This window comes from Cynocephalus volans, chromosome 6 (assembly GCF_027409185.1).
Source record: "Cynocephalus volans isolate mCynVol1 chromosome 6, mCynVol1.pri, whole genome shotgun sequence".
NCBI lineage: Eukaryota > Metazoa > Chordata > Mammalia > Dermoptera > Cynocephalidae > Cynocephalus > Cynocephalus volans.
Window position 1 is genome coordinate 133,379,149 of NC_084465.1, and position 106,194 is coordinate 133,485,342.

The 106,194-nt window shown below is 42.6% G+C and overlaps 2 protein-coding genes and 1 non-coding gene across 5 annotated transcripts; 2 read left to right on the forward strand and 1 right to left on the reverse strand.

The window, feature by feature from the left end:
• Nucleotides 1–11,746: 11,746 nt before the first annotated feature.
• MCM10 (minichromosome maintenance 10 replication initiation factor) lies at nucleotides 11,747–46,397 on the forward strand. Its single transcript, XM_063101138.1, has 20 exons — nucleotides 11,747–11,925; nucleotides 13,395–13,402; nucleotides 17,150–17,479; nucleotides 18,299–18,403; nucleotides 18,550–18,687; nucleotides 20,358–20,535; nucleotides 22,672–22,837; nucleotides 24,531–24,698; nucleotides 26,670–26,786; nucleotides 28,796–28,995; nucleotides 30,539–30,639; nucleotides 31,417–31,527; nucleotides 31,616–31,733; nucleotides 33,491–33,719; nucleotides 34,961–35,105; nucleotides 35,717–35,835; nucleotides 37,673–37,786; nucleotides 40,537–40,682; nucleotides 46,178–46,220; nucleotides 46,314–46,397. Exons 1-20 carry the CDS (start codon nucleotides 11,747–11,749, stop codon nucleotides 46,395–46,397), a joined length of 2,799 nt encoding a protein of 932 aa, XP_062957208.1.
• A 3,795-nt stretch (nucleotides 46,398–50,192) lies between these two features.
• LOC134381350 (U6 spliceosomal RNA) lies at nucleotides 50,193–50,299 on the forward strand. Its single transcript, XR_010023950.1, has one exon. It is a non-coding gene; the product is annotated as a U6 spliceosomal RNA (small nuclear RNA).
• Nucleotides 50,300–68,323: 18,024 nt separating this feature from the next.
• Nucleotides 68,324–79,055, reverse strand: UCMA (upper zone of growth plate and cartilage matrix associated). 3 transcript variants are annotated; one of them, XM_063101312.1, is made up of 5 exons: nucleotides 79,001–79,055; nucleotides 78,539–78,607; nucleotides 78,309–78,404; nucleotides 75,003–75,101; nucleotides 68,324–68,421 (listed from the first exon to the last, which is right to left on the reverse strand). In XM_063101312.1, exons 1-5 carry the CDS (start codon nucleotides 79,053–79,055, stop codon nucleotides 68,324–68,326), a joined length of 417 nt encoding a protein of 138 aa, XP_062957382.1. The 3 variants fall into 3 exon arrangements, with proteins under 3 accessions (XP_062957382.1, XP_062957384.1, XP_062957385.1); XM_063101314.1 differs by lacking the exon at nucleotides 78,309–78,404; XM_063101315.1 differs by lacking the exons at nucleotides 78,309–78,404; nucleotides 78,539–78,607 and having other exon boundaries at nucleotides 78,998–79,055.
• Between the last annotated feature and the right edge of the window lie 27,139 nt (nucleotides 79,056–106,194).

The following is a 106,194-nucleotide window of genomic DNA, read 5'->3' on the forward strand; positions in this document are numbered from 1 at the left end:
TGGCCCACCACAGCCACCACTGTAACCATGGCTGCCACAAAAGTGGCTAGATGCCACAACCACCATGCAGATGGTCCACCAACCACTGGAGTACATTAACACAAGAAGAGTCACCAGCAGAGACAAAGAAAAGAAGAGGGTGTCTCTTTCCACAAAACCCATTTCAGAGTGGCAAAAGAAGCATCTGATCTATGATAATATTGGGGGACCTGATCACATCTCTCAGCATTGGACAGATCATTTAGGTAACAAATTAACAGAGTAACCATTATTCTTTCAGAAGGAGAGAAGAAATCTAGGGCAATTAGAGGGGGGAGGGGAAGAGATTGAACAAGGGGCATAAAGAATAATTACGATTTGTAACAATATATATGCTAGTAATATTGATTTAATCAATATATCAGTGTTCAACCCCCAAAATACATATAATCAATTTTGATTCAATAAATAAAATAAATTAAAAATTAAAAAATAAATTAAAAATAAATTAAAAAATTAAAGCAGATACTAATGAAATTAAAACCAGGAAATTGGTAGAGAAAAACAACAAAACCAAAGGCTGGTTCTTTGAAATGATCAATAAAATTGATAAACCTCTAGTCAAGTTAACTAAGAAAAAGAGAGAAGCCACAAATTACCAAAATCAGTATACCAGCAATGAACAATTGTCACTTGAAATTAAAAAACACAATATCATTTACATTACCACCAAAAAGTGAAATACTTAGGTGTAAGTCTAAGAAAATATGTATAAGATCTATATGAGGAAAACTACAAAACTCTGATGAAGTAAATCAAAGAATATATGACAAATGGAGAGATAGTCCATGTTCATGGATAGGACAACTCAATATCCTCAAGATGTTAGTTCTTCCAACTTGATCTATTGATTCAATGTAATTCCAATTAAAATCCCAACAAGTTATTTAGTGGATGTTAACAAACCGATTTAAAGTTAAAATGGAAAGGCAAAAGACCTAAATTGGCCAACACAGTATTAAAGGAGAATAATGAAGTTGGAAGACTGGCACTGCTGACTTCAAGACTTACTATAAAGCTGCAGTAATCAAGATAGTGTGACACTGGCAAAAGAACAAATAGATCAATGGAACAGAACAGAGAGTGCAGAAATATACCCAGACAAGTACACTCAACTAATCTTTGACAAAGAAGCAAGTGAATTCAATAGAAAAAGGATTTTTTCAATAAATGAGTCTGGTGCAGCTGGACATCCACATGCAAAACAAAAAAAAAAAGAGAAAGGAATCTAGACACAGACCTTAGACCTTTCACAAAAACTAACTCAGTCCACAGACTGGGAGAAAGTCTTTGCAGAACACATACCTGAGTAAGGACTGGTATCCAAATATACAAAGAACTGTTAAAACTAAACAATAAGAAAACAACCCAATTAAAAAAATCTGAACAGGTACCTCACCAAACAAGATGTACAGTTGGAACATAAGCATATTAAAAAATGGCAAACATGTCATTAGAGAATTGCAAATTAAAACACCAATTAGACACCACTACACACCTATTAGAATGGCTAAAATCCAAAACACTGACAACACCAAATGCTGGCAAGGATGCAGAGCAACAGGAGCTCTCATTCATTGCTGATGGGAATGTAAAATGGTGCAGCCTCTGTCGAATACAGTTTGGCAGTTTCTTACAAAAGTAAACATACTCTGACCATATGATCCAGCAGTCACACTCCTTGCTATTTACCCAAATGAGTTGAAAATTTAAGGCCACATGAAACATGCACATGAATGTGTATAGCAGCTGTATTTAAAACTGCCAAAACCATGATGTCCTGCAATAGGTGAGTGGATAAACACGCTTGTGGTGCATCCATGCAATGGAATGTTATTCAGTGATAAAAACCAATGAGCTAGCAGGCCATGAAAAAAACATGGAGAAACCTTAAATGCGTATTGGTTACTGAAAGAAGCCATTCAGAAAAGGCTATGTGCTAATGAGTCCAACTTTATGACACTCTGGAAAAGGCAAAAGTATGGTGATGGCATAAAGATCAGTGGTGGGCAGGAGGTGGGGGAGGGAAGGATGAATAGGTGGAGCACAGGAGATTTTTAGGCAGTGAAACCATTCTGGATGATAATAATGGATACATAATCCTATTTCAAAACCCATAGAACTGCACAACACAGAGTGAACCCTAGTGTAAACTATGGCCTGTAGTTAATAATAATGTATCATTGTTGGCTTATCAATGGTAACAAATGTCCCACACTAATATGTTAATAACAGGGGAACTGTATGTGTGGAAGGGGCTATGTGGGAACTCTCTGACCTTTCCATGCAATTTTTCTGTAATCTTAACGCAACACTGATCTAAAAAATAAAATCTACTATTTTTTCAAATTAAAAAAAAAAAAAAAAGACAGAACTATAAGATTATGTAATAGGAACCCACCTACAATTCATTGTGTGCATCAGAAAGTCAAGATTGTTATGAAGACTGGCTAACACTTCCACTTGACCCATAATGAAAGGGCTAACTTGGAATTGTTTTTAATGAAATATCAAATTTATTATGCCATCACTAATTCAGTGGTGGAAGCTGATATGACAGCTATCTGCAGCTTCTAACTGTAACAAGAATCAAGTGTACGGACCAATATATTCTCATGTTTTAATGGAACAACATAAGGTAATAAAATTGCTTTGCTATGAAAGGCAGATAAAAAAGTATAATTTCAGCATCTTCTCTGGCACCCTTTGACTTACACAGTTCATCATTTTAAAAATTATTGAAATAACAAATGTTCTCATCCTATGAAAATATTAGTCATCACTGGGTAATTTTTTTTTTCTAACCAAGTAATTGTAAACATGTGAAGTAGAATACAAAAAGTATTGATTCAGGGCCGGCCCGTGGCTCACTCAGGAGAGTGTGGTGCTGAGAACACCAAGGCCCCGGGTTCGGATCCCATATATGGATGGCCGGTTCGCTCACTGGCTGAGCGTGGTGCTCACAACACCAAGTCAAGGGTTAAGATCCCCTTACCGGTCATCTTTTAAAAATAAAAAAAAATAAAAAAAATAAAAAAAATAAAAAAAGTATTGATTCAGGTACTCTCAGTGAGTTGATAAATTTGTGTAGCAATTTTGTCCTTTAAATATATGGAGCTAGAATGAAAAATGCTGGCGAAGTTGTGGAGAAAAAGGAACTGTCATACACAGTTGCTGGGACTGCAAAATGGTGCAGCCTTTATGGAAAATGGCATGGAGGTTCCTCAAACAATTACAGATAGATCTACCACATGACCCAGCTCTTCCACTGCTGGGAATATACCCAGAGGAATGGAAATCATCATGCCCAAGGGATACTTGTACTTCAATGTTTATTACAGCACTATTTACAATAGCCAAGAGTTGGAACCAGCCCAAATGTACATCATCAGATGAGTGGATAAGGAAAGTGTGATGTATCTACACAATGGAATTCTATTCTGCTATAAAAAAGAATGAAATACTACCATTCGCAACAACATGGATGGACTCTTAGAGAAAGTTATATTAAGTGAAAAATGTCAGGCACAGGAAGAGAAATACCACATGTTCTCACTTATTTGTGGGAGCTAATCATAAATAAATATATAAACAAATAAATGGTGTGGGGAGAAGAAGACACAACAATCACAGCAATTCCTTGAACTATTAAGACAAGTGAACAGATATGATGTAGATGGGGGAGGGGAAAGAGGGGGAAAGAGGAACGGATAAAGGGACTCGAAAATCAACTACAATGTATATTGAGAAGTTAAAATAAAATAAATATATGGAGCTATAATTGGGGTCAGGAGGTTATTTCACAAATATAAAATATATATTGTAATATTGACCCAGCAAAACTGAGGAAGAAATGTGTTGAACCTTCTCATGGATTAATTAAAACCACTAACGCTAGACTTTTTTATTGGTATCCCTTTGCAAAACATCAGTTAAGGTAACTAGATGGAGGGTCTTACCCTGTTGTTTAAAGTGAGCTGTGGGTTGGTTGAAGAGCAAGAGACAACAAAGACAGCATTCTATTTGGGCAATAAAGACAATATTCTGTCATGAAAATTAAGGAGGTTGGGTTTTCCTCTTTCTCAGCAGGGCTGCTCACCTCTAAGTGGAGCATTGCCTCCGAGCAAGGATAATATTTTTCTCAGTACAGGGTCTTTGTCCAGTCAATTGTACACATTCGAGTTTGGGATAAGATTCTGGAAAGTTCTGCACCAGAGAGCATGGGAGATGTGAAGTCAGACACAGGATGTGGAAACCAGGCCACTGATTTTGCATAGCATTGCTTCCTGCTGGGCCTAAGGATGGGAGAATTGGTTTATTCATCTGGTGCAATAACCAGATAAACATAGTCAAAGATACTCTGCTTCTACAATCCCTACTTAGAGAAGAACTCAACTACATTCACTACACCAGCACCCCAAACCTACATTTGAAGCCCTGATATATGCCCCTGGCTTCAGTCACAAACCTAAAGAATAAACTGCTGAAATCCCCACACCACTGCCTCAGCCTGAACTAATCATCTCTGCCTCATCCCAAGCAAGCTCCTCCTTCAGACTTCTAATCTTGTTCTACGATTCTGCTGGTCTCCCAGGTATTGCCAACCTGGCCGTCATCCTGTCCTTTTCCTACCAAAGGTAACTTGCCCTTGGTCAGTTACCAGAGCAGGTAGGCTTTCCTCCATAACGTCTTCCTCATTTGTGCCCCTCCCTCAGTCCCACAGTCTGGGACTGTCACAAGCTGCTAACAAGCTTCTGTGCTAAATGTTGTAGCCTCTCTCCCAAGTGTGGGGACAGCCCAGCCTCCTCTCCAAACCCCCTTCACCCACCCCTCCATTCACCACCAAACAGCTGCTCCTTGGCCACCCCTTAGACTGAGGGATCCAACCTTGGATGGGCAATCAGAGGAAGAGGCCCAGGCAGGCCCTTGAAGCAGGCTCAGGGCTATTTGGGTGAAAAATCCCAAGGTTCCATGACATAGAGCTTTGGCTACAAGGGGTTGCTCAGGGTCCAGATGGGTATGTGTGCCCCACTGTGGGGAGTGGAGCAGCTGGAAGGGCTGGTCCAGGCTGCGTGCCCCCATACCCTGTAGGGGCTGAGGGCAGTTCTGCTTTCCCAGCCACACCAGCTGTCCCCACTCAGCTCCTGTCTTGGGCTCCTCTTCTTTCCCTCAGCTGCTTGTCCCTCAAATGCTTGTGCCCCTCGTGGTTCTGACCTTTTGCACCAGAAGTTCTTGATTTGGAGGAGTGTCTGTACATGAGCTTCGGGAAAACATGTAAATCCCCTGAATGTATTTGAGTGTATTTGTATGAGTGTGAATTTCTCTGAGAGGAAAAACAAGTCATTTTAGTTATATTCTCGAAGAGGTCTGTGATCACACCCCCACCCTCAGAAAAGGTTAAGAACCACTGCACTGTAGACTGTTTCAGATTTCACTTTATGTGTATGTTGATGACTCTCAAAGCTGTTTGTTGTGGGCCTCCATTTGTATTCTAACGAAAGTACAAATCTCTCCCTAGAACCCAGATCTGGAGATCAGGTTAGTTCCTGGGCCTTTCTTAAGCAGTATCTTTCATACTTCTCATTCTGAAATCGAAAACTAAATCTGGGCTGGTTGGTTAGCTCACTTGGGAGAGCATGTTGCTGGTAACATCAAGGTCAAGAGTTCAGACCCCATACTGGCCAGCTGCAAAAAACAAAAACAAAAAACACCCTAAATTTATCTTCTGTCCTAAATCTGTTCTGTTCTTCCTGGGTTCCCTACTTCAGTGCATTAGTGCATTGCCTCAAACACCACCCATTGCGTGAGTCAGAAATCTGTCATCCTAAACCTGTCTCCCCCTCCCCCTCCTTCTTTCTCCCTAATATCCCCACATTTGATGGGTCTTGAATCTACTCTTCTGACTCTTTCTCAAAATCATCACTACACTAATTCCAATAAGAATTGCTTGATTCCTCACTCAAGGAAGGTTTGAGGGCTTAGATTGGTACTGCTTCCTACTCCTTGCATAGAATTTGATGCAAAGAGGACCCGGAAAGTCAAAGGAAAGGAAAGAACTTCAGAATACTAATCGGAACTGGTCAAGGAATTTCTGCATATTGGCTAAGAGTAAATCTATGATGAACCTTCTATAACTAGCTGTAGTGATGCACTCAAATACATTTCTTTAATTTGATCACTATAGTTCTTCCATTACTGTGAATTTTTCAACACTAGCAGTTCTCAAAAGTGGTATTCCTGTTCCTAGATCAATATAGTAGCCTCAAATCATAGGGCTGAGCTCATAAATGGAGCATTAATACTCCAGTAGGACACAGGAAATAATGAATGTGGATGGCGTGAGGACCGTTTATTCTCCGGTTATCCTAAATCTGATTTTTATTGTTCTGAAAATGAAGGTAGACAGAGTGGATAGAGACACCATCTTCTATGAAATGTACTATTAGTGGGGACATGCAGTGCCTGAATAGTCTCTGTGAGGGACAAAAAGACTTTAAATGGTCAATCGGTCCATCAAAAACTCTTCTTTGAATTTTCTGAAATTATGTAGAAGCTAAATATGATTCTACATTTAGAAACTGTTTTCTTAGTATTATGTGCAAACACTATTTTGGAATGTAATTACAAAAAGAGGTCTGAATTTCACAGAAAAATATTCTGTTTAAAATATGGTCTCCTGGAGTAACATTTCTTTGCCAAGCCAGGCCAGAAGGTAAGGGGACTCCGGGTGCTGGGGATAGCCGCAGGACTTTCCCCATGTGGCACATGTGCTGCTCTAATATCTGCACCAGCAAAAATTGAAAATTGGAAAGTCTTGGGTACCTCAGAAGACCGCAACTACAAGAGGCAAGTGACCACTAGTACTATTTTGCTCCCATGTCTCTGCTGCTGGGAAGATATCTTACTTGAAAAGGAAAGTTTACAAAAATGAAGAGGATACTAAACATTTAAAGATCCAGAAGAGACTTCCGGTCAAGATGGCGGAATAGACGGTCCCTAGTGTCACTCTCTCCCACAAATCAACCAATTTAAACTATAAAAACATAACATCAAGTGCATACGGAACGGGGAGACGTCCAGTGGGGTAGGCAGAAGCTCTGTGGAGACCACATGCCCTGTGAGGCCGCCGTCGCACGATCCAGCAGGTAGGCTTCACAACTGCCACCCGGCTCCATTCCAAGCCCAGCCCAGTGCGCACAGAGTGGGGAGATGTCCAGCAGGGGAGGTGGAGGCTCTGCAGAAACCACACACCCTGTGGGGCCGCCACTGCGTGACCCAGCAGGTAGGCTTCACCACAGGCACCCGGCTCCATTCCCAGCCCGGCCTAGTGCACTCAGAGCAGGGAGACATCTGGCAGGGGAGGCGGGAACTCCACGGGGACCACACCGCTGCTGCGCGATCCAGCAGCCCAGCCCAATGTGTACGGAGCACAGAGATGTCCAGCAGGGGAGATAGAAGCTCCGTAGAGTCCACACACCCTGTGGGGGGTCCACCACCACGCGATCCAGCACCAGGTAGGCTTCGCCGCCACGTGCTCCATCCCAAGCCTGGCCTAGTGTGCATGGAGCAGGGAGACATCCAGCAGGGGAAGGGGAAGCTCCGCAGAGACCAGACGCTCTGCAGTGCCTCCACGCATCCCAGCAGCCTGGCCCAGAGCTCATGGTCTCTGTACCAAAAAAGAAAACTACAGGCCGATATCCTTGATGTATATAGATGCAAAAATCCTCACTAAAATACTAACAAACAGAATACAGCAACACATACATAAAATTATTCACCACGATCAAGTGGGGTTCATCCCAGGGATGCCAGGTTGGTTCAACATATGCAAATCAATAAATGCGATAGACCATATTAATAAAATCAAACACAAGGACCATATGATCATCTCTATAGATGCTGAAAAAGCAACTGATAAAATTCAACATTCATTCATGACAAAGACCCTCTATAAGTTAGGTATAGATGGAAAGTATCTCAACATAATTAAAGCCATATGTGATAAACCCACTACCAATATCATCCTGAATGGGGAAAAGCTGAAAGCTTTTCCTTTAAGAACAGGAACTAGACAAGGATGCCTACTCTCACCACTCCTATTCAACATAGTGTTGGAAGTACTAGCCAGAGCAATCAGAGAAGAGAAGGAAATAAAGGGCATCCAGACTGGAAAAGATGAAGTCAAACTGTCCCTGTTTGCAGATGACATGATCCTATATATCAAACAGCCTAAAGCCTCTACAAAAAAACTCTTGGAGTTTATAAAGGATTTCAGCACAGTAGCAGGATACAAAATCAACACACAAAAATCAGTAGCATTTCTATTCTCCAATAGTGAACATGCAGAAAGAGAAATCAAGAAAGCCTGCCCATTTACAATAGCCACCAAAAAAATAAAATACTTAGGAATTGAGTTAACCAAGGAGGTGAAAAATCTCTATCATGAGAACTACAAACCACTGCTGAGAGAAATTAGAGAGGATACAAGAAGATGGAAAGATATCCCATGCTCTTGGATTGGAAGAATCAACATAGTGAAAATGTCCATACTACCCAAAGTGATATACAAATTCAATGCAATCCCTATCAAAATTCCAATGACATTTTTCTCAGAAATGGAAAGAACTATCCAGACATTTATATGGAATTACAAAAGACCATGCATAGCCAAAGCAAGGCTGAGAAAAAAAAATAAAGCCGGAGGCATGACACTACCTGACTTTAAGCTATAATAACCAAAACAGTATGGTACTGGCATAAAAACAGAAACACTGATCAATGGAATAGAATAGAGAATCCAGAAATCAACCCACACACCTACAGCCATCTGATCTTTGACAAAGGCACCAAGCCTATACACTGGGGAAGAGACTGCCTCTTTAGCAAATGGTGCTGGGAGAACTGCATATCAATATGCAGGAGAATGAAACTAGACCCATACCTTTCACCATACACTAAAGTCAACTCAAAATGGATTAAAGAATTAAATATACACCCTGAAACAATATAACTTCTTAAAGAAAACATAGGAGAAACACTTCAGGAAATAGGACTGGACAAAGACTTCATGAATACGACCCCAAAAGCACGGGCAACCAAAGGAAAAGTAAACAAATGGGATTATATCAAACTAAAGAGCTTCTGCACAGCAAAAGAAACAATTAACAGAGTTAAAAGACAAACAACAGAGTGGGAGAAAATATTTGCAAAATATACATCTGACGAAGGATTAATATCCAGAATATACAAGGAACTCAAACAATTTTACAAGAAAAAAACAAGCAACCCAATTAAAAAATGGGCAAAAGAGCTAAGTAAGCATTTCTCTAAGGAAGATATACAAATGGCCAACAGACATATGAAAAAATGCTCAACATCACTCAGCATCTGGGAAATGCAAATCAAAACTACACTGAGATACCATCTCACCCCAGTTAGGATGGCTAAAATCCAAAAGACTCTGAACGATAAATGCTGGCGAGGTTGCGGAGAAAAAGGAACTCTCATACATTGTTGGTGGGACTGCAAAATGGTGCAGCCTCTATGGAAAATGGTATGGAGGTTCCTCAAACAATTGCAGATAGATCTACCATATGACCCAGCTATCCCACTGCTGGGAATATACCCAGAGGAATGGAAATCATCAAGTCGAAGGTATACCTGTTCCCCAATGTTCATCGCAGCACTCTTTACAATAGCCAAGAGTTGGAACCAGCCCAAATGTCCATCATCAGATGAGTGGATACGGAAAATGTGGTACATCTACACAATGGAATACTACTCAGCTATAAAAACGAATGAAATACTGCCATTTGCAATGCCATGGATGGACCTAGAGAGAATTAAATTAAGTGAAACAAGTCAGGCACAGAAAGAGAAATACCACATGTTCTCACTTATTGGTGGGAGATAAAAATAAATAAATTCACACACACACACACACACACACACACACACACACACACACACACACACACACACACACACACAGAAAAAAAACGGGCGGGGGAGAAGAAGACATAACAATTACAATTCCTTGAAGTTGACACGACAAGCGAACAGAAAGGACATTGTTGGGTGGGAGGGGGGAGAGGGATGAGAGAGGGAAGTTTCAGTAATGGGCCACAATAACCAACCACATTGTATATCGACAAAATAAAATTTTTTTAAAAAAAAGGAAAAAAAGAAAAAATAAGTAAATAAATAAAAATGAAGAGAAAATGAGTTCACAGAAAATAAATAAATAAATAAAGAAAGAAAGAAAGAAAGAAAGAAAGAAAGAAAGAAAGAAAGAAAGAAAGAAAGAAAGAAAGAAAGAAAGATCCAGAGGAGGAGAGAGAGAATCTGTGGGTTCCAGAATTTTCTAAGCTCCTTAAAGAGGACAAAATGTAAAAACGACCTTTTTGTAACATTCTCCTTCCTCAGGAAAAGGGAAGAAATAAATTTTAAATTGCAAAATAAATAAATAAATAATAAAATAAAATATGGTCTCCTGAAAAGTTATTCTTAGCTCTGGCATCAATCACAATTCTCAAAATTTACGGACTGTGAATTATTCTGGCAACTCCGATGTCATCTAGCCTTTCCCTCATTTTCCAAGTGATGAAGCAGAAACCCAAAGAGATAAGTTACTTCCCCAAGGTCAGACAGTAAAAGAGAACCTGATTTGTTTATTTTTGAGTCCAGTCATATCAACTGGACACAAGGCTGGCAAAACTAAGTGGAGTAATCAATCAAGCAGCTTGTTCAGACTTCTGTAGGATCTCTTCGACCACAGGAAATCTGTGAGGGCCGCGGTAGCGTTTGAAATGTGCTGCGCGGGTTAAGTGTAAATGTCCGGGTTTCTCTGCGTCAATCAATGATGTTACCCTGCACCTCATGGAATGAGAAAATGAGATGCAGAAGGATTAGATCACACAGTCCTGCAAAGTGAATTCAAGAAATTGAGTTCGGACCGCGAGTAAAGTACTGTACGGGAAGGCTCACATTTCCTGGCGTTGGGGGGCGCCAGATACTCTACTTTTCCTAAAGGAGCCTGCGGCTTCACTGACCGGCAGTTCCCCTGCCCCATCAAAGATGGCGCCGGATGACTTAAGCCAATCAGAACGCTTGTGCAGGTCCGTGTTTCGCTCTCCCTCCCGGTCGTCTCCGCTGAGAGTTCTGACGTAGCCAATCAGTGCAGCCCCACAGAGACGTGCGTCTGACGTCAGATGCAGGGGGTGGAGTCCAGTTGGAATTTTGGCGGGTTCGGCAGTAGACGGGGAAGAGGTGCGGGCGCCGGGTAAGAAGCGCGGTTTCTGGGCGCGCGGGTGACTCTCGGGCAGCGGGGACCGTCTCGCGCGTCTGTGTGAGGGTGTGGAAAAGGCAGAGGCTCGAGTGGGAGAGACCCGGGATCGCGGGGCCGGCGCGGAGCTATGGGGAAGGCGCGGGGGCTGGGGATTGCGAGGCCATCTACTTAAGGAGCCAGTTTTTTTTTTTTTTTAAAGTAACCTTTTCAAATGCTTACCAAGCGCATGCCGTCTGGACTTTAATTCATTCATTCACTTTATTGATCACTTGTTAGTAACTATCGAATGGGCCCCATGCGCAGGGCTCCAAACACGTTGTCTCTGCCCCAACGCGGCTTACAGTCCAAAGGGATAACAGATAAGCAAGTACACGAGACTGGATGATGTGCACTAAAGTACCGACAGGGTGGGGTGGGAGGATGCGGAAGGGGGCCTACTCAGATAGGGTGGTCTGGAGAGGCTTAGAAAAATGGATACAGCAGAGACTGAAGGATGAAGTAGCAGCTGGGGGAGAGCTTTCAGACAGCCTCAGGCCTGAAAGCAGCTCGCATGTTCAGGCTGGCGAAAGCAGCTTGTCTGGCCGGAGCATAGTTTGGAGGTGGGTAGAGTTGGGTGGGGCAGACACGTAGAAATGAGGAGGTAGAAGCAGGCAAGAGAGAGTATCCATTGCCTCGCAGGCTTTGTAAATTTTGTCCTAAGGGCAATGGAGAATCATTAAAGAATTTCTGTTAAGGGAATACTACAATGTGGTTTATGTTCCTAAAAGATTACTAAGGAGGGGCCGGCCCCGTGACTCACTTGGGAGAGTGTGGTGCTGACACCAAGGCCATGGGTTCGGATCCCTATATAGGGATGGCCGGTTAGCTCACTTGAGAGAGCGTTGTGCAGACAACACCAAGTCAAGGGTTAAGATCTCCTTACCAGTCATCTTTAAAAAAAAAAAAAAAAAAAAAAAAAGATTGCTAAGGAAAGGAAAGATTACTGTGCCCATCGTGTGGAGAATAGATTGCAGGGGGAACAAAGAGACCAATACAGCAGACTAACACAGCTATCCAAGCAAAAGATTGATGGTGGCTTGGACTGGGCTTTTGACAATGAAGTTGGAGAGAAATGGACGACTTGAGCAATATTTTGATGATAGAACCTATAGTATTTGTAGGATGGCCCTGAATGTGAGGGAGAGTGTGCAGGTTTGTCTTGGGGTTCGGGAGAGCTGGTCATAGAAATGAACAAGGCAGTTTGCTCTTAACCATCAAGAAGCTTATAATCCAGCACATTCCCCAGTAGATAATACAGTGTGGGGTATATGACGGAGTCCATGGAAATGTTTGCTGACTAACTAAAAAGAAAGTATAAGTAATACCTTGACATTGGGCTTGCCAAAGTCAAGTAGATTATAAAACACATGTAAATTAAATAAGAGCCTAGAAAATTTTACACTTTTTTACCTGGAGTTTTAAAAGTCATTTTAAATGAAGAAAGGAAAGTGCACAGAATGATACGACTTCTTAATTAGCTACACTAACTACTCTGTGTTTTGCTAGCCAGTATTGAATCAAGATCCTGATGTGACTAAGTCTGGAAGTAAGTAGAATCACACACTAAGCTGCTGTGGATAATGGACACGTCAGGTGTATTAAAAGTAAGGTGGATAATAGGTCGAATATTTAGACTAGACTCAGTAATTCCTTTTCACAATTTGTCTCATCTGTGTAAACTGGTATCATACAAACTATTCTGCACCTCACCTGAGTTTACATAACCATAGTTTGAAGACAAGTAAAAGAGGACTGCTTACAAACTAGGAGGGAGATGGTGTTGGCAGTCGGGGGAGAGGAGGTGAGAAATGGTCAGATTCTGGATGAATTTTGAGGTTAGAGCCCATAGGATTTGTGGGATTCTAGATTTGTTGGATATGCATCATGAGAGAAAGAGAAGAATCGAGGATGACTTTTCTGATGTTGATTTCACACAGCTAAGATTCTCCATTACTCATCTCCTGGCATTACTCATCCTGGGCGCCTGATCCTCCTTCGAAGTTTCCTGACACAGCTGTTCTCTTGACAGCATGGATGGTAAGTCCTGGCAGTTTTCTCAATTTCTCTGTTTCAAGGAAAACTACCTTTTTATCCACGGACTTGTTATTTATTCTACTTGCAAAATAGTGAAAATAGCTCTCCACTCTCAGGTATTGTCCAGTGGTTCAAAAGAGATCTCACTGCAGTCAATGAATGTTATTTGTTATAATCAGGTGAGATTACTCCTCCCAATAGCAGGGATTGTCTTTCATAATAATACTAGCTGGCAGGTGCTTACAGTGTGCCAAACGCTGCTCTAAGATTCTTATGTATATTAACTGATTTAATCTTCACAGCAACCATACTTTATAGACAGGAAAGTGTAATAATTTATCACAGGTCGAGCTGTCATAGCAGGGATTTGAACCAGGTAGTCTGAGTTCAGAGTTCACGTTTGATATTGAAATCTGTTCAAGTGGTTTTAGTCAAGTTCAGACTTAAATTCTTATAATCTTTTCTAATTTTGTTCATTTTAGAGGGGTGGATGTACAAAATATTTACTTAGTAAAGAGACGTTGCTCTAATCAGCAGAGCTTAGACTGGAGCAGCACATAAATGACTGTGCTGACTGTGAAGAGACCCTGACCAATAAAATGCATTATTTTTGTGGTTGCACAATTGAGCTCATTGTCTGAAACTGGATTGAAAATTTAAAAATTCAAGTTTATTACACTTTGCCTTTTGGAAAAAAAGAAAGTAAAAACAAATGTTGAAATTCATCACACTGTGATATACATGAAATTTGTTGCCCTGTGATGTAATGATAGTTTCCTGTTTCCTGAAACCACCAAATTGCCTACAGGGCACTTTGTGTAATACAAAGTATAACTTTTTGCTATAAGATGGAGGTGGAAAAAGGCAAAAACAGGATGTGTGTTCTGTAAGAAATCAGTGTCTAGGAAGATCTCGTTTGGTTGACATGGCTTCACAATTTGGCCAGTATAGAAGAAATCAAAAAGTCTGTTGGTATTAGGGATACTCTGCTGAAAAATGTTACTGCTTACATTTTTGTAGAGGGAGCAAAATAATAAAAAATAAAAAAGTGAGAAAAATCAGGTAGTCGGTAAGATGGGAGACACTAGAATAACTTTGCATGCTGATAGGAATGCTTCAGAAGAAAGGGAAAAATTGGTGATGTGGGAGACAGAGAAGTGGAAATTGTAGAATGAGGTCCTTGAGAAGTTGAGAGGAATGGGATCCAGTGTATAAATGGGAGGATTGGCTATAAACAGGACTAGACACCTCATTCATTGTCATAAGAGGGAAATGTTCAGATTTGAGAGTGAAAGATGGGGATTGCTTCTGTCTTTTTCTGTAAAAACATAAGGCAAGATCATCAGCTAAGAGTAAAGAGGGATGCAAGGACATACGAGGTTTGAGGAGAGACAGTGTGAAGTAGTTAGAGCATGGGAAAACAAATACATTGGGAAAGGTGGCGGGTTTTGAAGCAGAATCAAATGCCTATTTGTCACTGGTGTGCATAAATTTAAAGTTAGACCAATCAGCATGGTAGCATGTCTTTCTCTAGTAACATTCACCAGGTGGCAGTTTGTTGGATTTAATCAGGGTTAATATTTTTTCAAGGAACATGGGAGTGTGGGAGAGAAGCAGGGGAGTTAAGAGTCTTTAGAAGGCAGCGATTATGGTGATGGACATGGATCCAAAAGGAGGACTGAAAACATTGTGGAAAGCTCAGTGGACTGGACATCTTAATATAAAGTTGAACAAGTGCCGGGTGAGATACTAGAGTGAGTGGGCTGGAAGGATAGGAGGTGGGGATCATGGTGAGCACTTGACATCAAGATCTCAGGTTGATTGTGCCTTTGCTGTGATGACAAGGAATGACTTTGGGAGTGGGTGGCTAAGATGGGGTGGAGGACAAGATCTCTGAAGGGAGAGAGATCAAGAAGCTGAGAGACCAAGACATTGGCTGGATCATCCTTTTGGATTTTGAAGTTCCCCAGAATGGTGACAGCAGTAGAGATGGAGAGGAAGACCACGGAGATCAGTAGGTGACAGCAACCATGAGAAGTTCTTGATGACAGAATCTGGTGTCGTGAACTTCAGAGGATCTGTGGTTTTGCAGAAGGGTGGATGATTCCAAAGTGATAGTGAGGCCGGCCCGTGGCTCACTCGGTAGAGTGCAGTGCTGATAACACCAAGGCCACGGGTTTGGATCCTATATAGGGATGGTCGGTTTGCTCACTGGCTGAGCATGGTGCTGACAACACCAAGCCAAGGGTTGAGATCCCTTTACCGGTCATCTTTTAAAAAAAAAAAACAAAGTGATAGTGATAAGCAGAGAGATATCAGGACCCTGCAATTGATCAACAAATATTTATCGAACGCCTAATACGTGCCGAACACTATTCTAGACTTTGTGGTGTACGCTGTGAATGATTAAACAACTCTCACTCAAGAGGGTTGTAGGGACAGCTAGATTTCTGTTATAAGAGCCACTGAGGATAATAGGGAATCTTGCTGGTAGTAGATTCTGGGTTCCAGAGAGTGAATCCCAGGGGTTTGGGAACAAGGAACAGGAAGATTGAGTCTGCATAATATGGGGAAGACAGATGATTTTGGGTGGTGACCAAGGTAAACAGGGATGCAAGGCTTCATGGGATTAACCCTGGCACTCTCGTGAAAGAAGGGGTTTCAAGGTGAAGTGTATGGGCCGCAAGGCAGCATTTTCCACCTGTGGCTCCCAATGGTGTGGCCAAGGCCTCTTCCAGGGGTGTGCTCTCTTCGGCAGCTGGGAACGAGAGATGGTGCAGACCTCTTTGCTTCCTTGCAGGGGTTGGCAGTCTGACCTAGAGCACAGGGAGCTGGGATTGCCTCTCCTGTCTTCCTGCACACTGCAGTCTTGGAGTCTTTGTTGACTTAGTGATTCAAACTAATCATTACACAACATCTGACTAAGTGTTAGGCCCGGTCAGCAGATTCCAGGCCTTACGTTTGACTGCTCGTTCTTTTCCTTCTGTGGGGGAATGTAGAGTGGTGGAAAGAACATTGGTTTGCTGATCTAGAGACCTTACTAACCTAGCCTCCTGCACAGGTCTGAACAAACCCTTACCCTCTCGGGCTCCAGCTCTTATCTTTCAAATGAGAGGAGTGGGTCAAATACTCTTAACATTTTTTTTTTTTTTTTAAAGATGACCGGTAAGGGGATCTTAACCCTTGACTTGGTGTTGTCAGCACCACGCTCTCCCAAGTGAGCTAACCAGCCATCCTGATATAGGGATCTGAACCCATGGCCTTGGTGTTATCAGCACCACACTCTCCCGAGTGAGCCACAGACCAGCCCCAAATTCTTTGTACATTTCTATATTTAAAAAGAAATTCTCAAACTGTTAAAAAGCAAGGGAATATATACATCTGAGGCCTAAATCTGTGTTTAGGGTGTTTTTCAATTATTCCATCATTGGTTGAATTTCATGGAAGTTGGTATGCAGGAAGCTGTCTTACTAGCTGAAGTAGCAAGGGCGAAAACATCTAGCCAGTGCCTGGCCCACTCTAGTCACTTAGCAGATATTGACCCTTTCTTCCTTAGCCCAGGGCCCTCTAAGCAGCACCTGGGGACAGGAAATAGAGAGATGGAACAACAAATACACTGGGTAAAATGGTGAGTCTGTATAATCATTTTAAGTGCCCTGTTCATGTTGAATGTTCAAATTAACTGTGCTTGTCCTTAGCAGTTTTTCTCAGGTAGGCTTAGTTTCTGTCCTTTGTCCTCTTTTCCCCCAGGCGAGGAAGATGATTTGTCTCTGCTGACCGCACTGCTGGAGGAGAACGAGTCAGCCTTGGACTGTAATTCAGAAGAGAGACACTCCTTGACCCCAGAAGGTGGCGAGCCGGATGCATTTGATGAGCTTTTTGATGCTGATGGGGACGGTGAATCTTACACAGAGGAGGCTGATGATGGAGAAGTGGGAAAGACAGAAGATCAAAAGGAAAATTTGGATGCTCTCTTTGGAGATATGGAGGACTTAACAGATGAAGAAGTTCCTACGTTTCAGTCAGCTGAAAATGGGACCCCTGCCCCCAGTCAAGCAAAAACAAATCAAGAGTTGCAAGGTGCCCTAACTACTTGCCTTCTCTAATTTCATTGTGATAAACTAGATGAAGACCACCAGTGTGGCAGTTTTCATCAAAATAGTTGCTGATTCAAAGGTGGAGATAAATGACTTTGTGTAAAAAAAAAAAGTCGTATGAGTTGGTAGATGAAATATTTAAATCTGGCATTTCAGCATCCACAGGCCTCCTTACATTAGTCAGCCAGCTATAACTGATCCTCCACAAAATGGCGCTAATACTTTTCATGCTTCTTACAGAGTAATATTGCTTTGGGATTTATGTGCATGTGGAGCCAGGGTCAAGGCTACAAAGCTACCATACAGTCTCCTCGAGCAGGACCGAAGCTTTGACACATGCTCTTTTCTTGTGTCTGGCATCTTCTGTTATATATTTTTAAGTTATAATAAAATTCCGTAGTTGACAGTATCTTCTAATATAGGAGCCAGCATTTCTTATTATTTTATTATTTATTTTATTTAGTATTATTCTATTAGAGTTATTTCCATTTATTAGATAAATATAATCATTTCTTGACTCCTAAAAACTTGTTAGCTGTGCACATGTATCTGTGATATCTGTCAGTAGTACAAATTTTTAACTAGCTTCGACATTAGTGGCTTGATCACTGGAAATAAAATATTTCTCTAAGGGACCTCTTTGAAGTACAAAAGTTAATTGTGAACTTTAGGTATGTGATTATATTGTGGGTCTCAAAGTTTTGGGGTGGGGAGTGGACAACAAAAATATTGCCAACATTTTTGTTCTGTATAACATTTTCCCCAACCTGGTTTTTTAAATCAATATATTTTTCTTTCCTAGATGAATTAAGAAAATTACAAGAGCAAATGAAGTCCTTACAAGAGCAGTTAAAAATAGTGACGATTAAACAGACTGCAAGTCCAGCCCTTCTGCATAAGTCGCCTGGTAATGAGATTGTAATTCTGGTATTAGTATGCATTTCTTTTATTAAGAAATTATAACATTGCTTCTGCATCCAGCTCTAGGCAAAACAGCCTTTGAGCCCCTTTCTAAATTGGCTTTACTAACTTCTTTGACTTTTAATCAAGTAGATAAGTCTCCACGGCCCCCTCTTAAGGAGAAGAAAGTTCAGAGAACTCAGGAGTCGTCGTGCTTTTCTGCAGAGCTTGATGTTCCTGCCTTACCAAGGACTAAGCGGGTGGCCCGGACACCAAAGGCTTCACCTGCAGGTGTGGTACTTGAGGCCTCACTTCTTTGGCTCTGTTTAAAATACATCTTGGTGCTGTCATGCATGTGTGCATGTATTGTATTTTGGTCTGTCTTATTTCTCCATTGAGAAGAGTAAGTTTCTTGTGAATGGGAGTCGTATAATATATTTTGTGCTCTTCTCCTATGTCTCAAAGTGCTTAGAAAATCCAGTACAGAGCAGGCATTTCCTAAGTACTTAACAGGTTGAGTTTTTAACTCTATAGTCTTAGAGTTTTACTTGGCCCGTAGTAAGTATAACCACTGGATTGAGTTCTTGTGCTGGAAATCTGGCAATTTAAATCTTCAGGCTTGTGAGATTAAGGCACATATTCCCTTTTAAAGTGGTCAAGTTTTGTTTGAAGCTGGATTGTGTTAAACCAAAGTGTTCGTTCTTTAGAAAAGACTTATTTGCCAGGAGTATAAAATGGTACTCAAATAAAATCCTATTTCAGCACACATGTATATACACACAAAACAAAAATGAAAAGGATTGATGAGCCCCATGTATTGGTTTTGTTGTATTGCCTTTGTTGGCCCAAAGTGATTATTCTTTGGAAGACCTAAAACAAAATGGTCCGGAGATAACATAGCTTAGAGGAAGTAGGATTTTCTTGGCCACATGTGTTCAAAAAGGTCCTTTTCGATCAATAGCTGTGGCCTATGACATAGTAGTAAAGAAAAGCCACAGCCTCTGAATGTTCATATTACTTTGACAACAAATTCTATATTCAGCGTATCCATTTATGAATAGTGTCCATCCCCTTAACCTTTGGCATTACTGAGGTGTTTCATTAGGCAGTGTCCAAAGTTTGGTTTTGAGGGGGTGGGGCATGGGCATGGTTTCTAGGTTCTAAAGTTCCAGGGTTGTCCTGGCCCCTAGCTTGGGAGCAGGGATACAACGTCCCTTTCAGGGTATATAGCACAGTCTTACATAAGAGAGAGTGATGTTTTGTTAAGGAAAATACCTAAGCTTTCTGATCTTCAGGAGCATCATCAAACACTCTAAAATATGAAAAGTAACCACATCTAGGATATTTAATGCAAACAGTAGTCAGTAGAATGTCCTGGTCCCCCTATTTCCCCCCACACTGTAAATAAAATGGAATGGAATAAAATGAAACAAGAAAGAAAGAACAGAAAGGGGAGCTAGCTTTGGATTTTCTTAAGGCAGAATTTAATCTGTACGCAAATCTCCACTAATTATTCATTCCTGAAGAAGGGCTTTTACTCCCTTTTGGAATCTACCCCAGTGCTCTATGTATGGTGAATACTCAGTAAACGTCATTGCATATAGAACAGTGTTTTAGAGCTGCACTGTCTAATGCAGTAGCCACTAACCTTGTGTGGCTATTTAAATTAGATTAAATTAAGTTAGAAATGTATTTCCTTAGAAGCACGGGTCACGTTTTAAGTGATCAGCGGCGTAATGGACAGCACCAATATAAAACATTTCCATCATCGATGAAAGTTCTATTGGACTGCACTGCAGAGATTTTGAGGGTAGGACAGAAATTTTCTTGTGTGCTTCCTTTGTTCTCTCAAGCCTTCACTATTGCATGTGTTGATTTCAAAAGAAACAATTCTGGATAAGCAAATTATGTAAATGTCAGTGTGGATTTATTTTCACTTGATTTTTATGTTAATTTTCCAGAGCCCAAAAACTCGTCTTCAAGGATGACAAGTGTACCCTCCCAACCACTCCGAACTATTCCTGGGAACAAACCTAGTGGGATGGCTAGAGATCAGAGTGCAGAAACCCCAGGGAGTTCTGGGGAAAAGGCTCCAACGGTCTCTGTGTCTGTGGAAGCCTTCTCCGGCCTACGGCTCAGGTCAGCAGCTGTCCCAGCCCTCTCATTCATTGATGTCCTCCTCCCGGTGGCTCTTTCTCCTCTCAGAAGTCCCAGTCTTTTAGAAGTAGTGTGTCTGTACAGCAGATCCACAAGATACCAGCAGCTTTTGAACTGGACAAAACTTGGCAGTGAGACTAGCTGTAGCCCAGAGTTTGACTCAGTGCAGATGCATATAAGATGTTTCAAGAGGGCTGGCTGGTTAGCTCACTTGAGAGAGTGTGGTGCTGATACCACCAAGGTCAAGGGTTTGGATAGCCATACTGGCCAGCTGCTGCTAAACAAACAAACAAAAAAGACTTTTTTTAATGTAGTGAATAAAAAAGATATATCTTTAAAAAGGAAATGGACAAATAATATATAATTAGAAATTGACAGATGGAAACAGATGTAGACTTTAGAGGGGTTTTTTTTGGTCTTTATTGAGGTCTAATTTAGACTACTAAATATATAAAGATATAGTTTAACCAAGATAATAGTATCTTCATATAATTGATTTTAAGAAAAATAGCTGTGCTGTTTTTCTTTCAAATAAACTTTTAGGGCAAATCTATATTCTTTGGATCTGTTTTCTGAAAATTTAAGGCCAGAATTTAAGAATAAATTCCAGGCTCAATTCAGTTTTTTAGCCATATTCAAGTCCTGGAGTTTTAAATCTTCTGTACTCTTACCACTACTCCATTATGTCTCCATTACTCCTTCTGTTTCAGCCCAGGGCAGACCAGTAATCCTTACTATGAGACTGGGTTGCTTTAGTCTAGTCCATCTGAGGCACCAAATGCAACCCTCTAAAACTCCTAAACCTTGCCAGTCTGAACATCAGCCAACAACTAAAACTTCTAAGCTCTTAAACGATATATGTTTAAGCAGGAGAGAGCAAGTGGTTGCCAGCATGGAATAGAGGTGTATAGTAAAGACTCAGTATTCTCCAAAATCAAAAAAGTGTGCTGTCCTTAATATCTTAATTACATCTGAGACAGAGCTCTGGGGAAGGGTATGCAGCAGTAGAAGCTTTGGTTCTCACTGACGGGGCTGCAGGGTTCCATTCAAGGTTAACGTGCCCCTCCCGAGGTGATACTGCCTGCTCCAGCCATGGCTCTTTGAAATTTCCTACAAGCAGTGAAAGATATTGCTGATGAGCATGTACTGTGCATGTGAAACAAATGGAGGTAGAAAAAGTTTAAACAGCTCACCTAAAGCTTTGAGGGGCTCATAGTATTAAAGGAATACAGAGTTGCTTGAACCTCTTTGTAATTTGTATGTGTGAACCTCAGGCCCTAAAAATATTTATAAGGAAATACCCATAGAGATCCCCTGATCGTCACTTATTAATTCTCAGAAATCAGGCAAAGAAAAGAATTTCTCCACCAAAGTCAGTGGTTTGCCTCCTGAATGATCCTCATTGTTCAGACTTAGCTCTGGGATTTTCTCTTCCAGAAGACTTCTGAAATAGTGAAGAAGCATGTTTTTCTTTGTAGATAATATAATATGATCAAAGATGGAACGGATATTAATATTCTATTAGAGAAAAACAATTTGAAAATTTACCAATTTTTGGCCTGTCATTAGGAAAAAGAATATATTAATCGAAGCTAGATTCAAAAGCCTTTGTTGTGGCTCACTTGGGAGAGTGTGGTGCTGAGAACACCAAGTCAAGGCTTAAGATCCCCTTACCGGTCATCTTTGGAAAAAAAAAAAAAGCCTTTGTTATGTGAAAATGTTGGCTTAAAAAAAATTTGGTTAGAAATAGAACCTGTGAAATTCTTGCAGAACTGGTGAAATTTAAATATCTTATTTATTAATATTAATTCATGGTTTTCTAATAAAATAAAGTTTTTTATAGAATATTATATTCAAATTTATAAGAGCTTAAAGATTTTGTAATCTCTCTTGTGTTCTCTATAAGCTCCAGTTCTATATCCAAGGAAAAGCAAACCTAGCTTTAAAAATTATCTTATTTATTTGCTGTAAAAATGTGTGCCTTGTCCCTACTACATAGTTAAGTCACCTGAGAACAAGTACTGTGAAGGTTTCTGTCCGTAATACCTATTCTTACGACCTGGTAAGGTGATAGATAATCTCTTGTTAGAATAATGAATTGCTGATTTCTTAACCCAGGCGGCCTCGAGTATCCTCCACAGAGATGAACAAGAAAATGACTGGCCGAAAACTGATCAGACTATCTCAGATCAAGGAAAAGATGGCAAGAGAGAATCTGGAAGAAATAGACTGGGTGACGTTTGGGGTTATATTAAGGAAAGTTACCCCACAGAGCACTAACAGTGTAAGCCATTTCGCTGATTTCTTAGCTGCATGATTGTAAACTAGCAGTGGGGACTCAGTGTCCTTAATTTGTTACCAGGACCCTGTCAGTGTTTCATTGTGAAATAACTACTAGTAAGTTCCAAAGTTGCCACACTGTCATTGAGATGGTATCCAAGAGGGATAATATGCAAAGTATGCCCTACTTAGAGAAGATCTAGTTGCATGGATTTCTTGGGCTTTTCATTGTCCAGATCAGTCTTACTGCATTTCACTTGTCACTGTTTTTGGTGATGCATGTGGTTGTCCCTGTGACACTGTAATCCCTCCTGTGGAGGAACAGCAGGTAATCAGAGAGGCTGAGTTCACAGATCCGTTGGAGATCCCTATGGATGTCAGATGTCAATTGCAGAAGTTCTGGGTTTGCTGGCCTCTGCCGGTGTGGTGTGGTATATTTAATTTGATGGCTATTACAAAAGATGTAACTGGTTTCTAAATCATAGTTGACGGAGACATAGTGGGGAAGTTACTTGTGGCCTGGCAGGTCAGAAAACCTGGGTTCTAATCCTGTTCTCCCTGTAGTTCATGGCCTTAGGTTGATCCTTAATCTTTCTTTAAGGACCTCCATTCCCTTATTTATAAAATGAAGAACTGGTTTTGATTATATTGAAAGTCTCTTCTAGCTCTAAAATACTATGATTAATCATGCTCAAAACTGATTCTATTCTTTAATTTAGATCTTGGCCAGCCTTAGATTTTTCATGAGATCTGACACCAGGGGCTGAGTTTTTAGATCATTGGTTCCTACTCTAGCCCTATTACTGTCAAGGTAAACGTGGACAAGTCTGGTTTCCATTTGATTAAGTTCTTAATTGCTTCCCAAGTGGCTATAATGACATTGAAATAATGGGTGTGAGATTTTAATCTGTACTCTTCCAAGAAAGGCATTGTACAAATCTACGAAAGAATAATTATACCACTCAGGCAATAGTTCCCCATAACCCGGGCAATAGCTCACCATGACCTAACCATACTCATCCTGAGATGCCCCTGTGAAATAGCTTGATTCAATATTATTCAAATTATTCTGTTTTGTTAAAAATCTGTGAAAGTGGAGGTTATTCACATTATAAGCAGTGAGCATTTTGAGTTGTTTTTCTTCAGATATTTAATCATACCTCTGAAATGTTACAGTTAAACTCAACCAGTTTTCTTTAAATGGTGGTTTTTCTCCTAAGCTAAGCAAAGATTTAGTAGCATAGAGCGAAACATCTTTATTATTACTAAAATAATATTTTTAATAATAATATAATTAAGCAGCGATAAATAATAGATTGCTAAATTGTTTACCTAGTCTCTATTCATAAGTTATTAAATGGTAGTGTCATGGCTGCTTCTTGTCCTTTTAAAGTGTGTGTGTCATTAGAAAGGCAGTGCTATCCCACTGACTGTTTATACCTGAGAATCAGAAGCTCTACTAATAAGTTCACCACTGGTTTGCCGTACTTAACCTTCAACTCTAAAATGAAACGGGGAATATAATACTAAATCCTATTGAAAGAATTAATTTATAATCAGCAGACATTCTGATGAGTATCTGTTCAGATTGGATTATACGTATATATTTTTCCACAGTAAAACACTTGAACCATAAATGGAGACAGTGTAACCCACGGTTCAAAAATTATTAAAAATAGAATAAATATTTGTTTCAGGGAAAAACATTTAGCATCTGGCGGCTGAATGATCTCCGTGACCTGACACGGTATGTGTCATTGTTCTTGTTTGGAGAGGTCCACAAAGAGCTCTGGAAGACAGAGCAAGGTACTGTCATAGGCCTACTCAACGCTAACCCCATGAAGCCCAAGGATGGTTCAGAGGAGGTAAGAGTCTGTTTCTGTGTTTTAATTGATTGATTGTCCTTTTTTTTTTTTTTAAAGATGACCGGTAAGGGGATCTTAACCCTTGACTTGGTGTTGTCAGCACCACGCTCAGTTAGCTAACCAGCCATCCCTATATGGGATCCGAACCCGTGGCCTTGGTATTATCAGCACCGCACTCTCCCAAGTGAGCCACAGGCTGGCCCCAATTGATTGTCTTTACAAGTTAGCTGAGTTTTGTCAGAAACAATCGTATTAGTCTACCTTCAGAAAATAAGTCATGCTTTATATTATTGTGTCTCCATTAGTCTGGTTTGTTTATTCTTCGCCCACCAGTATTCTGAATTTTTACCTACTCTAAAGTGCTTTGTAACAAACCCACTCTAAAGTATTTTGTAACAATTACTTTCATTGTATCTTTTCAAAATAGTTCTAAGGTTTCTGGAGTTTTTTAACTCTTATGCTCAGATTTCCTTGGATTCCTTACATAAATTTTCATGTGGCATCTAGAAGGCAGTGTTTTATAGTTGAGGAAATTTTTTTTCATTAAATATTACCATCATGGCTGCAATTTAGAATCAGAGTGAATTTTCAGCTTCTCAAGCAATGTCAGTTTTGATACTAAACTGCTTCTCTGGTAAATTGCAAATCTAGACACTGTGACTAGCAACAGGCAATTTTTCTACCCTGCCTCAGCAAGAAGCTTTACTCTATTGTAGTCAGATTATTATTTTCAAGAGTGAGGGAAAAGTAGTCATTTTGTTCTTTGCTTTCACCAGAGAATGGCCAACAAATCATCTATTGGTTAGGAAGGTGTTTGGCTACAAATGATAGAAAAACTGCTCTGCGGTTTCTTTGTAACAATAAATGGCAGAGTTTATTTTTCTTACATAATAACAAATGCAAACACAGGCAGTGTAGTGGTGTCAGCACAGTGACTCTGTGTGTCTCTCAGCCCTTCACCCTTTGTCCCAGGTGGCTTTGAAGCTCTGGCCATCATTGTAAAGCAGGATACCATGCACTGGTATCAGTTACCAGTCCCTTGGGGGAGGACTCTAAACACCTTACCAATTTCTGTTGAAATTCCTACATCTGGAAGGTTCTCAGGTCCGGCAGGAGGCTTTCCACAAATCCAGCTGCCAGAATATTAGTCCAGTGAGACAGAACACAGACGCAAGTCAGACAAAGCCATTTTAGAACTCACAGATAGGCAGCAAAAATCAACAGAAGCTTAGGATCCACGGTGAGCCAGTCCACCAAGGCTCAGGAGAGCTGCCCAGGGCAGATAGAGTCTCATCTGCATGTGCTCTGCTTGGTACCTGCAGCTGAGGGATTCTGAAAGCCCTGTGCTCTGGATGTTACCACCCAGGAGCACATGTCCTATAACACTTGAGCTCAGGAGGGGCCCTGGGAGTGGTGAAGACAAAGCCCAGGCTGCTGCGGACATTGCACTCTCAGGACGTTCTGCCCAAGAATTGCTACCATGAAACAGGAGGCCTGGGTTGGCCAAGGCCACTGGGGGACCTGTCCTGCAATCATGTTTCTATTCAAGACAGGAAGTGAAGAGGAAGGGCCAGCTAGCCTATTCTGACTCCTCATTTTAGGAAAGCAAAATCTTCCCCACCAATTCCTGCTTCAGTCTGATTGGCTAGAACTTAGTCCTGTAACCATTGCTAGCTCTAGGGAATGCTGGGGAAACAGGATATAGGATTTATTACCTGAGCACTTAGCCAGCCCAGACAAAATCAGGATGCTGATAACAAAGACAAAGGAAAGGATGGATACTAGGAAGAGGACTGAATGTGTCTTCTGCCCTCCCATTTCTGAAGTCTTTTTTATAGAGCACTGCCTTCCAATTCCTTTAGACCAATAAAGCCACTTTAAATCTGCACCAGTCATTCGTTTATCCATTCTTGCTAATAAAAAGCCACAACTTTGTCTGCCTTTAACTCTTACTGCCCCTCTTTTTTATAGGTGTGCTTATCTATTGATCATCCTCAAAAGGTCTTAATTATGGGTGAAGCTCTTGACCTGGGGACCTGTAAAGCGAAGAAGAAGAGTGGAGAGCCGTGTACCCAGACTGTTAATTTGGTTTGTTTCAACCTTGTTAGGGTGGTTTCTGCTAAAGAAGAGAACTATTAGGAATAAACTGTAGGTTCTTTAGCTGGAATGACCAATTTGGAACTGAGTTCTCTACTTACCAGGAGAAGTCAAAATGAGAAAATTGAATGTGTGGTTAATAATTGCCAGTTTAAAAAGTTGAGGGCAGAGAGGATTTAGCCTCTTAGGAAAGTGATCTTTCATTGCCCGCTGAGGAGGAGGTATAAGAAAAACAGAACTTTAGCTTACCCTTAATTCTGTGTAGTTCCAAGAGATCAAACACTAATGATGAAATACACTGAAATCCTTATTTTAGCCTGTACTTTTAACTCCATTATACCTTTTCTCAGAGCTTTTTTTTACCAATAGCTTCATTGAGATACAATCCACATACCATAGAGTTCACCCTTTTAAAGTGTACGATTCAGTAATTTTTAGTATATTCACAGAGTCGTGCAACCATCACCACTATGTAATTCAGAACCCTTTCATTACCCCCCAAAAAACCCATATACCCCATGCCCATTAGTAGTCACTCCTCAGGCTTCTTTCCCCCCAGTCCTTGGTAAGTACCCATCTACGTCTCTCTCTGGATTTGCCTGTTCTAGACACTTTATATAATGGAATCATAATTTGTGGCCTTTTGTGACTAGCTTCTTTCACTTAGCATAATGTTTTTAAGGTTCATCCATGTTGCAGCATTTATCAGCATTCCATTCCTTTTTATGGCAAAATAATATTTCATTGTATGGATATATCACATTTTGTTTATCTGTTCATTGGTTGATAGACATTTGAGTTTTTTCCACATTTGACTGTTATGAATAATGCTGCTAGAACATTCACGTACAAGTTTTTGTGTGGATGTGTTTTTAGTTCCCTTGGGTATATACCTGTAAGTGGAATTGGTAGGTCATACGGTAACTCCGTTTAACTTTTGAGGAACTGCCAGACTGATTTTCAAAGAGGTTATACCATTTTACATTCCCACCAGCAATGTATAAAGGTTCCAGTTTCTCCATGTCCTTGCCAACACTTGTTAGTGTCTGGTATTTTGATGATGGACATCCTAGTGGGTGTGAAGAGGTACTTCTTATAGTTCTTTGAAAGGATTAAATGACAGGTTCCGGTTTCATTACCAAACGAAATTTTTTATTTCCCTCATTTCTTCCTAATAGATAAGCTACTGAGCAGGAAATAGGAAGGAGGCAGATAGTTGGAAAAAGAGGTCTTAAAATGAATTGTCTGACAGATCTCCAAAGAGTGAGGTCATTTGAAATCCTTTGTCATCATATCTAAGGGCTATATTGTTTCTCTTTGTTTCTTTCACTAAAATGATACCATTTGTACAAGGGTTGACCAGAGAAATAGCTGGTGAAACCTCACTAGGAGCTGATTTTGTTTTATTTTTTGAATTATTTTTTACTGAGGTAAAATTCACGTACATACAATTAACCATTTTTAGAAGTGTACAGTTCAGTGGTACTTAGGTGTGCAACCACAAGCTCTCTCTAGTTTTAAAATTTTACATCACTCCTAAAAGCACTCCATACCAGTCACATTATCACTCCCAGCCTGCTGCCTCCATCCCTTGGTGACCCCTGAGCTGCTTTCTGTCTCCGGATTTGCTTATTCTAGATATATCATATAAAAGGAATCATACAGTATATGACCTTTGTGTCTGACTTCTTTCTCTGAACATGTTTTCAGGGTTCATCCTACACACTGATTTTATTTTCATCGTAGAAAGAGAGCAGAGGGGCTGAATTACATCTCCTTTTCTTTCACCAGGCTAGTGCTTAAAGTGAAATTTTAGGGAAGAACTTCCTCCCCTCCGCACTGAATTGCTTTCCCGCTTTGGGAATGGGCTGGGAGGTCAGCAGGGAGGACTGTGCTTGCAGAACAGCATTCCATGAAGCTGAAAGGAACTGAATGTGTCCCCCATTGTGATTCACCGGTTTGTAGCCCTCATCCTGAGGCAGCTGCTCTTCCTTTTGCAGAACGACTGTGAGTACTGTCAGTACCATGTCCAGGCTCAGTACAAGAAGCTCAGCGCAAAACGAGCTGACTTGCAGTCCACCTTCTCCGGAGGACGAATTCCCAAGAAGTTTGCCCGCAAAGGCGCTGGCCTAAAAGAACGGCTGTGTCAAGATGGTTTTTACTATGGAGGGGTTTCTTCTGCAGCATATGCGGCCTCAATGTGAGACATTCTCTGGGCTTCTTTTGGGACAAACATTTTGCTTGTCTCATGAGACTAAACCCAGTGGTTGTACTTTTCTGTAACTGTCATAGGATACTTGTACAGGTTTTATCTTTCATAACTGACTGCCTGTAACAAGGTAGATAAGGACCTCTTTTATTCCCAAGTAGAGAGGGAAACACACAGAAGGGAGAGAGATTGAAGCATGTTGTGATGGTCTTTAATGCAGAGTCCACGCTTCCTCTTTGACTTCTAACATGAATGGTACGGCTTGGTCAGGGCTCATTTTATGGCTGTTAAGATAAGAGTGTGTTAATCATAGCATTAACATCCTTTGAATCATTTCCCTCACAACCGTTTAGTGAGGTTGCAGACCTCTTAGGACCCAAATTTTAATTCAGTCAATGGACGTGCAATGAACCTCATGTGAGGTGTTGCAGGGTGCACACTCATGGCCCCTCTTCTGGGGATCTTGGGCTCTCCCTAAAGTCTGTCAAGTAGATGATTGATGGCCTTGTCACCGTAGTGTAGGAAGCACATCTGACAATGTGACACATGGGGACTTGGCACAAGGGAGCTACAGTTGGTCCAAGAACAAAACATAGATTTTGTTCCCAGTCCAACAAGAATTGGGCAAGACGACTCAGACTTTGTAATATCAACCATGTTTTTAAGATTTAAAATCATTTCTGAATTTTTCCAAACTGCTCAAAGCAATACATGTACATTATTTTTGAAATAGAATATACAATTCAACCAAAAGGAGAAAATAAAAACATCTATAATCCTACCACCTAGAAAACTGTTAGTTCCTTGGTATATATCCTTCTAGGTGTTTTGTTTTTTTCATATGTATAAATTTTTAGTGATATAATATGAGATCATACTGTACCTATACTTTGTAACCTCATTTTTTCCAACATAATAATTGTTTTCCTTGTCAAATATTCAGTTATGACATTATTTAGTGGTTACATAGTGCTCTTACATGACTCTACAATAATTTATTTAAGCAGTTCCCTATGGATGAACATTTATGGTGTTTCCAACTTATGACATAAACAAAACTTCAGTTAGTAGCCTCAATTTTTGCATAGTTCTTAATTATTTTCTAAGATTAATTTCTAGACTGTTACATCAAAGCGGAAGCATATATATTTTTCTTTCTTTTGCCAAATTGCCCTTCCAGAAGGGCCTCAAGCAAATTGTTGGTTGCCTCTTTTTTTTAATTTTTAAATTTGTATTTCTTTTTTTTTGGCAGCTGGCTCATGCAATGATAGAACCCTTCACCTTGGTGTTATCAGCACCAGGTTCTAACCAATTGAGCTAATTGGCCAGCCCCTCTTGCTTTTTATTTATGACACAATGCATAAACCAGTTATGCGATAGGAGGACCATGGTATTAAGAAAGCCAACTTACACTCATATGATGATTTGAGAAACTGACAGTTTGTAATAAATGAATATTTCTGTGCCTTCCTTACCTCATCAGAGCATTGGAGTTCAGTGATTTTCCTTTTGGGGGGGACTCTTGTCATTTCAGTGCAGCATCTATTGCTCCGAAGAAGAAGATTCAAACCACTCTGACTAATCTGGTTGTTAAGGGTACAAACTCGATCATTCAGGAAACACAAAAAAAACTTGGTAACTTTGTCTCTTCATACTAAATTTCTTTCTCTAGCTTAAATATGCAGTCTCTAGGATTAAAAATGGTCTAAGTTATAAATATCTACTCATCACCTATACTTAGTGAGAAATGTTACATAAGCTAAAGGAATCAAGCCTGGTTGGCAGAACATTTAAAAAAAAAAGTAACAGCATATTAATCTTAGCTATGCATATTTATATTCATATACTATATATACGTATATACACTATGTATATGTAGCTTAGTATGGTTTTTTTTTAATTTTTAAAAAATTATTTTGCAGCTGGCTGTTACGGGTATTAGTATATTTTTTAAAATTTCTTGATGTATCTGGGTCAAACTCTTAATGTCCAGCATTGGAGTGAGATGTGTTAGATTCCTCATCAAACCTATCAGTTATCCTTTGTTAAAACAGGTCTTAGAGAATGCAGTCCCCACCCTGTACTTGTGGTCATGAACAGTGGTCAGGGCCTAGACAGACCCTTTCCCATAGTGCATATTCCAGAAATAGTGTATGAAATGACCCGACAAATTTAAGTGCTTAGAGTTCTAAACATTACCAGAAATAAGATGTACTTGTGGTACCCTTGCAGGCCTATTACTCTGATTAAGTTAGAGGTTAAGGATTCTTTTTTTTTTTTTTCCTCTTGATATCTATCCACTTTATTTACAAATGATGGAATTATGAATGCAGAGTTTCAAAAGCAATACATCGAATGATATTGAGCTGTCTGAACTTAGGATCTTCTAATGCTGATGTTTATATATCACAGGAATACCTCCGAAGAGTTTGTCCTGCTCTGAGGAATTCAAGGAATTATTGGACCTGCCAACGTTTGGAGCCAGAAACTTGAAACAACATTTAGCCAAAGCCAGGGCTTCAGGTACGGTCAGCTTGCATGGCTGTGGTGTGTGTGTCTGAGTGGTCTCAGCCTCTCACAGAACCCCTCAGTCTGTGGGCTTGTGTTTTAGAGATTGCAGAGAGCCCAACACCTGCCATCCAGTCTATCTCGGCATCGGCCCTCTTGAAGCAACAGAAACAGCGTATGTTGGAGATAAGGAAAAAGAAATCAGAAGACATACAGAAACAGTAAGAGTGGCAGATTTAGTGTTCCATGTCTAGGTCATTCATCTCAGGAATCTTCAGAATGGCTTAATAGATTTCAAAAATGCAACTTCAGATTTTGGTTGGCTGTAGTTTTAACTTGAAAGTTTTAAAATAATTTTATCATAACCTAAATAGTATTTACAGTTTATATATTTCTAACTTATGCTAGTGACTCCTGAAATCAAATGGTAGAAATTGAAGTAGTTAGTGTCACTGTGGAAAAGAGAAAGGAATGTGTGGAAGGTGGACAAATTCAAGATCCCTGAATGGAGGTTTTCTCAGTAGTGATAAGAGTCACTGTTTGCAGACACTTAACGTGACTATGCAGTACAGGCCATAAGTACAGCATCTCATTCAGTCCTGAAACTCTGAGTTCCATAACTCTGTAAGGTATTATTATCCTTGTTTTACCAGCAGTATAACTGAAAGTCAGAAAGCTAGGATGTGGAAGAACCAAATTTCAAACTCACATCTGTTCTACTCCAGTGTTAAACAATTATTCTGTCTCACTTCTGGGCTGCTGGTTTCATGAAAAGGAAAGGCTGTTATAAACCAAGAGGAAATTCTTTGGAAAAAGAAGAGAATGAGTATGATCTTAGGAGGTTAGTTTGAGGTGCTGATGGGATGTCTATAGAGTATTTGTTGTGTGCCTATAGCCAGCATAAATATATATAAAAAGTTAATGGAAAGATGCATATTATCTTTTAATTCTATTTTTCCACAAACTTTATAAAGTTCCCTCATATATATGGACATAAAATTAAATATGGAGTTGTGGGCCTTGTGGGAAATAGAAAGCACCTGTCAGTTAGAAAGCATTACAATGTGGCATTTTTGAGAATTTTGCTGGCCAAACAAAATATATCTTTGGCAGGATTTTTAAGCAGTTTGCAAACTCAGCCTAGAGCTTGCAAGAGTAGGTTTGTAGTAGTGAAAAGAAAATGGGCCTGGAATTACCTGACACCAGTCCTGACTCTGTCACTTATAAGCAATGTAATCTTGGGCCTCAGTTTTTTCATCTGTAAAATGAGAGGTTTTGACTAGATGATTTCTGATATTTGTTGTTTTTAAGTAGTTCTTGAAACCAGGTATACAGCAATCACCGTGCAAGTTATAGTGCCTTTCTGCTAAGGACTTTCACATGTGTCACGTGTGTTACCTCTTCCCAGTGGAGTAAACTAAAATGCAGAGAGATGCATTGAGTTCCTGAAAGTTCTAGAGCTTACCTTTGGGCTAGGACAGTCCATATCTCAACTGCAGGTCTGTGCTCTGTAGATGACATCCACTAGAAAGCCAATTGAGGGGCCGACCCGTGGCTCACTCGGGAGAGTGCGGTGCTGATAACACCAAGGCCACGGGTTCGGATCCCATATAGGGATGGCCGGTTGCTCACTGGCTGAGCGTGGTGCTGACAACACCAAGTCAAGGGTTAAGATCCCCTTACCGGTCATCTTTTAAAAGAAAAAAAAAAGAAAGCCAATTGATAAAAACAGTAATCGATTCTAAAGAGACAGAACAATTATAGCTTATTCAATGAAAAACAGTGAATCAAACAGGGAAGCTAGTATAGTTCTTACTGTGTGCTAATATGAATTATTAACCAAGGAGGGGAAATTATTTTACTAATAACTAGATATCAGCTGCCTGTCGTCTCTCAGTCTATGCTGAGTTCTGGAGACGTAGTTTGGATCTTTGTAAAGCTCTGTTGGCGTGTTTTGTTACCATGTGTCTCTTTGAAGATTTCTCCAAAGCTCAGGTGAGATGAAGAGCACAGCCGAGCCATCGTCATTGCGACAGCCCCCTGCTCAGTCTCCACGAACGGAGGCCGAGCTCCCCAGGCTGGAGGGAACCCTGGCTGCATGGACGCCCAAGCTTGGGCGAGGCATCTCAGAAGGAGATGATGTTCTCTTCTTTGATGAGTCACCACCACCAAGACCAAAACTGGGTGCTTTAGCAGAAGCCAAAAAGGTAACTGGCATTTACTCTCTTTATCACTTGACTTTGCATTCTGTAAGGCATGGATTGAGTTTCAAACTCCATATACTTATGCCCAGGAAAGACAGACACCTAATAGCCATTTATCGATCATGATAAATAGAGTCAAAGTAATTTTAAATAATAATGGTATCAACATAATACCATTAATTTAATCCAAGAAAGTTCGAGCCATTATCTCAACACTGTTTCTGGTCAGGCTGAAGGAGATAGCCTAGAGGCTGTTTCACAGTCGAAGACACTGGCATTAGGAAAACAATTCTTGGAATTCTTAAGTCAGGATTGCAAAATAGTGGTTTGAAGAATCAATCTTTAAGAGAAATCATACATAGAAGTCTAGTCCACTGACAGATAAAAGGTGAGTTGCTCTGGCTGCAGTGGGGGTGGGGGACACCTAGAAACCCATCTGGCCACTTCCTGAGTCCTCTGACTTAAGCTTCTCTCCTCTTTTCTCCAGTTAGCAGCTATAACCAAATTGAGGGCAAAGGCTAGCTATAAGCCAAAGCTTTACCTACAGTAGTAATAATAATAACAATACCAGTAATAGTAACCATTGCACGTATTTATTAATATTACTCTGCACCTATGATATATGCATGCCATGCTGTGTTTCCTATGTATAGGTACGTGCTTTGTATACATTATCTCTTTTCATCCACACAACCATGACCATAAAAGATAGAGCAATGCTACCATCAGCCCCATTTTATAAATGTGGAAACTGAGGCTGAGAAATTAAATAATTTGCCTAAGGTTACCAGCTAGTCAGTGGCAGAGCTGCAATTCTATCCTAATTCTCTCTGGTTCTAAAACTTTCAAAATGGTGATGTGGTTCCTTATGGATCTGGAAGCCTGCAGTCTAGCTGATGTTAAGCTATTTATATTTAAATAAACTGAGACTTTATTCATTAACTTATAGACCTGTCTCCCATGCTTTTAAATTTTAATAATTGTGTTAATAATGCTAAGTAGGGGCTGGCCAGTTAGCTTAATTTGTTAAAGCATGGTATTTTAATACTGAGGCCGAGGGTTCGGATCCACATACCAGCCAGCTGCCAAAAAATAAAAATAATGCTGAGTACAGTGAAGATATATTTTGCCAGTTTCTACTGGACAGCAGTAGAATTCACAGGTTAATAATAACCAGAAAGGGGTATGGGCTATAAGTGCCTATTTCATCTTTTAGATTTTAACCTCCCTCTCTTTTTTTCTAGTTAGCCGCTATCACCAAATTAAGGGCAAAAGGCCAGATTCTTACAAAAACAAACCCAAATAGCATTAAAAGGAAGTCAAAGGACCGCAAGGACATCCTGGAAGTGAAGGAACGTGTAGAGAAGAACAACACGTGCCCTCCTCAAGGTACAGCAGTTTCATAGCCGTGGGGAAGAGAAACTGTGTGTCAGGGAAGTGTTCTGAGCCATAACCGGAGCCCCTAACACAAGTCTTTACTTGCTCTCCATCTCCCTCTGTGTAGAATACCTATGTAGAATTCCTGTGACTGGAGCTGATTGCTTTTTATAACCACATTAAATTGGAATGAAATTATGCACAGTTTGAACACTTGGGAAAAGGAATGCTAGTTGGATCTTTTAGCATAAAGATTTATTTTGAAGGAAGTAGAATTCCTTTGTTTTTAATTGCCCTGTTTTTATTTTTAAAACTCTGAAGTTGGCAATGTCATTTTGAAATCAGTTTGTAAATAGGATTTTTGTCATCATTATATATTATCATAATTAGCTCCCTCTTTTAAGTGAAAACAAGATTCTAATCTAGTGGTCAAATCTGCCACCGTCCCATATGCTAGGCTCTTCTTGGCTCACTTCCCGAGAGCTTTCCCTGCTGGAACCAAGTGGGGTACGTCACATTTGATGTCTCTGGTGGCAGAGACAGTGGAAGGAAGCTGAGTTGATGGGGTGCGCTGGCTCCCTGACATTTTTCTGTCACTGCTAACATTTTTCTTTCTGGTCTAGCTGAGGATGAACTGGAGCCTGCCAGGAAAAAAAGGAGAGAGCAGCTTGCCTACCTGGAATCTGAGGAATTCCAGAAAATTCTAAAAGCAAAATCAAAGCACACAGGTATCCTGAAAGAGGTAAGAACCCAAAAGATTAAGGGCAATGTCGATGTCCTTTAAACCCAAGGTACTTTGTTGCAGGACTGAGAATCTGTTTCTTTCACATAAACCACTTAGCTTATTTGAGTGTGCTTTGAAGAACAGGAATACTTCTAATAGATTTTAGCTTTGCCCTTGTCCTTGCACTGAAGAGTATCATTTGACTTTATATTATTTCAATAGACTTCAGTATTATAAAGACATTTGCATGTAGTTATGGCTGTGAATTATGTTTATTTATTTTATTATTTTATTTTTTTTTTGTGGCTGGCTGGAACAGGGATTGAACCCTGGACCTTGGTGTTATCAGCACCACTCCCTAACCAACTGAGCTAACTGGCTAGCTGTGAATTATGTTTAAATGATTCAACACTGTTTACTGTTTTCTGCTTTGCAGTATGAAAAGGGATTTGTTTCCATTCAAATATTTTTATATTGGCATTTCAGATCATCTAAATTAGTAGTTAATCCCATCACTCCCAATGCCCTTTTTTAATAACAAATATTTTGTATTGTTTCCTTACTATCTGGAAATAAAATTCAGGCATAATATAAATTACCTATACTAGTAATTTCAAGAATTTTAAATATAATATCCTAGCTAATATAAAGAAGAGAAAAGGAAAATATTAATGATGAAAAATATGAATTTTATTTTGTAAATGCTTAGGCACAACTACTCTACAAGAAATAATGGAGTGATCAGAGGCTTGCATTTGTAAATGTAAATGAGACAGCTAGAAATTAAGACTCATATAGGTATGTTTTCTTGGTAACTTAAATACCATGGGCCTATTTCTTTGAAAATGTGATTTTTCTAGAAACAGTGAATAATCCTGGGAAACCAAGTACAGTTGTCCCTCAGGTTACGCAGGGGTTGCCTAGTTGTACTCTTGGAATATTCGGTGTATGTTAAAACCATGCACATATCGTAGGGTTATATATAAAGCTGTTTGGTTCTAAGGTTCTAATCACGTTTCTCATCCACACGGATGTCCCGTAGAACACACAGAAGCCACGTGGGGCAAGGAACAACCCTTTGTTGTGTGTGGGACTGCTCCGTGCATTGTAGGAAGTACAGCATCCCTGGTCCCTGCCAGTCGGGAGGTTTTAGCCATTGGGATAACAAAAAGTGCTCCCACACGTTTTCAGAATGTCCCTGGGGGGCAGCACTGCCCCCATTTACTACAGCTACTCCAAATGGTCTGGTCTCCTTTTGATTAACAAGTAAGTAAGGAGACAGTTATATATCAAATGTTTTCACTGGACTTGAACTGCAGTCAGGAGAGATGCCAGAGCTGACTCGGAAAGGCTGCAGACCGGAGCTGCTGCCTCTTGCGGCCACCAAAGACCCTGCGCTCCTGGGCGGTGCCCACATTTTGCGTAAATACCCCCCTGCCCTGGTCCTCACTCCTGTCTCACAAAGTGGACTGTCATCACCAGGGGGCCCTCCAGTACCTTCTGTGTGCAGGCCTGTATTGGAACAGTAGAAATAACTGCCTTCTGCTTTGCACTTGACATAAGACACTGTTCATATTGTTAGTGGGTTTTATTTATATCTAGTGTTTTAAAAATCACTAAATGCTTTCATGAGCTTTTTAAAAAATATTATTATTAAGGGCTTGTTTCTACTTATTATCATCTTTCAGTCTGCAGTTCATTGTGGAACTATCTAGAGTCCTCTAACATTAGCCTGTCTCTTTGGTCCTGTTTTATCATTGAACTGAATCACTTGAATAATTACTGAATTATTCTTACTGAACCACCTGAATGTGTTGGATTTGGCACAAGGTCACCGTGTGCCCTGTCATTCCAGGCCCAGGCTGTGCTTCAGGAGCGCTATTTTGAGCCACTGGAGAAAAAAGAACAAATGGAAGAAAAGATGAGGAACATCCGAGAAGTGAAATGTCGAGTTGTGACCTGCAATACAGTGAGTGGAGGTGGGGGCTGGACCCCGTGGGCTGGGCTGGGCTGGTGAGTGGACGTGGGGGCTGGACCCTGTGGGCTGGGCTGGGCTGGTGAGTGGACGTAGGGGCTGGACCCTGTGGGCTGGGCTGGTGAGTGGACGTGGGGGCTGGACTCTGTGGGCTGGGCTGGGCTGGTGTGCCTCAAAGCTCATTGAGAATCTGTGGGTTGTGCAGCCGCATCTTGTGATATGTCATTGAATTTGGCTGGAAAACAGACTGCCTAGAATAGCCAGGATCGGGCTTTTGACCTGCTGCCAAGCTCTGCTGGAGGGCACTGGTAAAGAGAGCCTCTTCCCCTTTGGCCACTGGACCCAAGCTGTTCTTAGTGCTCCTTTTCAAGTTTGACCTGTCCTCAGTCCAGCATTTAGGCCCTGGGACTGTGGTTGAATCCATGTTATGACAGCTAACGTGTCTCTTTCTGCTCATAGCTTAATCTACTAAACTGAAATCTCAAGTCAGGGGGTGAATTACATTATTGTGTGTGTTTGTAGGATTTTTACTGTCTGTTAGAAAATTCTAAGTCCTCTGTTTTTTAACATTAATAAAAATGGTGGGGAAAAAAAAGTTCTTGCTGAACCCTTGTAACACAGGAGCCCCAAACCTGCAAGGGCACTCGTGTAGTGCTTACCTGCTCCAAAGAAATCACCCGGAGGGCCAGCGGGTAGAGACACTGATTTATTAAACTTAGCAAGAGACACCGATGGGGCAGTCGGTCAGAAATCTGCACCACCATGGGGTACATACAACACTTACATAGTGAACAGATCAAAGTAGGGGTGTAAATCATTTTTAGGCTCATGTGCAAACCCTCACCCAGCTCATGTAACTCAGAGCATGCCGGAGATGTGGCTGGGTAGGTAATTAATTTACCCGCTATTCTCTTAGTGCCAGATGCTTGTTCATTTACTTAGGGTCCCTGCTCCATCCAGCCCTCTTAAAGGGGACGTGCCTTTCCTTGGGTAACTGCCTTGGCCGGGGTAGTCTCCCAATGGGGAGGGGGAACTCTGGTATGCATGGGGAGCGTGTAATAGAGCTATGTCCAGCATCTGCCCTACAACACTGCTTATTCCTTTACCACTCATTCCAAATGCGCCTACATGGCGAGTCAGACTAGTAAACACATGGACAACGGGGAAGAGGCTTAGCTTAGCAAGCACACTTTTCTCTGCCTTTATTCCTTTTAAGCCTTAGATTCTTTCACACTTGGGGGTTGGCCCTGAGTCAGCTGCTACCAAAGACAGGGCTTCCCTGAGAAAGTTTAAACCTTTGAGAATAAGTAAAGATGATTATTTCAAGCATCATTTTTGGAAGAAAGGAACCACAAACTCACCATGGCATTTTACCTCACTGGCAGCTGTTAGTCTGACAGAATGATGAGCCCAAGCACATAGCTGGTGTTTTAGCTTCCTATTGCTGCTGCAACAAATTACCACAAACTTAGAGGCTGAAAACAACGCACATTTATTACCTGTTGTATAGATGAGAAGTCTGTGTGGGCCTCGCTAGGCTAGAATAAGGTGCTGGCAGGGCTGTTCCCTCCTGGAGGCTCTAGGGGAGAACCCATTTCCTCGCCTTGCCCGGCTTCCAGGCCACCTTCACTCCTCAGCTGTGGCTCCTTCCCCGTGTTCCCAGCCAGCACCAGCAGGCTGAGCTCCCATGTCACGTCACTCCAGCCTCCTCTCTTACCTGCTTCTTTCACTTTAAGGACCCTTGTGATTACATGCCCCCCCACCCCAGATAATCTAGGATCATCTCCCTATTTTAAGATTGACTAGTTAGCAACCTTAATTCCACCTGCAGCCTTAGTTCCCCTTTACCATGTAACACCATATTCCCAGATTCTGCAGAATGGGACGTGCACATCTCGAGGGGCCATTCTCCCACCCAGCACACTGGCAGCCCACTCTACTCTGCACTTTTTGATGTTGCCAGAGTCTAGAGTATTTATCTGGACTTGCTATAATTACCAGAAATTCCATCGCACTCTCCTGGTATCTGTTCCAACTTCACCCACCATTTCTTGTTCTCTTCCAACCTTCTGAGGATCAAAATTAAAAGTGAATTACTTAATATCTCTGTCTTGGTTTTGCTGCTTCTGAAAGAGGAGTAATAATAAGCTTATATCTCTTTCATAGATCTTGTAGGAGAAAACAAAAGAGCCACTGCTCAGCCTTCCTAACTAGGTCCCAAGCCTCAGTCTCCTGTATAATCAAGGGCCCATAAAGAATCTAGCACAGGCCAGATGAAACTATTTAGAGATTTGCAGGACTTTTCTTCTTCTGCCCTTATTATTGTTATTTTTATTTATTTTTTTAAGATGACTGGTAAGGGAATCTTAACTCTTGACTTGGTGGTGTCAGCACCACGCTCTCCCAAGTGAGCTAATCGGCCTGTGGCCTTGATGTTATCAGCACCACACTCTCCCAAGTGAGCCACGGGCACACCCTTTTACTATTTTAATGTCACAGAAGATTATTGTGTATTTCATGCCTGACCAGAAATTGGGACAAACATGGGAAAAAGAGGTATCAGTAGAGGGAAAGTCAAGAAATCACAGGGGTCGCTGAAGGTGGCAGATCAAGTGGTGGAGTCCCTAGTGATCACTTGGGTGGGAACAAGGGAGCCGAGTTGTCATGGAACAGGTTCCTGACAGCTAACCAGGTCTCGTTAGAAGCTCTTCGCTGATGTCCTGCTCTTGTGCTGGTCTGTGCAGTGTGCCTACACCCACTTCAAGCCCTTGGAGACCTGCATCAGCGAGCAGCACTCCTACCACTGGCATGACGGCGTAAAGAGGTTTTTCAAGTGTCCCTGTGGGAACAGAAGTATCTCCCTTGACAGACTCCCAAAAAAGCACTGCAGGTATGAGAATTGCTTAGGACTCTCTGCCTCATGTAGAGACTCTTTTCCAGTTCCTGTGTGATTCTGTCCCCTTGGAATGTTAGACGATCGTTTCGTGCCTTCTTACAACTCCTGGATGCCCTGAGACGAGCATTGTTAACCAACATGCCTGGAAGGAAGGGACCCTGCCCTTTTCACTGCTGTGTCCCCAACGCTCAGTGTAGTGCCTGGCCCATAGTCCTCAATGTCTTTGAATAAGTACATGAAGTGCAAATAGGGTGGGTTTGTGAATATATGTATGTTTGTTGGAGGAAGGATGTAGAATTTTTTCTCTCTCCAAGGAGTGATCTGTTCGTTTAAAATTTCTTTAGTGTGTGAGTATGTGTGTTTTAAGGGTCTTTTGTTTGTTTTTGTTTTTACTTTTGGGGGGCACCTCAGATACAGAGGCAAAGCTGCTGTGTCAGAAAGTCAGGGGGGCATCATTCCCACAGAGGACAACGTGATGTCACCCTCTGGCCTTAGGGCCGAGGGATTGCTCTAGTCTGTAGAACATCATCTTCAGTGGTCCGTCTGGTACTCTTCGTCTTATTCTTGAATTCCTTCAATCCCCTTCCTCCCTCCTGTCCATCCCTAATGCCGCAGTCAGCCCTTCTCCTGTGATTAATGGTATCCTTTTGTTTGTGGAAGTGTACTGTTTCGTATGCAGGCACTCTTATTTTATACAAAAGTACAGTATTCTTTCTCATTTTCTTTTCTGCGTTCTTAGGTGCCTGTTTGCCCTGTGAGCATCTTGTCTGTTTCTAACTGATAATGGTGCCCCATGATCAGCATCCATCTCCTCATCTGTGGGCACCAGATGCTTCCAGTAGCCCCTCACCCTCTCCACCAGTGTCCTTATGGTCTCATGTAGGAGGTTCTTTGGGACGTGTCCAGGGTTGAACCCACTGAGTGGTGCCAGGTTGCTCTCCAGAGTGGCCGTGCTGGTCTACACGCCATCGGGCACACACAGGGTCTCTGTATCCCCGGTCCTCACCTACATTTTTGCCAAAGAGTACAAAGGGATAGCCTATTGTTTTTAAAATTTTCGTGTATCTGGTTATTGATTTTTTTACTATCTTTTCATATGCTTTTTAGCATTTTGAATTTCCTCTTCTGTAATTTTCTTTTACTATCTTTATTCATTTTTGTATTGGGGTTTCTCTCTTTTTCTTACTTATTTATAGGTGTTCTTTCTGTATTTAAGATCTTAGTCCTCTGTAGTTATAATCATTGCAAATCATTGTTTTTCCAAATTGTTGATTTTTATTTGATTTAAATCATTAGGGAATTTTTTTACCTTACAGCTTTGTGCTTTTACAGTTTTTTGTTGTTTTAATTAATAGGTTTTTTTTTTCCCTCTTACCCTAGTCCTTGTATCCCAAATTACAAAGACAGTCTTCTACATTTTTTTTCTCTTCACATCATAGTACACCTTTTGTATTTGTGTATTTGGTAATTCTCAAAATCCACTTTGTAAGTGATTTGGGAACATCTGTATATAGTGACCCTCTCACCTTGTGCTCTTTTTCTCCACATAAGCCAGTTTCCCCAGTGCTATATGCTAAATAGTTTCCTCTTTTCCCCACTGCTTTGTGCTGCCCGCTTTGTACAAATTAATCTCCATGTGTGTGAGGGTCCATGTCTAAGATCACTCTTCTTTCACTGATTTACTTGTGCAAGGGTCAGTTCCACACTGTCTTCATCACTGGGCGTGTATGGTATGTCTTCACTGTTAGGGCAAAGATCACTCCCCTCCTCTGCCTTTTACTCTTCTTTTTCCAGATAGACTTAGATTTTCATGTATTTTTCTATGTGTAATTTAGAGTCAGTTTATTGAATTTCTTAAAAACTTCCAACAGGAACTTGCACTAGGGTTGCCTTTACTGAATGTTGGACAGTGAGTATAGAGAATGATGGGGACAGTGCTGGTGTGTCTTTTTCCCTGGGGTCCCTTCTCCTCCACCTTGCTTATCACCTGACTCTAGTGGGGCCTGTGCCAGGTGAGGACTGGGCTGTGACCCTGGTGAAACTCAGAGCACTTCTGGTTAGGCCCTGGCCCTCCAAGGTTTTCAGAGAGCCCGATGTGTTCAAACACAAACGTACTGTTTCCAAGACTGCCCCTTAGCCCTTCAACTCTCCTTTTCACAGGTTTTCTGCTTGAGTGTTTAGTCTTTCTGTCTCAGCTCCAGAAATAGACAAATATCCTGAAGGGAATATCAGCCATCACGAGTTCTGCTGGTGGCTGCATAGGGCAGCCCATCTCCCCAAGGCTGTCCCTGCAAGTCCCCCGGTTCTAGTCTCAGCAGCTCCCCAATGCCTTCATCTACGTGATTTCTGTATTTTATTCAGTTTATCTAGTTCTAACAGAACACAGTCCAAGCAGAAGCACTGTGTCCCACTCAGAAGCAGAAGCCCTGATTAGGGTTGCATTAAATGAATAAAAGAAGTTTGAGTGATGCCTTTATATATGAAGTCATCCCGGTTTAAGATCACGTAGTAGCTCTCCGTGGATTCATATCCTCTTCTGTTGCTTCTATTCAGTTTTAAAGTTGTCTCTGTCAAGGTCTTGAGTATTCTCAGTTAATTCTTAGATATGTTATAGTTTTGGTTGTCACTGTGAATGGTGACATTTTTTAGTTGCTTGTTGTTGGTGTAGAGAAATGTTAACTACTTTTTAAGTGTGCAGTTCAGTAGTGTTAAGTAGATTCACGTTTTTGTGCACAGTTTTATCTGTCATTCCAACCCTTCCACCCCCTATTTCTTTTTCTTTTCTTTTGGGTCGGCCAGAACCTCCAGTACTATGTTAATAATAAGGATGATAGTAGATTTCCATTTCTAATTCTTTATCTTAAAGTGAATGCATCCAAATTTCTCCTTTAAGTATAACCTTTACCAAGTGAAGGAATATCCTTTCTAGTGCCAGTTTACTGTGACATTTTATCATAAATATGTATTGAATGTTATTTGATAACCTTTTCTTTATCATGTGATTTTATTTTCCTTTAATTTATTAATGTGGTGCATTATATCATTAGTTTTTTTGAAGTTAAACTTTCCTTATTCCTTGGATAAACCCTACTTATCCTGATGATTTTTTATTCTAGTATACTGTTATATTCGGTTAGCTAATATTTTATATAGGATTTTTATGTTCATATTTACAAATGAGTTAGAGCTATTATTTTCTTTTAAAAAGCCTCATCTGGCTTTAGAACCAGGATTATATGAGCCTCATAAAATGCACTGGGCAGCTTCCTGAAACAATTTGTATTAAATAGCAATTAATTATTTCTTAAAAGTTTAATAAGTCTCCACTATTGAATTGCTTAGGCCTGGGGTTTTGGGGGGAATGTAGAGGTGGCTTTGATTACCATTTTAATTTCTTTAATATGTGGCCTCTCTTCTTTTGCCAATTTTAGCATTTTATATTTTTATATTTTTTTAGGAACTCAGGCTTTCCAATTTAGTGACATATGATTGTTCCTAATGCACTTGTTTTATTGATTTTCTGACCTTATCTTTATAACTTCTGTTCTTCTTGTTTCTTTGGGTTTGTTTTGTTTTGCATCTTTTTGCCATCTTCAGTTAAATGCTTAAATTAAACTTATCAGTTTTTAACCTTTCCTGTTTCTCAAATGTATTTAAATATTTCCTTCCAAGTAGTCCTTCTTTAGCAGTCTTCCACAAAGCGTGACTTGTAGTTAAAAGTATTTAATGTCCTGTATGATTTCCTTTTTGACTCAAGGGTTACTAATGTTGTTTACTTTCCAAATGTGTGGGATGGATTTTAGCTGTCTTTTGTTATTAATTTCTAATTTTATTGTTATTCTCAAAGGACGTAATTTGTATGATATCGATCCTTTAGAATTCGAGGCAATTTCAAGATCACTTTTAGTCTTCCCAAGAGTTTCTCACCAGGATATTGTCACTACCTTTTTTGTTTACTTATCTGTTTTTGGTTGTTGTTTACTTCCTGGAATCCATACTTCACTGTCACTTCAAGTTCTCCAAGACTGATCTTTAGGGAGGGAGCCAGGAACCCCAGCTAGTTCATCACTTTATCAATAAGGAGCAGGCTTGTAAATTTTTTACAATCTAGATTCTAATTTTTCTAAGTAAGTATTTATATATGGGTACTTGATTTCTCTCCAAAATAGATTACTAAAAATGTCATAATAGCAAGAGCTTATGTAAAACATTAGAAAAATCAGGTAAATTATGTTCATTAAGGATAAGCATAAATACAACTCACAAATGGGAGAACAAGATGCCTTTTAGCCTCCAGTTTGCAGTGTTATTTTTTGTAAGAACAGTGCTTTCTCTGGACCTTCTTTTGTCAATTCTTGATCTACAACAGAGGTCAGCTTTTCTATAAAAGGCCAGATAGTAAATATATTAGGCTTTGTAAGCCAGGTGATTTGTTACAACTACTCAGCTCTGCTGTTGTAGCATGAGAGCGACCATAGATAATACACAAACAAATGGACATGGCTGTGTTCAAATAAAACTTTATTTATAAAAACAGGTGGCGGGCCAGATTTGGGTCATAGTTTGCCGACTCCTGACTTAGAGCAGTGATTTTTTTCCATAACATCATCACTGATCTACCAGTAGGCTTCCAGCATTCTCTCAATATACATTAAGCCAGTCTCTAGAGAAGGAAGGCAGTGATGGAGGCTAACAGCAGAGGCCACGGGCATGAAGAGGCTAACAGCAGAGACCACGGGCATGCTGACTCTCAGGCAGGAGTGGAATCTAAACCAGATAGGGAAGAAAGAGGAGGCAGGTAGAGCATTCTCCTACCCCTGAGATCCTCTATAATCTAAAACTGCTAGAAGACATTTCCTTGACTTTATTATATTTCTTTTCTCTTTCTCTCTTTCTTCTCCAGAGTAAATTTCATAGACAGTAAGATCTTACCATACTGTCCACATCTCTACATAGGATTGGAGTCCCCCACCATGTTCAAAATGAGAGAAAAAGTCTCTAGGCCCTTGGAATAATAGAAGCATAAAGGTCTTTGGGTTATAAAGAAAAAGGGAGAAGGATGATCCAAACCAGAAAGAAAACTGATCCTTTCTAATTACAACCTTTTAGCTCCAAAAAAAAAGGAAAGCAAGCCATAGACTGTCCTGCATCAGAGGGCCAGCTTTCTAAATCTCACCCTGACAACCAGCAATAAAAACCAAGTGTGCAGTCATCACCCATACCACGCATAGCCCTGTGGTACTGTTGCTTGAAACTCCATCTCTGAAGTCTCTAGCTTAGTAAGGAGTTGAAGACTGTTTGTCAACTGGAGTCTTTACTTTTAGTAACATTAGAGTCTTACCTCAGATTTGGCCTGTAATTTGAGTGTCACCTTGAACACCTTCTCCTTGGATGGGGTCATACTCTCCCCCCGAATGCAGCCAGCATCGTTGTCTTTATGCATTTGGGCCTATCCTCACTGCTGAGTAAACCCATCTTTTCTATTTCAGTAATTGTGGCCTCTACAAATGGGAACGGGATGGAATGCTAAAGGTATGTCATTTGCATACTAATGTGTGACTGATTTTAGTAACTCCTGCAAAAAATGTTGAACCATTTCTTATTAAAATATTTTCATCTTTCTAGGAAAAGACTGGTCCAAAGATAGGAGGAGAAACTCTGTTACCAAGAGGAGAAGAACATGCCAAATTTCTAAATAGCCTTAAATAACCCTAACTTCAGACTTTTTCCCACAACCTACCTTGGTTCTCGTGGCTCAAGAAAAACAAGGGATTAGCTCTGCCCATGTTCTTGATTGACAACATCAAAACAAGTGCCTGTTAAGCCCATGAGATTTGCCTACTGACCTTGCCCAGTTATGTTGGTTTAACATTGACATCTAAGTGGAAAATCAAGATATCATTATCTTTCCTGTTCTCACTGCAGAATGACTACATTACTGCACTGACAAAAATTTTTTGCCCAAAAACTGGAAGGTAAACCAAGAGCTTTGTTTCTGTATCTCTTGGTTGTAGTTTGTACCCTCGTTTATCACAATAAAGTCCTGGTGTTTCTATGGACACTCAGAGGCAAAAGAATTAATTTAGCTTAACTCTAACTCCAGGTAAGTTGCTTAACTTCTGAGCTTCAGTTTCCTTAACTGTAAAATGAGGAAGATTGGACTAAATGATCTTGAAATGTATCTTTCAGCACTCACATTTTACAAATAATATAACTTTTTTCGATCTAAGTAATTATGATCATTGCCCTTAATATGGTCTCTGTGTACTGACAGTAAAAGCCGGGTTCTTTCTTCCTGGTTACTGTTACCTTTGTTTTGCTCTTTGAAATTAATCCAGTCACTAAACCACTTTTCATTTCAATTTATGTTTATGTAGAAAGAGGGCTCTGCAATTACAGGATGAGGGTACTTCACAGTTTGTGGAAAGATAGAATTGAAAGAAACAATTTTGCCATGAACTTTTTGAAGTACCCTTGTATTGTGGAGCTCTGAAATACCTAAAATTTCATCATTTTTAAGTATGGCTTTATTTAAATATGGCTTAAAGAAACTTTGACACCTCTAAACAAAACAAATACAAAATTTGAGAAGCCGTGAAGCATGACTCAGAAAAACGTCCCATATGAAATGCTTTCATACAAATCCAACGTGTGTGATTTTTTCTTAACCTGTTATTGTAGGGCTGATTATGTAACCACAGGCCATCAGAACCTGATGTTAAGCATATTGTGATCTAAATTAGCAAACTAAAACCATCTGTGTCCTTCATGGAAAACCTGGTTGATCTGAATGTTATAATCTTCACAATAGATTTTTTGTGTGTGTGCATCTTTTTCTGTTTAGAGGAAATAAATGGCTTTTTAAAGAAAATCACCTTTCTCTTGAGCTTTGTTAAAATAAAACATATTTTCCTTTTCCAAACCGCAAAAGGAAAACTGAAGTATTTTACGTAACAGTTGTACAGATTAGCAAATAAGGAACTTCCAAACGGCTGCTGTGGAATTCTTCCCAAAGGGAACTTGAAGTATTAAAAGTTTCAGGTTGACTGATGGATAGCAAAGTTGACAGGAATCAATTACACAAATTGAGTTTCTGTGTAGAAGTAGATGAGGATGGAAGTAAAGCTTGATGTTTAGAACAGGTTAAATAATGTCTAATGACATTTATTTTTGAAAATCTGGTGTGCAAATCTGTTTGCCTAAGTATGTCATTAATAGCAACCCATCGGAGCTTCTGCTCTACCAGTAAAATAGTCATCTTTTATCCCATGGATAGAGATTTGGAAACAATACAGCTCTCAAAAAGGATCGATGGTTCAAAAATGAAATTCTTTAAGTTCTAGTGTTCTATATCATATAGAGTGACTATATTTAACAATTTATTGTATAATTTCAAATAGCTAGAAGAGAGAATTTAGAGACAAATGACAAATGTTTAAGGTGTTGGATATGCTAATTATCCAGATTTGATCATTACACAATGTATTCATGTATCCAAATATGATGTACCCCATACATATGTACAATTATGTGCCAATTAAAAAGATGAAATTCTATCTATATTTGCCAATATTTGAGGAAAGAAATGGTGATATAGAGTCATGTGCCATATAACATTTTGGTCAATGACAGACCACATAAATGGCAGTTGTCCCGTAAGATTATAATGGAGCTGGAGGTGTGTAGGAGGCTATCTCATCTAGGTTTGCATAAGTGTACTCTGTGATGTTTGCACAATGATGAAATTGTCTAAAAATGCATTTCCTAGTATGTATCCCATTGTTAAGTGATGCATGGCCATGTCTAAAGAAGAGGCACAAAAGATGTAAAAACTCAGTTGGCTTAAGTTGACAGCCATTTGTGAAAATCTGAATAGTGAACCATTGCTTCTAGGGGAAATATAGGGTTAGGTTCCTGAGAACCTCTGGTCACATTTTTGCCAACTGGTCAGTAGATAGGCTTGCTTTATGTGTGTTTGTTTAAAAACACCTTAGCTAATATATATTGTTGATTCATTAACATTGAACTTAACAGCCAACAGCACTGTTAACTCCCACTTGAATGAAGCTTATTTAACACATGGATTTTGTCTGTAAGACACATCTCAGCCTTGTGCTTAGGAGCACCAAACAGCACTTCAATACTGGGTTCGAGGGCCATTTTAAACAGGAAAATCGCCAACAAAAAGCACAAAAATGAAAAACAGTACGGAAAGGACACTTGTTTACAGTGTGAGAGTCGAAACAGGCAGAGTGTCATATTGTCTGTCCTCACCTGGGAACATTTCATTCTGTGCTCGTGTGTCCATGAGTCACCACAAAAGCACCGCCAACTCATATTTGGGAGTTAACACATAAATTTTAGCGAATAGGTGAATTTGCAAATATAGAACCACTAATAATAAGTGACTATAGTATTTCCGCAAACAGGACCAGAGCCCCATTTTGCAGATTAGGAAGTCGGTTAAATTGGAAATATGGGCTGAGACCAGGATTGGAACCAAGTCTTGTAATGTGGCTTCAGCAAACATTTTTCTAGTGATATTTTTAAAATCAACTGTATTAAGTTATAAATTTCATACAGTAAAAGACACATCTTAGGTGTACAATGGATAAATTTGGACAAACATATACACCCATATAACCACACCACAAATGAGATATGACATTGTCATCACCTCACACTATAGGTGGCCTTGTGCCACGTGTCAGTCAACACCCCCAGCCCCAGCCCATCGTTCATCTATTTTCTATCACTCTAGTTTAGATTTTTGTCTTTCCTAGAGTTTCTTATAAATGGACTCATACAGAACATGTTTTCATGTCTGGCTTCTTTCACTCTGCATATTTTGAAATTCATCCATGTTGTTGAATGTATCAATAGTTTATTCTTTATTGTTGAGTATTCATTGAATGGATATGCCACATTATTTATTCATCTGTTGATGGACATTTGGGTTGGATTGTTTCTAGTCTGGGTCTGTTATGAATAAAGCTGCGATAAGTATTCAGGTGTAAGTCTTTCTGTGGATCCGTATATATGCTTTTGTTTCTCTTAGGTAAATTTCTAGGAGTGGAATTTCTGGGTTATATGGTAAAGATGGATTAGCCGTATAAGAAACTGGCAAACTATTTTCCAAAGTGGTCGTGCCATTTTACACAACTAGTCATGCATGAGACTTCCATCTGCTCCACACCCTCACCAGTACCTGATACTGTCTGTTTCATTTTAGCCATTCTGATAAGTGCGTAGTGGTGCCTCATTGTGGTTTTACTTTGCATGTCCCTGATGACCAATGCTGTTGAGCATTTGTGTGTCTTTCTCGGTGAACTGTCTGCCCCTCTGTGTATGTTTGTTTATTATTGGGTTGCGTTGTAAGAATTCTTTCTGTATCCTGGACACAAGTGTTTGAGATGTTTTTATGGCGAATACTCCTCCCAGTCTGTGGCTTATCTTTTCATTTTCCTAAAGTGGCTTTCGAAGAGCAGAAGGTTTTCATTTTTTGTGCTTGCTCTGGAAGCACATATACTAAAATTGGAGTGATACAGAGAAGATTAGCAAGGCCCCTGCTCAAGGATGACACACAAATTCATGATGCATTCCATATTTATTTATTTTTTTAACTGATTAATATATTTTAATTTTTTTATAAGCCAAAGAAACAGAAATACCACATGTTCTTGCTCATAAGTGGCTGTTAGGAAGGAAGAGAGGGAGGGAGGGAGTGAGGGAGGGAAGGAGGGAAGAAGGAAAGAAGGAAAGAAAGAAAAGACCACAACAATATGCTGAACTTTCAGAAAGAGCGTTCCATACTTTTTTTAAAAAAAAGTTTTGCATTGTAATGAAGTTCATTTTATTCATTTTTTTTCTCTATGGTTCATTCTTTTTATATTCTGGCTTAGAGATCTTTGCCTGGTTTTCTTCTAGAATGTTCTTATAGGTTTAGTTTTTACATTTAGGTTTGCAGTGCATTTCAAGTTTATCGTTATATAAGGCTGTGAGGTGAGGGTTGAGGGTCATTGTTTTCCATATGGATGTTCTGTTAGAGCACTGTGCAATGTAAAGATTTTAATTTCCCCATTGGATTATTTTGGCTCCTTTGTCATTCACTTTTGGATCTATTTCTGGACTCAGTTCTGTTACATTAATCTATATGTCAATTCTTCTGCCAGTACTGCACTGTCTTAATTACTGTAGCTGTAGAATGAGTCTTGGACTCAGATAGTGTTAGTTCTCTGTTCTTTTTAAAATTTGGGAAATTCTAGGTTCTTTGCATTTCAATATAAATTTTAGAATCTGCTTTTCAGTTTCTACCCAAAAGACGCTGCTGGGATTTTGATTAGGATTGTTTGAGTCTATAGATAAATCTAGGGAGAATTGACATCTTAAAAATATCAAGACTTCCTGTCTATGAATATGTCTCTCCATTTATTTAGGTCTTTAATTTTTCTTGGCAATGTTTAGTGGTTTTCAGTACAGATTTTATACATATTTTGTCACATTTATTTCTACATATTTCATTTTTTTTTTTTTTTTTAAGATGACCGGTAAGGGGATCTTAACCCTTAACTTGGTGTTGTCAGCACCACGCTCAGCCAGTGAGCGAACCGGCCATCCGTATATGGGATCCGAACCCGGGGCCTTGGTGTTATCAGCACCGCACTCTCCCGAGTGAGCCACAGGCCGGCCCTAAATATTTCATTTTTGATGATATTGTGAATGGTATTTTCTTCATTTTAATTTCCAATCATTACTTGCTAGTATATAGATATAAAATGAATTTTTGCCTATTGACTTTGTATTTGCTGAACTCACTTAGTGTAGCACCTTTTTTATAGATTCCTTAAGATTATCTGCATATGTGATCATGTTGCCTGAGAATTGTTAGCACTTTTATTTCTTATCTATGTGACTTTTTCTTTCTTGTTCCCAATCTGAGAAGCATTTTCTTTCACTATTAAGTATCAAGGAAATAGTTTGATTAAGATTGGGCAAGAAAATCTATGAATAATAGTGTGGCTTTTGTTTGTCTTCTTGTACATTCCCTGGGGTGATGTTATCAGCTGTCAATCTAAATGACAGAGAGAGGCTCTCTAAAAGAATAATGAGTTTAGGGCCGAGCCTGTGGCGCACTTGGTAGAGTGCTGCGCTGGCAGCGCGGCGACGCTCCCACCGCGGGTTTGGATCCTATATAGGACTGACCAGTGCACTCACTGGCTGAGTGCCGGTCACGAAAAAACGACAAAAAAAATAATTAATTAATTAATTAATTAAAAAAATAAAATACAACTTCAAAACTTTAAAAAAAAAAAAAAGAATAATGAGTTTAATTGGGAATATGGCATTGCAGTGGGAATTGTATGTATAATTGCTTGCCATAGTAGACTATGCATGTATTCAGGGAGGTAAAGGAAGTCAAAAGTTTTTAATGGAAAAATGAAAAGGATTACATGATTCTGTTGAGATGATGATTTGAAGGGTGATGCCAGTCTGAGGTTGCATAGGCAGTTGAGATGTCTTAGTAGAAGTATTTTTTGTGTAAGGTTACGACGATCTTTGTGCGAGGTTCTGATTTTGCAGAGCCCTTTGTGATAGTTCTTGTTACCAGACATATAGGCATGAGAACTGCCCCCTTCATGCCCTTCCCAGGTCTATCAGGGCTTTTTTTTTTTTTTTTGTCTTTTTCGTGACCGGTACTCAGCCAGTGAGTGCACCGGCCATTCCTATACAGGATCTGAACCTGCGGCGGGAGCATCGCTGCGCTCCCAGCACCGCACTCTCCCGAGTGCGCCACAGGCTCGGCACGTCTATCAGGGCTTTTAACACATGTGACTCCATTTTGATTCTGACAATTTTCACACAGCTGAGCAGTAGTGGGCTTGACCTTGAGAGAGAGAAGCCAATTCAAGTAAATTTTAAGGTTAATGATGTTGACTTTGTTTTTACTTAATTCTTAACTTTACCAAAATAGTATGTTTCTTGCCAGCTGGAATCACCCCCAAAGCGGGGGACAGGGGAGTTCCCACAAAGGAGTGCCTTAAATGGTCCCAAGATGGTGCTGGTTTGGATTCCAAAGAAGGAAGCAGTAAACCCCAGGGCAATCAGTCCAAAGCATTTATTGGAGAAGGTTACATACAGAGTGCTGCAGCCTGTCCTTGTGAGGACAGTCAGAGAAAGGGACATTCTAACTAAGTGTGCCAAGAGCAGCCAGGGGTCAAGGCAAAGAGTTCATATGAGAGTTTCAGGACTTTGGCTCAGGGCTGGCCTGGCTTCTTTCAGTGCTTTAGGCAACAACCTAGATATCTTTAACAGTGCTGGGGAATGTTCAAGGCCCCGGTTTGGGTTCACAGAGCGGTCAAGGCACTCTGATTTTCAGTCAGGAGAGGACACAGAAAGAAAGCAGCGGCAAGTGGGGGACCCTACACAGTAGTAGTGTCTAATTGTGTGTTATTCCAATACTTATTCATGTGTTAAAGGTACGGAAAAGTTGTCTTCAGCACCTTACTAAAGGATTTACTATAGTAGTTCCCTCTTATCCTTGGGGGAAACGTTCCAAGACCCCCAGTGGGTGCCTAAAACCATAGATAGTATCGAATCCTATATGTACATATTCTGCATGAATTTCTTTTACCTTTGCAATTTCATGGCTTGAAGATTTGTTCTTACTGTAGAGCTCAGCATATGATTTTTTTCCTTTCCTTTGTCATTCACCTTTTCACCTTACCGCTTCTCGTTGGCATACCCGAATTACCAGCATCACTACTCTTGTGCTTTGGGGTCATTATTAAGTAAAATAAGGGTGACTTGAACACAAACACAGTAAATCTAATAGCCGAGACTTCTGCTAAGTGACTAACAGGCAGATCTGCTGGACAGAGGGGTGATGCGCATCCCGGACAGGATGGAGCGACGGTGCAAGATTTAATCACGCTACTAGAATGGCATGCAATTTAAAACTTATGAATCGTTTATTTCTAGAATTTTCCATTTAATACTTTTATGATAGCATATAACTGAAACCACGCAGAAGGTGAATCTGCATGAGAAGAACTACTATATTCTATCTTTTCAACAGTGATTTCAGGATACCAATCTAAGTGTAATTGGGTTTATCACCTAAATTAGTTTACGAGATATAAAATATCTTGCCCCTCGGTGCCACAATCTGTGCTGAGTGCATATGAAACTGGACATAAGCTAATAAAATCATAAACTCGTGCTCCTGACCTCACTGCCTCAATAGTAATGGGATTATCGTTTTTATTTAGGAAAGTTTTTAATTTGGAGTCTACACAACTGATTCAGACTCACTAGTGTGTTATTTGAGACTCGAAAGTATTATTAGAGTGTTTAAATTAATGAAACATTATCTAAAAAAATATTGTTCATCTTTGTTTTCATATTAAATCAGTGTTCTTTCCAGACATGTTTACCCCACCCCACCCCCAAAACTGCCAATCCTGTAGGAAGCTTTTTCTTCAGAAAGTTTAACGAAAACTGCTTACTATAAACTAACTATGCAGTTTTGTTTTGTTTTGTTTTTAATGGTAGAAAACTGGCTTAATAGGTAAAGTAGTTATCACTGGTCAAAGATGATTTTTTTTTTTTTTGGCAGCTGGCCAGTAGGGGATCTGAACCTTTGACCTGGGTGTTGTAACAACATGCTGTAACCAACTGAGCTAAACAGCCAGCCAAAAATGAATTTTAAAGTTTAAAAAATAGTGGGGACTGGCCTGTTAGCTCAGTTGGTTACAGTGCAGTGTTATAACACCAAAGTCAAGGGTTTGGATCCCCGTACTGGCCAGCTGCAAAAATACAACAAAAACTAAAAATGGAAAAAAGTTTATATAAATATTTAAATATGCACAGAGCACTTGAAGGATATTCAAGATAATAGGAATAGTGGTTTCCTTTGGTAAATGGGAGGGACTAACTTTCTGCTGTATCACTTTCTGTCCTTTCAAAATTATTTTCCCTATTTCTCTTCCTATAAATAGGGAGAGCATTTTGGAATGGGGCCTCTTTACTGGAAACTTCTTCACAGCGGACCTGGTGCAGATAATGTGAAAAGTGGACAAAACATTTTTAAAAGAGTGTTAGTACATTACAAGATCACAGAGGTACCAAAGTTATCAAATATGAACTAGAACATTTGTATTTAACCAGTTTGCTTTTTTGGCAAATCCCTTAAGAGGTAGAGACAGAACTTTTGGATTATGAGAATCTTGCCAAAGAATTAGAACATAATTGGTTGAGAAAGAATTAGAAATGAAATAACCCAACCAAATGAAGCTGATAAAAAGTACATAACAATTAAAAAAAAATTTTTTTAAATCATTCTGGGGCTTGCAAAAATTACCACCTCCATCTAAAAAATCTAAATAAACAAACAAGCACATGATAATAAGTTGCAAAATCTCCTCTGGAGCACACACACAAAAGTTTTTATAAGAAAATAAAATGACAACATATGCAAAACTGGTGAATAAAAATTAATGACAAATTTGTCCTTTGACAGATTTATTTTCAACTACTTACCTGGAGCCCCTTAAGAACTAGGGGATGGTAATTGAGAGAAAGTGAGCCGAGATGCCAGGTACCATTCAAGCTTTATTAAAGAAAGAAATCAGCTGGGCTGTGCTCAGAGTGGCACAGGGCCCAGGGCTGCCCTGAAAATGCTGGACAGCACCAGGCTTGGGGGTGGTAGAGCTTATATAGTGCGCCAAGGGCTGGGTGATACCATCAAGGAGGGTTATTATGCTAATGTGGATCCGGGTGAAGAACTGCATCCTTGCGGAAGCCAAAGGGGTTTCTGTTTAAGTCAGGAGGCTTCTCCTAAAGGAAAGAGGGGAGGGGAGTAGGTCGGTGGCGCCATTTTGTACTTGGGCTTGTCTAAAGTGGCGCTGGTTATATTGTAGATCTATTAGTAATAAAAGAGAAGAGTGAGTAAAAGACTGTCACACTTTTGACAAGGCCAGTCTCCTCCGGAAATACAAATTGCTCTGTTCCTAACTTCCTATTAAATGTGGCTGCCCAGATTCCTGCACATGTCACCTTTGGCATACATGACACCCCTGTACAGAAATGGCTGTGATTGGCAGGAATCCTTGGCCAGGTTTCAAAACTGGAGTATGATGGAGTCCTTTTCAGGGACAGGGTAGAGCGAGGTAATAGAATTCTTATTCCTCCACTTCCTGCCAGAGTTCTTTATCCAGAGCCAACACACCAGGCATTACCATTGAAGAGACAAGGACAGGCTGTTTGTGTTTTCAAGCTGGCCATTCACCCAAACCAGTCTTGGTTTTTGACATCTGTGTGGCCACAGCATTTCTTCTCGTGGACTCATGCAGGCAAGTGGCCATGTGGCATGGCCGTGAGTCAGAATCCATCTGTCGCCCTCCTCCTGATCAGAGCACATGGGAAAGAGAAGTGGCACCCTGGCCAGGAGGCATGGGGTGTGTTATCTTTATATTGATAGGAGCTGGATGTGGCTCCTCTTGTTTCCAGGCTGAGGTGAGAGAGCAACGCTTTACCTTTTTTCTACTGCACAACTAGGCATGTAAAAAAAAGCAATTAGTTTTTTTAAAATCTTGTAAGCAGAGGTTACCAACCTAAAGGGTCAGGCCCCCAGCACTCATCTTGGCATTTGGCCAACCTCGCTTGTATTGCAGACCCAACAACCTGCAGGCCTGGCTCAGGATCTGAGGTAGCAAATGTCAACCCCAGCTGGTAGGCTTGCCGTTCCTGACTTCACCTGACTTCTTGTTGTGTAACCCTGACAAAAAAAGAGGACTACTCAAAGCAACATGATGTAAAGAGACACCCGAAGGGACTGCACCTCAGCAACTCCTCTGTTAGAAGGAGAAAACTGGGTACAGCCCTGATTCAAGGTTAGCTTCTGTTTTTATTATAAAGACAAGAAGTTTCAGAGAAAAAAATCACTTGATTCAATCATTTCAAAAGGATACAAAGACATGGGCAATGTGACAGAAGTTATCTGTGGCAAAGTATAGCTTAAACAATGGAAACTGGTAACATCATTTAAATTAACAATGTGGCATATTTGTGAAAAGCTAAATTGATCAGACTGTGATCATTATCTAACCCAAAATATAACCTCTCTCCAAATGATTTAAGCAAAAGTTACTTTCTTATGATAATTGTCTCTGCCAGCAAACAGTTTGCCCTTAGCAAACATTTTTTCACATTTTTCCCTACAGCAATTCTTTCAACATCTTTTAACAACAACAATCAGTATGTTAAATAGTCAAAGTACATAATCCCATCCCTAAACAGTGATTAGAACTGATTAGACAGGCTTTGGCCATGCTATCTGTGGACTTTTGTCCCCTGGCCAGAGACTTTTGTCTCATGCATGCATTACCTAAAAACATTATCTAAAAATCAACTGAGAATCAACATATAATTGATTAGAATTGATTATATAGGCTTTTGCCTGCTGGCTGTAGACTTTTGTCTCTTAATCAAAGGTTTTTACCCCATACATGCATTACCTAAAAACCCAATTCTAAAAATCAAATGAGAATCAAGATTTCTAACCCTCTACAAAGTACCTGGTGTTCTAGAATTTCTTTTTGGGGGGGCCTTGTCCATTTCAGGGATTGAACCTTGGATCTTGGTGTTATCAGTGCCACACTCTAACTATTGAGCAAATTGGACAGCCCTGTTCTAGAACTTCTAATCTGAGTGTGGGATTAAGTACTGCGAGGATCCCCACCAGCAAGAGGACAGACCTAGGGATCAGAAATACCCTTGAGCCAGTGGGTGCATCTTGCCAGTTTGCTAAAACTCCCTGTTCTATCACCTCAGAGGATGAGACAGGAAGCAGGCAGGATCTGTGCAGGAGTCTCCTGCCCCATCATTCAGAGAGGAATGTCTCTGGGCTGGCCTGTGGCTCACTTGGGAGAGTGTGGTGCTGATAACACCAAGGCCACGGGTTTGAATCCCTATAAAGGGATGGCTGGTTAGCTCACTTGGGAGAGCCTGGGGCTGACAACACCAAGTCAAGGGTTAAGATCCCCTTACCGGTCATCCTATACAAAAAAAAAAGAGGAGTGTCCCTGACCTTTGCTCTACTCAAACGGATTAATTTCTCCAGTTTAGATCAGAGGCTGGGAAGATGCAAGGCAACCAGTGCACCTGCCCTCCTTTCTGTTGAGATTTAAGCTTCAAAACGTGGAAATATTTGTTCCAAATAATTCCAGTCTTGTCAGGGAATAAGTAAAAATACTAATGGCATATTGCAACATTTGCACAGTTTTTATTTTGTGCCAGATTCTGCCACTGGCTAGCACATTCTAACTTAAAGTGGCCTAATACTCTCAAAATGGCCCGTGGAGAGCAGTGGGTTCCCAAACAGCCTTTCTGTGCCACCAGGTCTGTGGAATTGGGGCGGCTGGTGACCATACACAATCACGTAGGTGAGATGTGCACTAGCAGCCTGTTTAAGTCTGATTTGGTTAAGTCTAAGAGCTGGAAATGAGATTTGCTGTCTGAGGAGAAACAAAAAATAGTGTATACTTGAAGGGACCCCAACACCCCAGACCTTTCTGCTAATATTCTCAATTTGCTTGCTTTAAGAAAAGATTGCAGAGATATCCAGTGATAATAAGCTCATAGCCTCTTCACAGAGAAATTTGACATATCCAGTTTAAAATGTGCAGAAGTTGGGGCCGTCCCGTGGCTCACTTGGGAGAGTGTGGTGCTGATAACACCAAGGCCACGGGTTCGGATCCCATATAGGGATGGCCGGTTAGCTCACTGGATAAGCATGGTGCTGACAACACCAAGTCAAGGGTTAAGATCCCCTTTCTGGTCATCTTTAAAAAAAAAATGTGCGGAAGTTGTGACCCAGTAGTTCGTGTCTAGAAATCTATCTTAAGAGGAAGGGGTGACTAAACTCTAGCAAATGCGGTGAAAATGGAGCGAAGACACGCATGCACACATACACACACACCACTGGTGCCACGTGGTGTGGATATAAAATAGAGCTAATTGAGGGAAAACTTAGGAGCACAGATAATTCCCTAAGCACTCATTACCCCATGGAGAGGCAGGAGCTGGATGTATCTGCACCAGGTCCACTGTGAAGAAGTTTCCAGTAAAGAGGCCCCATCCCAAAATGCTCTCCCTATTTATAGGAAAAAAGAGAAATAGGGAAAATGTAGGTGACAATATAGTAATGGAATTACTTGGTTGAGGTGAATGACCTTGTTTGAAAGAAGGAGCTTTCAGAGCTCAACTTCCAGTATCAGGCCGTTCAGCTAAGCTAACTAGGTATTTCCTTCCTACACTATCTGGATTTATAAAATTATACGTAATGTCATTGTAAAAGATGAAGTGTGTGTGTGTGTACAGACAAAGTGTGAGAATGATCTAGCAGGGCTCACTTTGGGGTAGAATTGAAGAAGCAAAAAGTAGACATTTCTCTTTTGTGTAATAGATTTCCGTATTGCTAGAATCTACTATAACGAGCATATATTATCACTAAAATAATGGTTTCACAGTGGAAAGGTCTTATTTTTTTAAAAAAAGATTAAGAATGAATAAAAGTGTAGAAAGTGTTTTCAGTGGTGAAATGCAGATTTCAGCTGAATATTTTGCATGTTTTCTAAAGCTATGGAAATTTTCATTACTCTCCTAGTCTCCTTTTGGAAGCATTCTTATTTGATCCAGTTTAGACACCCACAGACAACTAAGATATGTGTTGGTAATGTAACTTTAGAGCAAATACCTCAGTGATCCCCAAAAGAGCATGATCGAAGTATTTCAGAGGCCCCACAACTAACCATCTAACTTGAGGCACCATTAAACAGATAGATGTGTGTCACACCACTGAAAAATTGGACACTGCTATGGTTTTTGTTGTGATGGGACTTGATGTGCCCCAAGCCTGAGTCTGCAAATTGGGGGTTCCAAAGCTCCTGTCACTGAGGGGAGAATGGCTCCTCTCTTCTGCCTGCCCTGGTAACATTTAGTGGTAGAGTTGGCTTGACATCCACCCTGCCTTCCCAGGGTCAGTTCAGCTCCCACTCGGAGTTGGTGTGAGAAGATAACAGTGCTGACTTGTGAGAGAGGTGACTTGCAATATGTTTAATCACTTAATCACAAGAGTGTTTTAAAAGACTTTATCAGTTATGGATCTTGGACGTGACCAGTGCCATCTTGGATGTGACTAGTGCCATTTTACACACACTCAGCACAAAGTGGCTGCCAGCCTTTCCCTTATGAGAAACTTCGTGGTTTCTGAGAAATAGAAACTCCTCCACACCAGCACCAAACCCCTCCCTGATTATGTCAGCCTTCCTTACAACCTACGTAAGCCCTCCCACCCTGACACCGGTTGCTGCTCTCCATTTTGAGTGCAGCCCAGCAGATTTTTTTCCTTTAATAAAGCTTGATCGGTACCAGCGTTTCAGCTCACTTTCTTTCATTTTGGTGCCAAAACCCAGGAAGGGTCCTGGTCAGGACCTTCGGACAATCCCCTCTCGGGTTAATTGGCTCCCAGCCACCCTTCCCAGACCTGCTGAACCGGGCACCTCTGGGACTCTCTCCTTTTGCCATTTCAAGACCAATACATCCAACATCAGCCTCGATTCAGGGTTAGTCAGTGGGTCTGTCCTACTTCTACAGGTTCCCCCAACTACTTTCCATGACTACTGTCTACTTGCTACGAAGCCCAGGTGCCTGGCCAGGGAAATCCCTCTCGTGCCCCTCAGCTATTGGAGGATGCTACTCTGGCCAGTCCGTGGCTCCTCTCTCAAAAACAAGGTGCACACCAACGAGGACGCTCCTTGATGTTACCCTTTTTCCACTGGGACTGATCACCTCCTTTCTCACCCTCTAAATGGGATCTTCACAATCCAAACCTCCATGCTCTATGCCTTTGGGCTGTCTCCTGGCCAATTTAAACCTAAACGTCTCATTTTCTACAACCCGTTGGCCTCCAGGGAGACATTAAACCTAAACATCTTGTTTTCTCCACACTCTACACCTCTGGGCTGTCTTCTGGCCAACCTCTTGGCCTCCAGGGAGATATTAAGTGCAAACACCTCATTTTCTACTGCAATCAGGTTTGGCCTAAATACAAACTAGACAACAGATCCCAGTGGCCAGAAAATGGCACTTTTGATTTGGATACTCTCAGAGACCTGGACAACTTTTGTCACTGAAGTGGCAAAGCCAGAGAGATTCCTTATGTTCAAGTCTTCTTCTCTCTAATCATGTCCTTCTTTCTCTCAAAACTGCCCCACCTCTCAAATTCTCCTGGCTCATGCCTGACCTCCCCTTCCAGTCTCGGATCAATCTTTTGATCCATCAGACAACTCTGCTCCTTGACCACCTCCTTACGCTACAGATCCTCCACCCGCCCCTTCACCTTTTCCCTCTCTTCCCCATACCAGGTCTCATGATGCCAAGTCACCTCTTCCCTCTCCTTCCCATACTAGGTCACGTGACGCCCAGCCCCAGCCCCCTAAGCCTCCCTTCCCTTCTTCTTCTTCTGGGTCCACATCCCTTTTTCCATTTCTAGTCTTTCCCAAATTGATCTTTCCCAAGTTAAAAAATGACTGGGATCCTTCCAGTCTTACCCAGACACATATCTCAAAGAATTCCAATATCTCACTCAGTCTTATGATCTTACCTGTCATGATATTTTTATGATTCTCACTCCTACTTTGTCCCCTGAGGACAGGGAGCAGGTCTGGATAATGGCCCAACAACAGGCAGATGAGGTACATGCCCAAAATAATAGGGAGCCTGTGGGAGCCATTGCCGTCCCTCACATGGACTCAAATCGGGACTACCAGGCCAGCCACAGGGACCAGGATCTCCAGGATAATATGATCACACACCTACTTCATGGCCTCCAAAAGGCTACTCACAAGTCGGTCAATTATGACAAGCTTAGAGAAATCACACAGAGATCCACCAAAAATACCAGTGAGTTCCTAACCCTCCTCTCTGAGGCTTTACATAAATACACACATATAGACTTAAACTCTCCTGCAGGCATGGCCCTCTTAACACTCTGATTTTATTACCCAATCAACCCCTGATATTTGAAAAAAAAAAAAAAAACAACTTGAGGATGGTCCAAATACAACCCTATGAGACCTCCTCAATGCAGCTTTCAAGGTTTTTAACAATAGGGAGGAGGAGGAGAAGAAGGATCAATACAAAAGTGATCAAGCCAAATACCAACTTCTAACTAATGCCATCCGAGGCTCACGTACCCCTAAGCCAGTTGCCCCCAGGGGAAAGCCACCTGGCAACTGCTTCAAAGGCAGTGAACTGGGCCACTGGGTATGGGCCTGTCTTAACCCCAGACTTCCTCCCGGGCCCTGTCCTCACTGCAAACAGCCAGGTCACTGAGGGGTTGTCTGTTCCACTCACCAGAGAAGGAGTGTTCACCTTCACTTGGACAGATCCTGATATGCATCATTCCCAACAACTCACCTGGACAGCACTACCTCAGGGGTTTCGGGATAGCCCCCACTTCTTCGGCCAGGCCTTAGCTCTAGTCTTTTCTGAACTTTCTCCAACTTCTAGCACTTTAATACAATACATGGATGGCCTCCTCCTTTGTAGCCCCCGCTGTGAGGATTCACAGGCCCACACTGTTGCTCTCCTTAATTTCCTGGCCTCCAGGGGATATTGAGTGTCCCCCTGCAAGGCCCAAATCTCTTCTTCTTAAGTCACCTATTTGGGAGTCCACCTCACCCCTGACACCAGAGAAATAATGGTGGATCACAAGAGTTTAATTTCTGAACTCCCTGCTCCTACTACAAAGGGTGAAAACCACTTTCTTCCTTGGGGCTTGCAGGGTATCTTCGCCTATGGATTCCTAACTTTGGGTGCTAGTGAAGCCACTTTATGGGGCAGATAAAGGGGACCCTGCCATTCCCTTAGATACCACAAAGCCCATTCATTCTCCCTTCCATTCATTAAAAGCCGCTCTCCTCGCAGCCCCAGTTCTATCCCTCCCAAACCTATCTCATCCTTTTATCCTTTATGTCACTGAAACCCAAGGGTTGGCAGTCAGAGTTTTGGGACAAGAGGCTGGAGATATCTTCTCCACTGTTGCATACCTTTCCAAACAATTGGACACCACAGCTCGAGGATGGGCTCCCTTTTTACGGGCCTTGGTGGCAGCCACCCTTTTAACACAAGAAAGCTCTAAATTAACTTTTGGACAACAAAAAGTCATTTGTTTCCCCCATCATTTCAAGACCTTCTCAGCCATAAGGCCATGTCAATTCTCTCCCCTTCCCACCTACAACTTATCCACCTTACCTTCATTGAAAATCCCCAGTTCTCCTTTAAACCTTGCCCTCCCTTAAATCCAGCCATTCTCATCCCAAAACACTCACGACCCTTAGGACATAACTGCACGGAGGCTCTGGACCTTTTTCTTAATCCCTTTCCACACATTTGCCCATGCCCTATCACGTGGCCTAGCCAACACCAGCACCAATCGTTGGGCAAGGTAGAAAAGGCCAATCACCTCATAAAAGCACACCTCACTAAGCAGTCTGTGGAACTTCACCTCCCTTGGACCCAACTTCTCCATTGCTTGAGAGCTACCCCGTGTAAACCCACTGGCCTCAGCCCCTTCGAACTTATGTATAGAGGCCCTTCACTCTCACGCCTTTCCCTTCCAGTTCATCACCTTTAGGCCAGTATCTCCCTACTCTTTCACTCATTAGGGATCTTCAGAAACAGGCCAACCTTCTATTACCTCATCCTTTCGCCACCGCTCCCTCAGATTTTAAACTGAGCCCAGGACATCAAGTGTATGTTAAAACCCGAATCCCAAAGCCCCTCTCACCACGCTGGGAAGGGCCTTATACAGTACTTCTCGCCACCCCCACAGCAGTAAAGGTACTAGGAAAGGTCCCTTGGTATCACTTATCCTTGGTAAAACGAGCACCTGAGACTTCACCCAAAGAATATGTTAATGCCAAGCCAGAGGGGCCCCTCTGCTCAACCCCCAACCCAACATCTTCTCACACTTCATCCATTTTAGGACCCACAAAATTGAAAATCTCCAGGACCTTCACTCTTCCCCCAGTCCCAGAAGAAGGATGATCTTTCCCCCGGCGATTATCCTCTCACTCTTGCAGGCCCGCTTCACGTCCTTCACACAGGAGCTGCTCCAAGACTGGTCCTGACCCACCACCTCCAGTGTTGAAGACATCCTTGAGTGGGTAACTGAATTAGCCTGGCAGGGCGCCCTCTGCGATTACACCCCTGATGAGGTTACCCTCTACTCCTTTTTCCTACTGTGCACCCTCTCAACCTCCCAACCCCTGAACGCTTGCCTTTTCTCTTTCTCTTGCTTCTTTTCCTAACAGAGACATATGCCACACCCTGTTCATGATGTATAACTGAGGTCTTGGTGGGTGGAAGGACACTTTCCAACCTCCCGTGTCTGCCACCCAGAATCTTTGGGGGAACCCTACAGGACACAGTCACATCTCTGACATACGTTCCCACAACATGCTATGACCAGAAAACTGCCACATCATGTTCTTACGGGGGTAAAAACTACTGGATAGCTCTTTCCAAAGGGGATTCTGCTGGGGTCCAGTGCTCTCCCCCAACAATTGTTCCTGCTTCACCCAAACCACTCACCTAGGCTATAGTGATGGGGGAGGACTCCAGGACAAAACACGTCAGACCCTTAACCATGATGGTGTATAGGGTACTAACATTAATTAATAAAGTGCATGTATTTCACAGGGCCTTAACCTTTAGCATAGTAGGGCTACAGCCTTTAGATTAGAAGGAACACAGCCCTTAGATCAGACTGTAGCTTAGGAGGATCTTTATCTTAGTAGGACAACAGTCTTTAGCTGTTAGAAGGGCCAAAGCCCTTTAGTTTAGGCTGTAGCATAGTGGGGCCACGGCCCTGTAAGGCTAAAGCCTTGTAGTTTGAGGAATAACCTAACCTTTTAGTATTGCACATAGAAATGCTAAGCTTGGGGAAAAAAAGAAAACTTTCACAGGACTAAAAAGTCTCTGTTGGGGATATGAGAATTGGAACAGCATAAGTGCTTGCTCTAAAGGCCCCTCAGTGCAGCAAAACCTAATTATGGGAAATATGTGTACTGAAAGCTTCAAGGCTACTCTGGCAGTTCCACATTTCACCTTCAACTGCTTCTCTAAGTTTCCTCGGGAACTAAGTGTTGCTGTAATGATTATCTCATTGGTTCTTTTGTATGTCACATAGCTTAGTTTTATGACTCCTTTGATGGTAAATTGCTTAAACTATTTTTAAGTTGTACCTGCTTTAATGAAAATTGTTATGTAGCCAGTTTGTTTATGTTTTCACTATGACTGATTAACCACCTGTGTTCTTTTCTATAACTTTTAGCCTGGACAATAAAAAACTGAGAAAAGCCCTGATTCGGGGCCATTCCCCAGGAATTCCTTCTCTCATGAAGAAGTTGTCTCCTAGGATTTAACCCCTTCTGGGCCTCTCATTGCTCTGGAGAAATGGGCTTTGAGTAATCCTTTGCGTCTCTGTCTCTGTCACCCCAAGGGAGAGGTGACATGATGGGACTTATCCTTCTTCTTGGTCCCTGCCTCTTTCATTGTCTCTCTAATTTTTTACAGGAATGCATGCAGGCTTTCACCAACCAAAAGGTCATCAAATTGTTCCTGGGAGGAGGAGATCAGCCCCTGAGAACCGTCGACCCCTCCCCAGAGGAATACAGCCTCCCCACACAAAACCAATACCCCAACACCTGATTGTTTTATTTTTTTCATACCTTTGCCCATCTCCAGCAGGAAGTAGCTTCAGAAGAATGAGACCTTTGCCCCTTTTCCCTTCTTCCTATACTTAAAAGGCAGGAATGATGGATCTTGGATGTGACCTGCGCCATTTTACGCACACTCAGCACAAAATGGCCACCAGCCTTCCCCTTATGAGAAACTTCGTGGTTTCTGAGAAATAGAAACTCCTGCACACCAGCACCAAACCCCTCCCTGATTACGTCAGCCTTCCTTACAACCTATATAAGCCCTCCCACCCCTGCACCGGTTGCTGCTCTCCATTATGAGTGCAGCCCAGCAGATTCTTTTCCTTTAATAAAACTTGATCAGTACCTGGCATTTCGGCTCACTTTCTTTCAATCAGCTCTTTAAAAAAGTACTTAGAAACATATGCATTCATCGCAAAGTGTCCTGGTCTTATTAATCACCCCACTCTGGTGGTGTCTTTTACCACAAATTGAGGTAGACTTTTCCCAAAGCAACCCCTCCTCGAAGTCACCCTATACTAGCCTGGAGGCCCAACCTCAGAAGCTACTGGACTAGCTGGCCTGGGACCCAAGTCATGAGGAAAGACGACACCCAAGGGTGGGGTAGATGGGCAACAGTGGATGCTTATTCCTCATCGACAGCTTCATTCTCTTCTAGAGTGCTGTGACCCCCCAGCAGTGCCTGCTGCAGTTGTTCTCGGTTTCTCCACATTCTTAGTGTGGAATTCCTGAAGGTCAGTTGGGAGCTAGAGTGGAAGTGGGACAGATGGGGAGTTTGAGGCAAGAACACAAAGTGGTTGCAAGGGAGGAAAGGGACACTGATATGGGTTGAATTGTGACCCCAAAAGACCTGTCAAAGTCCTAACCCCCAGTACTTGTGAATGTGACCTTATTTGGAAATAAGGTTGTGATAGAGCAAAAATATATATTTGGTCTTCATCCCCTTCTCCCAACATATAACTCCTAAAATCCTTAGAATCTCCAAAATGATGAATCTTTTTGTATGCTCATGGTGGCTGGAATCCCTTAGGAAGCTTCAGGATAGGGGCTGGTCATAGAAAGACTAAGGCAGGACTTTCAGCCTCACCCCTCAACCTCAGGGAGGAGAGAGAGACTGAGCAGATCACCAGTAGCTAATGATTTAACCAATCCACACCTATGTAATGAAGCTTCCATAAAAACCCAAGAGCACAGGTTTTGGGGAGCTTCTGGAGAGCTGACCCGCGGAGGTCCCTGGAGGGTGGTGGGCCCTGGGAAGAGCCCGGATGCTCCATATCCCTCCCCCCATACCTTGCCCTGTGCATTTCATCATCTGTATCCTGTGTAACAACCTTTACAATAAACCAGTAAATGTAAGTACATGTTTCCTTGAGTTCTGTGAGCCCCCCAAGCAAACTGATCAAACCCAAGGAAGGGGTTGTGGGAACCCTGATTATAGCTAATTGTCCAGAAGTTCCAGAGGCCTGGACTTGTGACTGGCATCTGAAGTGGGGGCAGTCTTGGGGGACCGATTCGTCACCCTGTGGGATTTGACATTATCTCCAGGAGGATTGTGTCGGAATTGAATTGGAGGTCACCCCGCCAGTGTCTGCTGCACAACTGCTGGCTTATTTGCCTGTAGGGAGAAATTCCCATCCATTTGGTCCCAGAGGTCAGTCTTCTGTGTTGTCGCTTGATTGTGCTGTGAGAGACAAAAGACTGTGTGTTTTTCCCACTCACAAAAGGGTCTTCACAGATGTCATCAAGTTTGATGCGCTTAGCAGGGTGGGCCCTAAATTCAATATGACAGGTGTCCTTGTAGGAAGAGGAGAAGAGACACAGACAGACACGCACACAGAGGGAAGATGAGATCAAGACACACAGGTAGGAGGCCATGTGATGATGGAGACAGAGATGGGAGCACTGCCACCACAGGCCAAGAAAAGCCCAGGCCACCTGAACCTGGAAGAGCGGGGACGTTTCCTCCGCCAGGAAGAGCGTCTGGAGGGAGCGTGGCCCTGCTGACACCCGATTTCAGACTCTGGCCTCCAGAACTGTGAGAGAACGAGTTTCCATGTCTGAAGCCACCTGGTGTGCGGTACCTCGTGACGGCAGCCCTGGGGACGGAGGACGGCAGGCACTCTGGAGAGCGGTGAGGTGGTACAAAACTAAGTGTTATCTGCTTTCCAGTTTTGTTTACACGACTGGCCTTGTTGTAACCCTGGCTTCTAAATGATACAATTAAGAAATCACAGTTGAACCTTAAGACTCTTGTGAGAGACACAGGGAAGCACCTGGGCTCAGGAGCCTCTGGAAGAAGGGTTTTACCAAAGCGATTGTATCAGTGTGTTGTTTTCATTTGCATGACTACCTGCTGAGACACACCGAGGATACTCTGCAGTACTCCCCAGGTTCCAGCTTTGTGACATCATGTCAGCCGGAATCACGCTGCTACTCGCGGAGGCAAGGGGACGCCACTCAGTGTGAGCTTTGGGGAGACAATACACATGGTCGGTTCAGCATTTGTACTTGTGAGCTATGAGCTAACATGTCTCTTCTCTGTACTGTGCTTCTTTCAACTGTGCTATCAGACAGGAATCTTACTCTGGGAACTAAGCAAAGGGAACTACTGCAGGTTTGGTGCTAGGAGGCCCTGTCGGTGGTTGGTCACCTCAGAAAATCATTGCAAAGAAGTGAGAGCCAGGGCTCTGCGATGCATCAGCACAGAGGCACATGTATTTACCAGCCCGTGGCCACTGCAGCCAGCTGAGACCCTCTGAAGGGGCCCATTTGTTGGGGAGAGAGTTGCTCGAACATGGTGGTGAGGGGTGGAGTTCCAAGCTGCATCTTCCCACCTGCTGCAGGCTGAGGTCAGGTGTGGTGGCGGTTGTACAGATAGGGTGGGTACAGGCCATCATAATGCCACTGGCGCCACTGCTCCACAGCCTCGCGGCTCCTCTCTTCCTGTTCTGGGGACAAAAAAACTAAGTCAGCCATTAGGCCCGCCCTGTGGTGACATAAGCCAGTATGCTGGTGAGACCTGGTGACTGGCAGATCATCAGAGCTGGAGGGACCTAGAGACCATGAGTCCTAAGTCCTGGTTTATGATCAGGCCCAGATGGGTGGAGGCCACAGAGCTGGCTTCCAACAGGGCTTAGCCAGGATCTGGCATCCCATGCTCTTTTGCCCACATGACCTACAAAGATAGAACAACAAAGACACCAAATTAAAAAGCAACAACGTAGTAACAAAAGTAGACTACAAACTCTGTCTTGAAAAAACATGGTGGAAATCATTGTCAATTTGTAGTGATGGGGTTATGAATAGTTTTTATTATTCTGTATTTTCTAAGCTTTAAAAATAAAATTCTAGGGCTGTCTGGTTAGCTCACTGGTTAGAGTGTGGTGCTGATAACACCAAGGTAAAGGGTTCAGATCCTCATATCCACCAGCCACCAAAATAAACCCAAAAAACCACACGTACCCAGGGCCCTGCCAGGGTCCTGAAGCATGGAGCTGGGGGAAGCTGAACCCAGCTGCAACTAGGTAAAGAGCACAGCAAAATCACCATTTCCACATGGGTAGCCCACCATAGCCACCACAATTGCCATGGTGGCTGCAAAAGCGTCTAGGCTCTATAGCAGCAGTCACAGCCACCATGCATGCAGATGGCATGCCAGGCTCCCAACTTCATTGACACAAGGAGAGGCATCAGCAGAGACCAAAAAAAAGAAGAGGTCCTCTCTCTTCACCAAGCACACTCCAGAGTAATAGAGGAAGCATCTGATTTAGGATAATAGGGGAGGACTTGATCACACCTGTCTCAGTACTGGACAGATCATCTAGGCCACAAACCAACAGAGGGACAGTTCATCTATGAGTTGGAGAAAACAAATCTACGGTTATTGGGGGGAGGGCAGAGGGGGAAGGGAAGGGGAGGGGGAGGGGGGTTGAATAAGGAGCATAAAGAATAACTATGATCTGTAACAATGAATACACTAATAAAAATAAATTTAAAAAACACACAGAAAAATAAAATTCTGCTTTTAAAACTAACTGGAAAGAGGATGGATGAAGTGATTGTGGAGAAATCTTCATAACTGGGATTTGGGATGATGGTTCTGTGGAGTTCATTAAACTCAGTTATGTTTCCATATGTTTGAAGTGCTTTCTAGCAGAAGGTTAAAAAGAACAGAACAAAGTTTTTAATGAGTAAGAAAGACCTGATTGTACTGTCTTTGAGAAGGTATGTTTCCAAATAACGCCTTTGCCAATTTTATTATATTTTATTTTTTATTTATTTATTTTTTAAGATGACCGGTAAGGGGAGCTTAACCCTTGGCTTGGTGTTGTCAGCACCACGCTCACCCAGTGAGCAAACCAGCCATCCCTACGTAGGGATCCGAACCCGTGGCCTTAGTGTTATCAGCACCGCAGTCTCCCAAGTGAGCCACGGGCCGGCCCTACCTTTGCACGATTTTAGAATTAGTCTGCTGGTATCAATCCAAAACTACCTGTTGTTGTTAGGTACCATTAAAGCACAGGCAGAGGTCACAGCTCCCCAATGTTAGGAAAGCACTTGTGAGGCTCCTCTAAAAATTAAACATAGGATTACCATAGAACCGAGCAATTCCACTCCTAGGGATATACCCCAAAGAATCGAAAACAGGGACTCAGATAAATGTACACAACAGCATTTTTCACAATATCCAAAAGGTGGAAACAACCCAAATGTCCATCCACAGATAAATGGATAAACAAAATGTGTTATGTATGTGTATGTAAACAAATATATATATCCTATTATATATATTATATAGTATATATTCTCTATATAATATAGAATATATTATATATCTCTAATATATTATATATATTCTATTATTAATACTAGAATATATTATTAATAATAGAATATGTAATCTATAAGAGAATATTATTCAGCCATAAAAAGGAATGAAGTTCTGGCACACGCTACATGAATAAACCTTGAAAACATTACGCTAAGTAAAATAAGCCAGACACAAAAAGACAAATATGTGTGATTCCATTTATATGGAATGTCTAGAATAGGCAAATTCAGACAGACAGAAAATATATTAGAGGTTACCATTGGCTGGGGAGGGAGACGTGGAGAGTTATTGATTAATAAGTGCAGAGTTTCCGCCTGGGGTGACAAGAGTGTTGGGAACAGAGGTGATGGCTGTACAACTCTGGGAATGTACTAAATGCCACTGCAGTGTATGCTTAACAATTGTTCAAATGGCAAGTTTTACATTATACATGTTTTACCACAATGTTTGTTATTAAAAAAAAAAAGAGCATTTGTGAAAAATAAATGTTGGGAGGATGGGAAGTCCTAACAGAAGATGATGTCAAGATGAAAAGCCCCAAACGTCTTCCTTACCTCTGTTTTCTCCAATGTGGGCTTCACCCAAAAGCCTGTGAACCTGATTTTGGTGCTAGTGAAACTGGCATCCTCTGTGGCATTGTGCTAACAGGATGGCCTGGCAGGGTGTGAGGACAGTGGATGTCCCCGTGGTCCTTCTCCCCCATGACAGCCAGATGCACGGGTTGGGAGTCAACTCAACAGGAAGGCCCTGTTACCACTGCGTGTTGAGGCATCATGGCTGCTGGAAGTTTCCCTTCCTACGTGAGCTTGGAGTTGGCGCTCCCCTTGGTGCTGAAAACCACCTTAGTCACTTGGTACCCAGGGACAGCCTGGAGCCCACAGAGCAGGCCCAGGCTGGAGCTTTGGGTCTTCACCTTCAGCCCTTTCAGACATTTCTCAAGCCCAGTTGACCAGCTAGTCTTTGCCAACCTTGACCGTGTGGTTTTGACATAGACATTCATTAGGCCTCCCTCTTACAAAGCAAGTACCTTGGGGAGAGGTTGGACATCCAACTACCATCAATTATTCTTAGAATAGGTGCCTTTGTCAGAGAAGACAGCTGGCTGAAACCAGGGTCCTGACTGGATGGAGGGCTGGGGGTTCTCAGAAAGGGCTGGGGGGGGTGGATGCTTTGAGCACTGCCCCGGGGTGGAGGTTTCAGGCCACCAGGCCTCTGCACAACAGTTGCTCTGGGGCAGGTGAGGAAGAGAAAGGGAGGAAAACCAAAATGAGTTTCATCTTTTTCAAAACTGGTCCTTGGGCAGGCAGGCCCGCTCTGCCTCTTTGCTCTTTCCTGTATCGGGCTCTGGGGAGACCCCTTTGGACTGTCCTGCTTTGCCCCTGACTCCATCCGTTCTTGTGGGACAATTCCTGGATTGAAGAAGGTCTCCGAGGCCTCTGCACATTTAGTCATCCTTGATTTGGAAGAAGAGGGGCTTTGCTGGCAACCATGCCTTAGCTCCAATCCTAGGGCTACTGTACTGGCTATGTCCCCTTGGTTATTCATGTATCCTTCCTAAGCCTCAGTTTTTGAAACTGTAAAGTGGGAAATGACAAGACCTATCTCAGGGGCTGGTTGTAAGGATTAGATGGCTCAGTGCTGTGCCTGAGTGAATGCTCAGTGACAACAGCTGCTGTGACCACAGTCCCCAAAGGCCTGTGCCCTGTGCTGCAGCACCTCCTCCATCTGTGTGTGAGGCCCGAGGCCCCTAGTCTTAGCGTTCTCCAAAAGGACCTGTCACCCTGTAGATGCCAAGCCCCATACCCTAATTCATCATGACCGTGAGTGTTTTCCACCCACAGGCTAGACATTTGAACCTGAAACATTTAAAATTACACACACAAAAAAGCTTTTATTAGTAGTGTGAGTAAAAATCAGACTGAAGGAACTTTGGAGGCTACTTTCTCATTTTTTAAATGCCTCTACCTGAGCTGCCCACCAAGGTAAACAAATCGATGACAGAAGTATTTGCTTTTGAATTAGGGCAGCCTCAGTTTTTCCCAGTGTGTTCCCAAGAAAGTTTAATTTGCTAGGATCTGAGCCCAACACCTGTTTGCAGGGCTCAACCGGGTGCCACCTGCAGTGCAACGGGCACAGCCTGCAGATCTTAGCACCTGGGGTGTCCTCTTCACTAAGGGATGCCCTTACCGGGTGCTGACTCCCCAGTCCATCAGAGCAAGCAAGCCAGGAGAACTGAATGAGCTGACCTTCTCTAACAAAGGAAACCTGAGCTGGGACCTCACATCCAAGTTCATGTGCACCCAGCAGGTACTGGGTGATTTTGCTCAGGAGCATTTCAATCTTGAAGTATGGAGAAAGACCAAAAAAAGAAATAAGCACACGCACACTCTCTGGCCTGCTGATCCAATCCCCATGAAATGTTCCCAAGGATGTCTTCTGTGGGTGACATGTGAAGGCACTTAATAGACAGGAAAGTCAAGCCCCACCCGATGGGAGGCTGGAGCTCAATGACAGAGCCTCCCTCTGCCTCCATCTCCACCCACACCCATCTTCCACCCTAGTGCAAGGGTGGAGGGCACCTCCTGAAGGTAGACAGGAGCCCTACAGTAGGGTTGAGGGTGGGAATGAGAGACACTGGGCTCCTTTGGCCTTTTCTACTCTTTACTGGTTGATAAAAGCAAAAGCCCAAGGCTTAGCAAAGAGGGCACTACCAGCAGATGGGTAAGGGCACAAGCAAGCCATGTAAAAATTTCCAGGGTGCCCAGTGCAATTGGGTGGGTTAGAGCCTCAAGATCAGTGGTAGATGTTGGTGTTGGGGTAGGGGTAAGGTTTGAGGCAGGGTTTGTGAGTTCAGTTTTCCTGGTTTGCTCCCACTAGTCAGTTAAGAAGCTAACTATCGTGAAGAGGTAAATGAAGGTCTTGATTTTCCAGAATGGAGTAGAACCTGGAGCCCTCACATTGATGTGAACACAAGGCACTTGAAAGTGAAGGGACTGCATCTTCAGCAAATGGTGCTGGGATAACTGGATATCCATATGCAGGAGAATGAAACTAGATCCATACCTCTCACCGTATACTAAAATCAACTCAAAATGGATTAAGGATTTAAATACATACCCTGAAACAATAAAACTTCTTAAAGAAAACATATTAGAAACTCTCCAGGAAATAGGACTGGACACAGACTTCATACGACCCCCAAAGCACGGGCAACCAAAGGAAAAATAAACAAATGGGATTATATCAAACTAAAAAGCTTCTGCACAGCAAAAGAAACAATTAACAGAGTTAAAAGACAACCAACAGAGTGGGAGAAAATATTTGCAAAATATATATCTGACAAAGGATTAATATCCAGAATATATAAGGAACTCAAACAACTTTACAAGAAGAAAACAAGCAACCCAATTAAAAAATGGGCAAAAGAGCTAAGTAGGCATTTCTCTAAGGAAGATATACAAATGGCCAACAGACATATGAAAAAATGCTCAACATCACTCAGCATCCGGGAAATGCAAATCAAAACCACACTGAGATACCACCTAACCCCAGTTAGGATGGCTAAAATCCAAAAGACTCTGAACGATAAATTCTAGCAAGGTTGCAGAGAAAAAGGAACTCTCATACATTGTTGGTGGGACTGCAAAATGGTGCAGCCTCTATGGAAAATGGTATGGAGGTTCCTCAAACAATTGCAGATAGATCTACCATATGACCCAGCTATCCCACTGCTGGGAATATACCCAGAGGAATGGAAATCATCAAGTCGAAGGTATACCTGTTCCCCAATGTTCATCGCAGCACTCTTTACAATAGCCAAGAGTTGGAACCAGCCCAAATGTCCATCATCAGATGAGTGGATACGGAAAATGTGGTACATCTACACAATGGAATACTACTCAGCTATAAAAACGAATGAAATACTGCCATTTGCAATGCCATGGATGGACCTTGAGAGAATTATATTAAGTGAAACAAGTCAGGCACAGAAAGAGAAATATCACATGTTCTCACTTATTGGTGGGAGCTAAAAATAAATAAATAAATTCACACACACACACACACACACACACACACACACACACACACACACACACACACACACACACCGGGGGGGGGCGGGGAAGAAGATATAACAACTATAATTCCTTGAAGTTGATACGACAAGCAAACAGAAAGGACATTGTTGTGTAGGAGGGAGGGGGAAGAGTGAAGAGGGAGGGAGGTTTCGGGAATGGGCCACAATAATCAACCACATTATGTATCGACAAAATAAAATTTAAAAAAAAAAGAAAAAGGAAAGTGAGTTTGAAATCCACCTAGCGCAACCCTCCCAGAGCTAAGACACTAGTTTGGGTGCTTAGGCAGAGAATACAGACCACCACAGTGATCCCTGAGTGGGAGGAGAGAGGGAAAGACATTTTATATCCATACAGTCAGCAGGCATTTCCCATCCCCACAGTCCCCGAGCCAATGGTGACACAAGTATTCTATCCTCTTCTGCACCTTCTCCAGTTCTGCATAGCCATCTGTGTGACTCTCTCCCTTCTTTTCCAGGCTCCCATGGACATAAACTGAAAGTAGAGCTTCTTTTACCTCCCTCCTCCCATTTAAATTTGGGGAAAAGACATGGCGGCAAATTGTGTGATTTCTCCGCACAGCTCCACTCCCCAGAGGACGTGGGCACAGAGCTCTTACCATCATTTTGTTCCTCCACAAAGTTCTCAAACTTGTTCCTTTGTCTCTCATAATAATCTCTCCGCAGAGCATCTGCCCCCAGCTTCTGCCTGTTTTCCGCTGTGAAAGGAAAGAAGCAAGAGTTGTCCCCAAGAAAGAGGGTTTTGAGGGGCACACATTTAGGGGCACACCAACATTTTACTGGTTTGCGGGGAGTGCAGTTTGTGAGGGATTGAGGTTGCGTCTTCGTGGAAATGGTTTACTCCTGACATAGACTTTCACTCCTGAAGGACCTAGAGATGATCCAATCCAAGTGCCTCATTTTGCAGATGGGAAGACTGAGGCCCCAGAAGGTAAAGTGATTGGTTACAGTCACCAAGTTCGTAGTGTAGAGGGCTGGCCGGTTAGCTCGGCTGGTTCGAATGTGGTGCTGATAACACCAAGGTCCAGGGTTCTATCCCTGTGCTGGCCAGGCATCAAAACAAAAACAAAAACAAAAACTTAATGGTGTATCCAAGTACAGTATACCAGGCCACTTAGAAACTAGAAATCTCATGATCGGAAATGAATTCCATAAAGGAAAAGTCCAATGTAAAGTGAATCTCACATTAATTAATACCTTCAAGTCCATTCAACATTTTTGGGTACCTGTCAAGGCCAGCATGTGGGCTAAGTCCCTCCACTGAAGAGGTCTATTGTCCAGATAAGGAGGAAGATATAAAAACAAGCTTCAAGCTGGCTGGTTAGCTCAATTGGTTAGAGCACAGCCTTGTAACACCAAGGTCAGAGGTTCGGGTCCCCATACCGGCCAGCTGCCAAAGAAAAAGTTTCATCATCACTACTGGAATAAAAGTCTGTGAGACCTGTGGTTGTTTGGAGGCAATTATTCAAAGCTCTCTACTTTCAAGGTATTTCTTCTAACATGGGCTTTAACTAGAAAATTCCATAAGGGTGGGTAGGTCTCACCTGGTGCGGGAAGAACTGGTCCCTCAGAAAGCCTCCTGCTCCTATGGTGAGACTTACATCAGAGCGGAACACTGAGGTGTGCTGTTGTCCCTGCCAGCTCTGATGTGCAAGAGGAAGTGGGGGTGATGAGGGAGGCCGAGAAACAGGAAAGCCGTGGTCCCCGCCCCCACCCCACATTACAGGGGTGTTGGGAGAAACAACAAAAAGAATTTCTTTGCAAAATGGAGATATTGGAAACCATCTCAAACCCTTCTTAGAAGTAAGGAGCCTACATTAAGAAGTAAGTTATATAAATACTAGTTATTTCTATTATATTTGTATTATTTAATTGAACTCAGGTTAAAAATCAAGTGATCTGTGAGTTGATCTTAGTGAGGATTCCTTAAGTAGGTCCCATGTTTCTTCCAGATGTCTGCCCTTACCTGTTTAGTTGCAGGAAACTTTAGGCTGGTGGAAGGAGTTGGGAATCCACTCCATCCCCATGCCCACCCCTCACCCCACAGACACACATTTCTCAGGAAGGATTCAGGCTCAGAGAGGTGCAGCAACCTAATGGAGATCACACAGCTGGTCGGGGCAGAGCTGGGGCTGGAGTTCGGAGCACCAGGCTCCCATACTTCACTACTGGCCAGAGCACACACACACGGCAGCACGCCCTTCCCACCCACCACCAGAAGCCCTGATGTTGCTCCAGATACCAGAAAGCTGCTGTGGAGGGCAGGGTGCTTAGGCTTTAGCAAGCAGGTGCTTAATGAGCTCGCTATCCCTATGGACTCAGGAAAAGAAACAATCTTTTCAAGTTGCCACAAATTGGGCTTTTGATGTAGCAATGAATAAAAGCAATTAACTCTCAAGACAAGATGGTATTTTTCTTTCTTTTTTTTTTTTTTTTTTTGGCAGCTGGCTAGTGTGGAGATCCAAACCCGTGACCTTGGTGTTAGAACATCATGCTCTAACCAAGCTAACCCACCAGCCCTAAGATGGTATTTTTGTACTGAGCATTATCCTCTGCTTGCATACGTCCCTTCTCAGGAACATGCGTTCGTAGGTTCTCTTGGTATACTAAAGTGACCTGTGCTTTTATCCCAGAAGCTTAGAGATGTCAGATGTCTGTCTCCTGGTTCCAAATTCAAGTTTACAGAAGGGTCGCCTGCTCTTTACCCCACTGAAGGCTCTCTGGGCACTGTGACAGCAGTTGCATTCACATGCACTCCTGGGTGCCCACCAGGCTATCCTGGCCATCCCCCCAGAACTGCAGACAGGTGAGGGGCCTCAGACTTCATCCTACAGCTTATTGTCCTGAGTCAGCTTAAGGGGATGGAAGATATTTGCCCGTCCTAGAACCAAGCCTGTTTCCCTCTGGAAGTCTGCCAGAAGGTTGCTTTTCTGATTTCAATCAAAACAACCTCCATCACAGCTCTTTAGTGTTGCTTGATATTGGCCAACTTTTAAATCCCAAGTTGCGTGAGGCCTGGAGGTTTTCCTAGTATGGTTATAGTAATCCAATTGTTTTTTAAAAAGGAATTTTCTCTCCAAGCATTCCCATCTCTGTTCTTTCCCATCGTTTGAAAATAGTCTGTTATTTTCACTGACCAGGTCACCTTGCTGAGTGTGCCGAGGAGCACAAAGACTTTATTCATACAAACACACAAGGAAAGAATCAAGCCTTAGACTTGGTCAGGACAGAATCTTGGAAAATCTAGTTCTGGGGGAGAAAATTCAGTTGCCTTCCAGGGTCTGCAGGTCAAGGACGTGAGGGTCCCCCACCGAGGACCACCGGGTCTACAGCAACCATGCAGGAGACACGCTTACCCACATGCACTGGAAATTAAAACTGAAAAACTCTGCTGGCTGAACACAGCTCTTTCAGGGGCTTATAAATAAGGAAATTAGTAGCAGGGAGAGGAAGTGGCTGAGACCACTTAGCAGCAGAGCTGTCACCAAACCCACACTTTTCAGTGCCCAGTCCCCCGTGCTCATGCCCTGGGCGCAGTGCTGTTGCTCTTGCATAAACAGTAGGCCATGCCAGTACCCCAAAAAACGTGCTCTGCCATGCTGTATTCCCTCTAGACCAGAACATAGACGCCCCCTTTACATTTTTCACTTTCCGAAATTGGGATGTGTCATAACTCTCAGGTGCTCCTGATGTGGCACGTTCCTTCTGTCCCTTACCCTAACAATGTATTCAACCCAACATGTGACCTACGATCAAGGAAGTATGGCATAGTTTCTACTTCACAGCTGAGGTCACTTTGATCGCCAAGGGCCTAAGTTGAACCCTGGGTCCCCGCTGCATCCTGCCACACTTGCTCACAAGGAACTGGAGTCGTGATCAGGAGGTGGGCTGCCCAGCATCCTTACCGTTGACCTCATCTCGGGATTTGGGGGACCGCTGGCTGCGCTTCTTGAGGAAATTTGAGGCATCTGATTCTTGCATGAAAATCTCCTGTTTCACACCTGAAACCCGAGAGAGGTGAGAGAGGACCGTCACAGCTGGCATGGGGATGCCAGGGCTGCCTCAGGAGTGGGCTCCACTTGCCTCGGGAGAGGGCAGCACCTGCTCTGCACCAGGGGGTGGCCCTTGCACTCACCTTCCTGGTCCTCTGCTCCTGCTGTCTGCCTGGTGCCCACCGATGCACCGGTCCCCTCCGGCAGCATTGTGGGACAAGGCACAAAGTGAAGGCTGCAGCCTCGGGGGGAGCCCAGACCCCAATCTGGGCCTTGAAAGTCCTTTCTAGGCTTAGTGGCCTGCCAGTCCCTGGTGGGGGACCCTCAGTGCCTCACATATCAGTCATGGAACCCATCTCTCCAGGAACCCACCTAGCAAGCTGGATTTTTTTCTATATTTTTCTTTCTTTTTTTTCTGTGTTACATTGTGTCTTGCACACACACACACACACACACACACACACACACACACACACACAAATCCCTAGCATGGCCATCTTAATAATAAGCACACCCCCTTCTACCTGTGCCACCTGAGCAGACTTACCTGTGTAGAGTGAGCCTTAACTGACATGGTCTCCCCTTGACCCTCTCATACTCACAGGACAGGAGCACCACGGCTGAGAGGCAGGACAGGAGGAGGACCTGTCTCCAAATCATCTTTGTAGAGGCTGAGGCTCCCTCCAAGAACCACAGGGCAGAAGAGGTGTCCTGCGGCCCCCGATGCTGCTGCCCACCAGGGTCCTCACTCCTGAGTCAGGCAGGCCAGGCAGGAGGGGACAGGGAGGGAAGGGAGAGGCAGGAGGCCAGGACGCCACTGCGGGGGAGTGGGAGGGGTCCTGGCTGCAGCTTCCATTGGCTGCCCCTGATCTGAGCACCGGAGATGTTTTTGGCGCTTGGCAAATGTCTACAGAAACAGAGCTTGTAGTTGGCCCGGCCAGGACAGTTTTTTTTTTTTTAAAGATGACCGGTAAGGGGATCTCAACCCTTGGCTTGGTGTTGTCAGCACCACGCTCAGCCAGTGAGCAAACCGACCATCCCTATATAGGATCCGAACCCGTGGCGGCCTTGGTGTTATCAGCACCGCACTCTACCGAGTGAGCCACGGGCCGGCCCTCCGGCCAGGACGGTTTTGAAGCAGCCTTTCCAACATCTGCACCCAAGGAGTTTCTGTTGAGAATTCTTTGCCTAAGAGTTGGGATTCCAGAGACCAAGGGTATGTTTCAAAGAGCTCCTTGCACCTGCTCCCAAGAGGTCAGCATGTTAGTGCCCAAGGCTGAAGCATGGGGGGTGGGGGGTGGGAAAGGGGGATCAGCAAGTGATATTCGATTTAATTCTTGGGAAGGAAGGGACCACAATGACTGGAATATCCATCCTGGTGACGCTCACAGGACAGGTGGGCCCTTCTGACAGCAACAAGAGCTGTCACATTGTCCCCAGCCGATGCTCACTGCCAAGAAAGACACGGAACCCAGAGCCTGTGGACCCCAAGGAGGACAGTCCATCAACCTTCCACTGCCAGAGAGAGAAGAGCCAAGTCTCTGAACAGCACCACAGCTAATCCTGCTTCTCTAGGAGACACATAATACCCCATGCAGGGGAGGAGATGGGTTCCTAGAAATGGGAACGCTAATAACATCAGCTCTACGGGGCCAGCAGAGCACAGTCCCATTGGCAACGTGCTCCTGACGTTGTCCTTTATTAGAAACCATCATCAGCACTTTGTTACCAGCTGAGGAGCTGCCCTCTGGGCATTGTTTAAAATTTTTCTATTGGTGACTTCTATGGCTTCAATGTCCCCCCAAGTTTATGCTGGAACTTAACTCGCAATATGGTCATGGAAGGTGGGGCCTTTAAGAGGTGATTGGATCTTGAGGACTGTGCCCTCACAAATGGACTGATCCATTCATGGAGTAAGGGGTTGATGGTTTAATGCATGGTCACAGGCATGGTTCTGATGGCTATATAAGGAGAGCTTGTGAGCAGGTAGGCTCGATTGCTCTTGTGATTCTCGTCATGTGATACCCTACATTGCACAACCCCACCTGGCTCCCTCCCATGAGACCTGCTCATTAACTTCCTGCACAGACTTGGCCATTGGCCAGGAAAAGCATGTGAGTGGCAGAAAAATAACTGTGACAGAGTAAACGGGGTGGTGTCCAGTGGAGGACAATATGGCCATGGCTGTGCTGACTCTCTGTGGGCTCCCCGTGGACACTGGCTGGCCTGCACTTAATGGGGGTGGGGGCTCTGCATGGCTGACCCAGGAGGAGCAACACACATGAGGACACATCAGCAAGGATCCATCCATCAGATTAACTAGATGTCACTACGAGAGGGCAGGGACATCAGGTGATTTGGTGGGATTCCTGGGTGAGAAAGTGGGAGTGCAAAACACCATGACCTCCTTGACACCCTCAGTCCACCTCTGCTTTTTTTAGTTCCACTCATTTTGGCCACAAACATTTATTGAACACCTACTTTACCCCACGTCCGTGTGCTAGTCACTGGCCAGTCAGCTTTGGGTAAACCTGTCCCTCTTCCCCAAAGCACCCTCCACCCCTTTTGGACTCTGTCCATCCACTGTCCATGCAAAAGCGTTTAAAGAAGAATTTCAAACCCCATGCCATTTTCTCAGATCAGACTGGGAGGACAGGGCAGGAGATCCAGCATTCACTGAGTGGAGGAATGGAGGCTTGAGTGGGAATTAAGCTTGGTTCTGCAAAACATGTTTGCATTTCTTACATACCTAAGCTGATAGCTTGAAATTTCTCCTGGCTACACTGATCTGCTCCAAAGAATTGTCTGACCGCAGATGGTTTCCATCATCTCTCAGTTCCTCCAGAACTTTCTCTCCTTCAGCTGCCCTCCCGAGAGCTGCCACCATGCTAGTGTGCTGCAGCAGTGGCCAACTTGTGACATTATAGCCCATTATAAGCCACACTGCCTCAAGGCAGAGGCAGGATTCTAGGGGCCATGGGAAGAGAAGTACTGGATTTGGTGTCAGAAGACCTGGTTTGGATGCCACAAGTAGTGTACACTGGATTTGTCCAATGACGTGGCCTTGAACTTCCTCTTTTCTCCATCTCAGTGAATGAGTCTCTCACCATCCATCCACCAGTTACCCAACTAGACACTCAGGAGCCATCCAAATGCACACCTCCCACCCCTCCTCGCGGCCCCAGCTCGTCAGTCATCAGGTCCTCTCGATTCTGTTTCTAAAGTCTTTGTAAATTCTCTCTGTCCTTGCCATTGCCATCGTGCCTGCCTTTTCCAGACATTGTCTCTCTCCCGGGTGATCACAACAGCCTCCTCAAAGTCTCTGCTTTTGTCTGATCCCTTTCACCCTTATGTCTCCTGGAGGATGGTCTTCCGGAAAAACCCTCATGTCACTTCCCTGCTTAACATCATTCTGTGGCTCATTAATGTGCCATGTTAGCAAACACACATACAGGGCTCAGGGCATGCCAGGAACCATCCCAAGGACTTTGGACGCATCGACTCTAATCTTCGTGTCAATCTATGTGACAGAGGAGGGATTAAGGCCCAGAGAGGTAAAATGACTTGCCCAAGTCCATGTAGCTGGTGCAGCCCAGTGCTGGGATTGGACCCGGGTCACCTGGCCCTGGGGTGTGAGCTCACAATTGCCATCATGTACTGCCTCACAGAGGTGAGGGCCCAACTCCTGACTGTGGCCGAGGCCTCCTGTCTCCGGCCTTGCTGCACGTGCCTGGGCTCTGTCTCCGGCCTTGCTGCACGTGCCTGGGCTCTGGAATTACCGAGCTGCCTGCAGCCCCTGAAAGGGACTTAGTCCTCTGGGCCTTTTGACAATGGCTCCCATTTGGAGGGGGCTTTGGAAACTTTTGTCCTTCAAGTTTTGACTTAGCCATCACCTCCCCTTTGACGTCTTCCCGATACCACCCCACCCCTCACCCCTTTCCCCTAACGGATTAAGTGTCCTGAAGCTGTTTTCACATTATATAATGTCTGAGGCTATTTCAAAAAGTTCATGGAAAAATAGATTTAGGAGGTAATACAAATCTTTCCTGAGCTTCTTGAAGATCCCTCATACATATACAGTATGTATATATACATATATGTATTTTTTGTGACAGTTTTTTTAAGGTATAATTCACATACCACATAATTCACGCATTAAAAGTATACAACTTAATGGTTTACAGCATATTCACAAAATTGTGCCACCAGCACCACAATCAATTTTAGAACACTTTCATTGTTCCCTGTAGAGACCCCCAAACCATTAGCAGTTGCTCCCCAACTCTCCCAACCCCAAAGCCTCAGGCAGCACTCATCTGTGGCCTGTCTCTGCAGATTCATCTATTCTACACATTTCGTTAAAAAGAATCGTGCAATAGGGAGCCTTTTGTAACTGGCTGCTTTTGTTCAGCATAATGGTTTCAAGGTTCATCCATGCTGCCGCGTGGGTCAATGATTCATTCCCTATTATTGCTGAGTAATACTTTGTTGAATGATATGCCACATTTCGTTTATCCATTCATCAGTTGATGGACATTGGGTTGTTTGCATCTTTGGTGATGGTGAATAGTGCTGCCATGTGCGTTTGTGTACAAGTCTTTGTGTGGACACGTCTTCATTTCTGTTGGGAAGATACCCGGAAGTGGAACTCCTGAGTTATATGGCAACTCTGTGTTTAATATTTTGGGGAACTCTCATGTTGATACTTAAAGTGTTTGTTTATTCATCTCTCTCCTTCAGTTCTGTGAGGTCTCTCTGAGACGTTCCCACCTTTTTCATACCTCCTGTGGTGCCCAGCACAGATTAGATGCTTCAGAAATGTTTGTTGAATTATTCAGTGAAGATACTCTTGCATGAGAACATTAAAAGGAAATGTTTATGAGTTCATTTCAATGGGTTTTTCATAAGAAGATACTCTTCAGGGACCTGAAATTTCTAAATTTATGTATCACTGGGTTTAAGGTTCTTCATAAGCAGCAGGGGTGCAAACTTTGGGGTACATTCATGAAAAACTGCCTTACAGTATGACAAAGATGACCTTAACGTTCCTCCAGCTTGGCTAAACTTTAGACGGGTTTCTTCCTGACTCTAAGTCCCTGACCTCCCTTTTCTTATAGCATTCACTTTAGAAAACTTGCAATTGTAAATTCTTTCTCTGCCCTTTTGAAATATATGCAACTTCTCCTAGTTTTACAACCCAGCAAATGGTCTTTCTCAAGCACCTGGGAATTATCTTTCTGAAACATAAACTTTGAAGGAGATAGCACCCTTATCTCCTGGTGTCTGTTGAAGGGTAGGCACCTACTTTTGGTGACACCTTGCACCGAGTTGTGAAGGCCAATTAGCAAGCACAGGTGGCCTATGAGTCCCCCACCCCAGCTTTTAAAATTTCTCCAGGCTGACTGGTTAGCTCAGTTGGCTAGAGTGTGGTGTTATAGCACCAAGGTCAGGGGTTCGGATCCCTGTACTGGCCAGCCACCAAGTAAGCCTCTCCAACCCTTCGGTTCTGCTCTCTCCCCTATTGCAATAGTCTTGAGTAAAGTCTTCCTTGCCTGATTAACTGCGTTGGGTGCAATTTTAACTTTGACAAGGGCATTGACTCAATATGCCACCTGATCCACCAGGGACTGTGGGTACAACTTACATGAGGTGGAAATGACCCTTGGGGAGAGTGTGTTCATGCAAATGCCATGGCCCATCTGTGTTATCCCAAAATAAACTTGTAAAATCCCATTGTTTGTACCTTACAGTAAGAATACACTGTGTTCTCTCATTTCACTTCATTTATAATGGACTGATTATGTTTCTGAGACACTCCGCATTTGGTAAGTGTGCGTAACCGTTGTACCAATGTTACCGAACTCAGGTCTGGCTGCCTGCCCCCTTAAGAAGGAAAGAAAGACTTGGAAGTCAAATGGTTGGTGGTCAGAAAAGCAGATGTACTCAGCTGACGGAGATGGTAGGCTAAGCTTGTTTGTGTGGCAAGAGAGTCACAATTCGCGGGAAAAAAAATCAGCTCATCTGAAGTCCCTCTGGAGTGACTGTGTTGACACAGGTGGGTGTGGAAAATGAGTCAGGACATTTATAAGTCCTTTCTGGTTTCTTATTTTCCTATGAAAAGAAACCCATTTCTCTAAGTGCTAAGCCAGAGTGTCACGGAGCATCTGGATAGTACTTTCCCTCACATGCTACAGAAATATAATCAATCTGTATGAAAATGGTGTCTACAGTTCCCCCCCATGAAGTTAAGTCTGATGGGAGATGTCCACTTAGCAAACGCCGAGTCTCCATTCAGAGTGAGTCAGCATCCCTGGCCTCGAGTCCTGTTCCCAGTTTGACCAGTGATTCTCTTGTGTCTAGAGGGAAAGACACAAAAGACACATAAACCTTTCTCCCTATCTGGCTTTCCCCACATGCCATACAAGGCCAAGAAACATTTACCCTCCACCATCGCGACTGGGATGTAGGATGTGTTAACTGAGAAAAGCTTTGAAAAAGGCATGGGAGAGTCCACAACTGCATGGGGTACTGCCAGGAGATCCCCCAGACCTGGGTTGATATTCAGGAGATAAGCACCATGATGCTATACAAGTTATTAGAATATTAAAATATTTCTTCATCGGCTGATAAATAACCACTTGCCTGAGCCCTCTACCATCCCAGGTGCCCCAGACTGTCTCCCAGGCCCCACCTTCCATAATCCATATCTAAAGGGTGATGCTTGGCCCTACAGGGAGCCTCCAAAACCCTGCTCGTGCCCACAGCTGGCCTCAACTCTGATTGGTCACTGCCTGTCCTGTGCCAGTTAAATATTTTTAATGCCTCTCTGAATTCAGGGGCTTATTCATTGTTCCCCTGAATTTGTCTTATATTTTTTCCACCTCTTCTCTGTGCCATCTCTGTTCTTGTTTCCCATCTGAAATATACCCCCAATTCCCATCAAAATCCCACATCTATCATAAAAATTCTTGGACAAGGATGTCTAGAGCATCTTGATCTACAAAAGTTCAAAACTGGAAAAAATACAAAAAATAGCAGTTGTGTGTTACGGTACACCTGTGTGAGAAGAGAATATGTATCTATTGGAAATGTTTTCAAAGACAAGAGAGGATGATAACATCACGAGAGCCGCTGACAAGAACAGCCCTGTACTGTAGGGGGTGCATGTGCTGCAGGGAGTTGCCCGACTTTAGTGGGTTCTCCTGGTTTGTTGAAGAATCTCCCAAGAGCAAGGTAGAGCAGAGGAAGTTAGATATGTAAGGGAAGAGTAAATTGGTACCATTTTTCTGCAAGAAGATCACCTTGAATGGATAGATTTTATTTCTTTTTTCTTTTTTTGTTGCTGTTGCTGGCCAGTACAGGAATTGAACCCCAGACCCTGGTGTTAATAGCACCATGCTCTAACCAATTGATGGAATGGATAGATTTTAATTGTCCTCAAAAAGTATCACGTTGAGCCAAGGTCAAGGGTTTGAATCCTTGTACCAGCCAGCCACCAAAACCAAAAAAAGTATCACAATGGCAGGTGTTCGGGAAAGGGTATAAAAATATCTTTTGCTCTTTTGTGCTTTGACTGACAAAAAAACAACCTCGCCCCTTGTGGGAGGGAGAGGTTAGGAGGGTGAGGAGGAAAAGCAGGAGGAGGTGGCTCCAGTCGGTGACAGAGATCATGGGCAGATCTCTCCAGCATTCTTTGGACTGCTTGTCTATGGAACCAGAGAGAGCAGATCACTCTTTCTGAGAGTCCTTACACCTTGGGCTTAAGATCGTATACTGAGAGTCACCTGGGGCTTATTTCGTCCCAAAGAAATGAACCTGTTGCCCATGGGAGCAACAAGAGCAGAGAATTAAGCCTCTACCCTCTGGCCTCCACCTCTGAGGCTGCTTTGCCAACATGGCAGCCTGCACCCCATCTCCAGCAGCCTGAGCATCCTGACCGAGACCCACTTGCTCCGTGTTTCTCAGCAGCCTCTTACCCTTTGACTCATGAACCTGAACCACCGTTGATTTCCTGAGCTGCCCCAGGCCCTGGGAGTGGCACTTAGGTGCCCAGCACAGCCCTACTCTCCACTGCTTGCACGTAGACCTGTCAGGGATCTAAAGAACGTCTTGGTCAGGGTGGTCTGAAGCCCCTCTCCCCAAGATGACACTTGAGGGTGAGAAGCTCACCCCCAAGGACACACTACTCTAGGAGGTGACAACACCTTAGCAGTTGCAGCTATATTGTGGCCTGGCTCAGACGCAGCTCACTGAGGCCATGTTCCAGTGTAAACCCCAATCTTACAAACCACTGTCCCAAGACCAACCTCCCAAGATGCAAACAAGGCAGATCGCACTTGTGCCTCAAGATCCCAGACACACAGCAGGAGACAGACTGAACTCCTGGACACTTTGCTCCAGCCATCAGGGGGATCAAATGTTTGCACTCTCAGGATGGACACAGATGCATTGTCTTTACTCGAGACAGTACAGAGATGTGGTTGTCAAACGTGACTGCACATTCACATCTACCTGGTGCTTTAAAGTCACCAACGCCTGGGCCCCAACCTCTAAGATTCTTATCTGGTTTATCTGGGATTTGGGCACGTTACAAACGTTTGAGGTGATTGTAATGAACAGCTAAAGTTGAGAACCACTGGTATGAGTATATACACACACATATTCACAGACAAATCCAATTTTTTAATTAAAAATACATATATGTGCCTTGGAAAAAGCGCCTGCAATTGGGGTAGTCTTCATTTTCTTCCTTCAGTTTTTTTTTTTCCTTACCGTTCAAGTTTTAAACACTGATTGTGCAATAATATTTTAATCAGGAGGGGGAAAAATCAAGTTTTTTTTTTTTTTTTTTTTTAAAGATGACCGGTAAGGGGATCTTAACCCTTGACTTGGTGTTGTGAGCACCACGCTCAGCCAGTGAGCAAACCGGCCATCCGTATATGGGATCCGAACCTGGGGCCTTGGTGTTCTCAGCACCGCACTCTCCCGAGTGAGCCACGGGCCGGCGCAAGTTTTTTTTTTTTTTTAATTGTACCAATCCTTCTAGAGCGGCTCAGTTGTCTCTGTGAGAGGCTCCCTGACCATTCCAATGCCCGATTATCTCTCTCTTCTGAATTCCTCACAGCCTGGGATCATTCCAGTGAATCTAGAGCTTCACGGAGGCCAGCAGATGCTGCTCTTTGTTCCATGTTGGCATACCTTTGCAGGACACAGGGCCTCTGTACAGATGTATTATTGATACAGATGTATTATTGATAACCTGGCCTGAGCTGGCGCCTGAAGGGTTGGCTATTTCTCTGAACAAAGTTCTCGCTCTCTGGAGATGAAACAGAGCTACTTTCTAGTTTCACGGAGGACTTTCCAGGGGAATGGAAAGGAAAAGACATATTGGCAAGTCCCGTGGCAGAGCATGTGAATGAGTCCTGCCGGCTGGGGGTCCCTGGCTACCCAGGAATCCAGTGAATGTATGGCTTATATTCTGAGTTCTCTGCAGTTCTAGGCTGCTCAGCCAGGGCTGTGGCTATGCACTGCTTGAAGCAGGGCCAGGGAGAAGAGGAACTGAGTCATCTCAGGAGGCCTGACAGAGGCTGAGCCATGCCAAAGGAAAACAGGCACACAGGCTCCGTCTTGTCATCCTTGAGGGGACGGCTTTGAAGGCAAGCCTTGTGCAGAGGCTCTGCTAGGCTAAGTCCTGAACGATGGGCTTGGGGAACCAAAAAGACTGGAGAATGGCAGGTACGACCCCTGCCCCCTTCATTCTATTAAATGCCAAAATGCACCTTCCTTGGATAGTGCTGTCCTGTGACTTCCCAGTTGCACACAAGCACTGGGCAATATATTAGGATGTATATATTTGGAGACAGTAATATTCCAAGATCCCCCAAGATGAAAGGGTTCCATGACCAAAAATATGTGGGAGATACTACAGATTCTATCCCCCTGGTCCCCACGAGATTCACAATGCATAGTTGCACACTAAAGCCTCTGACAAGTCCTGCAATTAGAAAAATCTGTTTAATTTTGTTTTTCACTCTCCAAACTTCATTGACCAATATCATCTTCATCATGGAGCCACTATTAACATCTTTTGGCCTGCTTTGGGAAAATCTGAATTGGCTGTTTTATAGAAAGAAATTCTAGCTCTAGAATGGTCTTTAATTCAATTCAATTTTCAGGAAAAACCATAATTTAATAAGTATTATAAAATTAGATCTCTTCCCACAAATAATATACAGTCCAATCGGGGAGATAGTTCTCAATGGGAACAACTTTTTTTTTAGAATGACAGTCTAGTATGCCGTGAGCACCAAAGTCATTGACACAAAGAACTGTCTAGGAAAGAGAGAGGCAGGAAAGCTTCTGAGAAAAGTTCTGGTGTAAAGACAAGACTCAAGTCTCTGAAGGATGAACACCGTGTGCCCCAGGAGGGAGACCCGGGGATGAATCCTAAACTGGAGTTATTGGTCTGACCTTTTGAAAAAGCAAAAAATCCAAAAAAGAAGGCTAGATGTAGATATCGATATATAAAAGAAGAAAACTCTCTCTCTCATGGGTTTGACTTCAGGCCAAAATGGAAAATTCTGAATTCAAGGTCATTTGTTCTGACCAGAGGAATCCTTGTTTTTATGACTTCTTGTCCTATGATCTAGTTAGACTCTGATTAGCACTGTTTTGAAAAACAGTCCAACTTAGGGCACAGAAGCTCAAAAATTATTCTCCCTCGGCTTAAACCAAAGCCCTACGCATATGACAAATCTGTCCTGAAAACAGCAACCCTTGTCAGCTTGTTGCAGAAGAAAACTTATGCAAGTTTTATGTTTAGATTTATGACCCATCTTGAATTGATTTTTGTGTATGGTATTGCAGTAGATTGAATGGTCCCCTAAAGTCATTGAAACTTAATCCCCCTATAATGTTGAGGGTGGGAAATCATATTATGGTCCTTCAGTTCGGCAGTTCTCCTGACACCCCTGGTAGGACTCAGGGCAGGTGATGAGCTGTGGCTGCTGTCACCAGGGTGGGCTCCTGTGCCAGCTGTGCCAGCTCTCTGCTGCAGGGCAATCTCCCAGGAAAGAAAGGCTGATTGCTTTTTAGCTGAGGAGCTTGGCTTTTGATTTGTTTTGATTTGTTTTTTGTTCTCACTGAAGCAAAGCAAGAAAGTGGCTACTCCAAGACCTCACAGTGTCTTAGCATGAATTATCAGTTCTGGTGAAATGATTACAATTTAGAAAGAAAAAAAAAAGCCCCTGAAACTCTTGCCACTTGCATTTTGGGGTGGGGCTAAATGGGGGGAGGACAGTGAGATGGATGGACAGAGAAGAGCCATTGACAGGCAGGGCAGGAATGACGCTGATGTTTGAGACTCTGAACTTTCTGGAAATAGCTGGGGAGCAAGAAAAGGAGAGATTGGCTGTCATGTGGCGTGAAGGGGGTGGGGAGAGACCTTTCCAAGAACAGGGTCAGCTGCATGAAGAAAGAGATGAGAAGGGAGCTCATGTATGACTGACCACCTGCAAAGTCTCAGAACCCCAATCATCCTGTCTGATTCCTAACATAACCCGAAGGGACAATTACAAGCATTTCAGAGATGAGAGAAGTGTTGGCAGATGGAGGAGGAATCCTTCTCACTGGTCCTGGACAAATTAAAGAATACAGCAGAGTGGAATGTGAAGGTTAAAATGTCACCTTTATGACCCCAAAACTGGAGTGTGGGGAGCCAGCAATGTGAGAGTTCCAGTGGCTCTATGTCTTCACCAGCATCTGGTGATGTGGGGTTTTCATGGAGCCAGTTGAGCAGGGGTTATTGGTGTTATGTATGGTTTTGGTTTGCATTTCGCTGATGATTAGTAATACCAAGCACTTTTTCAGGTTCCTATGGGCCATTTGTATGTGTTCCTTTGTAAAGTCCCTGTTCATCTCCTGCCTGTTATTTATTAATTTGTCTTCTTATTATAGCTTGTCTACGTTTGACATACAATACTTTGTCAGATATAGGAATTGCAAATATTTTTTCTAGGTCTGTGGCTTGCCTGCTCGTTTTCTTAACTGAGTCTTTTGAAGGGAATAGTTTTAAATTTTATTAGATTAGTGGGTTTTTTTTTTAAATAGTTGGTGCTTTCTGTGTTCCAAGAATTCTTTGCTTACTCCAAGATCTTTCAAAGATCTTCTCTGTTTTCTTATACAAGTTTTATGTTTAGATTTATGACCCATCTTGCATTGATTTTTGTGTATGGTATTGCAGTAGATTGAATGGCCCCCTAAAGACATTGAAACTTAATCCCCCTGTAATATTGAGGGTGGGAAATCATATTATGGTCATTGAAAAGTAGGGCCTTGAAGAAGTGATTGGATTGTGAGGACTGTGCCTAGTGAATCCATTGATCCTAGTGGATGGTGGTCATGGGTGTGGTTCTGATGGAAGCCAACTGAGGTTAGACTCTCTCTGCCCCACCTCTCTGCCATGCGAGACTTCTGCATTCCTGCCACCACCAAGACCTTCACCAGATATGTTTCCTGGACTTTGGACTTCCCACCATCCAAAACTATAAGCAATAACTTTTGTTTTCTTACAAATTGCCCAGTTCCAAGTATTTTGTTAGAAGCAACAGAAATGGACTAATACAGGTATGAAATACAATTCAAAGTTCATTTCTTTTCCTTATGGATATCCAATTATTCCAGCACCATTTGATGAAAAAAAAATTACAATTACTACTAGAGCATAAGTGATCAAACAACAAAATGATGATGTATTAAATGGCAAACAACAATTGATTATTTGTAAATGTTACAGAATCATTAGACATTTCTTCATGCAATGAGTGTAGTTGTTTGTTAATTAGACTATATATCTGTGAATGACCATTCCTTGTGCTAGACTGAGACAAGATTCAGCAACAAGGGCTGGCCTGTGGCTCACTTGAGAGAGTGTGGTGCTGATAACACCAAGGCCACGGGTTCAAATCCCTGTATAGGGATGGCCGGTTAGCTCACTTGGGAGAGCATGGTGCTGACAACACCAAGGCCACGGGTTCAAATCCCTTCATAGGGTGGCCGGTTAGCTCACTTGGGAGAGCATGGTGCTGACAACACCAAGGCCACGGGTTCAAATCCCTACATAGGGGTGGCCGTTTAGCTCACTTTGGGTGAGCGTGGTGCTGACAACACCAAGTCAAGGGTTAAGATCCCCTTACCGGTCATCTTTAAAAAAAAAAAAAAAAGATTCAGCAACAATATTCTTCCTTTTTTTTTTTTTTTTTTTATGGATAGAAGGGCTGAGAAAGCTTTTTCTTGTAAATAAGTAGATGGTGAGGCAAAAAAACTTATAACAGCAATACCATTCAATTCTTTGAAAGTTTTCTGAGTTCTACACCAAACATCACATTGTGATCTATTACAATTAAATCTATTAAAATATTATTTGTAAGGACCCATCATCTGACAAGCTTATTAGATGTTCTTTCAATTTTGATGAAAGCAAAGAATTGGAAACAACAGAGATGGAAAAGGATCTGTTACCTGTCATTACAGTCATTTGCTTTCCCAGCTTCTGGAAAATTGAATAAGAAGAATATTAACATGACTTCTAAAATGATTTATTATTAAACACTTGCTAAAAAAAATATCTTTAACAAAAATTTTATTACGACCATGCCTTAGTGTGTTTTATAAAACACTGGAGCTGCACATTTTGCTGATTACTGTAGAAGAAATCTTGCCACCTGATCACAAAGCCTGTTTTAGGTTTTCATCATAAAGTCAAATCAGCCCACACTGACTTTCTGTCATCAAAAGTCTGACTTTATTTTTCAGATGAAATAAACCTGCTAATACACTTGCTGTGACAACTGTCTCACTTCTGACTTCTGTCCTTTGCCTGCCCCTTTGGTTCCTGATGCTCTCTCTGCTTTACTTATCCCAGACTCAGAAGCACATCCCCCTGGAGGTTTTTGCTCCCTTGAGGAAAGAACCTCAATAAGGTTCAGAAATTTCAGGGGGTGGTTCTTGTCTTTTTTCCCCCCTTTTTTTATTGTGGCAAAATACACATAACATAAAATTTACCATCTTAACAATTTTCAAGAGCACAATTAAGTGGCATTAAATACATTCATAATGTTGTGCCACCATCACCACCCTCCATCCACAGAGTTCTTTTCCTCCTGCAAAACTGAAACTCTGTCCCCATTAAACAATAACTTCCCATTCCTCCCTTCTCCAGCCCCTGGCAACCACCATTCTACTTTCCATCTCTATGAATTTGACTACTCTAGGGACCTCAGAGTAAGTGGAATCGTACAGTATTTGTCTTTATGTGTCTGGCATATTTCACCTAGCATAATGTTTTCAAAGTTTATCAATGTTGTAGGATGTGCCACAATTTTCTTCCTTTTCAAGGCTGTATAATATTCCATTCATACATAGATAGACCAATTTTGCTTACCCATTCATCCATCAATGGACATCTGTGTTGCTTGCACATTTTAGTTATTGTGAATAATGCTTGTAATGGATTAAATTACATCCCTTCAAAACTCACTGAAGCTTGAATTGTGCCCCCCAAGTTTTACATATTAGAAACTTGGCCCTACTGTGACTGTTAAGAGGGTGGGAAATCCTATTATGGTAATTGAAAGGTGGAGCCTGGAAAAGGTCACTCGATTGTAGGACTGTGCAGTAGTGAATGGATTGAAAATGGTGGTCAGCGGCATGGTTTTGAGGGCTTTAAAAGAAGAGAGAAGAGAGACTCTCTGGCTCTCTCTCTCTGCTCCCACCACCTTGCAATGTGAGACCCCTGGGTCACGGTCACCACCACCAGATGGACTTTGGACTGCACAGCCTCAGAAACTGTGAACAATAAATTTAATTTTCTTTATAAATCACCCAGTTCCGGGTATTTTGTTATAAGCAACAGAAATGGACTAACACAATGATGCTATGGACTAATACAACGATGCTATGAACATGGGTGTACACATGATACTGACCCCAGACCCCAGGGTCGAGGCTAGGAGGAGGCCCGGCCAGCAAGCGTGTAGAGTTAGCCCAGTGCTTCCGCAGTAGCCCCCCAATTGACGATCCCCGTCCCACCAACGACCCCAAGGCAGGTGCCAGCTGTCAAGTGAGGGTTCCCTTACCTGGAGTTGTTTATACCAATTCAACAACACCAGGTTTGGTAAAGCAAAACAGGAACTTTATGATTTGATTAAAGAATGGAAAAAGGGGAGCTAACACTCCAAAGGCACCTTTCTCCCCAAGCTGGGTCTGGGGTTAGACAAAGGGAGGGTCTCGGGTTCCTGGGAAAAGGTGGCAACTTCTGGGAAATCTATCTAGTCCCTTTTCTTCCCTTTCAGGGTCAGGAGAATCTGGTCGCCCCCCACCATGGGCGTTTGGTGTGGAAATGTATTATGATGGGGGTATATTGAGCAGCAAAGCGGGTCAGAGGAGAAACAGGTCTGTAAAGTGGGTCACAGGTGCTGGCCTTGGGACTTTCAGCTTCTGCTGAGCCTGTGGTTAGATGTTGTGTTGGTAACGGTCAGGTTCTCCTCAGTGGTTACTGGCATCTGGCTTCAGTTCCCTGTGAGCAAACACAGCTTGAAGAAGAAAAAGTGAATAAAAGGCATTTACCTATGGATTTATAGTGGGGCACCTCGGTGACAAATACCTCTTGGAGACCCTCCTTTCAATTCTTTGGAGTACATACCCAGAAGTGGAATTTCTGGATCACACGGTAGTTCTATTTTTAATTTTTTGAGGAACACTGTGCAGTTTTCCACAGTGGCTACAGCATTTTATACCCCCAGCAGCGGGGCACCAGGGTCCCAATTTCTCCATGTTCTTGCCAACACTTTCTACTTTTTGGTTTTTGTACAGTACTCATGAATGGGCATGAGGTGGTATCTCATTGTGGTTTGGATTTGCATTTTGGTGCTTGTCTTTTGTTAAAAAGTGAAAAGGTAGGAGAACCCACCCCTTCATCCTGGGCACATTCTCAGGCAGAACACTTTCAGGAAAGAGGACGTGTGGAAGCTGGGGAGCCAGAACCTGATCCCCTTAAAACCCTCTGTGACCTATACAGCTAGACAGACCTCACGCCTCCCTGTCTGCAGTTCTCTGACCTCAGGAATGAGTGTAGAGAGAAATGACCCGAGAAGCCTAAGCATGCACACGCCTAAAGATGAAGGAGGTGAAGAGGGACCAGCAAAGCAGACAGAGAAGGAGCTGCTGGTGGGTTAGGAGAAGGTTCTGGAGAGAGTGATGTTGGAGAGCCTGGGAAGATGTTTAGAAAATGAGGGAGTCAGCCACGGGGTTGAGAGCTGCTGAGAAGCCTGGAAGATGTTGATGGCAGAAGGCACCACGTACACCTGCGGGATGTGGGCACTCGTTCCCGGTGGGACCTCTGTTTGGAAAGTCCTTACTTTGGTGCACCCCAGAGTGGCTTTGGTGGGATTGCTCAGGTGAATTAGGCAGGGGGAAGTGGGAGCACCCCTTGGAGACTGGGGTTACCCTGGCTTCCTGCCGTCGTCATATCTAACTTGCATCACTTCTTCAAATCCATCCACTCTTGTCCCTTCGTCCCTGAACTCATTTGCTCTCGTTGAAGCGATCATTTCAAACCCTCCTGTGCTGGGCTTTCTGCCTCGAGTCTCATTTGCCTCCCTCTTATCTATCCTACAAACTACCGTCAGATTCTTCCTTCTACAATGCTATTTGGTCATATTACAGCACCACCTGATATGGATTGAATTCTGTCCTCCAGGTTTTATGTATTAGAAGCTTGATCCCCATTGTGACTGTTGAGGGTGGGAAATCCTATTATGGTAATTGAAAGGTGGGGCCTTGAAGAGGTGGTTAGATTGTAGGACCGTGCAGTAGTGAATGGGTTAATACTAACGATGGTCATGGGTGTAGTTCTGAGGGCTTTAAAAGGAGAGCATGTGAAAGTCTCTCTCTGTTCTGCCATGTAAGACCCTGCATCACTGTCACCACCAAAGACCTTCACCAGATGTGTTCCCTGGACTTTGGACTTCCCAGCCTCTGAAACTGTAAACAATAAATTTTGTCTCCTTACAAATTACCCACTTCCAGGTATTTTGTTATAAGCAACAGAAACAGACCAATACACCACCTAAAACCCTCCAGTGGCACACAGCACAGTGAAGGTGGCTGCCACCCCCTGCTTTGCCAACAGAGCTGAGATTTGTCCAGGTCTCTGTCAGCCATGTGTTTCATGTCTCTTCAGAGGGACATCTGGATCCATCCCCAGCCCCAGGCAATGGGTCTTTTGATTAGTCTAGCCAGTTGAGTAAATCCTCTTGCTAATCATTGACTTAGGAAGGGGCATATGACCTTGAGTGAGAGAGTAAGTCAGCTGGAACAGGAGAGATTCTGTCAAAGGATCCTTAGTGGTTAAAAAGGGACATGAGAAACGGATTCTTAGTCCTTAATAAGAGACACAACAAAGAGATATCATTATTTTCTGCCTCTGGATGATGTTGCATGAAGATGCAATGCCTGGGGCCACTGCAGCCATGTGGTGACCATGAGTGCAAGTGCACTTCTGCACACTTGGTTCCCAGCATCACCTACAGCACTTCTCTGAGCCCCAGAGAGCCTGGTGACAGAGCCTGTTTTCTGTTTCTCACAGTCATGGTCAATTTCTGTTGTTTGCAATCAAGATTTCTGACTACTACTGATATGTACACTTAATAGGAATCCATGAATATATCAACATCTCCCACCACATGTCAGAGCAGTTCCTTTCTGGGCTACCAGTTCCAATTGAGATATCTCAGGGGGTGAGTCTTAATACGTTGTCCCAAACTTAATCTCAATTAAAAAGTGGCCACATCAAGAAAACAATGAGCTGCAGCATATCACACAGGTGGGCAAGTTGCTCTCTGCCGCAGGCGGGCGAGGCTGGCAGAACCTCCCTGTCCATTCCAAAGACACAGTGAGGTGTGGAGCTCTGAAGCATCAGCTCACTGGTGGAAGAGCTTCATGCCAAGGTAAAAGCATTTGTTTGCTTTACTAAAATTTTCCATTCATCTAGAGCAGGGTGGGCAAACAAGAGCCTCCGAGTCAAGTCTAGCAGACCAGCTGCTTTTGTTAATAAAGTTTTTTTGGGGTCCCAGCCATGTTCACTGGGCTACATGTTCTCTGGCTACCTCCCCGCTCTAAGGGCTGACCTGAGTCGCTGCGATACAGACAGTCCAGCCTGCAAAGCTGAAAATATTTACTATCTGGCTCTTGACAGGAAAAGGTTGCCAACTCCTGACCTAAGGCAGAAATACCCAACTGGGCTGAGAGAGAGCTTAGCTGCTGCTCTTGAGTGTCCAGTCTCTAAGTCACGCCCAATTTCTTCTTGTTCATTGTTTGAATTTTAAATTTTTTATTTTAGTTTCTGAATGGATAATACATTCATGAAAATCAGAATAAATGCAAAAATTCCTGTTCCTTTCTCTTCTCACCAAACAGCATATCCCAGGAAATGCCAATCCTCAAGGAGAAAGAATGAAAGTCTGAAATTTTCGGAGGCCCAAGAAAGAACTTGGAGTCTCTGAGAGGACATATAAATCTCTACCAAGCTCTATTGGCTGTAAATGATTGTGACCCTCCAGGGACACTGGAGCAGCGTCTCCCCAGCTTTGGGCTGAATAAGAATCACCTGAGGAGCTTGGTAACACTGAATGTTGTGAGCACATCCAGCACCCAGATCTTGGTTTCTAATACCTTTCTCCAATAAATGGTACCAGGGCTCCTCGGAGAAATGGCTGATTGTACGACTAGGGCAAGAAAGATACAAGATGAAGGCTTCATATTCCCACAAAAAAAAGAAAAAAAAAAAAAATCAAGAAAGATGCCGGATAAGGCTGGAGCATCTCGTAGAGCCGGAAAATAAGGAAATGCTAACAAATAAAAACAAAACAAAAACCAACATTGATGAGGGTTTGTCAAAGGGAAACAGGAGAAAATTCAAAGAGTTTCCAATGGCCAAAGCTGGAACAATTTGAACAAAATTGTAGTAGTGAGCTATAACCTCAAGTATGAAACAGAAATCCGTGAGTCCATATTGATATGAATTAAATAAACGGATAAATACATGGGGCCACGAGACAAATCTCCCTTGCAGAAGAATTCCAAATATTATATGTAGCTATTCCACCCTCAAGCAAGGGACTCATAAATCCCCACTCCTTAATAATTCCTTCCAAGGAATATAGTGCAGAAAGGTGGGTGGGAGGAGTACATTTACAGGGGGAACCTGACAAACACCACCTAAGTCAGGTGACCAGGATCAACATCAACAGTGACAAATCATGTTGACAGTGCGTGCCCTCGATATGGTGTGATAAGAACAGCACTTTCCCTCTGTGGGCTTCCCCCCCAAACCCACAACCCTAGTCTAATCATGAAGAAAACATCAGACGAATTCCCCTTAAGAAACACCTGTCCAGTACTCCCCCAAACTGTCAAGGTCATCAGAGACAAGGCAAGTCTGAGACACTGTCATAGCCAAGAAGAGCCTAAGGAGACATGACAACCAAATGTCATATGGAATCCTGAATGGGACCCTGGGACAGAAAAAGAACGTTAGATAACCACTAAGAAAATCTGGTTAAAGTACAGACTTAGTTGAAAATGTGTCTGCATTGGCTCATAAATTGTAACAAATGTACCACACTCATGTAAGATGTTAAAAATCGGGGAAGCTGGTTGTAGGGTACATGGGAATTCTGTATGATCTTCTCAATTTCCTGTAAATCAAAAACTGTTCTACGGGCCGGCCTGTGGCTCACTTGGGAGAGTGCGGTGCTGATAACACCAAGGCCGCGGGTTCGGATCCCTATATAGGGATGGCTGGTTGTTCATTTGGGAGAGCGTGGTGCTGACAACACCAAGTCAAGGGTTAAGATCCCCTTACCAGTCATCTTTAAAAAAAAAAAAACTGTTCTAAAGATTAAAGTCTATTTTTAAAATACACACTGCCAGGCAGGCCTCACCTAGGGATTCCAATTCATAAGTCGGGACAGGGCCAAGCAGGCTGTCTTTTAAACATGTGGGTCATTCTGACACTGGAGGCCACACTTCCAGAAACACTACTGTGGAGTAGCCTTGCATGGCCCCCCTGCTTCTGGGCAAGCGAGGATCTGAGAATGAGTTTTAGAAATCACTTCTTCACCACCCCAAGGCTGTTCAGCGCTAGGTGCTTGGAGCTCTGGGAGAGCGGGTGAGGGCCTGGAATCCCTTGTGCAGTAGCCTTGAAAGGCTGCCTGGGCGATGGAGTGGACATTGGCCACGTCTAGTCAGAGAAGCTGCTCTTGCTGGTGTAGAGTTGCGTCTACCTGGAGCAAAGGGCCCCTCTTTGCAATTCATCTGTCCACAGGGAATATATTTGTTTCCTATTGCTGCTGCAACAAATTACCACAAACTTGGTGGCTTAAAACAACCCAAATTTATTATCTTACAGTTCTGAAGGTTAGAAATCCCACACAGGTCTCACTGGCTAAAATTAAGTTGTCAGCAGGGCTTTCTTTCTGGGGATTCAAGGGGAGAATCTGTTTCCTTACACTTTTCAGATTCTGGAGGCCGCCAGATTCATGGCTCGTGGCCTGTTCTCCATCTTCAAAACTAGCAATGATGGGCCCTTCTTACGCCACGTCACTCTCGCGCCCATCTTCTGCCTCCCTCTTTCACTCACAAAGAGACTTTCGATCACATTGGGCTCACCCGGATAATCTCAGACAATCTCTGTACTAGGGTTCTACAGAGAAACAGAACCAGTAGGGGGCGGGTGTGTGTGTGGAGAGAGAAAAAAAGAGAGATTTTAAGGAATTGGCTCACGTGATTGTGGGGACTGAGAAATCTGAAATCTGCAGAGTGAGCTGACAAGCAGGAGACCCAGGGGAGAGTTGATATTACAGCTTCAAGTCTCGAAGGCAGTCTGTAGACAGAATTCCCTCTTCCTTGGGGATGTATTATTCCATTTCTGTTGCTTATAACAAAATACTTGAAACTGGGTGATTTATAAAGAAAAGCAAAATTTATTGCTTACAGTTTCTGAGGCTGGGAAGTCCAAAGTCCATTTGGTGGTGGCAATAATTATCCAGGGGTCTCACACTGCAAGATGGTGGAATAAATCTAATGGAAGAAGTACGCTCTGAAAGCCAAAAAACATTGCTAAAAGAAATCAAAGAAGAGGTAGATAAATGAAAAAACATCCCACGTTCATGGGTCAGAAGACTTAATATTAAGATGGCAATACTTCCCATGTTGACCTATAGATTCAATGCAATGCCTATCAAAATCCCAGCAGACTTCATTACAGAAATTGGCAAGCTTATACTAAAATTACAGCTAGATAGGAAAAATAAGTTCTATAGTTGAGCCAGGCATCTATAATTAACAATAATTTGCTGCATGTTATTAAATGACTAGAAGAGAGAAGATCAATTGCTCACATCACAAAGAAATAAAGTTTTGCAATGATGAATATGCTAATTACCCTGATTCAATCATCACACATTGTATACATGTATTGAAATAAAACTCTATACTCCATAAATATGTACAACCAGTACATTTGAAAAGATTGCAAGGAACCCTAATACCCAAAACAATCTTTAAAAAGAAGAAAAAGAGGACTTGGCAGTGTGGTATTGGTATAAGGATAGACATATAGATTGATGGAGAAGTCAGAGTCCAGAAATAAACCCATGTGTCTATGGTTAACTGGTTTTTGACAAGGGTGCCAAGACCATTCAATTAAGAAAGAATGGTCTTTTCAACAATGGTGCTGGGACAATTGGATAGCCATATGTCATAGAATGAGGTTGGAACTTTACCTCACTTCAGCATGAGTTAAAACTATAAATCTCCTAAAAGAGAACAGGACTAAATTTTTATGACCTTGAATTTGGCAGTAAATTCATAGATATGGCACCAAAAGAGCTAGCCACAAAAGAAAGAATAGATAAATTGGATTTCATCAAAATTAAAAACTTTTGTGCCTCAAAGGACAATATCAAGAAAGTGAAAAGACAACTCACAAAATGGGACAAAATGTTTGTAAATCATGTATTTGTGAAGAATTGGTATCTATAATATATTTTTAAAAACTCTTACAACTCGGGCTGACCCCATGGCTCACTCGGGAGAGTGTGGTGCTGGGAGCGTAGCAGTGCTGGTAGCAACGAGGCCACGGGTTTGGATCCTATATAGGGATGGCCAGTGTGCTCACTGGCTGAGTGCGGTGCAGACGACACCAAGCCAAGGGTTACGATCCCCTTACCGGTCACACAAAAAAAACAAACAAAAAAACTCTTACAACTCAGTAAGAATATAAATAACACAATTAAAAATAGGCAAAGGATCTGCATAGACATTTCTCCAACAAAGATAAACAAATGGCCAATAAACACATGAAAAGAATACTCAACATGAGATACCATGCCCACTAGGATGGCTAGAGTTACAAAATTAGATAGTAACAAGTGTTGACAAGGATGTGGAGAAATTGGAATCTTCATACATTGCTGATGGGAATGTAAATTGGTGCAGCCACTTTGGAAACAGTAAGGCAGTTCCTCAAATGGTTAAACATAGAGTCACCATATGACCCAGCAATTCCACTCCTAGGTGTATACCCAAAAGAATTAAAAATATATGTCCACACAAAAACTTGCACATGAGTGTCCATAATACCATTATTCATAGTAGCCCAAAGATGGAAACAATCCAAGTGTCACCAACTGATGAATGAATGGATAAACAAAATGTGGGATAACCGTACACTGGAATTTTATTCAGCAATAAAAAGGAATGAAGTACTGATTCATGCTGCAGCATGAATGAACTCTACATTAGTCTGTGTTGCTTAAACAGAATACCTGAAACTGGATAATTTATAAGGAAATTAAATTTATTTCTTACAGTTTTGGAGGCCAGGAAGTCCAAGGTCTAGGGAACACATCTGGTGAGGGCCTTCTTCCCAATGGGGTGACTCTCTACAGCGACTCAAGGTGTCACATGGAGAGAACGGGCTGAGCAAGAGTGAACTAACCTGCTCCCTTGCTCTCCTCATAAAGCCATCAGAACCATGCTCACTACTCCATGAATGGATCAATCCATTCATAAAGGCACAGTCCTCACAATCTCATCACCTCTTAAAGGCCCCACCTTTCAAATACCATTGTCAGATTTCCCGCCTTCTTAGCACTGTTACAACAGGGGTCAAGTTTCCAGTACTTGAACTTTTGGGGGACACATTTAACCTATCATATTCCACCGCAGTGCCCAAAGTACACATCTTTTTCACAGGTAAATACAAACCCTAAAAACATTATGCTGAGTGAAAGAAGCCAGTTAAAATGGACACATATTATGTGATTCCATTTATATGGAATGTGCAGAATAGGTAAATCTCTAGAGACAGAATATAGATTAGTGGTTGCTTAGGGATGGAGAGGAGGCAAGAGTGGGGAAGGGAAGTGATAGCCAAACGGCATAGCCTTTTAAAAAAAATTGTAGTAAAATACACATTATGTACAATTTACCATCTTAACCATTTTCAGCAGCATTAGGTACATTCACATTGTTGTACGACCATCACCACCATTTACCCAGAGAATTCTTTTCATATTGCAAAACTGACACGATATACCTATTAACCAATAATGCCCCACTCCCTTCTGCCCCCTCAGGAACCACCGTTCTGCTTTCTGCCTCTATGAACCTGACTACTCTAGGTACCTCATGTGAGTGAAATCATGCAGTATGTGTCTTTTTGTGACTGGCTGATCTCACTTGGCATATGTCCTCAAGGTTCATCCATGTTGTAGTGCATGTCAGAATTCCCTTCCTTTTCAAGACTGAATAATATTCCATTGAATGTATACGGGATTTCTTTTTGAGGTGATGGAAAGGTTCTAAAATTGACCATGATGATGGCTGTACATATCTGTGAATCTACTAAAAACCACTGAATTGTACACTTTACCTGGGTGAATTGTACGGTATGTGAATTATATTTCGATAAAGCTGTTATTTAAAAAAGCAAAAACAACACAGTGCAGAATAGGTGTGTCAACTAAGTTTAATCTGCACCCTAGTAGTGATCAGTCAGTATTTGAAACATCTCCGTCAGGAACACTCATTCAAGTGCTTTAAATATCATTATCTAAATCTGCACTATAGCACTGTAGTTACCATAAGGGACGATACACATATTTTTCATTTGTAATATGAATGGTGTGTAAGAAATGTGGTTGGCTGGAAACAGTGTATGAGCCCAACTCTCCTTGCATGTAAACGCAGAAGCAAACACAGCCACTGAAGCTGTGGCATGGCATTTTAGGTCTGAGTCCCCTCATTCAGTGAGGACCCTGTTGAGGATCAAGTGAGAAGATCGACTGACCTGCCATCAGATCGTCATTTCCTGTCCCAGAGTGGCAGGGACGGGAAGGGGAAATTCTCTGAGATTAAAAAACCGGGTTGGATGGCTGACTCAGTTATCCATTTGCCAACAACCATTTGAACATGCATCAGCGTTTCGTCTGAGATTTGCTGTTATTGTCAATGAGACGACTGTTGCAAGCAGGTGTACACAGTTGAGTAGCCAGCAAGGGTTGGAGCAAGTGTACACAGTACTGGTGCAGGCCCTGGAGGCTCTGAATCCCTCTGGTTGCTGGATTGGGGAGGGCTGGGGAGGTGTCTCAGAAGAGAGATTGGAGCAGCTGGGATGAAGAGGTGGTACGTGGTGGGGTAGAGAGGCTCGGGACAATTTACCAAGTCATGAGAGTATTTTGATGTTTTAACAGCAGATACAGCAGCGCTGGTGTGGAGTCTCAGTGTCCGTTCTGGTGAAAGGCTACTTGTGCCTGGTGACACTTTGCTACCTGTTCTACACCTCCTATGACCCCTGTCCCTTTTGCTTTTCTGTTCCCATTTTTCATCTTTCCTTTGCTCCCAAATGCTGCTCCATTTCTTCTACCGGTAAAGAAGAAATGTCTTCACTAAGACATGAGGATTTAGTGCTGTCCTTCCAGGAGGACTTGCATTTTAAAAGTGAATGTCTAGAAAGAGTCTTGCTCCTCAAACTCATGGCTAGTGGTGGAATTCCAGACATGGGTGAGAGATGATTCGGGGTGGGAACCTTCTCAACCTTCTTCCAAAGACTGACGAGGAAGTCAGCCTTTATGTGCAACCTGCCTAGTTCAGAATAATGGTGTTACCAATTAAAACCTAAGAGTGATGTGTTAATTTGGAGTACATTTGTCCTAAGACCTCTCAGAACCAACCTCATGCTTCTAAAGAGGATAGGCTCGATAGTTCAAGAGCAATGTCCTAGCCGAAGACCACAGTATTGTGAGATGAAGAAGCTTCCAGTTTGGAACAGGGAGGGGCTTTACTTAATGACGACAATGTACAGGGCTTCCGGCTACTCTTTTTCCATAAGGAAAAATGAAGCAGGAAGAGAGAAAAGATCTGTCACTTGGGTGATCCATCCCATCCCATCTGTGCTGGCTCAGGATAGCCCTGCTGTCACTGCTGCTGGAAGTTCAATGCTGTGATCCTTATAGTAAAGCTAGTAGAGTGTTTTGTCTGTTAGCTCATCAATCATATTCTCAGTATCTTACTATTGACTTTCTAGAGTCCCTTCTGTATAGAGCTGCATAGATCTCAGCCCACACATTCAGGTATACAAGAAATACAGCAGTTCTTTATTTTCCTTAAAGCAACTTATTTTCGATTCCAAGACTTCATTTCTTCTGATGATGGAAAATTCAACCTGTATCTTTGCTGAGGCTCTGGTACCCACCTAACTTGTGTCAAGGTGCCTGGGTGGTACCCAGAGTCAAGGTGCTGGTCAGGAAGAGCAGGTGGGGTCGGCTGCTCCAGAAACAGCAGACACGGTCTGAGCCAGCTGCAGAACCAGGCTCAGACCTGCCATGCATGGAGAACTGGCCTTGTGGTTGAGGCAAGAACCCAGCCTTCCTCGATACCTATCTGGGATATGGCTACTCTCTTGGGGTGCTTCCAGGCAGCCAGATGAGGCACTAACTGCCCAGGGAATTGAAAAACTTTCAGGAGGTGCCAAATTCCTGTATACATGGTCTCTGATTGATGGTGCTCCTGCTCCATATTTTAAACATCCCTCCAGCACAAACCCTTGTCCTTTCTCTTCTTCCCTCCAGGACACATAACTTCAGACATGACATCAGGTTCCTTGTTTTTTGTTACAAACCCCAAGTCAGGGAATGACAACACCTCAGTCAGACTTGACATGAATGAGAGGGAAAAGTAAGCCTACTATCTCAAGACATTCCAGCCATATTTGGCTGTTTGCAATCTTTTCTTTGACATTGCTTGGGCCTAAGAAGAGACCCAGCATTCAGCATATCAGTCACAGAACGCCTATAAAGATAAGAAAAACCCTCGGTCTCATTACTATCAAATAAATGCAAATGATAATAATCACATATAGTGCTTATCTATTAGATAGTCAAAAATTAAAAAGATTTAGACCATCTAATGTTGGCGAAGTGACTGGATGTGGACCACAGGGGAAGGGGTGTGACCTTGGCCAAGCAGCAGAGGCTACCCCTGCAGGGCTGACAGCAGAAGGATGTTGGCCAACAGCATTTCCAGCAGCTGGCTGTATGTTCCTTATTCCTGAAAGGAATCGGGCAGTGCAGTGGTGTCCACCACAGCATATCGTCCTGTTAATTCCCTACAATCACCCCAGAAGGTAATCCTAATGTTACTATTTTACAGATGAAGACACAGGCTCAGAGAGGTCAACTTGCTGGGAAGTTGTGGAGCCAGAATTCCACAGCCCCCGCTTCCCATGAAATTGCCTCTCTTCCAAAGCATCCCACAGGGGGGTCATCTGCCCTTTGGGAAGGGAGGCTCTGTAGGCTCACTGTCTCAGTGTTTCATTTACAAGGCATTCCTCAGACTCAACCAAAAATTCCTCTGCTTTGTTAGCGTGGCCCCCATAAACACGGAAAACAGCTTTTGAATGTATTGTCTCCACCTTCATAAAACCAAGTCATTTTTCAGGCTTGTCTAACCCTCTAGGCTTAAATCTAAATTCCCCCCAAACAGGTTAGCTCACCAAGTCATTGTGAAGTCACAATCAACTCTCAATTGTCCTTAGAAGTCTGAGTTAAGAAGTTTACTTTAGTCAAAAATATCAAACTCAACCTCACCTCACACTCTTTAGGATGACTACCCTTAAAAATAACAGAAAATAACAAGTGTTGACAGGGACATAAAGAAATGGAAACCCTTGTGCACTGTTGGTGAGAAAGTAAAATGTGCAGCAGCTGTCATAGGAAGCGGTATGAAGGTTTCTCAAAAAATTAAAACTAGAACTACCATATGATCCAGCAATTGCACTTCTGGGTATATAGCCAGAACAATTGCAAGCAGGGTCTGCAAGAGATATTTGTACAGCCGTGTTCGTAGCAGCATTGTTTACAACAGCTACAAGATGGAAGCCACCCACAATGGATGAATGGATAAGCACCATGTGGTCCATAAATACCAGGAGATATTACTCAGCCTTAGAAAGGAAGGAAATCCTGACACATGTTACAACATGGATGAACCTTGGGGACATTGTGCTAAGTGAAATAAGCCAGACTCAAAAGGACAAATACTGTATGATTTCAATTACATGAGGTCCCTAGAGTAGATTCATGAAAGCAGAAAGTAGAATGGTGGTGGCCAGGGGCTGGAGACAGGGGGAGTGGGGAGCTGTTGTGTCATGGAGACAGAGTTTCAGTTTTGCAAGATG

Excerpts from the sequence above, each read along its gene's own strand:
- MCM10 (XM_063101138.1), top strand. The coding sequence starts at position 11,747 with ATGCGGAAGGGGGCCTACTCAGATAGGGTGGTCTGGAGAGGCTTAGAA. Across the intron at positions 35,106-35,716 it reads CAACACGTGCCCTCCTCAAG|CTGAGGATGAACTGGAGCCT; the intron begins GTACAGCAGTTT and ends TTTCTGGTCTAG. Across the intron at positions 46,221-46,313 it reads AACGGGATGGAATGCTAAAG|GAAAAGACTGGTCCAAAGAT; the intron begins GTATGTCATTTG and ends TCATCTTTCTAG.
- UCMA (XM_063101312.1), bottom strand. The coding sequence starts at position 79,055 with ATGATTTGGAGACAGGTCCTCCTCCTGTCCTGCCTCTCAGCCGTGGTG. Across the intron at positions 78,608-79,000 it reads CTCAGCCGTGGTGCTCCTGT|CAATGCTGCCGGAGGGGACC; the intron begins CCTGTGAGTATG and ends TGCCTTGTCCCA. Across the intron at positions 78,405-78,538 it reads AGGAGCAGAGGACCAGGAAG|GTGTGAAACAGGAGATTTTC; the intron begins GTGAGTGCAAGG and ends CTCGGGTTTCAG.